Source organism: Centroberyx affinis, unplaced genomic scaffold (genome assembly GCF_046629955.1).
Source record: "Centroberyx affinis isolate AG114_WGS23_722 - 3 ecotype Tasmania unplaced genomic scaffold, CSIRO-AGI_Caff_v1 ptg000290l_1, whole genome shotgun sequence".
NCBI lineage: Eukaryota > Metazoa > Chordata > Actinopteri > Beryciformes > Berycidae > Centroberyx > Centroberyx affinis.
The window spans coordinates 397,948-528,078 of NW_027278969.1; the positions used below are offsets into that span (position 1 = coordinate 397,948).

Here is a 130,131-nt window from a genome sequence, read left to right on the forward strand (position 1 = left end):
CGTTTCTGACAAAATTGTGCTAGATTCCTTTAGAATGTAAGCTTCCACATGGAGCCATTTTGAACAAAAAACCATTAAGGGCTTCATAATGGAGACAAATGAGCTCTTTGCAGTGGTAATCCCAGGTCCCTTGGTTCCAGTCCCAAAGAAGGCCGACCATAACTTCATAAGCACGTCATTAGATATAAAACATCCCTGCAAATGGATAGTCTTCTGGGTTATGACATGCACATGAGTCAACTTGGAAAATGGAGAATGCTTTTACACAAAAAATGGATCCATCTTGAATTTAGCCTTCAAATTTGATTCCTCTTGTGCTCTCCTAAGTCAAGTGCCGACGGAGTGCGGATGTTTTCACTTGTTTCACTCGTTTCGGTGCAATTCAGCTCATTTCAAGATCAAGATCATGTTTCAAGATCATAGCTTCTTGAGCCAAATCAAACTCCACTGAAAGAAGCAAAATTAGCTCAGAGTGTGAAGCCTTTTTTCTCCTCTTCTGACTGTTCTAGGTGCAACAATACATGGGAGGCTACCAAGAATCTCTGATAAAAGAGTTCTAAATTGTATCTACAGTATATTCTCCTAAAAGGAAAAGCCACAGAACCAAGTTCCACTTTTTTCCATTTCAATTGTAGTGCTTTTCCACAATAAGTTGGGACAGCTCCAGACTCTTATTAATTTGTTCTCATTTGGCTGTCTCACAGTTAGCGCACTATGGAGACAGGCTGCTTATGAAAGTAAAAGCAGGATGTGGAGATAATGACCAGTTACAGGCGGATCAGCTGCTGTCCTGCATCCATTACCATGTCATTTGGCTGGGATGGTGACTTCTTGCAAATTTTCCTCATGATAAAGTAATGAGGTTATCAATATGGCAGCAATATGCTATCAAGAGTGAGAATATGCTTCATGTGTTTATTCATATTACAAACAATACTATTTAATTCAACAATGGTTGTGATTCAACTGGATAAACGATACTGGATTCATTATTAAATTTTAGACCAATATTAAAAACTGCTTTGTAAAACACATTAACAGCATAAATAGGACTAAGTCTTGCTATTTTGGTATAAGATTGTGATATAATTTTTTTTAAATTAATTGATCTACTTTGTTTGTACTGATATTTATGTAATGTGCTATATTATGTATTATCTATATATTATGTACAGATATAATCTTACATGCATTGCTTTATGAAGGATAGGCGTTAAAACCATCCCTAAAGTAGACTATTTGTGGGGACTATTTGTACATTATTTCAGCTGTATCAGTGTGGAGTTTCAGTGTAGGGTGACGAGAATGACAGGAGAGGGAGGGAGGGAGGTGAAGCCGTGCCATGAGCTGGACACCATGACCACCGGAGTAGGTCACCCATACAGCACCTCACCAAGCCAGTAGCCCCAGGCCAGGCAAGACAGAGGGAGGGACCGGTTAACAAGACTGGCCTGTGACCCTCACTGCAGCAAACGGGCCCGCTGAGCCACAACTCAGCACAGGAACAACGACAGCAATATAACAAAGTCAGACACAGAAAACCCTTATACGTCTTTTATTCTGTCATCGTAAGTGCAATGTTAGTGGGCAATGACTACATAGATCAAAAAGTGTAGCCTATGTCTGTGCTAGCTGCAGATTTCAGGGATAAAACATGAAGCAAGTACAGTCCTGTGTTTCAATCTACAGCAATTCCAACAGCCAACAGGCACTTTCAAGAAGAACTATTCAAGCCAAGGCAGCTAATGACCTTGCAGTTATGAAGCATCCATTCGATTCCATTTAAGTACACACTGCATTCTCAAACCACCACCCTTTAGGCATTATAGCCTATTGATCTCTTGCAAAAAAAAGTTTCTCTGTAATTGCATGCGATCTCACAATTGTACTTCACTCTGCAGCCAATGAGGAAAGAGTTTGTGGCCTCCTTGGAATAGCCGGGCCGAGGGAATCAGCTCAAGAATGGGACTGCGATGCTACTGCGAGTGTTTGGTGAGAGATGTAATGTATTCAGCATTCAAACACCCACAGTAGGAGTTCAAGGAACTTAGCCTTCACCGTGCCTTTTTTTGGATATGGGTATAAGGGTATCCTTCACACAAATGCTAAGTGGTTGCCAGGCAACACCAGAGATGTCAGTGGGAGACGGTTTGCAAGGTAGGGTTCACTTACAACTTTGCACTTATCCAAAGAAGAGAATGAAGCACCCATAAATTAAGAGCAGAGTGAAAGAGATATGAATATAAATACAACTCACATCAGATTAGAGCAACGTATTAGACACAGGACCTACACAGGACCGAATATATCCAGCAAAGAGGAGCACATGCCCAAATCAGTCATCTGGTCACATGGACAAATGATCCTACCCTGCAATAACTAAACCACATGCTGCTACAGTGTTCAGTGAGCAGGGTGGCACATTAATGAGCCGTAAGAACATGCTAAATGCACCATAAAGGATGACACAGCCATTTATTATCAAACACTACTTACACCATATTTCAGCTTATGCTAACAGATGTCATTTACATGGAAATAGCTTTGGCCATACACATTTCCTGCATGCTATCCCCTCCATTCTGGAATAAGGATTCGGCAAGAGCTGCACATGCTAAAAAGAAAAAAAGTATTTCATCTTTTTTGGTCGGCATCAAAAAATCCCTTGGATTTAAAGTTTGGGGTTTGATTGCCTGTACCTCAAAGAAGACCACGGTGGTGTGTGTGTGTGTGTGTTATTGCTCTGCTCTAAGTTCCACCACAGGCCTCCTCTTCAGGATTTTTGAAAAGTACAAGGCTGTCACAGCACCAGCGCAGATAAAAACAACTCGGATGACCTCGGCTGTCAGCGGAGCAGCCCCTCTCTGCCCCCTCGGAGGGAAAAATAGACACTCTGGGAGCTCTGAGAGACAGTGGGGATGGACGCGGAGATTACACTCCCAGCGCCATCACAACGCCATATATCTAATGCAGCTGTTTCTGAAGGTGACACCTAACATCTCTGTTGTAGCGGCGAGGGAGGAAGCGCACCATTCAGGGGACAGGAAGACAGACAGTGACCCCCGGTGCAGATTAAGGCATCGAGGCTGAAGCATGTTTGGCATGCTCAGGCTTTTTTTTTTGAACGCGGTTCATCCGACATTATACAGTGAGGAGAGCCAGGGACTCGAGGGAGTTGGCCTCGAATCACAGAGTGCAGGACGTCCCATGCTGACGCAGCCCAAGACTTTGTGGATTTGTGGCCATGTGAGAAAGCCACTTAGTGTTTATCAGGTTGTTTGTGCGGGCTGAGAGTTTTACAGCAGTGTGTGTGACTCTGTTCACAGCAGAGCCCCGGGTTACAGAAGGCAGGAGAAAAACAGAAACGCCTCTGCTTCTACGGTAAGAAATGCGCCTTGGGGCACCGAGCGCTGTGTAATGTGAGACTTTCACCCCAGGCGGTAAATAAATCAAAACACACACACACAACTACACAGATACACACCAACAGCCAGACATACTGTATATACAACCAAAGGCCTGTACGTGCATGATAACTCACACACACTTGCAAATGTGTGTGTGCAAGTGTGTGTGTGCGCACACATCCCGAAATATATTCTGGGTACAGTATCTTTGTGCAGCACCAGACATGACAGACGTTCAGGCATCTCACTAGACCACTAGACCATTGCTGCCATTTGAGGGAGAAATAACAGGAGGTGACTAGCTTAAAGGGGAAATAAGTCACTTTTCGACTGCACCATAGCACAATATTACCATAATGTATCTGCGGGAGGTTGACTCAACAATTACTTCGCCAGGTGATGAAATTTCTGGCTTTCAAAACTCACTTTCCAACCTTTTACACTGATTTGGAAAAAAATCCTCTCACACATTGGAATTTCAAGATGCTCCCAATGTGTGAGACTTGTGTGGGAAGAGGTATGTTCTGTCTATGTTGTTGCAATTCCTATTTGTCACCTTAATGCCCCTTTAAGTCATCTGGCTTTCAATAATATTCAAAACTAATAGAATACAATTCATGTGTGACTAATCAGTGAACTTGTTTCAACACAGGTTGAGCAATTATGTAAAGCAATCACTCAAGCAATGCATTGCAATGTTTTGTTAGCATTGTGTCATTTTAAAAGCCATACTGATACTGGTAGGCATCAGTTACACAGGACAGCATCATGTTTTCAAAATGTAGCAATAAGACGTAGAACCCTCAATACTCCATCTGTAGTATAACTCATTTTGGTGTATGAGGAAAATGAAAAATGGAATTGTGACAGGTTGTACATTCGGTTTGGAAATCCAGCACAGCTCTTCCTAACATGGCAGAGGGTGTCAGTTATGTCTGAATTTACCGCTGTCATATTGAAAATGGCTAAATTTCAAATATGCTGGAGACTCGGAGGAATAAGGCATCAACCATGCACTTACAACATCATAGCTAATCTCTTCCATCCCTCCTGTTCTCTCTGCTGCATACCGTCTAATGAGGCAGAAACCCCTTCAAATACATTTTTTAGAACAAGAAAATGCACAATATCCAATCTACCAGCCGCATCTACATTAGATGCAGCATAGGCGAGGCATCACTGACTCATCAGACAGTGTTTCTCCAGAACCAAGGGACAGCTGGCAGCAAGAGTCCATGTCACGCAGACAGGCCCAGCCAGCCCTGCGCCCCCCCCCCATCCCACCCCCAAGGTCACAGCCAGTCTCTCAGAGAGCACCGGCTCCAGAGCAGCAGATGGTGGCTAAATGATGGCCTATCATTACTCAGAGAAGATGGCTGTCCTTTGTGTAAATAGGGTGGTGGAGATTTTTTGTGTGTGTTTGCTGTTAAACTTTGTCCGATAAGGTTCTACATGACTGAACTTTGCACCCATCTTATCTGCTGGACTCCTGTTATTTTGAGGGTGCGCCTCTGTTTCAGGTGTCCAAGTGTTAACCTGCATTCAAGTGATGTTGGGTCGTACTTTTCTCCAAATCGGGAATACGTCACAACTCGGGTAGTAGCGTTCACATGCTTTCTGGTTGGAAAATTAGAAAACGTTTCCTCAACGGTTTACACACATTGCCAGCCTTCTAGGCTAGCGTTAGCAATCAAGCTAGTGATAGCCTAGCTAGCAAGCGATCTTCGGCTATTTCAGGGGATTATTAATGTAAATAACACAGGAAATTGAATGCCGTAGCACTATAGTTATTAGGGCTGTCCCGAATACCATTTTTTGGGCTTCGGAGCTTCGGTAGTAATCAACAGCAAATATTCAAAGCTTTGGCCGCAGCGGGCGGGGGGCAAGTGGGCAAACTGCTTGGCTTTCCATACACGGGTAACAGTTCACCCGACAAAGTTCACACATAGTCACAGTTCCTCCTCACAAAAACACAGCGCTGAAAACATACATATAACTTCAATTAATAGAGAGAGAGAGAGAGAGAGAGAGAGAGAGAGAGATGGTCGAGCGAGCTAGAGAGAGAGACAGATGGTCGAGCGAGCTAGAGAGAGAGAGAGAGATGGTCGAGCGAGCTAGAAAGTGAATGAAGAGAGGGAGCGGTAGTAGCGAGAAAGCCGGTGAATCAGAGAATAAAACGTTATTTTCTGATTGTTTCACAGCGGTTATGTTCTAAAGCGCAGAGAGAGAGAGAGAGAGCCCCGTATCAAAATACCGGCAGCCTACCTTAGAAAAAAGATTAAAAAAAAAAAAAATCTACAGAGAAATGTCTTGCTGCTGCTTCTCCTGAGTTTTGTTCAGCAAATTTGGCAACTGACAGCTTGAATTTCAGGTCGGACTTTTTTCTCTGTGCCACCATGGCAATCAGCAAATGTGACTGACATTTGAATGCAAGTAAAAAAAAAAAAGAAACTGCTTCGCAGCGTCAATGGCAACCGGCTTATGGATTACATATAAAATTACATTTAAAAAAACGAATATCCGAATCCCAAAATTGAAAACCGAATACCTACCCAACGAACGAATATCCGAATAGTCGAATATTCAGGTCCAGCCCTAATAGTTATCAAGGAATATCCATGTCTTCTGAATTTGTACTTGTGGTTCATGTTCAGTTTTACTGTATGAAATTCCTTACGTTCACGTACGACTCTGTGTTCTGTTCAGCCACGTTGGAAAGAGCGATTACGTCACTACTCGGTAAATTCCTGCTGCATCTACAATCCCGATTTTTCTGACTTGATCATCCGACATAATAAGGTGTTCAGGTGGCACTTCCTGGCCATAAACAGTTTCAGACCGTAAATCTGACACCACTTGAATGCAGCATTAGAGCCCAAGCCTCTCTCCTGTCATCATTCAGCTCAAAATTCAAGATTCAAGCTTCATGCTTCATGCATCTTTACCCTTTTTTTTTTAAATCAAATAAAAGCTTAGTGGCACAAAAAAGTTTCAAGGTTCAATACTTTTGTTATGGTAACCAGTGGATGGAAGTTGGTTCAGTGAGCTAAAAACACCAGAATGGAGATATACTTAATACAACATAGCTAGAAGCACAGACTCCCTATACAGGTACATCGACAAACGCACAGACCTGCACCTCAGCAGGTCATTGGAGTTCCCTTTCTAGCTGTTGGACATCGGTGCTGCTGGAGGGCTGACGGAGGAGGAGGAAGGGAGGAGGGAAATGGAGAAGAAGAGGCATCTGGAGGTTTAGTGGGAGGGAGTGGAGTTGTTGCGTTAAACACTAATGTTCGATGATGAGGCATACCAAGTTTAGGCAACAGCACCACGGGGGCCTTTGTTAGTCATGAGAAGACGACACAGTGAGGAGGTTTATGGACTCGTGGCACGTTTTGAGCTTTTAAATGTGGGAGGCAGACACGTATTCGCAATTTAAAAGAGCTAAAGAAACGATTTCCTTGTCTTCTTTTGGAAACACTGACTCCACGGCAGCTGATGCACAACACTTCTGTTCTGCAGGCTGTTTGCCCTCGACGCACACAGTCCTGAGGTTCTTGGTGACAGAGACAGCTAGACCTGGCTGAGTGTTTTCTCTGCTGTCCTCCTGTATCTAGGCAACAGCAAACCACCACGCTTATTATATCATCTGGCAGAGTGGGCCTCCATCTATTAATCTTAAGGCATCACTTAGCTGAGCTTAGTGAGCGGTGAGCGGGAGGAAAGGGTGCTTCACAAATAGAGAGGGAGGGTTGAGGGAGAGGAGAGCCGAGGGTCACGGCATAAGGAGGGTTTGTGTGTGTGTGTGTGTGTGTGCGCGTGTGTGTGTATGTGTGTGTGTGTGTGTTGGGGGGGTGGGGGGTATTCTGTAGGCTATACATCAGAGGTATCTCCCACAGAGGATGTATATTATACTTTGTTCTACATTTGCAGAGTAGAGATGGGAACAGTACTGCTTCCCCAAACAGGCAGAGAAATGGATTTGGCTACACCTCCTTTAAAGGGGAATTAAATAATCCATGACCTCTATAGGCGACCCGTAGGAAGTGCGACAACATTGGCAGAACTTGTCTCCTCCTATACAAGTCTCATTTACTTAGGAAATGGTGAGGAGATCTCCTGTTGTTACAACTAAAATACTTAAAGATCCAATCTAGAAGGTATTTGACCATCTGAGTTTGGGTATGTTCACATTGGAGTTTTGTCCAGGCATGGAAAATAAACTTTTCAGAATTTTGTTAACCATGCAGTACGTAATTAAAATGCAGGTCTGTTGTACACCAACATTCATGAACATTATGAATGTAAAAAAAACCTTTTACAGACTCAACCTACATGAAAAAACAGTTATTTAGCTGTCACATCCTGTTATTTCGGAGAGAAAAAGTGTTCAATAACAACATAAGAGTATTTAGGGACTGGGTCTTTAACAAAATGGTGTGCACAAAACACAGGATGCCATTCTCTCCCCTCCCCCTCCTCCTACCTCCTATCGCCCCCCCACTCCCCCCCCATTCCAACTGCACTGTATGAATAATCCATTTTATGCATGCGAAGACACTAATAACTAATACAGTCTGTCATGCCACCAAATGAATATTAGCTCTGTTTACTCGCTTCTTAATGAGTTTCCTGAAACAAGTGTCGTGTTTTATGCAGAAGATGTCTTCTTCAGCCACCCTTAGCCCCTTGATGTAACCAGATGTCTACACAGCCAATTAGTGCTGAAGTTTAAGGTTGTGAACCAGTGTACTGTATGTGTGCACGTGTGTGTGTGTGTGTGTGTGTATGTAGACGTGTGTGTGTGTGTATTGTTCTCACCCAGATGGAGGTCCCAGCACACAGCTTAATCTGTGCCCCAGTGACACAGAGATACTGATGTAGCAGGTACAGTAAAATGCTACTAAGCTACTGTAGGTTCATTCACCTCAACTACAGTCTTGACTACAGTAGAGGTAATAGCTATATTTGTGGGCCATACTCACCATACAGAGTCCCTCCTGCATTTTACTGAGCTCTGTCCTCCTCAACTTTTTAAAAGGGGCAATGAGAAAGATTTGTACTGCCCCATATAGCACAAAATGACCATAATATATCAGCGGGGGGTTAATAAGAATATTGATCAATACCAATGACTCAACAATTACTTTGCCAGGTGCTGAGATTTCTGGCTTTTTTTTGATAGAGGAAGAGTGCCTTGGTTTTTCTTTCTTCATGATTTTGCATTGAGAGTCCTGTCCAATCAGCTCCTTCCAATTATTTTACTCCTTTTCAACTCAGGCAGCACTCCATACATTCTATCATTCTTCCTAAAAACTCCCATGGGAAGACACTCCCCACCTACTCTTTTCCCAATGTATTTTCAACTGCTCAACAATGGAGGGCGGCATCAGAGGACATTTCAACCACGAAGGCTAAAAGGCCTTCTTCTCAAGCCAAAAAAGCAAATGACAAAGCTGTATTATTATTCCAGTATTTAGCATGGTGATATTTTCCCTCTTCACTAGATATTTCTGTTGGATCTCTGCCTTGAGTAAGCTAGCTTACTCCTCTCTGTCATGAAAATATGACTTCATTGTTTGTGTCAATTACAGGCCACTGTAGCTCAAGGGAACAGGAGAGGTGGTGGGGGGGTTGTACCAGAGACTTGTGTAGGAGAAGACAAGTTCTATTAATGTTGTTGCAATTCCTACTGGTCACCAATAGAGGTCAATAAAGGTCATAGATAACTCAATGCCCCTTTAAGTCACAAGCGTACATGTGATTTTAAGGTGGAGAATCTTGGTAGGGACACAGCACAGAAAGCCGCACTGAGATCTTGCCTTCACCACTGTAAATACACTTTTCTTCTGTCTAAATCGACAAGCTGTGGCACAGCTCCAGGTTATTGACAGGCTGTTACCTGTTCATTTGAGAACTGATTTCAGATTTCAGCTAGATCTGGCTCCTAGCTACTTCTCTGTACTTTCAACACCTTATGAGCCAGAGTGTCGCTATAGATCCACAAGTAGGGGCCCCTGATTTAGTCTGAGCTACAGACTAGAGAAGAGAAAGGGCTTTGTCATCCTGGCCGCTGGGTTTTGGAAGTCTGGAGTTAGTTTGCAATGTGGATGTCATGCACTTCAAGACTGACCCCCTGTGAGACTAAAATCATCTGTGGGCCTAACCAGGTTGTCTTGCGTATTCTTGATTTTTGTCGTTTGTGTGATGTCATCATCAGCTTAGCCTAGGTGTTAGAAATTATTGGAAATTTTGAATGTAGGCCTACAATTGATATACTTGGGTTTGATACTTTAAGCTGTTATGTTGGTCAGCTTCACAGACAAAACAGGTGGCAAGCTTGAAACTAGAACTAAGCTAGTTTTCATGTTTCTTCTTTGTTCTTCTTATTGTATTTTATTTTTTATTGTCTAATTGTCTGTAAAGTGCTATATAAATTAAGTTCAGAATTATTATTATATTAATTGATAATTGGCTACAACAGTACTTATCTTGGTATAAGAGCATACCCCCCAACAGACAAAACTCTTCTTATGCTGCAAATATTTCATTGATTACAGAAAGAAGCAGTACTGTTCTGAGTTTCAGCTGTAAACTCGATCACAGTCTTTTCCGCCCAAGGCTCTGCCAGAAAAACTCAGAGAGAATTTAAACATGAAGATGATGGACAATATTTTCAAAATCATTATTATGCAAGATTCCCTTTTACACTCAGTTTAAAGTTTTAAGCGGCTACAACATCTTTCAATCTCTCTTTCCATTGTTTTTATTGGATTGCTACGATTTTGATGTCCTGCTGAGGTGTCTCCATCAGCTGTGTTTCGCTGCACACAAGCAGCAACGCGACTCAACCGCGATTTGTCAAAGAAATTTTACTAACCCTAACCCTTCAACAGAAGCTGTCTCTTCTTAAGATACCAAAAGCACACTGCAGTGACAGAATATTTAATAAAGATTCTGCCGAGAGAGATTACAGCAGCACAAACTGGGGGTATTTCACAGTGCAATATCCCTCATTATGCCCATCTGCAGTGACAATAGCAAGCTTTTGTCCTGATTTCAGAGTGCCTTGGGTGGTACTGTTGCTGTTGTGGAGGGTTTTGTGCAGGGATGGTGGGTTGAGGATTCTCTGAAAGAAGAACGTGCAAGAGCAAATATGAGGCGAATGAAATCCAATCAGAAGCCCTGGGCATTAAGACGTTCATCTAAATGTATGTCAAAATTTTTGATTCTTGGCTTTCAGTGACCTCACACAGATTGTATGTTATACTGTGGGGCTGGTTGCTATTTGAATGCACACAGTAATTCTGGACTGCAGCTCATACAACAGATAAGGTTTTATTAGGATAAGCTGTTCATGCGTCTTCCTATCCCCTTCACAAAGATCCCTGTGCACATAAATAAATAGCACAGAAACCGAGCTTGGAGTCCTAGTATCTGACCTCGGTACGTGTGTGCCTTAGTGTCCAAGCTAATATTTCACCTCACATATCTTAATTGAGTTTCTCAGAATTTCTCAGAGTTCATTATAAACAGGATGTGATGCTTCCAAACTCAACGTCAACTCAACTCCTGAATGATCGGGGGATATTGGTGTACTGCACAAAAACACCCATAGTGTGTTGATCCAATCGTACACAGAGCTCTGATTTTGGTGTTAATGGGCTGGCTGAGTAATGGCTTGGAGAAGGAGGTGCGTGCTTTTACCCCTCTCTCCCTCTTCTCAGCACACAGCATGACACACAGCACACACATGCCCACTCTCTAAACCGGTCAATCTAAAAGCCTGCTAGTCAGACAAATACTCTCCATGACTAAATCCATACTATTCCCTCGGGGTTCTGTGAGAATTTCTGCAGAATTCGGCATCAATACGGGGTCCTCCGAGGAAACCGCGATGACCTCGAGGATTTTCCATAATTACTGAAACGTTACTGAAACTAAACTGTCACCGCTAGTGGGTGCAACAGTACAATGTCAGTGTCCTCACCTCTGTGTGACATCAGAGTACAGGTCAGACTCCTTGGGCCTCTTGTGAATCTGTGGTGATTGATCTATCTAATCCCATGCAATTAAAACGCTTAGCAAACACTGAGGCTGCTGAAAGGGCTCAAACTAAATGGCTGGCTTTGATTTATGTGTTAACACTCGTTTGGGACTCATAAACGTCCACTTTAGGCCACAGAATATAGCAGAGCGCTCTACTCTTCACTCAGGCGCTTTCAAAAGTGCACAGCGGATTCGTTGTGAAAAGCCAGGGGAACAACTACAAACTCACTTGGGGAACTTTGGAAACTGCAGAGACCAAAGTATACACATCACTAATTCACCAACCATTCTCTTCCGAGCAGTGAGTCTGAGACCGCAATCACAGTATGAACTTGCCATTTAAATGTATTTTTGTCCTGTTAAAACAAACCAAACAATCTCACTTGTCTTTGTTTCACACAGTCCTCTCCCTTTTTCAAGCAGACTAATATCTTAATGTCCACAGATTGAAAATGAAGTAAACTGTTAAGTGGACTCCAAAGTGAACTCAAGACAACCCCAGAGAGGGAGGATGGATCCCTCTCGAGTGGCAGATCCAATAAGATAGTAAATATTCCACTTCCATGCTCAAGTTTTGCTGATGAGCCAAGGGTTTGCAGTTCAGGCCAGGCTGAGGGTGCTGTATGCCAGCAGTCTGCTAGAGTCCAGTAAAATCCTCTTACATAGGCTTTGTTTCCAAGTGGGTAGAGCCTTCTGATTAGCAGCTAGTTACGGACGTGCCAAAGTGATTGAAAACTGAAAGAATGGTTGAATGGTTGAGTCTTGTGTGGCCAGCTAAAATGTGTCAGTTGTAATTGAAATGCAGTTCAAAAGCACTATTTAAGGCAGAACCAAAAAGGTGGAACTAATGCTGCTCTGAATGCAGGACAGCGACTTTCCTACAACCGAGTTCCAGATAGCAGCTATACTAACGATTATTGTATTGACATGCTCAAGCAAATCATGTAGTGATCAACAAACTGTATAAAAATGAATGTTAAAAATTATCTGTGTCAAAAATAATACAATTCTAAAGTGATTTCAACAGTGGTAACTGTGACATTAAAGGATAATACCAGTGTTTTTCTAAGTTTGTGCCAGTCATCTAGGTTGTCCCTCTCCTTTCCATTCTTCCTGCTGGTGTCTGCACACAGTCAGCATAGTCGGAGGTATCAGGACTCATTTTCCTCCCTTCAGAAAAAGCCATTTGCTGCCATTCATTCTTCTACAGTATGAAAAACAACTCCCAAGCTAAATAATCAACATGAAGACTTAATTTGGTTTTGTCAAAGTTTCTGTTTTATCGGCATTTCATTGTGCTGTCAATCGAAGTGGAGTTGAGTGTTTTCATATCAGTGCATGCATTACACTACACTCCACTTCCTGTCAATCACCTGACACCCACAGGAAGAAATGGAAGTCTCCACCAGAAAACAATCCCTCAACACTATGTCACCTTACCAACTTTATGGTCACATTCCTGTCCTTTTATTTAGGCTGTGTTTGTTAGCCGCGACAGCAGTTCATTTCAAGCTAGGTTTTACACCATAAAGTTAGTATTTTAAGAATGACGAAATAGGAGTAAATGTTAAAAAAATCTAGAGGTCTAGAGGTGGGCTATAACTCAAAATGACACCAGTATTCTCAGTTGATGCATAGTTGCATGTTTACTATACATGGAGCCAATAGATAGCTAATGTTTTGTTTTGGGGGTTTTTTTGTTTGTTTTTTGGGAGGGGGGGGGTACCAGTGATGGCAAAAAGATGTGAAATAAATAACCATTACCTGCTATTTTAGTTTGGAACAAACTGAAAATTCTAATTGTCATTCAGTGGAGCCAAAGCCATTTTTACACATCCTTACTACCACTGCAGTTATTTTATGCTAAACAGCAGCTCATTTCACAGGGTTATAGTGTCTCTGAAGAGGGGAAGCCTCAAAGCCAAGCCAAGTCAAAGCCCCTACCAGCAGCAGATGAATGAATGTGTTTAGTTTAAGGTGCTGCATAAATACATGTGACTTGACAGCATGGAATAGTCAGCCATTTGGCCATTCAGAACTATGATTGAACACTGAATACCCGCTAAATGCTTTTCTGGGGATGACAGACGCCTGTGCTTGTTAGCTGGTGTGTGTGTGTGTGTTTGAGTATGAGATAGACAAAGACAGAGAAAGCGAGCAAAAGAGAGAGCACAAGCCTCCAGCTGAGTAAACCAGCTAAGCGGTGCACCCTGCCATGCCCTGCCGGTGTGTTATCCTGGCCCCAGCGGTCACGGTTCCCCTTTGCCTGTCTGGACACTAGGCTAGCACATTAGTATTAGCACTCTGAATTCCCCGTGTGGACATGTACCACCTGGCAGGGCACCGCCGGCCTGCGTGAGGCTGAACACTCTGGCCATTAACGCACGGCAGGTACCGTGGCACTGGCAAAGGATCAAGCCCATGTGGAAATGTTAACCCGAGTGTGCACGCACACACACACACAGACGCAGGAGTGCGCACACACAAACACAGCTTCTCCTTCGCCTGCCCCGATCCGTACCGACCCTATAAGCGCTCCCCAGAGTGCGATAGAGTGAGATGACTGCTACCACCCTGCTTCTCTACAGGCTAGTCCTGCACACAGCCAATCCCATTATCTGCTAGGGAGATGTTCACTTTAGATGCTGCCAGGGAGAACATACACACACGCCCATTCACACATATACACGCACACACAAATCAATTTCATGCTTGATGGGAAACCGATTAAAACTACATAGGTCGATAAAGTTGATTCTAATCTCTTTTTATAAATAGTATTAATTTGAAATGTGAAATCAATGATTAAATCAAGGACAGTGTAAAGAAAAAATGGCTACACCTACCAAGCCAGACACTAACGCCCAAAAAACGACAAGATACGGTTAATGAATACAAGGGCAGTCTCTTGACCCATGCCCTTCCACAGAATGATCTACCATTGAAAAGGATACGGCTTGCATGTTGACAGTGCTGGGGGCTTTAGGCAAGGTAAATCCTGTTGCTGCAGGGATTGCCCACTTCCATACAGCAGGGACTCTCTGTTAAGGTCTGCACTGCATCATTCTGGCAAGACAGAAAGGTCCTTTTCACAGCTTTTCTCCACACTCTCCATCCCCCTGGTGGCTTTTTTGTCTGGCCAGGAATCACTTGTCACCCCTGTCACCGTGAAGCGAACCGCAATAGTCTGCTCTAACAAGAGTTTCTGGCCTTATAGCCTTGGGGATACGTATGCAGGAAACTATAGATACAGATCGAAACCCATAGGACACAAAATGCAGAGGGTCTTTTGTAATCTGATTACATAAACCAAGGATTACAGTTACTATCAATCATTGCATAGGCTACATTAGATCAGAACACCTCTACCTCTACTGTTTCTCTGTCTGTCACTCTGTCTTGATCTCTTACATACAAACACACACATGAACACACACACTCCAGTAGCTTTCATATAACACACACACACACACACACACACACTCACTCTCAGTCACTCAAGAGTATCACCTGCTGTTGTAGCTTTCATATCACACTATCACACACACACATGCACACTCACTACAGCAGACCTTTAACAGTAGCAGTTAGCCTACTACTATAACGATACACCGTGAGCCAGTGGAATACAGCACGCGCACACACACACACACGCACACAGTAGTTGTCATGTAACACATACTGTCCACTCACACTCACTCACTCCCTCATCCTAACAAATGCATGCTACTGGAGCTTTTTTTCATCACACACACACACACACTGCACATTCACTTGGATAGAGCTTTAACATGAGTAGTTACTACTAACACAATACATTGTAAGCATACCACTCAATGGCACACAACATACTCACACACACACACACACACACACACTAACAGACACATACATGCTACTGTCGCTTTTATATCACTATTATCACACACACACACACACACACACACACACACACACACGTACTTGCACTGAACGTGTATTGCTCTGGCCCAGATCCCTCCCATGAAGCCACACTGTTTGGTGGAATGTACAGCAGAAGGGGGAAAAAAACGCTACAGCTCCTGAGTATCTCCATGGAAACAGGCTGGAGAGCAGCATATCCCACTCGGCGTACTGTCAGAGACTGAGGATGAATCCGGTCCTCATTAGGGAAGCCAAACCACACCACACACCAGGTGGTTGATTCCATTATTAACTGCAGCAGCTTTTTTGCAGTAGAAAAAAACACACACACACACACACCCCCTCACCTGAACGAGGGCTTTCCTCATGCCGAAACTATAGTCAACACCTGAATTCTCTCCCTCCAACTCGCTTGTCGGACTTGTAAAAGAGGTTCTCTCCCCGGGCTGACCAGTGCAGATCGTATGATTTTCACACACACACACACACACACACTAATGCAGTCTCATCCTTGCTCATCGTCAGTTTTTTCCCGGCAGACACCTCGTATGTTCCATTTCGCGTTTCTATTTTTTTTTTACAGTAACTGACAGCTGACGTGGAAAATGAAAATCTTTCATCACCTGAGACCAAGCCAAACCGTTGATGACGCACTGTGAAAAGGCAAAAAGACCCAGCGGGGGGGTTCAACTCGATTCAAAAAAAGATATTTGAATTATGTAATATTGCTGCTGGATACCGATGATACAGCCTTACAATCGTGCGGACAAAGAAAAAAGCGTGAGTGTGGGCCAAAGTGACTCTTGCTGTAGGTCATGTGCTGCAAAATGTGGTGTAATACACAGAGAAAGCCTTCATTTGGATTGTCTCATATTGATATTTAGTGGCATTGAAAGAGCTCACAGCAGCCATGAAAAGAATGGTGCAGAGAGAAATTCAAGGTTCAGCCACCACCGCTCCCTTCCATAGACACAGCATTGAGCTTCCATGCTAGTACAGCTTTCTGCTATACTGGTAGGACCAATGCCAGGCTGAAATGTCATGTAATGTCAAGCCAGAAAACATGTTGGGCTTCATATTTCCTCCAGCACATTTCACTACAGGTGTTGATAATCTCACCGAATGACCACAGTGTCAAAAGTGACCAAGAGAGCATGTGCACATGTGTGTCGTTGCATGTCTCCTCGGTACAAAACAATAAATCGTATCAATCGCACTCAGTGCTGCCACTATCCAGTTCATCGATGTAAAAGGCTGCCTCTGAATGCTCTCTATATTCAAACTCTTATTCACTCTTCCACTCACTCATACACCCACACAGCCTCGCTCGCTACATCACATGGTGTTGTACCAAGCACCACTCGGAGGGATTAACACTGGGAACCAGGATTCTGGTTATTTCCATCCAGCTTCTCTTCATTTTGCCACAGGGATGAACATCAGGTGCCCGGGAAATATTAAGATAAGAGAGATGAGATGAAACTTTAATGATCCCTGTGGGGGGAATTGGGTCATTGCGGAACAAAAGATTAGGATATAGACAAGAATACAAAGAGAACAAATAAAACATATTGAGGATTCAACATCCAGCGTGAACGAATTATCGCTACGTTGACTATTGACAGATTTGCAGGTTAACAGATGCTTGTGGTTTACACATCTACAATTTTACATGGAAGAGCACGCATGCAGGGTATGCAAATGCGCATCTTTAGCTATCCACTAGCTATAGCTTTGTAGGTCAGATATTTAAGTGTGCATTGTTAAATGTTTAAATGATCATATGTACAAACAGGTATGCACACTGGCAGATTTACTGATGGAAGTTACATACGAACAGAAAGTCCAGAAATATGTACTGGCTCATTTACAGAGATAGATACAGGTCATGTACATAAATCAATATGATTCTAACAAAGACAATGTTTTTAAGCACTGGAACTACAATAAATTATTTTCTGTTCTGATGTTATCCTGAGTTGTAAGGATATTTATCTAGACAGATATTTATCTGTAACTAGGCCTACTGTAGTTTAAAGTGTTTGATTTTGACTTAGTCTTATTAGCGCAGCACAGGATGCTTAAGCTGGCTTCCTTGCTAATAAAAGTAAATGGAGCTGGAGAAGTTTGATTTAAAAATGATCTGTGATTTTATTCAGCAAAAGTGCCAAATGAAATGTCTGACAAATTTACCTAGTCATTAAATTCAAAGTAATTTAAGTGCTTTTTATAATGTCGATACAGAAATGAGGAAGGGGAAGATGCCAAGGTGCCACTAGTAAGGCAGGAGATGGTGACAAGAGGGAGAAAAGATGTGAAATTATAACTGTCAGGCATCTAATTTAGGTAAGCTGCTAAAATGGACCCAATCCTGAGTCATTAAAATGTAAATTCAATGAGGGATCCTGGGATCACCTGGGAAGAAAGTGTCATACTCCTGAGTGGAAAAAATACATCTCTACGAAAAATATTGATCCTTTACAACTATAAGGTGGTGAATCACAGCAGTATTGGCTATCATCACAAAGTCCATTCCTAGGAATGGTAATTTGGACTAATCTTCCTGTAGATTAATCAAAAGTGCTATTATCGACTAGTCTAAAAGTGGAATGACATCAAAACCAGATGTAACTGACAGCTGTTTTATTGTGTCTGTCAAAAATGTATAACCCCATATATTTTTCCATAGCTGAATTTAATTTTAAAAAATGGAATTAAAATTTACATCACTGTTGTCAGATAAATGCTTGTATCACCAAAACCCTAACTTCTCAGGACTAAGGAAAACAGCCGCTGAATCAGGTTGATTCCCATTCATTTGATATACTACAATGTGGTGTTTCATAGGCCCTAAGGTCATGAGACCTACTTAACATATAAAGGACAACAAAACAAAATTTATAAAACTGAAAAACACTGATGAAATGAAAATGTAAATTTGGCTCTTTGTTCGGGCAGCTCAGTATACAGATTAAAGTAATAATCTGCAAAATTTTCATTGCTAATCTCTATCACTGATTGTTGTAACACAGTAGTGATTCAACCTATACCCAGTTCATGAAAGCTTTTCCATTTGCTGTTCTCAGCACCCGGTGTCTGGTAGGTCTTTCCTGGTAAAAATCCTCTGGCGCACAGAAAGTGATGCATTTTACGCAGCAACAGCGTTTGGAATAAGTAGAAGAAGAAAGGTTCCAAGGAAAAAAGACGTCACAGTACCGCCCACACTGTTTGACTGACATTTGATTGATCTCTGGGAAGTGCAGTGCAGAAACACCACAACAATGACCACTTAGCACCAAAGATGGAGACAAAATTGAAAAAAAAACGAGGATCTTGAGGATTACCACTTTAAATTTCACAAAACTGACTCACTCAGCGATAAATCGACTTGTCGGTTAATGGCTGGTTAATGATTCCCATCCTGACCTCCGACCCCCTCAGTAGGAGATGCCGCCAGCAGCCAGACATACTACAGCTTGTTAATCCTAAGAGATGGAGAGACAGGAACTATACACCGATTGTATGATCAAACCGCTTCATCTCCACTCTGCTTTAATGACCCATGAAGCGCAGGCTCCCCGTGACTAAAACTAAGGGTTAGATAAACACATTAGCCATCTCATAAATAGGTCCGTTCGGGAAAAATACCGTACAAGTAATGGCGGGAGCAAGCCGCCGGTGTCAAATCTTGCACATGAAACCTGACATTATCTCCCACATGCAGAAAATGTTTCATCACTGTGGTAACCAAGACAAACCATTGCCAATTCCACTGTGATGTATCAGAAATGCAGGGGCATCGAAAAAGAAGATCAGTTCTCCTTCCATTCCCAAAGAGCTGAGTTTTGGGGAGATGCAAGCTTTTAGCGGGGTACTGGCTAAATGAGGTGATTCAGGATGCTACTGTAGCTGCCGGGGAATCAGAGCAGGGAAAAGCCGCCTGGGAGCTTTGAGGAGCAGAGAGTCCGTTCTCCTCTGCATTCCAATGCCACACATGACAAATGGCTACCTCAGCCAGACACCTTGCAGCAAATATAAGGAGCTTCGGTCCACACAGCTGTCTGTGTGTGTGTGCATGTAGGTGTGCCATCAGCTCGCTAAGTACGTTAGGAGGTATTTGTTGCAAGGGCAAAGATGCCACGCTGTATGTACAGTATGTGTGCATGTGTGTGTGTATGTGTTAACACTGAGGGATTACTGCTGCTAGTGATAAAAGATATCTGTCGATCCCCTGCTGCATATCCCAATACAGTTATCCACGCAAACAAGCCTAGCATGGTGTCCGATCTGTGTGCAAACATGAACGAGCCTGAATGCACGGGCGCGCACAAACACACACATACTGTACAATAATAATCTGGTGTCTAATATCTGATGTCTAACATCTTCATATCCTCAATATCTAACAGGCATAAACCATTAAGGTGTAGGTGTTTTACAGTACATGACCTGTCACATTTGAGCTTTTTTTGGCAAACAAATGCGGTGGTACAATATTAGCTAAATGGCCAAAAGCGCAAAACACTGCCAAAAGCTTCTTTACAAGCCACACACACACACACACACACACTGAAAAGCCCTGAAGCCCTGTCAAACAGCAGAATGCAGAATTTGGATGGAGCTGCAGCACCAGCTTGCCTCCGTCTCTAATTATGGAATACGGGAAGGTAGGTGTGTATGTATGTGTGTGTGTGTGTGTGTGACGGGGGAGGGGGGGTGGGGGGTGGGTAAGTGATAAATCTTCATTAGGTCACCTGTGGGCTGGGACTTGAGGCACCAGACCCAACATGCGATTGAGAGATTGAGGGGATTCGAGAGGGATCGCGCCATCTGGCTGTTGGCCGGCAGTTTTCCCAAACCACAGAGACATGGAGGTAAGTTCTACTACTGCCAGTGTGACCCCCGACCCCCCTCCCCACCCCCCTTTACACCCCCCCCCACTCTCACCCATCCGCTGTCTTTACCCCCCTTTCCCCCTTTCTTTTCTCTCCATCTTCATTTCCCTCTACCTATAACAAACAAGACACTAACGCACATATTGATAATGACAGGGATCTGCGTTTGGCCCTTCAAAGTAAAAACATACTGCATGTTAACTGTATAGATAAACACGTTCAGTACATGACAAACGAACCCTGCATGATCTATGGATGTCTGTATAAATAATGATTAGACCGAGGCGGTGAACGTCTGCGTTATTTGGAAGCCTGAGATTCTGCAGACTTCAGCGCAAGGAAGCTCGATCTAAAATGTTGGTCACATCGTCAAGATGAAAATCCCCTTGTTGCCCATCGAGAAGACTGGGTGAGGAACCGTCCCTCCCACCCCGCTAGATTCTCTCTCTCTCTCTCACACACACACACACACACACACACAAGCACACGAACATACACACACCTGCACTGATCACTATGATTGAGGGAGAGAAGAGGTGCCTTTCCTCCAAAACTCAAGACAGATGTGTTTCACGCATCTGACGGAGGTGTCATCGATCTCTCTCGCTATCCCCGAGAGCTTGTTGTGATTTCCGCCCACCGTGAGGAATACCAATTACCTAATCTGCGCTGGCAACTTCTCATCTACCTGTTAAATTCACACGCACACGACTGACATTTCCACAAAAATGACTCCTACAGAGAGATCTGACATGTCTCTTCCTTAGACTAGCCACATTTCTCCAAGATGATCTTCTTACCTTGCAGCGAGTCTATGTTCCGGAGACATTGGAGCACATATGCGGCGCGTCTTCACACGATGACAGGGAAGCGGCGGACAGTCATGCAGACACACAAGACTGAGGTGTTTCACATCTGAGAACGGCGGGGGGGGGGGAAAGCAGGATCGCTCCTCTGTTTCGCTGTTCCTCTCTTGTTATTTTTTTTCCCAAGCCCTCTGAGGAATGGAGCGCTGACGGAGGAGGAGGAAGAGGAAGAGGAGGAGGAGGAAGAGGAGGAGGAGGAGGAGGAGGAGGTGGAGGAGGTGGAGGAGGAGGAGAGGGAGGCTGAGGAGGGAGCAGTCTGCCGGGCTGGGCTGCTGTGTATCACCTGGAGCAGTGTTGGGCTCCGCATTTACTCCTCCACTGCAGCAGTGCGAGGCAGCGGCGCGAGCTGCATGTTCCACAGGCTCCCACAGATCGCCGCAAAACAAGGACACGGAGTCTCCATCTGCTGGATTCAGGATTCTGCAGCTCTGGATCTCCACGCGCGCCTATCCCCCATCAGCATGCACACTCATGCTGTCTCTCCCTCTGTCTCTGTGTTTCTATCTGCATTTCTGTCTGTCTGTCTGTCTGTCTGTGTGCCTCAGCCTCGGTTTCCCCCTATCGCTCTTCCCCCCCCCCCTCTCGGATTATAACGAGAATGTGACTGCCGCGTTATTTGGCTCTCAGTTGTCCTCCACTGTTTTGCTCTGTGTCCTCGTAGTGACTGGTGTGTGGTCATACGTCTGGCGCTCTTGGTAATAAAACGTCAAGCTCAATAAAGCCTCAGCCAACCTCCTGCTCTCCCTCCGATGACATCACTCCTCGGGCTGAGCGGGAGGGAGTCGTTTCCTGGTCTTTTTGGGACCCTGCTGACGTCACCGACATCAGACACGTTTCTCGGGCCATGTGCAGGTGTGTTAAATGCCATACGAGCCATTGAGTAAAACAAAGCCAAGTAACGCAACTTAGAGAAAGGCACTCCGAACCCCAAGAATTCTGCTTGAGGTAAAAAACGGTCAAAAATCCTTGTGAAATTACATTCGCTGCGAAGTAACGCAAACTTGAAATTTACTGTAATTAGATTTAACTTGAACACAAGAACACATCTGTACAAATATCCTGAGATATTTCATTCATATACGAGCACAATCTGCATGTGCTTTATGGGCACATGGGCTTCGTGAAGTGAATTGCTCCAAACCAAGCCTCTATAGACATCAGCATTTCTACGCAAACCGCTTCTCCAACGAGAAATGCAAAGTCCACAAGCCAGCGCACTTGATCTCCAAGTCAGGCCGCCCTCACATTCCCCTCACGTCCTCCCTCCTTTACCAGCCTCTTCTCTTTTCCTACAGCAGAGTGGAGCTTCTAGTTCGAGAGAGACAATCTGGGAAAGGAATAAATACAGATTTGGAGAGGATCATATTGATTTGGGCCTAATGTACGACTCATTGGTATTCCGATGGAGTCGAGGTGCTGCTCATGAGAAATGTGAGTGCTCCTTCCCTAGATGGAAAAGACATATCAGCAATAGCCGATGCAGATAGAAAGGAGGAGAGGTTAAATGAGGACAGCTGGTACACAAGGCCACTGCACAAAGACGCATAACCAAGTGTAAGCTGGAGCACAAAACCTGGAACCCTTGAGCAATGGAAAAAGTTGTATGGTCGGATTGCTATGGTCGTTTTTCACACTTTCCTACACCTGGACAGGTTTATGTTGGGAGAAATCTGAAGGATGCCTGCAACCCACAGTGTCCCTTGCCAACTGTTAAACATGGTGGTGTATCTGTATTTGTTTGGAGAGCCATCTTGAGGTCGTTAAGTCCAATGATTATGCTGCATGGTTGTATAACCCTCAAAGAAAATGAGGCCATTTTACAGAACCAGGTGCAGCCTAAGGTGCAAACACTACTCCGTCGTAATGTTCCCATATTTCAAGATGAAAATCCCCCCTAACTCCCTCCATGTCCTTCCCAATCAGCAGATCTAAACATCATTGAACCTTTAGGGGAAGCAGATTTCCTCCTCCTTCACCCCTCAGAGAACTGGAGGCTTTCCGTCTTGAAGAAAGGTCCAATATCCCACTACACACAGTTCAGGATACAGTATGACAGCAACTAAAAGAGGATTGAAGCTGTTCTGAAAGCAAAGGGTGGCCCTACTGAAAGCAAATGCCAATTGTCAGCATCTTTCTCATCACCTGAATAAACTAGTAAACAAGTTGTAGTAAACAAAACCTTAAGTAGTAAACAAGACCTTTGCCCCCCCCCCCCCCCCCCCCCCCCCCCCCCCCCCCCCATCTTTCCTGTTTCCTGTGTCAACTATCCAACAAAACAAAACAAAAGTTCAATTAAATCCAAATAAAATTTTCAGTTTGGTAGAACATTTTCACATTTTAGCGCACCCCCAAATCTAATGTTTCATCAACAGTCAATATTGGCTGTTCTGGAAACCCATAATCACCACCATTCAATTGCTTTCATTATGAGAGCCTAATCTAAAAAAAACATACTCCTGAAACAGAAACAAAAATGGCAAAGCGGACCCGTGTAATATTATTTCATTCTGTGTCGGGAATCCAACTTTCCAAATGGCTATCTCACTGATTGGCCATCATCGACAGTGAGAGCTGGGAAAAAAGTCTAGAAATAAAGAAGTATTATAATCTGTGTGCTTCTTTTGGGTTAGGTCTTTATAAATTTACCCTTGAACTGCTGCTTACCCAAATTTTTATCAGCAGTGCAAGCAAGCCAAATAAATAAATAAGGAGACAGACTTTCCAAGGCAACACAGCATACAGTATTCTGAAATGGCCAGCCCTTGTGATACACCAGTGCTTCAGTGATAGCAGTATTTAAGTATATTATCAGAGTGGATAGTCCCACCTAGTGGTGTAACATGGAGCTGGACTGCTTTAGAAAATACACTCCAGAAAGACTTGCACCATCTATGCCATAATCCTGTTCTAGTTTTAATAGCATGGTAATAACAGAGATATTTCAAATGGTTACCATGCTCCATAGAGTCATATGTAATAAAATTATCTTGAGGTTACATTTTAAAGCTTACGCTCTTGCACAAACAAACAGCAAACAGCATCGGCACTCCTTGTACTAGGAGGTACGGCACTCTGTGTGCTTGCTTTATATTCTCTAAAATGAGCCGGTCTCCACTCAGTCTGCCTCAACCTTGAGAAACTGATGAGTAAGGCTTGATCAAGTACAAGTTCTGTGGATGGCTGATAAGGAAAACGCTTTAGAAATTCTTTAGGTTATGCACATCAAACAAGCACAGATATTCCCGTATGCCGTATGTTCACTTCAACAGGAACCACAGTGCTGACAACGCCTCTAAAGGCACAGGAGAACGATTAACTACACGCGATTAACTACGAGATAATCTCCGATGTGTGGTTCGGCTAAAACTCGACTGTCAGCCCGTTCACAATGCTTAAATAGACATTTTCAGAAAGCGTGCATGATGACAATAATACATATATGATCATTGTTCCAGCATGGTAAATGCTGACAGCACGGTCTATGCAGCTCTAAGATTTCAGAGGTCTGATACAACTCCTTTATACCCAGCTGAGCACAGTCAAGAAAAGATGTGTGGATTGAGTCAAGATCAAACCTGAAACCTAAAGTCATTATGGCAGGATGGTGTTATGGTTTAGAAGCTTGGATGAAAATGCAACACACCAAACACAAGCAAACAATTGCGAAATGTGCAACATGTGCACCACCTTAGATATTCAATCAGTAGAACAAAGTAGTGAAGTCTCAATGTAAAAACTGAGCTCAAAATGCAAGAAAATGCTATTCTTTGTGGTGGGAATCATGGGAAGAAACAGAGCAAACTGGGCAATTCAGAGCAACTATCTTGATTGTATACATACTGAACTCATGAGGATTACACATTAATTAATGCTGTCATATGTGACAGTGGGTAAAGGCAGATATCATGCACTTGTAACATGGTGAGTTTTGGACTTTTGCTGCTTTGCTTCACCTTTCCTTTTCCTCTCTGCTATCCTGTCACTATGTAGATATTATCAAATAAATTAAAACACACAAAATTATATTTAAAATGATCACCCATATATGAACTCACAGTGGCCTTTACTTTAACCATCAGGTTAATAGTAGTTGAGGTTAGCGCTGATGTAAACCTGCATGTTCATCTGTGATGCCCTAAGAAAGGACCCATGCAGTGTTTGTTCCTGGGATGGGACGCTGTGCTCTGACCTTTATTGTGAAATGCAGTACTGTAGAGTTTTTCTAACTAACTGCTATCTCAATTACACTCAACACCCAAACCCTCCACACATCACAACAGCCACTAGCATTTTAGAGCTGGGCTTAACATTAACTCAACCATCAACACTATCTAGGTCACAGCATCAATGATGGAGATATTATTCATGCAAGCACAAGTGCAAGTTTCCTCTCTGATGAGGACTGAGTCATTTTCTACTCCCAAACGCATAAGTGCCGTGTGTGCCGGCATGACAGACAGGTACGCTCAATTCATAATGAATGAGAAGAATGAGAAGAATGAGAAGAAGGATTGCAGTATTTCTACCTGAGGGGTAACTTTAAGGAAAGACTTCTGGGATCATTTTCTTCATCTCACCTGACATATTCACTCATTCATTGTCTTTACCCGCTTATTCCGATCCAGGGTCATGGGGGGCTGGAGGGTTTATTCAAGGTCTCTGAATTCACTTAATGATGACACTAATAGCACCAACTGCAGATATTGTGCCAAGCCCAACAAGAGTCCAAACTGCCACCAATTAGGAAAAGTCGCTGCCTGAAAAGAACAACGAGGCAACTCCACCGCAGAATGTGGACACTACATTCACACCGAGGCGTGCTGTCATTCCTCCACATTCCCCGTACTATAAATCGGTTGTACAAAAACACACAAAGCTGCACATCAGCGTGGCAAGAATGACATTTCCCCATTTAGTTTTGATTTAGCCACCCCTCCCACCTCTTACCTGGTTCCTTCTCAAAGAAAAGACAGCAGTGAGTCTGTAGTAGCCATGGCAACACCTGTGACAGATGAAAAGATGGATGACGGTTATCGTACAATGAAGCTGAGTCACTCCAGGCGCACATATTTGTTGAATGGAGGGGAGCAACACAATGGGAAGAAGTGGGCACTATAGAGACTGAAGAAGCCTAAGGAAGAAGCTGTGTGGATCCCCTCCATTCACAGTGACTTTTACCAAGGGAAAAATACCCCCCCCCCACACACACACACACACACACACACAAACACCACCACCAGAACCACCTCCATCCTCCCCTACACACACCCCCCATCTGCTCTAATCACTTCTCACACACCTACACAGCATGCATCATTCAAGGATATTGATTGATTAGAGCAGGAAAACACCCCAACTACTGAAAAATCATTCAGTGACTCATTCATGCCCTGCAGAACTTATAGCAGTTCCAAAATCTACAGTTTCAGTCTGCACATGATCACTACTGATCATTCAAATTTCAGCATTACACTGTCTTCAAGTGAACTACGTCAAAATCCAAGAATGCACCAGACTCAGTGCCTGCACTTGAGATGATAACAATAACAACAACAACAGCAGTAATGACAGTCTGGGCTGTGAGCTGAATTCATGCACATACACGACTCTCTGCTTCCCTCCTTACCTTTTTCAGCGCTGACATCTTCCGCCTCAGAGAAGGTCACTTCATGGAACCAAACGACGATATTAAACGGGCAATAAATAAGGAAAAGGTGATCATGTCCCCTGGCATCCGTGAAAATCTTCATTGCCTGGCTCGTGTGAAACATCTGCGACAGAGCGGTCGTAGTTTCCCATGATGGAGGCTTTTTATATCTTGTCCGACGCAAGTCCTGCAGCACCACACTTCATTCTTTGGAGATGACTTATCCAGCTCTGTTGTTATGCCCACTGACAGCACGGCTCCTCTGCTGAAGACAGCCTGTATCAGACGCCATTTTTACAAAGTCTACACCTACAGTAGCCTACTTGTACACGATATAACCTATTTAAAAAAATAAATGGAACTTTTCAGCACCCTAATCACACACTTAAGTAGACAAAATAAAGTAATGAAAAAGTCAAAGCGCCTCCTTTGACTCTTTACAAGTATAGCCTATACATCTGGATAACAAATTAGCTTACGTGAATAAAGTGAGTTAGCCTATGTCGTCGCATGATGTGTGTAATTTAAAGTGAAAATACACCATAAAGCAGAATTCCTGAGTTGAATTCATATGGCCTTTGGTCAGTTTAGTCTATTGAGTTGCATTTGACGAGTTTAGTCTATAGTGTGTCCTTTAAGGCAAGAAACTTTAAATTTAAATTTAGTTTGTGAAACCTACTTTACCTGACACGCAAAATGTCACAGCTGGACCAATTAGCCTGCTTGATGGCTAGCTAACTTACACCTAGCTAGGTAGCTACGTTGAAAGATGGATAGCTGGAGCAAGAAATAAAACAAATAAGTAGACAATGCCAGACAAATATAGCCTCCATTGTCGTCCCCTGTTGTACATTTATTCATTTGTTTTTTTATTATTGTATTGTTTTTTTTGGGGGGGGGGGTTATATTAAACCTGCAATAAGCAGACCAGTCTTTTCATTTTTTAAACCTAGCTCGTTTCCTCCCTCGCCGTTTAAAAGCGGCCCTCACCCCCTCCCATCCCAAAAAAATCGATGAAGCAAGCAAGTAACCGTGTTAAACTAGTAAACTTGCTACCTACCTCTTCACTGTCATTGTGGGACATGTAACCACGGGGAGAACGTTTTAGCAAAGTAGATGGGTAACCAGCAACACTTTTCAGCAGACGTTTAGCTTAGCTATTAGTGTTTAACCTTTTATTTGTCCTTCGTAGGCATCGTAGTACAGCGGCTTTGCTGTGTGTTAGTTACAAGTGTGTTGCGGGTTCTGTCGCCCTCTAGTGGTCAGAAAAATCGCTAATTGCTTTAAGGCATTAGTGTTGAGACTGGGGAGGTGGTAAGAGAATCAGGTTTGTAACTGGATATTCATCAGTGAAAATTCTGTCTAGGGAACGAGAGTGAATAAGAATTTTCCTCTCCCTCAACAATTACTGTTGAAGTGCCCTTGGACAAGACACTTGAATATTAATTACTGCAGCAGAGCTTCCTGGTGGCCAGCATTAGTAGACTGTAGTTGTACTGGACAGGATGTAGGTGTGATGGTGTCAAACTGTATGAGTGTTGAAAAAGAGTCTGCAAGCTCAGAACACATTCCCTGAGTCAATAAAGATAAGAGAAAAAAAACTTTGCAGAAGCAGCCAGCCAGCCAGCCTGTTGTTTTGAAGCGCCTTAAGCTTTGGAGACGATTGTGTATGGTAATAGAAGTGAGTGGGTTGGGTGGTAAGGAGGATGGTGAGATTTTCGCTAAGAAAATGATTCTGCAGAGGCTTAGGTCACGGAGAAATCATGTGGCTGCGGTGCATAGAAACAGCCGCAAGCTGAAAACTGTCTGCTTCTCTTGACTTTTGCCCACATTGCAGAGACCCTAAAGATACACAAGTGGTGTACACTGTCTTTGTAATGAGTTTTGTTCCCAAGGGGCCTGTAGGCTGTGTACACACCAGAGATGATGAGACTTTTTTTTCTAATGAACTTCCTACCTGAAATCCTTGGCAGTGTCTTTTTAAGCTTTTTTAAAACTCACCTTTACATACTCTTGCTTAATGTGAATATGTGACTGTGAAGTTGCCCTTACACACACTTTGTTGACTTTTTTTTTAAATTTCATTTCACTTTGGGGTTTTTCTTTTTTACAGTATTTTTTCTATTGTTTTATAAGGTGATTTATAATGGTTTTGAAAACACAGAAAAAGTTTACAATGTCCAAAAATACTATATATGGTATAATAATTGCCAACAATAAACTCTAGTCACCATGAGAGGAGAAAATATATTGAATTGAAATACATTGATGTTTGTTTTAATTCCTTTTTAACTTTTTTTCAAAACCTTTCTGATAGGATGTGAGGATGTGTGAAAATCGCATAGTTGTTTTTTGGTTTTTGATAAATGAGATTCTATATAGGTCTACTTCAAGACTGCAAATCTGGATTCTGTCATCTTGATCTTGTGGTATCTGGATCAGAATGATCCTATCTGCTAATTATTTTTGAAAAACTGACATCAGTCTGATCCTCGATCGCAAAACTCGCAAAAAATCTGTATAATTTGGATCCAGACGTTTTGGAAAAACTGGGCCCTGGTGATTGGTCAAACTACTTCAGTAAGCTGAATCTGACTGAAACAGGTTATGTCAGTCAGAAAGCAGCTTTGTGGAGAGAGCATCCACTAAATATTCCCAGTTCATTTTACAGGCTAAACAACACCTATACTAAAGTGAGATCAGGCAGATTATCATTCTTCCAATTGCTCAATGCTTGAGCTTGAGTAATGTCTAACTTGTTGGTAATTTGAATGCAGTGCTAGAATGACTTAGTCTCTAGATAAACAAGCTCAACCAACATGACCAGCCTTATATGGTGGGAATGCAGATTACTACCCACATAAAATCACTTTATCCACCTTTTAATTTGCAGAACAGTGTTTACCTGACATTTAGGCTGACATTATTGACTTTATTATAAATCAATCTGGTGTAGGTCATGTGAGTCTTCTAAAGGGAAAAATCATAGATCAATCCTTTTCTGAAAATATTGATTTGTGTTTTATTGGTAGTTATTTACCCTATGATGATCAACAAGAATAAAAGACTACATTTTGATTTACCACTACATCACTGTATCTCTGGAAAATGTATCCTAGTTGTTTCTCCTTTACATGAACACTAGAGGCCGCCCTAACTACTGAACAGTGCTACTAGGTTTTTCCTTTCATCTGTTTTAATGCACTTTGCACAAAACATTTCAGCTCACCAGGGATAAAAAAAAATAAAATAAGCATGGGCCCTTATATTGACGTAATAGAGCAGGGGCTCCCAAACCTTTTCATGTCAAGGACCCCCAAATAGATCAGTTGGACCCGTATTTAATAAGACTTTGATATGTGTCGTAAGGAACCCCACGTCAGAGGATTTATGTTGTTAGATATGACTTGGTATAGAGCTGCAGAACTGTCTATACTGTGGGTGATAGCCACAGTGGGGAGAGTGAAAACTAAAACCACAATTGCCAACCACGTAGCCTACATTTTGGCGACACGTTTATACATTCCAGTGACATAAAACTATTCCTCAATTTGCTGGTGGACCCCCTGGGACTCCCTCAACGACCCCTGGAGGGCCTCGGACACCGGTTTGGGGACCTGTAACGGAGTTTTCCCCCCAACAGGCCGTCTTGTCTGCTTGTCTGCTAAGGATTAATTTGATGGTTCAGCTTGTTTTCATTTCACTTCTTGTGAGCTATGCCAGATATGTGAGATATGACGGCTGTACACCGTGTGAAGCCTCTAACCTGTTACCTGCCCGCCACCACACCTGCATTTAACAAAAGATAATTAGGCTACTCCAACCGCCTTCCATGCATTGCTTTTCCAACGCATTTAGCCTGATGACTGCACGCCTATCCCCGAATAACATATAATGTAGACTATTGAATCATGACTTGCGTGAAAACATTTTGACAAACTGCTCCATTGGATGTTGTTAACACTCATGTCGTTGAGTCGGGGGTGCAGCTGCTGCGCAACCAGTTTGTTTCTCCCTCCTTCTCCCCTTTTTGTCGCATTGGAATTAAAGGCGAAGGAGAGTTGGGGATTGGGAATTGCACCTTAAGTTATGGATGACGGCTGCTTTCCTGTAGCTTTGCGGTGAATATGGGCTATTACAAAAAATATTCTCAACAACTGTGGCCGAGACTGCCGGTGAAATAGGGGGGACCTGACGAAGAAAGGAGCAAGGTCGACTCGAGACAGCCGGAGGGGGAAAACCGGACAGTCGGTGCCCAAACTGGAAGGCGCCCCGCGGATAGGCTGAGCAGGTAGGATGGGTGAATGAATTGGAGGTTAACGGTGCATGTCGTGTGTCTTCTTCAGTATGCATTGTTGGTGCGACGATACACAGCCAAAACAATATTGCAAAATCCTCTTACCTGCCCCGATACGGGCGGTGCTCTCTGCATGAAGAGAGATGTACGCCGAATTCCGCTGAGAAATTAAATTTAAGGTTGTGTGGCTCGTCGGCAAACGTCCATACTTGGCAGAGCATATTTTAAGACGTTTCTAGAATGATTAGTGGGCTCTCTTCAATTCGGCATGCATCATATACACCAAGCAACACTTATTTTAATACAATTTCAAGTTTCGGAGTAGGTTCGCCAGTGTGAAGCAAAACAGTGTGAACCAAAACTGTCAACAGTGTTAACTTGTAAAAGTTAAAATTGTGTTGACATAAAGTGCTGCTTGGTGGATCATATGTATGCCGAATTTACCAATGGACACTAACGATTTCAAAAATGTCTTGAGTTATGTTCTACGAGGTATGTATGTTTGCTTATAAGCAAGGCGACATTAAATTGACAGATTATAGAATAGGGTTTGGCCTGTCTTGTTCTTATTACGAGAGAACGGCATGTATCGTGGCAATGCTTACACATGATATAGCCTAGACCGCCTAGACACTACAGTAGGCCTCCTGCAGACAGGCCGGTCCCAATCAAAACAACTTACTAGAGCAAGTAGTCAGTTACAGCCCACAACTCTTCAATCCGTCGACAATTTATCACCCCCTAATAATGAATCATTTAATGGGTCATAGGCCATAGTGGGTTATGAATCATGTGTGCCACATGTCTGCATTAATGTTATTACATGTAGACCTATAGAATCCTGGTTGTCTAGTGATTTGATAGTTTGCCTGAGGTGTACCATAGATGGCCTTAAGCCATTTTGTCACTGTCAGATAGCCCCAAGTAAAAACCACTATAATCTCCCTTTAATATTACTCTAGGGACTTCGAGTGTGTCTGTGGTACTCTAGAGTGAGAGCAGTGACCTTATCATACGTTATAGTTTTGCTGTGATACTTGTATAGTATCCTTCTAAAATGAATTGTAGGCTAAATATAGGCTTTTATTTGTTGTTGTTGTTAGGGAGGTCTACCTGGGCGTATAGAATGAGATTTTCATTTAATGAGGATTTTTTTCTTAGAGCCCAATTTTTATATAAGGTGGCCCTGCTTTAGGAAAGCCTGGGCTAAAGATTTCTCGAAGCAAGGACTTGTAAGACTTAGGTAGTCCTCAGACTCCTTTTTTTTATTTGCTCTGGTGAAGTAAAGTTCAGCAGTGAGTCATATTGCTGAAATATTTATGCTATGATTTGCTCCCCATCCACACAGCAGTGGGCCTGACAAGACAGAGGAGAGAGTGAAGGACACTGGGATAGACCGTCCAGCTGCCTGCCCCTGCTGGATCATGGGTAACCACGCTGGCAAGGACAGCCATGGCACTACAGGTAGCCCACCTGAGCACAAAGGCGATTACACACACACACACACAATGGTTTCATTTTGAAACGCTATTGAAAAATGGCTGATTTTCACAGCTCATTTCAAAATACAGCTGATTGAAAATGCTGCTAGTTTTGTACAAAAAGGTTTCAAGTCAGCTAATTGAAAAAGTGTTACATTTATGGAACATATTTTAAGATTCACTCTTTCGTTTCTTTCTCTATCGCTCTCTCTCTCACACACACAAACGCTGTGTATGGCCAGCTTCTCGCATGAATGCTTGGATTGTCACCTCTCAGTCTATTAAACTGTTCGACTATTCTCTTCCTGGTTCCCACAGTCAGTACCTTGTGTTCTTCGCGAGGCAGCGTCCCATTCAGTGTCTGTGTTTGCAAAAGAGAGCATAGTTATATGTCTGTTCATTCAGCAGAGAAAGGCCTATAGTGCTGGGAACCCCCCCCCCCCCCTTACTACCAGGAATATGTATGTAAAGACAGAGAAAACTCATCATGTTCCTTGTCCTGCAAAAATGGGAAAAACACTGATATATGGAAGCCCAAGCACTCCTTCAACACATTCAATCAAGTTATCTGATGTCTTTTTTAAAGCTGCACTAGGCGAGATTTTTGTGTAAAAATACACTCATCAGCATAAATCACAAAGTGGGGCTGCAATAGAGAAGAGCGTCCCATCCCCCCTAACTGAGATGCTGTAGATTCGCCCATAATTGCCCAAATTAAATTCTGCTGTCTGGTATGATCGTTGGCAGGAAATCTTCTCAGCAGATGGGAAGTGGCAAATCGAAAGTTAAGAGCCAAATAGAAACTGTCTGCTAAACAGCAGTGAGCAGCTCTCTGTCCAGAGAAAGCTGGAGTCACTCATTAGATCTTTGCCTCTCTCATCCCTTTGGTATTCTTTGGATTAAATCATCACAGACTGGCCGGGTTGGTAAACATGAGCCTGCTGTGTCTGGTTTACTGACGTCACATCGCATGACTTTTGGGTACTGAAGACTTTAAAGTCACCATGAAATGAAAAATGACTTTTTCACCTTTTTTTCCGTGTCATAATATCCACCTATTTAACAATAAATGGCAAAAAAAAATGCAGAATGTTTTATTTTCTTGTATTTTTATATCAAAAATCCCATTACTTTTATTTCCTGGAAAACAGTGTATCTTTAACGGTGACCTCATGGTGTACCAGCTGGTATGAATAAAAATTCCAGCCAATAAAATCATCCCTCCCCGCGTTACGTTCTGCCCCAATATCCTGTTTCAAGAGGAAATACATCACAGCAAGATGCTCTCAAAATGCCATTTCATGGGTTCTTTAAATCTCAAACAGCTGCCTCTCGCTGCCATTCGGGGCCACCAACATGTGAAACTGCCTTTACGTGCCTTGTTTTCTAACTGAAAACACTCGGCCACTCGTTCATTCACTCACTCCGACTCCCATTTACAGCTGTTTTACATGCTGCCCCTGGCTTTCGTCTCCTGGCTGTCAGTATGCAGGGAGCGGACTCGGGCTGGGATGAGAATAGCTCCACTGCGAGCGTAGCCCAACAGAATACATCACGCCCCTGCCAGGGAAACGTCGAGTCGGCAGAATCCTGCAGCCCCGCACAAGGGCAGGGAAGGGAAGCGGGAGAGATTTCTTAAGTCTGGCCAGGTGTCGATCCCCTGTGGCCTGTTTACATCTGCATGTGTTAACAGTCGGTGCACAGCATCAATAGCATATCGTCAGTGTCAGGCAGAAACTGCATACCCCCAACTTTGCTCTTTTGTTTTCTCACTGTAGCCGACAGCTGACATTGTAGAGGATGTTTCATGATCCTGGGGCCAAGCCAGACTATTAATAATGCATCAAGCATATTTCTCTCAATTCCTGGAAAAGCGTCTTTTCGGAGGCACGTGTTTTCTGCAGGATACTGGCAGTATGGCCTACGGATGTAACGGCCTCGTGGCTGCAGTGAGAGCTGCCGTTAGATAGTGGATCCAGTGAAGTAGAGTGTCTCCCCGGATAGGGCCACATGGGGGATCAGTGTGTGTTTGCCAGCCGAGACGTTGGCAGGAGAGGCTCTTTGCCGCATCAATCAGCTCCAGCACTGTAAATGAGGGAGAGGACACCGACTGCTTGCGTCTGCATCGAAGAAAAGCAGTGAGGAGGAGGGGAGGGGGGGAGGTTTGCACTCACCACACCTGAATGTTTCTATCCTCTATTTTATTTTTTTAAAGTTAGAATTAGCTCAGGACAGTGGTGTTCTATCCTTTTCCTTCTCTGACTCTCTCTCTTTCTTACGCCTCCTCAGTGTCTGTTTTCCTCTCCCTCCCAGGTTCTCCTTTAGATTTCTTCCACACGCCTCCCACCACGCCCTCGGAAGCCGAGCTGACCGCCATGGCCTCCCCCTCCTCGGCACCCACCGATAAGGCGCAGCAGCCGCCCGAGGCCGCCGGCGGCGACCCCCCCTCCGACTGGACGCGAAAACTGTCCGTTCCTGCAGAATGGGCGGTGATCAGCGTGGACGGCGTCACCTCCCCGGGGAGAAAGGGGAGCGAGGCGGCAGCGGTGTCACTGCCTCCGTCCAGGGCCTCCCCGTCAGAGCAGAGCTGGCAGGAGCGGGACAGCGGGCTGGAGCCGCAGGCGGTGGTGGAGCGGGCCGGGGAGGAGATGACCCTGGTCCTGCTCAGTCTGATGGAGCACTACCGGGCCTCGCTGGGCCTCACTCCGGGCCAGGATGTCACCACAGGAGCAGTAGGTAGGCACTCCCTCCACATCGACACGGCTTTCTGTTTTCTTTCCTTTAAAGGGGCTTTAAGTGACCTATGACCTTTTATTGACCTCTATTGGGAATTGCAACATCAGCAGAAGCTGCCTCCTGCTACACACTCCTCTCTTGCCGTCTTCACATCATATCAGAGGATCTCTACTGCCCCTCGCCACCCTCCCCCTACACGCAGGCACGTGCATACGCACATGCGCACTCACGTGTGCGCGCGCACACACACACACACACACACACACACACATTAAGTAATTTATGCGTATTATGCTCACATAATCATTCAATCAATAACAGTTAAACACACATCTACACCCAAAGGACCACAATGGAAATAAGCTCTTGGGCTTTATTGTGTTTTATCCTTTTGACAAATAATGCACAAAGCTATGATGCCTCCTGGTGAGGCTGTGCATATATTTTTTTTGTATAGATGTCATATATTTTTATATTGTCAATAAAAAATTTCAATTCAATTCAATTCAATTCAAGGAAGCGGAGAGTCTTGAAATGCAAATATGTGGGGGGGTTTTTGTTCCAAAACTGAATACGGGCCAGAAAGTGAGTTTTGAAAGCCAGAAATCTCAGCACCTGGCGAAATAATTGTTGAGTCATTGGTATTGATGACCTATCAAATCCCTGCAGATATATTACGGTCATTGTGCACTATGGGGCATGGAAAATTATACTTATTTCCCCTTTAAGTTATTTATTGCACACATAAATATGTAACGCAGGGCAATGAGGAAAAGATAAAGAAAAGGCTATTCCTGCCTTAGCTGCCACAAGCAGTAGAGGTCAGTTATTTGCTTTAAATCAAGGCATTGCTTTTTGTGGCCCCTTTTTCCCCTAAGATTTAACATCTGTGTCTTGTATCTGGATTGTGTGTAGATATGATTTAGCTGGATAAATTATTACACCGGACATTTAAATGCATCTCCAGTATACACATTGAAATCGGATTTCTCTTAACCCTAACCCTCACAAAAAATGTTAGGCCCACTCTTCGCCATGAAGTCAACACCATTATTGTACGAGGTTATACAGTTGTGTTTGGCGGTACAGGCTCTGCTCTGCTCCCTGTATGAATCCAAGCAGCATGCTGAATATTCAGCGGGGAGCACAATCAACCCCCCACAGGGCAACAGAACAGGGCCCAGCAGACGCATATCACTGAGATACGGAATATGCGTCATTTCAAGAGACAAGCCGACAGAAACATAGCATTGCAAAGTGTATTTGATTAATAAGGAAGCAGACGGGGGGTGCAGGGAGGAAGCAGCATGTGGCAGACGGGGATGAATGAGGAGCTGACAGCTAAAATGGAGCGCCTTGTTTGAAGCGCTGAATGTGATTGTGTTGGTTCAGGCAGCATCAGCTGGTCGTCAGCTGATCCAAACAAACAGCAAAGCTTCATTTGGCATGCATATCACTTCCTCGCAGTATTTATGCAGTATTTACACTTTGTCTGGCTTGTTTCCCCATCCACAAAGTTACACTGAGATACTTTGGGATTGTCAATACAGACTTAACTTAAATGGATTAGAGGAGGAGGTTAGGCTGGCTAAATCAGTGTCCTCCTTCAAATTTCTCCTCAAGGCCCATTGGTACAAAAAGGCCTGTCCATAACATGTCTAATACTGAATTAAATTAGATTTAATTCACTTATTAACTTACAGTTTTTTTACCATGTACCTTTTACTGCCATTACTTTACCATTTTGTAACTCCTGTTTTGAAAAGTGCTATATAATAAAGTTTATTATTATTTAGTCCAAATTACATACTGTAATTGTAATGTTATCATTTACAACCGTGATCAGTCATTGTTATATCTGAGTAATCCAACAAGTACTAACCTATATTTTCAGTGGTAACTGTAGTTTGCGTACTGCGTTGCTCTCCAGTAAATGTAATGGATCAGTTACCAATTGTGATGAAGTTAAGAGTTAAATCTATTTCCATGCACTCCTTAATATTCCACAACCCCTTGGGCTTTTGTGTTTGTCCTGTCTGTGTCAGAGCTGCTCCGGCGCTTGGTAACGGAGAGAGATGAGCTGGTTGAGGAGGTGCACAGCCTGAAGGAGACACTGAGGGTGAGTCAGAGACAAAACCCTACTTCCTACTTAAATTGTCACCCAATTATAGGTAGCTGCAACATGGAGCTGTGTCCACGGTGCCGGGGGCGGCATACGAATTTGCAGGCATCACAGCGGCTGTCATGGCTTTGCGCTCGGTTCGATCGTTTTAGAACATATTTCCGTTGGTCGTTCCAGGTCATGTAAAAATGATGTTTGATCAGTCAAGGGACAATTTAAAAACTTAGAAATCTTATTAAAACCTACAACTTGTCACTTCCCTGCCTGCAGAGCTGCAGTCGCCCATGTCATCTCATTCCCCTCTCCTCCTGCCACAGACACAGCAAGGGAAAATGATTTGGCCACATGTCAGCAAAATAAATGAAATGTCAAATAAAATGCCATGGAGAACTTTGAAAACTTGAATGATTGTGGAAAATGAGATGTTTTAGGTCCAGGTACAGTATTTTTAAGAAAATAGCAGGAGTATTCCCTTACATCCTGCTACCTCTGATGGCCATAATGATGAATGGCCATAACATGTATTTAAATATCTCATGCAGCATCACTATATTACAAGGCACCATATCATCACATTAAGAAATGCTGCCACGACATGCAATTTGCAGTGAAAAGACTTGAGATTGATATACTGTATCTTTACACACTATGATTGATAATGTCCTGGTAAAACTATTATTTCATATTTCCTGCAGAGAGGGAGTTTGGTGGTCTGCAGAGGTTGAAGATTTCTCTTTTCTCACGCTATAAAGATTTTTATACTATAAAGTCTATAAAGTTAACCTCAGATACTTTTGTTAAATAGTCATAGCATTCACAGGCAATGAACTCGTCCAAGGCTACAGTGTTTTTTGTTTGGATTTCTTGTGGGCCAATGCAAAGTCCCTATTTATTGGGTGTGTTTGCAGTAGACTTATCACTGTAGTGCTTTATTGATTGACACACATAACACACAAGCTCCATGTGTGCGCTGGATGTTGAATCATGTGTCAGCCGGTGCACTTCACCTCATTTATCTTACCAACAATACAAGTGTGCAGATGTTTTTGTTGGAAATGTTTCTGCCTTAGGTTCTGCATGTGTTTTTGTGTTTTTCCATTAAAACAAAAGTGGGTGTGTTGAAATTCCAATGGGTGGGGAGCCTTTGTTCCAAAATTGAAAGTAATCAAAAGTGAGTTTGGAAAGCCAGGAATCTCAGGAGTTGGTGGAGTAATCATTGAGTCATTGGTATTGAACAACAACCTTATCAACCCCCCTGCAGATGTATTCTGGTCATTTTGGGCAATGAGGCAGTAAACATCTTATTGCCCTTTTAAAGAGACATGTTAATGGCCACAAGTAGACTGCACTGTACGAGAAGGAAGGAATAACCTGAGTATTCAGTCTGATGGTGGATTTTCCCTCTCCTCTCCCCCCGCGGCAGGCGGAGAGGGCCGAGTGGCAGCAGTTCCAGTGTGACCTGCAGGTGGCGGTGTCCGTGGCCGACAGGCTGCGGGGCGAAGCGGAGCAGGCTCTGGGTTCGCTCCAAGAGAGCCACCGGGGCACGGAGGAGCAGCTGGCCCAGGCTCTCGGCAGACAGCGGGACAAGGACAGAGAGCTGGAGAGGCTCAGAGCGGAGCACAGAGACGCCCGCCGCCGCCTGTCTGAACTCACCCTGCAGGGCCAGCGGGAGCGAGCCGAGCTGGACGCCCTGAGGGACGCGCACAGGGCCAAAGACGCAACGGACTCTGATAAAGAGGCGGAGGGAAAAGACTCTGAGGAGGGCCAGACTGAAACAGACAAACAGGAGGAAGACACGCTGAAAGATGCGGAGGAAAAACTAGCCGAGGCAGAAGTTGAAACTGTTGAAAAGCAAGAAGAGGAGAGCGAAGCGAATGAAGGGGCGGATGTTAAAGATGCGAGGCAGGATCCCGAGGAAGCAAACGGGACAGGGAAGCTGACGGGGAAGGGCGTGGCGGAGGCGTACCTGCGCAGCTTGGCCGCCATAGAGAAGAAGAAAGAGGAGGGAAGTGGGCCACGAGATCCAAGGAGGATCGTGATGCTGTCTGAGCGATCTTGGTGAGTCTACATGAAATGTGTGTGGCCTCTGTGTGAAGAAGGTATTATCAAACAAGCAAACCTTGTCTTTTAGGAGCCTGTCTCGACTCCCCCTCCCAACCGTCTCCCCTGCTCAGAATGGGACCTCACAAAACACAAGCACAACACTGCCACTATGCAAGGTAAAGCAATTGAATTGATGTGGAAATGTCCAGTAAACTTTCATAATTATATCAAATGCTATATCAACATTTGCACCTCCCTGATCCTGATGAAATGATGTAGAATCAGTGCTTTGTGTCTCTGAACCCTTCCAGAAAGAAGAGCCAGGCAAAGGGAGAAGGATGGATCGCATTTTACAACGGCAGGACAGCTGGTCCAACTTTTATACAAGTGAGCTCAAGTTTACTTACCCACCATGGCATTCTTTTTTGACAGTTAGATAGGATTTGCTTTGTTTGTGACTGCTTTGTTTTTTGTCCGGCAGAAAAACAGGATGAAGACCAAAGCTCAGATTATGTTAGGTAAGTGGATATTGCATTCTTTTCTTTGTTGGCACTGACAAAACCCCTCAACAGTCACTACAGTCTGTTTTACACACATGTGCCTTGCTGGATTCTGCTTTGTGGGTTGGTAAATACTGCTCTATCATATGAATGAGTCAGAGTTGCATTTTCAAAACCAGCATGAAGCCACATTCCAACCTAGTCACAAATTCAGCTTGAAGCTACCTTTTTATACCGTGTGAAAAGTGCTTGCCAAAATATTCTCATTTACTCACATCCTATGACTTGTTGAAATGGTTTGCAGTGAATCACGCGAAAAATCTGTTATGAATTCCAGCATTACAACTTCAGTGTGAGAGGGTTCATGCTGACTTTTATGGTTTTTACAGAGGCATTAATTAATCTGTGACTTTCAATCATTGGGAGTCTTGTAATTTTTGTTCCAGAACAGATTACGGGCCGGAAAGTGAGTTTTGAAAGCCAGAAATCTCAGCCTATCATCCCCCGCAGATATATTGTAGTCATTTTGTGCTGCGGGGGTGGTAAAAATCGCACTAATTTCACCTTCAATGGGCAGTGTGAATGAGCAGCAATACCGAATTTCTAAATGAGCGCTCCTCTTTGTGAAAGGGGCTTACAGCCTTCTCTCTCCTCCTCAGACCTCAGGATGGCTTCAGCGCTCTGCTGCGGCGTCACGGCGGCTCCAGGAGAAACTCCCTGCTGCGCTGGTGCCAGAGTCGGACCCAAGGCTATGAGGTTAGAGGGGAGAATTTCACCATTCATGAGATACACAATTGAAATGGGATTCTTAAAGTTTTTGACCTCAGGTATTCAGTCCAGGCTAATTAAAACATGGAACTCACCAGAAGAGTGCCCTTGACCACTTTTTAGTCCTGACTCATAGTTTAGGAGACACTGGTAGGCTATAACCAATCGTATCTTCTCTGAATCCTTATGTTTTGTGGCAGAACATTGAGATCACCAACTTCAGCAGCAGCTGGGAGGACGGCTTGGCCTTCTGTGCTGTGTACCACACCTATTTACCCTCTCACATCCCATACAGCAGTCTCAACTCTGCAGACAAGGTAAAACAATCAATACAGAGTAGACCCAACCAATACACACGTATGACCATGACAACCTGTTGGCAGGGTTCAACCGATGTCGGTTTTTGAAGGCCAATGCCAATATTTTTGGTTTAAAGCTGATAATCCTAAACTACAAATTTGACCATTTTCATGCCAAAAAATCTCCCCAAAATTACAGGTTTTCAGTGTTTTCCCCAGATTTTTACTCATCAGGGCAGAAAAGCCTCTAAAACAGCATTTGGACCATCATGGGACACTAAAACTTTTAGGGTTATCAGTTGAAGGCAGGAAACCGTGGGATACATTCAGCACTTAAATGAAAAATGTAAATGAATAAATCAAAATAAATTTTCATTGCTGGCTATACAGACTGTTTTATGATGTTGTCCACACTCATATTGGTGGACAACATGATTGGTTGATATCCAATATTTAACAAAAGGCCAATATCGACCTGATATATCAGCAAACTAATATATCTGATGATCTGTACTGGTAGAGATACCTTTGAAAATGCACTAATATTAGCACAATTAACACAAAATTTGATATACTGGTACAATTGCTGATGTTCAATTTCATTTTACACTAGACCAATGAAAAAATAACATTGCCACACAAAAACCCAGTGTATATCAGTGTGGTTAAAGTGATATGTGGGCATTAAGATGGCGGCATTGTATTTTAATGTGACTGTCCTGAAGGTAACCGGAAGGTTACGGTTTCACCCTCTGTTACAGATTAGATGATGGATAATATCAGATGAAACTTTATTGATCCCTGTGGGGAAATTAAGTCGTTACAGCAGCAAAATTAACAGGAGTCAGTAGGGAAAATACAAATAGAGAAAAAGCTATATAAAAAAAATAAGCAATAAAACTAATAAAAGGAGGAGACTAGTAAAGCAATTATGCAATAAAATAGGATGCAAACAATTGTGGGGTTAAACATGTGTAGGTGTCAATTACGTGCAAAAATATAAGTATGTATAAACTTAATAATGAAAATACAAACGTATCAGTATCTAATGCACATATGCATGTAATGTAATGCACAGATTATGTAATAACCAGAATGAAATGCCCAGATATCCACTCAGTAATAGCAGTAATGACTATTTCTATAAAGTTTACATGGCCTTTTTACATGAATCTGTAATAATGTGTAGTTAAGAGGTGATGAGACGATTCTGACTTTGCTGTGGTTTCTTCTTGCAGAAGGAAAACCTGGACCTGGCTTTTCAGACGGGAGAGAGCGTGGGAATCGCAGCCATGCTGGTGAGACATTTTGCACGACACACTTCTGATGCGGAATGCAGCTTGTCACATAACATCTCAGACAATACAGCTGTGATCAGCCATGTCTGTCTGAGGGGGAAAGATTTTTGATCGGGGTAAAGCAGTTTCCTCTGATGACAGGCTTCTGACAGAGGAGCTTGATTTATAGATCTCTCTTAATTCATGATAACATTTTAGAGCTGTTTCTGGTCTTTTAATGGTAACTGTGCGACAGACGGTGGAGGAGATGCTGAAGGCGGGCGGGCCGGACTGGCAGAGGGTGCTGGGCTACGTCGAGAGCATCTTTCGCCACTTTGAGATGTGACATCATCCTCCTCTGTCCAGCTCCGGAGCCTGGACCCAGGCTGAAGGACTAAACCACTACTCACCACAAGAGGGAGTCCTGCGCAAACTGAGCTCGCCAGCCAAGACTTTGAGATGTGCCACCGTCAGCAATACTGGATCCACCCTCTGGCATTATTGTGTGTGTGAACGCACAACTTTTAACTGACACCCAGATGAAAGAGACTCAACAGCATTTCTCCCTGGGAATGCCTTTTATTTTACTGTACGCATGGTAATGACACTGGATCTGAAAAGCTATGGGGTGATAACGCACAGGACACACAAATGGAAGATTGTCAGATTTACAATCCAGAAGTAGAGGACTACAGTCCAGAGAATATGCACCTGGTCTACAATGACTCTCACATCTGTTACTGGGTGCTGGCTGCACGTGTTTTGCACTTATTGTTTGCATTTTGTTTTTAAATATGAAAGCACTTTATGATTAACATGAACTTTCTTGTGTTTTTAAGTGGATGATTTCAGTGACTTGGACACTTCAGTTGTACATACTGCACCTAGACCCTAGGTCTCCAAAAGACATTTTTTTTTTATGTATAACTCTCCTGCTATGATAATCCTATTAGCCACATACAGTGTCGTGTCTGCTTGCACCCAAACTCAAAACCACAACAGAGAGGAGCCAGACATGAACTCAAACTTTATATAGTGGCACAATGTTTTATTCATAAAGACCACAGCTAGGGTCAAAGGAGAACTGCCTTTGAGGAAATGTGTGTATATATGTATATGTATATGTATATGTGTGTAAGCGCTTTAAGTATTTTTAAAAACAGAGTAAACATATAAAGTCATAGTTGCCAAAGCCTTATTGCAATAATAAAGTTATTAATATGGATGTATGGAAGGTATTGCTTATTTCTTTTTCTCTGAACGCTGCAGTGCCACACAAGAGACGGGATTCACAGAAAACGATTTCTCAAAGAATTTTAATACACAACTTAAGAATGACAACATTTGTCAACATCCGACAGCTTATAAAAATGGTATAAAAGATGGCATCAAAAGAAAATGTTTAAGGTTCAATGACATGACAATGGCCATAAAGTAATATGTAACAAATAAATACACATTAAACATTAAAAAGCAATAATTTACAGTAACATTGTTTTTTGCAAGGATGCATTTAATGAAACTAGAAATGTAGCTCAGGTGTGGATTTCATCTTTGTTGGAACTTGAAATCAACCATGTGTTGTATATTATTACCACAGCGAGTTTGAAGAGTTATTTTTCCATAAAGATTGAAGAAAATGAGATGAAGTGGAGACAGGATCACGTCTAGGTCAAAAGCACTAAATGAAAGTAGCCTTGCAGACAATTTGCACTTAATAAACATTTGATATCCATTCAGCAAAACCAGGGAAGGTTAATATTTCCTATGAAGCTGGTATGGCTCCTCCTATAGGTGGTGTTGATAGAGGTGGCAAGAGGAGAGACTTGAGTTTGGCTGACATGGCTGCGATCTCCGGGTCTTGGGTCTCGTACATCTTCACCAATCTAGCAAATTTTAGAACACCTGAAAGTGAAACAGACCCAGGATCAACTTCATAAAACCGTTGTAAACTAAACCTCTGTAAAACCATAAAAGTGGATTAATCAGTCCTACTGTCCTTCCTGAATCAGCAAATATTGAGCCTAAATCCATTCCTTTTCTAGGCCACAGAGCACTGCCTCACCCTCTCCTTCGTTGTTAAAGCCATAGGCTTTGATAACCTCCTGCTGAATCAGGGTGGCCACAGGGAGCACCAGCTGCAGCATCTTGCCCATGTCGTTGCAGGCGCTCTCACGCGCCTCCTCCATCCGCGCTGCATTCTCCGGTACAGAGAAGGCCTGGATCACCTCACTGAGCACCACTGAAACACACAAAAACATTAATATCGCTGCTTTTACACTATAAAAGAAGAGTACACACATACAACTCCTAAACAGACACACAGCCTAAAATGAAAAAGCAGATGCTGCCAGTGTTTCTCCAATATTTCCTCAGTAATGGTGTGTGTCACCTCAGAAAGAAAGTCATTAGCACTGCTAGAGAAAATGGAAAATGTCATTTAAAAAAGAAGGCCAGCTCTTCTCACCTCTGGCCTGCTCAACAGTCAGGGTGGGCTGTTGTGCCGGAGCTGAGGCCATGTCTGGGGAGAGAGGAGAGAGACACAGACTCCAGGTTATAACCAGCAGGAGGAAGAACTTTAGATGAACCTTAAAAAAAATGAATCAGAAGTATCTTTAAAAGACAAGGAATTGAATGAAACTAAACTCCTAAACCAGCAACAATTTGAAGTATTTTATTGTGCAGCTTGCTTTTCCTTGGTCTGAGTTTCACAGCTTGGATACAACCTTTAAAAACTGTTAACCCTGTGCACATCAGGGTGTCTGCTTACGAGATTAAGAACAGCCTCAATGGAGATTTTCTGAACAAGCAATCCTCAGTAACATTTACTCCTCAGACTTTACTAGTAATTTAAAAAGAGACACTGTCTGTTACAAGTCACTGTTATGAATGTACTAGTAACATTTTTGAAAATGACAGTCCCAAACTAGATATGACAGTGCAAGACAGTTTTAATGATATGGACACAATCCTCTAATTCTGTACAGTAATGAAAACAGTGATATATATAAATTAATTTGCACGTAAACTACCAAATGTGACATGTACTATGTGTTAACCAACTACAGACGCCGTTTCATACTGGTCTTAGTTCATAGTTAGTATAAGGTCCTTAACTAGTAGGAATGCAATTAAGTTAACCGTAATGACACTCTTTCTGTCGTGTCTGTACCACTAACGGTGAACTCATTTTCCACAGTGACTTGCAGTCATAAAAGCGACTGGTGTGGTTAAGTGATGATGAATTAGCCAGTTGATTATCTGAGCTATCGTCGTCGATAGCCCCACTACGTGCCGTTCACTTTTTCTCTCGGTGTCGGTTTCTATCTATAGCTTACAAGCTAACTAGCATAGGCGAGGATTACACGCAGCCTAATAAACAGGTTAAATACACATATATCCATGCAATTATTTCATATTAAATGCTCGGTTTAGAGTACTCACCTCAGATGAAAACAACCTAGCCGAGCAGTGAAAAATTATGTTGAAAAACGACACGTTTACGGCATTAGACGGCTCTTTGCGACACGACGTCCTAGTTTCAGATATACACGGACGTGAAAGGTAAACAAACGAGCAGCAAGTGAGATATTTCTCCAAAATGCTGCCTCTAAAGTGAAGGATACTCGACATTATTGCGTTCGACACATAGATAATATTGTAAACGATTCTGAGAAAGAAGTAACCTCGGTGACTACATATGTTTTGAATGAGTTGTAATATTCCTGGCAGCTTCCTGGTGCGGTACTACCTGTTTTGCCACGCAGACCCGGCTAGGTAAATGTCAGATTTGTAATGGAACAAAAGCTAGCAGAGTTCAGAGCCCGAAGAAAGGCTGAGAATGCGACCAGAAAGGACGAATGTACCGTTCCTCAGTCCAAAACACTAACAGTAGCGGACACAGCTGTCCAGCCGGACAGTACAAATGAATCAGCAACAACAGCTGGCAGCAAACAGTCAGAGGAACTGGCAAACACTGCGACACCTCCGAGTTCAAGGGACTCAAGTACTAATACTCAAGTCGATGTAAGTTATTTCATTTATGGGATGATTTTTTTTCAGTGGTTCTTAAACCTTTTCATTAAAACGGACAAGCAAATTCCTCCTGTCCTGTGGGCACCATAGACTGTACTAGTATTGTATTGTACTTAGTTACATTTTAAATCACATCCATTACAGAGTACAAATTGCAGGAAAGAAGAGAAGAGTAATCTGGCTTTACTTTGTTGGTGCACTTTATTTTATCATTTCCAGATATTCCAATTAAAGGAATCTAGTTTAATCTCTGGAAAAGGTCACTAACAGTAACTTTTACTCTGAGTACATTTTAAATGAGCCACTTTTTACTTTTACTTCAGTACATTTTTACAGAAGTACTTTTACTTCTACTTAAGTAAAATATCAGCAAAGTAACAGTGCTTCTACTTGAGTAGGACATTCTAGTACTCTTTCCACCACTGTCTATATATTGCTACTCGGTAAGTCATACCAAGTTAGCAGTGTAGTATTTAAAACTCCTACTGATGAAAGGTGTTGAGCCCAGTCCCTGAGCTTCTCCTGTGTCTTCCCTTCAGGCCCTTGATGCCTGGCTGCTGGACAGCGCTCTGGGCAGATGGCTTGGCTCCACACAACTCGCCTTCTCCAACCTGACTTTGCTCAAAATGCTGCTTTGGCTGGTTCTCCTCGGACTGTTTGCTGAGCTGGATTTCGGCCTGCCTTTTTTCCTCATCTCCCTCTTCTACTGGCTGTACGAAGGACTCCGCAGCCCGGCCGCCCGCGAACCCGGAGAGCTGAGCGCTTATTCTGTCTTCAATCCGGACTGTCAGCCTCTGCTGGGCGCGCTCACTGCAGAGCAGCTGGAGGGAGAAATGGGTTACAGACCACTGGCCAACAGATAAAGTCACTCTCTGGGATGGAAACACATGATTTACAAATGTATATCTCAGATCACCAATTGCCCTACAATAAATTGATTTAGACTTTTTTTTTTCAATAAAATCAGTTCTATACAGGGATATATCTTACAACAGGGACTTCAATATAATTATGTCGGTGCAACACAGGTATTCATTTGAGATTCATATCCTTACACCTTTAAATGAAAACTCAAAAACTATTACTTCATGTATGTACAATGTGACTGAGAGCACTTTTATAAAATTGGGATAAACCCCCTTTCAAACTGCCCCATTTGTCTCAGGGCTTAAAAATCTATCTTTAACCTTCAATGTTTACTTCATTTTCTTTTAATAACTGACATGGAATTGATAGAAAACATGGGACTGGTAGTCAGGAGTGTGAACGACACCTTTGATGTGGACTCAAGTAGACTTATCGGTCTGTCCTGGGACAGACCGATAAGTCTTCCTCCTGTTGAGCAGGAGCACAAAATGACACAATACTCAGAGAAGATAAGGGGAAAGCTGATTTTAGCACATGTAATTAAAGAAATATTACTTACTCAAATTCAAAAGCCTTTTAAGTTTAATAAAGTATTCTGCAATGTCCAACAATGCTGTTTGTACCCGTTTTCTTTTGATTTTTTTCTTATATCAGGCCTGAGCTGAAAGGCCTCAGCTTTCCTCCTGTTTTCATCTTCAATTTTTTAGGCCTGTTCAGTCTGTCATGAAACTCGACGGACACTTGGACCCACCTTCGTATGAGTTACTTCCGCCTTTGCGAACGAGAGAGTGTAAAATATGCAGTGAAAGCGAGAGGCTTCACTCCTACATACTTCCGCCTTCGCTTAATTGCCGTTAGGTAAACTAGACCACCTGGTTTTACCTTGAAGTTAATGAACGTGTCCCTCGTTTGGTTCAATATTTTTTCCTGCGAGAGGTTTATTTGACTGAGCCAAAGTCTATCTGTGAGACCTTAAATTGGTGAAAAAAAATCAGCAGTTCCGTTTAGTTTACAGTTTACAGTAGTTTACTCCTGCATTGGCAGTAGCCTATATCGCTGTCATATATCCGCAATGAATATTCATGAAGGTTGTTGCGTAAATTAGCTGCTATATGCATTAACTAGCTATCACGCCAGCTGCCAGCTGCAATGTGTGTCTCTTCCGGGCTAGTGGACAAGGGTTTCCATCATGGTTTCCATAGGGTTTAATAAGAAGTGAACTATCTTGTTCTTCGTCTTTGACTGAAAGCCCTTAGCACTTCCTACGGTTCGCTATTTTGGAAAACTCAACGCCAGGTACCTGAGCGAAGCGAACGAAGCTTGACGACTCTCTGCCTTAGCATCAGTAAGTATGTGTCCCGCTTCATTATCTAGACTTTTTTTTTAACTTATATTATTCATGGGGATTACTATTGTTGATTCATCAGCATATTAGCTGCAACTACAGAAGCTGAAGGTGTGTGTATACATTCTCATTGCAGTGTGAATGTACTATAGTCTCTCTCTCTCTCTCTCTCTCTCTCTCTCTCTCTCTCTCTCTCTCTCTCTCTCTCTCTCTCTCTCTCTCTCTCTCTCTCTCTCTCTCTCTCTCTCTCTCTCTCGCTAGCTAAATACTCTAAAAGCCAAAATTGCCTGCTCACACTTGAGATTTAGGTTTGATCCTCTGTGTCCTTGATTGAGCACATGAGAGGACAGTGGAAGAACACACTGAACGTTCAAAATATTAGGTACACTCTTTTCATGAAGTACATTATCCCTTATTGATTTCCCTTATTAAACCTACACCAATCACAAAGCAGGAGATGTAGATATAGAAGCATTTTAAGGTATGAGACAGTTGAGATGTGGATTGTGTAAAAGGGACTGCAACTCAACATCAGCAAGATGTCCCTAATATTTTGTATATTCAGTGTATGGTGATCATCATGTCCTGTGCCTCAGACTATAGAACCAGGTATTAGTTGTGTGTGTGTGAATGTGTGTTTAAGGTATTCTGTTTCTATCCTCCAGTCATGTCTGGAAACCCTGCGGTGGTGATGCGCCTGGTGGCCTCTGCCTACAGTGTGGCTGAAAAGGCTGGAGCCATTGTGAGGAAAGTCCTTCACAGTGGAGAGCTTGGCATTGTGGAAAAGGTGCCATCGAATCCCATTTATATTCTGTATTAAAAATCCCAGTGCAGAATGCAGATAAAACAGACTGTGCCACAGTGTAAATACTGTCACTGTTGTCTGCACTGGAGTTTACCGCTGACTGTCAGTGGGGCCAAAGGCAGATAATAATGATACAGTGACTGGACTGGGATGGATGGTTTCAACTTGTTTTTTTCCCATGCACAGACCGGGGCTAATGATCTGCAGACACTAGCAGACAGACTAGCACAGCAGAGCATCTGTGCCTCTCTGTCCAAACGCTTCCCCAAACTTACCATCATTGGGGAGGAGGTGAGTGTGTGCAGGGAAGGCAGTGTGTTTTGTTGGACCATGTGTTCTTGATCTTGTTAGTCCAAATGGGGCCCAAGGACTGCAAGGCCACCCCCCGCCCCCCTTCAATCTTTCTTGTCACCCTGTACTATATACTATGTAGTAAAATGAATATATCCTTAAAAAATAGAAGCATGATAATATTAGGCTTTGTCCCCCCGTTCATGTAGGACCTTCCGGCCGAGGAGGTAAAGGAGGACCTCATTGAGAACAGCCAGGCTGAGGAAATCCTCCTGAAGACCTGTCCAGCGGAATATAGCGGCCTGAAAGAGGAGGAGGTAACAGCCAAGACATGTAGAAATACACAGTGTTTGGTGGATAATATTTTCAGTAGTAGGTATGAGGACACTATGCAGTATGTTCCCTGTGTATCACAACCTTTACAAACAGCTGCAGTACAGTTGTAGTGAAGAAACTGTTGAGTCTTACTGTATGCACACACTGCTTCTGACTGATTGTTTCTAACTCTCAGCTAGTTGTGTGGGTCGATCCGCTCGATGGCACAAAGGAATATACTGAAGGTAAGCTCTTCAAATGTGCATTTTTTTTTACATCTGTCTCTATAACACACAATAGGCCCTGCAAATACTTGGAATTGTTTGTTTTTCGCCCTGTGAGCTGAAACTTAATAGTGAACTATCCAGTTTTTGGCCAAGAGGCTCACTGGGCATTTTTTCAATACATTTAGCTGATGAGTTGAACTGGCTCCACCAGCTGCTATCACTGTCTGGCTGAACCTTGTATGTTACATCTGCCCTTCAGGTCTGTAGCAACTGATAATGCAATAACTACCACATAATGGAATAACTTGTCAAAATGTAATATAGTGTCCCTCTCAATGAGTTGAAAATGTAATAAAACCTGTTAATGTAATTAATTCCTAGATAATGTAATAACATCAAATTAAACTAACTGGTGGTTATTACTTCATAAGGGGTGCAACGTATTTTTAACTGATGATGTCCAAATATTGACTAACAATAAGAAGACTGGAATAACTCAAGTTATTACATTAGTAGTCAATATTATTATGACACCTTATGAATAATAATTGTCAATTAATGTAATAATGTAAGCAATTCATTACATTAACAGGTTTTAATACATGTTGACAAGTTATTACATAATCCTACAGTTGTTATATCATCAGTTACTACAGTGTCTCTTTTATTTCATTCTCCTTTTTTGACATTGGGATGCAAAGGCTTTTCTGTTTATCATTTTCTTGCTGGGCTGCATTCTGGCTCTTGGGTATCGGGGCTGAACCTTCACTTTCCCTTTCACTTTTTCCTCTTCTCTACATCATCCCTTCTTCCTCTGTCCATCGGTCCCTCTCTTTCTTTCTCTCTCTCTCTCTCCCGGCTGAGCAGCGGCGAGGCGTCTCCACCTCCCAGCTGAGGCCCACACGCCGCACACAGGGCCGGATGCCTCTCAGCCTGTCAGCACGGCTCTCTGTATGGTGACAGATAGAAGGACTCGGGACTGTGTGATTAGAAACCCAAACCCCGGCCGTGTTAGTTAGAGCGTAGAATGTGCTCATGCTGGACAGAGAACGAAGGGAGACTTTTAATGAGCAACTAAGATTCAAATTCTCTTTTTCTTTCTGTCCTGCAACTAAACGCTACCTTGACACCTTGCTGCTCACAGTGGAAACGTTTACATAGCTTAATTAAAAGTGTTTGCTTTGTTAAGTGGCTTTCAGCTAACATCCTGGTATTCTGACCCCAGGGCTCCTGGATAACGTGACTGTACTCATTGGTATTGCATACGGAGGCAGAGCCATCGCCGGCGTCATCAACCAGCCTTTCTACAACTACCAGGTACAGACCAGACTAAACGATCCCCGCTGCCGTCCCCGAAAGCCGCCGCACCAAATTTTGACCCGCTCTCTTTTTTGCCTCCTCAGCTCGGAGCCGGGGCGGAGCTGGGAAGAACCATGTGGGGAATGCTGGGACTGGGGGCGTTCGGGTTCCAGCTGCGGGAAGTCCCGGGTGAGAGACGCATTGTCACCACCACGCGTTCCCATAGCAACAAGCAAGTCATGGACTGCGTAGACGCCATGGAGCCTCACGAGGTCATAAGAGTGGGCGGAGCTGGAAATAAGGTGAGATGGGATGTAGAGTTGAGCCTGTTTGTGTGTCATTATACTCGGTCCCTCTGGGTGACATACTATATTCCAACACAATTTTCATCATTATGCAGACGACACACAGCTTTACTTAGCTTCAGGCCAAACAGCAAAGCAGCTCAGGACAGCCTTCTAAACTGTTTTGCTGACATTACATGTTGGATGTCTGGAAACTTCATCCAGCTCCCTGACAACCAATCGGATTTAATCTTGTTTGGCTCCTAAACGGCAATAGGCATCACTGAAAATGACCTTGGTGCCTACAAATGTGAAATGCATGGTTAGGAACCTTGGTGCTGTCTTTGACCCCAAACTAAATTTAGAAATAGAAGTTAAGGTTGTCCAATCCTACTTTCATCAACAAAGAACCATAGCCAAAGTAAAGTATTTTGTTTATTTATGTTGTGTGGTGCTCCAATACTAGTTTTCCCCTATTTGAATTTAATGTTTTCTATATTGACTTTATATTTGTTGGTATTCATTTTCTGTTTTCATCGTTGTTTTTAATGTATTTTATATTTTCCTGATTGTGTGGTACTTTGTAGCATTGCTTCTGAGTAGTAGTAGTTATATGCCAGCACCTTATTTAAAAAAAAAAAAGTAAAACTAGTCCAGAAGCCAAAGATAGCACAGTTACGGTCAGGTCCATTACCATTAACTACAGAAACAGGAAGTGGTATGTCAGAGGAAGAAAAAGCATCTGTCTCATGCAATGTCATTGGGGAGAAACTGAAAATGCAGTTAATTTTATGTTCTATTGTCCTTTATATGATGAGCTGATAAGTGTGCTTTATAGAAAACGACTTATTTCTTTTGGTTAGATGATTATGAAAGACTGTATTTTGTAAAAGGAGGATTCTATGTGGTAAACTGAACTCATGGTAAATAAGTTTGTTTAGAACTAGTCTATTAGTATTAGCAGCACCAGGGAAGCAGGCTGCTGTGGCCTGAGGAATGCCTGCTTACATGAATCATCTCTCTGCAGATTATCCAGCTTGTGGAGGGGAAGGCCTCTGCTTACGTCTTTGCCAGTCCAGGATGCAAGAAGTGGGACACTTGTGCTCCTGAAGCCATTCTGCATGCTGTTGGAGGTAAAAAAAAAACAAAAAAACATCCTTCCTGTCTGTAGCAGAACATGTTGGTGGCATTAATATGTAAATATGAGTCCCCATGTACACATTTCAAAGAATGCTTTTAAAACAAACATTACATTTATATTTTACAGCTTGCATACTTTTCTGTTCTTTGACTTGTTCTGTGACTGGTGTTGTGATACTTGATTCTGTGTAGCAGTAGAGGACAAATTTAGCTGTTTGTAAAAATGTTTTGCGATATAATTATTCATCTAGTTCCTCTTGTTTTTTCTTCTTCAGGTAAACTGACTGATATGCGCGGCAATGCATACTGCTACGACGCTAATGTAAAGCACATGAACTCTGCTGGGGTGCTGGCTACGCTACGCAACCACCAGTACTATGTCAGCAGAGTGCCACAGTCAGTGCTACAAGCCCTGAAGTCAGACTGAGGTCTGCCTCAGTGTGAAATAGGAGACGGCAAAAACACTGTGTTGTCTTTTTGTGGTGCAGAGAATCAGCCACAAAAGGTTAAAATCCATAAAGAGAAATAGAGTTCCTGTGCATATATGTAGAGGAACCTTCTTTGTGTCAAACAGAAATTGTCATAAAACCTTGAACAATAAATGAATAGATTTTTTTTATGCAAATCCTACTTATAAGAGAATAATCTCATGCAGCTGTCATAATGAATGAGAAACAGTTGGTATGGGACATTTCAAGAAGCAACAACACTATCTAAGTTTCTATTACATAGCATACATGATTTTTGTATATTTGTAATAACTTATAAAAGCTTTTGATTGTACATTGTGGAACATTATGGTTGTGCATTAAAACACTGATTCACTTGTTGAAATTGCAGATTAGCATCCTAGCTTTAGTTTTGAGTTTTCACATCTCATAGAGCAAACTAATTTTCACTTTTTATCACCTTAAATCAACATTCCCAAAAATCTGACTTGAGCTCCATGTAAAGATCAGTTTGTAAAACGGCAATATATGAGTAACCTTTTCAACAGCACATAAGATCAAACATTATGATTTCAAGATCACACTTGACTGAATTACCTCAACTTTTATATCATTCAACATCACTCTACATTTAAATAATCTGAAATAACACAAGCAGAGAGCAGGGTCAACAGCACTTCCATTTATTTCACTCAGTTTGAAGCAAACTTGTACAAATCTCAAAACTGTTTTTAAACAACATACTGTTTCCAACTTGAAGACCAATAGATTTACAAGGCAAAAGGCGAGATCCAAATAAATAAAATACATAGGTTAAATGTTCATTAGTGAGATGAAAGTTATTTACTTTATTCAATTACCACTAGGTGGGAGTAATGTAATATGCTAGCACAATGCAAACAACAACAAAATGCCATCTGTCTCAACTTGATGAGCTTGAGCTTGACTTCTTTACAATGTCATGCGATTTCCAATGATTGGATGTACAAGGAAGATCAATGTCTGAGAATATCTAATGATGTGAATAACAAACAGCTCTCCCAATGTGTTGTGCGGAGCTGTGATCACCTTTCAAAATGAATATACTGACAACTACCTTGTCGTGCCTTTATGTCCATTTCTTATTCAGCATGTAACATAGAAACTGTGGGCCAGTGCAAGTGATTACTTTACAAAGCCCTGTATCCAGCAGATGACTTGCAGTATATGCCGTGTTGTACACATTTTTATTATTTAGCCTCTGCTTTGCACTGGCGGCTTTGTCTCTATTTTTCTAAACTACTACTTGGCAAGTTGAGGGACATGTTTTTTTCTCCTCACTGGATCTGCTCACTGGTGTTTTTAACACTTTCCACACACTCACAGGATTTATTTAAGAACAGAAAATCAGATTTTTGACCCCTATGGTTGCCAAGATCTGTTTTTCCCTTTTAAATCAACAATGAAAAGATCAAATCTGCGTCACATAGGATTGAAAATCCAATATTCTGCTCTTGTATAAATCCAACCACAGATGCTCTCTCATAGACACAAGGGAAAAGCCACTTCCACTCTTCCATTTCCACAGAAGAAAGTCACATTCACAGAAAGGAGTTTGGTATGAAAAGAGGCTGCGGAGCATCTATATGAAGGTCCTTTTTGAGATAGTGTATGGTGTCCTTTGTTTTTTTAAATGTCACATAGGCTATAATGAATGAGTGGCCTACAAATATGTATGCTTGCATACAAGATTTTTAGCAATATTTATTGCACTTGTATTTTCAAAATCTCAGTATTTCATTAATATAATATCTCCATGGGGAGAACAAACATTCGTGAGTCAAAGGGAAGGTAATGCCAACTAGCAATACTGAACCAGTGTCCTACTGGAGCCAATATATGGAAGGGCAATGACAGTAACTGAGCAAATTGCATGAACATTAGTAGAATAAAAGGTAAGACAGGGAATATTTGACCCTATGGTCTGGAAGAATCTATGGTTTTTACATTGGCTAGGGCAAAGAACCCGTCTCAGTCACACCAACACACACGCGTGCACACGCATTCACAAAGTCACTATGGAAACTGGTTATCTGAAGGCAGAGAAGCATCCTTTCCAAACATGTTGCCCATTCCGCAAGAGGTTGGTTTTTATATTGCTGAACGGACTACTAGTGAGGGCTGAGCAACACATTCCATGGCATTGAAAATGATAAAAAGAAAGAAAAAAAGAATCACTGTCACGTATTAATAAAAATACCCAACAAACAAGCAAAAAAAAAGAAAAGAAAACACTCCTTAAATTTCTGTTTACACATGAACAAGCTGACAGAGGAGGAGGCTGGAGTGTTTGGGACAGCCTGCAGGGACGTGGGCCAGAGATTTGGAAGAGGGGGGGCAGGAGAGTCGGGGGGGGGACGGGCCAGCTGCTCACCTCTTTTTGGGGGCTTGAGCGGTACGGGGCGGGGTGACGGGACGTCCCGAATTCACTCCCCCGTACTGGTACTTCGCTTTTTTCTCCGACGGCTTCAGGATCTGAAAGACAGGATGACGATGTTAGTACAAAACCCACGTGTTCACCTGCCTGCGTGAGAAAGACTTGAGCTTTTTTTTTTGTTTTGTTTGTTTACCTGAAAGGAGCACATGAGGGACTCGTCCACGCTCATCATGCCGCCTGCGTTGTCAAACTCCCCGCAGTAGTTGGGGGCAGAGAACAGCGTCACCAGCTGTCGTTTGGCAAAGAACTCGTAGCCGTCTTCAACCACCTGCAGGGGAACAGGATGAATTATTTTGCTTTTTATGAGTGAAAAGCTCAAGGTCCTGGCAGGCGTGCAAGCAAAAGAATACAGTCAATGTTCCTGTGAAAGAGAAGCTGCAGCAGAGTTAATTCATCACTTCTGATCAGTAAATGAGAAGCCAAAGGAGTGCCCATACTACATTTAAACATTTACCATGCTTTTGACTGCTTTTATTCTGTTTTGATCTATGCTTTTAGGTTTTTTAATAAAATGTATTTTGGCATTTTTAGCCTTCTCTGCACAGCGCTCTTTTGTAAAACCTATTTGTTGTTCCATTTGATTAAAATTGTCAAACCACATTTAATTCTCCGCAGTATCATTGTTATCACAGGGGATTACGTGTGTTTACCTGATGGGCTCGGCAGATGAGGTCCAGGTCGTGGCGGTTGAGGAACTTGCTGACCACGTCGGCCCCGAAGGTGAAGGAGACTCCCCGGTCGTTCTCCCCCCAGCCCTGCACGTCTTTATCTGGGTCTGACCACAGCAGGTCACACAGCAGGCCTGGCACAAAGAGGCACGAGTCAGTCGGCAACAGTAGTCAGCCAGCAGCGAAAATATACTGTAGAAGCCTTTCTTTGGACTACCAGGGGGAAGGTCCAGCAATAGATTTTATCTTGCCCGAAAATGAGAACATCATTTATTTTCCACTATACCCAAAAATTCCATCTGAAATTGAAAAATCCATCTGAAAAATTGTCGGTTTGTCTCGGATTATAAATCAATATCAAGTGGCACTTCACTTATTGTAGCCATGTTACAGTGATTGCATCAGTTTTCTAGATAAAAGGTTGCACTTTTCATTCAGATTTACACAATCTAGGTAGTGTGATGACAATTTGATTTTTAACTTTTATTATGAATTTGTCATAATCAAGAGACACAGATATGTCATTAGACTCATGAGATAACTAACTAGCTCTTTTCCTGGTGACCCCATGTAAAATTTGCCGGCAGCTGATAGGGCTTTTGTCCCCCCATTTGTTCCTAAACACAAACACACGGGACACCAGACCTGTATCAGGGACATCGGTGGGTCTCATGATGCGGCGGATTTGCTCCATGGACTGCAGATCAGGTGAGAGACCTGAGGGGAACGGATGATGCTGTTAAAGCGGCCACGCCACATCACACTGCAGCAAATCCCTGGTGCATAACAACGTACAGGAGAAATGGAGTTGATTCTGATGACATAATACAGACACTTGACAAACCTCCGTGGCAGCAGAAGATCTTCTCATCGATAATGGCAGCAATTGGCAGACAGTTAAAACAGTCTGTGAAGGTCTTCCAGAGCTTTATGTTGAATCTGCGCTTGCCTGGGGAAAAAAAAGCAATAGTTAAAATCACATAGAAATCACACTTGTAGGAGATAAGATGAGACTTTGAACAGGGAATACACATTCAGATTTTATATTTTTATGCCCTAAGGCTGCTCAGTTCCTCTTGGTAAACTTCAGTACACTCTCCCTTGATTAGAAATGAGGAAAAAAAAGTCCTGTTCCCTAATTTGTGAAGCCACAGCTCCACAGAGAATGAATATGAAAAGATGGAATCAGTGACTATCTCAAACTATCTCTTTCGGGTATAAAGTTACTTTTACTGGAATGGAACTGATAACATTATGATAAAAAGCTTGTTTGGTTGTGAAAGTAAGTCTCCTAACTAAAGTAATTCAACAAACAGTATGCATATGCAGCCAGTATAAATGACGGTATGCGTTTCCCAGCTTACACTCATCATAGAAGCCGTAGATGCGGTTAATGGAGGCACACTCGTGGTTCCCCCTGAGCAAGAAGAAGTTTTCTGGGTATTTGATCTTGTAGGCCAGCAGCAGGCAGATGGTCTCCAGCGACTGTTTCCCTCTGTCCACGTAATCCCCCAGGAACAGGTAGTTGGCCTCCGGAGGGAAGCCGCCATACTCAAATAGCCTCAGCAAATCTGTGTACTGTCCATGGATATCACCTGGAATGAGTAACACCAACGAGTAACAATATCAGGCATGAACTTGGCATTTAAGCAAACAGATGGGATTAAATGGAGTTGGATTAAATAGAGAATGTCTTTACTGTTAATGTCATTATCGTTGTGATATAAAGCCACAACCTCTTCTTCAGCTCCACTATGTAAATTGTGACTTTTTTTGTATCAAAATATATTGCAATAACTTTTGCCATTTGGTGGATGCTTAGTGGTTCTTTTACGAGAGTTAGGAGGCTTAAGCATGAAAAACCATCTTTGCTGAAATGGGAGATGATATAAGTCACTCTCTCTCTCACACACACACAAACACACACACGGCGGCACCCTAGGGAGTTCCCATTAATATCCTCCTGCTCTACTTGCAGTGCTCAGCTGCATGGACCTCCAACATGTTCAATTATTTTGTCAAAACAACATGGTTTTTCACTTATTTTTGGAGACAACTAGGACATTCTGGTGCATTAGAGAGACTTTTGGATTATCTTGGTTTGGATTATTTTTAACTTGCACTATGATGGAGATAAATTGTGAACCCTTGCTTAAAACACTGCGGGAGGCGTCCTGGTGGCTCAGTGGGGCTAAAGGCACACACCATGTACTCCTGACACCATGAGTTTGCATCTGGCCCACAACCTCTTACACATCATCCCATCGCTCTCCAGTGTATACGATAATGATGGAGTGCCACATGCAAATCTTTAGTTGATGGTGACAGATTCTGGACTCACCACAGATTTTGAGCGGAGCCTCCAGCTCTAGCAGGATAGGCTGGCTGAGGAAAATCTCTCGGGACTTGATGCAGAGCCCCCGCACCTCCGCCTCTGTCATCTGTACTATCTTCCCCGGACGACATCCTCGCACTGCAAGGCAAAAGTGCAATGAGTGTATTAGTCTCCACAGGGGTAGATCATATAAGGGATGAAGGTGAATTGAATCACTGCTAGTTCAAACACTTATCAAACACCTCCACCTTCTTAATTGCAGATTTGAAGGGGAATTTGTTACCTGCCACCATTCTCATGTGATTCTAACAAACGTGTATCAAATTCAGCAGTTGCAGTTGGCCAATTAATTAGCTAGTTTCATTAGCTAACCATTGTTTTGCATTTGCTTTTTTATGCCTGGGATGACATAACGGATTCACTCCAGTCAAAACAGGTTGTTAGTTCCCTTCACAAATGAACTGGCAGGTAAAGGAATGAACAGCTTGTTGGCCCAGCTGGAAATGTGTGAGTGTGGGCGGTGTGCTCCAAGTGGGACAAAAGTCTGGAGGGCAGCTCTATGGCTACAACTAGGCTACAACCAATAAAACATTAACGAGCTAGCTAGTTATGTGGCACTGGCTCGAACTAGACTAACAAGTCAGATAACAATAAAGCGGCAAGTCCATGCAGGCTTCAGTGATTTCTTACTGAAAGGGGGTGTGTCCCGGGTGGCAGCAGCTAGCTAACTAATGCCTTGCTAACAACAAGACCAGGTAACGTTACTTAGCAACCACACGAACAGAACCCTAACCTGCCCTGACTCTTATCAGAAGAATACAAGCAGTAGCCATACTACTGGTTAATACAGCTCTCTGACAGCAGGTTAGCAAGCTAAATTGTTGATTTCAGCACTCTCTCCCCATTCCCCCCTCACAGTGCCCCAGGAAAGGGGTTTGACGACAGCTGAGGACAATCAGATGCAAGCCAACATTAGCTAGTAGTGGTTCTGACTGCCATGATAACGTAACTCTTGGAGTGGGAACGCTACCTCGGTTAGCTTACCGTTTGCTGAGCAACACAGATAAGGTTACGACATGTGAAAATGAATTTTGATTTATTTTCAGTTGCTAACTACAAACAGCAAAACATGCAATTCACTCATTTTCGTAACAAAGGCTACAGAAATACAGAATCTCTTAATGCTACGCTACCTTCCAGCAATCGAGAAATGATGCTGTCAACGTTCAATTCGCTTTCCGCCATGTTTCTGACACCTACAGGCAGAGCGAACGGGCAAAATCCGCCCTGAAATTTGACTTGTAGGGGTGAAACATGACCAGACACGCCTATGGATCAGCCAATCAAATACTAATTACTGTATTAGTTGTCAGGAAGAAGGGAACTATGGACGTTTTTGCGTATCACCCTTATAATTATAGACTTGTCAAGTGATTAATTGTTATTTCTTAATAATACCTCAATTAAAAACAATTTATAAATGGATGAATTAATTTGACATTTAAATGACACAATAAAACTGTTCATAAAACATTTAATAAAATGGTAATTTCATCAGTCAATTCATAATTCCATTTCAAAATTCTATCTCTGATCAAAATTACTATTTTATAAACCGATGTGCAAAACCATTTTTAAAAAGGTATGTAAAGTTTACATTTGTTTTTCATTTATTAATGTGCTTTTCTATTCCATTTTCCATCTCACAATTCATTCATTTTACGGCTTTACCATTTACACTTTCTGCTTTGGCTGTACTTCATTATTAGATAAGTCTTTTTATTATTAGATAACATGCAGCAGTGTGCCAGGCTAACATTAGAGAGTTCTACATCTGCACAGTCAATAGGCTACAGCATGCTGATAACCACAGTAAGCCACATGTCAGGAATGGGGATCCCTCAAATTTAGCCTGGTCTGGCAGACCGAATGGAGAGCCAACCTGTGTGCTATCACAATCCTCCTTCCACCCATCCAACAGTGGTGGCATAAATCTGGTAGACAGTAATGGGCATGTGCATAATTTGTTAAGGTGAATTTGAAATGTACCAAAAGGCTTCAGTAGTGGCTTGCCTGGAAGTCGTTTACGTGTTTAACCTACAAGTCGAGTTTCAGGGCAAAGGTTGCCCGTCTACCAAGGCAGGGGGAAAATACTATTTTTCTCACTAGTAGGTTATGAAGGCGTGTAGGTAGTTTACATGAGAATGCAATCCCACAATAGAGCTTTATTTTTGCACTTACCAATGTGTAATATCGGTCGATTGTCATGTACTAGTGTGCATGTTCTAGTGTGCATTTTTCTAGTGTGCATTTTACTTCAAATTTGAAAATTGAAATGCAGTAAAACAACTGAACCCTATTTTTCAATTTATGTATGTATCCATTTCCAATTTGCATTAACATTTTCAGTAGAGTTAACTATACTTTTCTATAGGAATGCTAATTTGTCTGTCTTGCTGGTGGTGCCAGCTTTCTTGTGGAAGGTACTACGTATCTATATGCCACAGACCATAGTTAGACCATGCCATATTGTGATTCATTTAATCATCTGAAATCAGCATGACTTAATGGTGAAAATAAATAGTTACAAAAAATCATATATGTATTTAGATTAGAGATAAGTCAGATATTAAACATCTGATAGGGCATGAACCAGTTTGTTTCAATGGGCTCAATGCTAGTGTTTCCATCTTCAAGAAATTAAGTAGGCATATCAAAATACAACATCAAACATGATTCAAGTATAGCAGACATTTTATTGTTTCAATAAATAAGAATGAGTAAGGAGACATCATACAAAACGTGGATTCATAGTGGACAATCACCTGTGCATAAAAATGTTCACAATTTCTCTGGGCAGTATAAAAAATTAACAAATCTTTACTTGAGGCTACAGTAGGCCTATAGACATTACAAAATTCTTGACAAGTGAAAACAGTACTAGTGTGTATGTGTGTGTGTGTACATGTGTGTGTGTTTTCAAGCACAATCCCATTAAAAACCAGTTCCTTTCATTTCCACTGCTCCCTCCACATGTTTCTTCTGAGTGCAGGAGACAATCAGCCAGGCTGCACTAATACCAACCAGCAAGCTGATGATCCCCACAACCACCGGCACCCACACCGGTATGGAGGAGGGACACTTGGGCACAAGAGCGGTCGGCACGGGACTGGAGCTGGTGGTGGAGTCTGGGACTGGAGCAGCAGTGGTGGTGGGGATCACCGGTAGACCTGGGATGCTGTTCATCTTAGTGAAGATGAAGGGATGAGCCTAAAAGACAGAGAAAGAAGCAGGATAGTGGAAATGTGAATATGTTTAAAGCATCTTTGGAGACTTGTGGCCATACAGTATGTAGTGAAGATTCAAACACAGAGGAGTCATTTTCTGGACTTCTAGTCAAAATGTGGTGGGATGATGTGTCCAATTTCTATACAAAACTATGACTGATCTATCAAACACTATTAACTCTATTTGTGAGATATAACAGTAACATGGCGTGTCTCTCTACAGTCAGTTGAGAGTTGAGGAGTTAGCTCTGTTTATCTCCTATGCAGGCACCATCTTATTGCATTTCTGCTTTATTAGAAAGTACACAGAGGAAAGTGACAGGATAGAGAGAGAGAGAGCTAGAGGATAACATGCAACAACACTTGTGGGCCGGATTCAAACCCACAGCATTGCAAGTACATGATATGTGTCTTGACCAGCCAGAACTCCAGAACTCTTAGTGCCTACTGTACCTCAGAGGGACAGTGAATCTTGGAGCGGTCATATGTGAAGTTGTTGTAAGCCTGCTTCCTTCCCACTGGCTCCAACTGTTAAAACAGAGAAATTGGGTGAAACCACAAACATGCAGAAAAGCACTGATCAATGCACCGCCTCGGTTTGTCCCAGTACGACCGTCCCACCCCTCACCATGTTATTCCAGAGGGCGATGGCCAGCTCAGCGTGCGCCCGCTCACTGATGTGGAAGCAATCCATGGCGAAGAAGCTCAGGTCAGCCTGGCCTTCCTGGTGAAACACGAGGGCATCTCAGCATACATTTGATTATTTGCGTACGGGTGTGCATCTAAATTGTGCGTTCTCTGTGACTTACTCCGATGTAAGGGACAAAGGAATTGCGTAAGTAGGGCTGAAGGACAACGGTGAAGTCCTCTCTTCCATCATAGCGATCCCCAGAGATAAGATAGTGAGTCTCAGCCTAGGAAAAAAAATCAGAAAAAGGAAGGTTAGAGGAATGACAGAGGGAACCCTTGTTTTTTGAAAGTATATAAATAGATATTTGGAAAAGCGCTTTGCTTTTACCTGGTACACCTGATTAATTCGTTTGATCTCTTCAAGCTCTGGAGAGTTTTCCTCTGCATTTATAACACAGGGACAGTTGGCCCTGTAAAAACATATGTTCCCATTAATTCTCCCCTTGCTGAGAATTCAATGAGAATTTCGATGCAACTCCATGACTGATCAAGTGAAAATAACTGGTTCTAAATGCTTAATATTACAGCAGTAAGGCCTGTGAGGAGTGAAAACACACTGCTTATGTATCAACAGCTGAATCAGCAGTTGCTTTGTCGCCAAAGTGGCAAATTTCCAGCGACTGCAAGCGTTCAACTCTGTCCGAGTCAGAGTCAGAGTTGGCAACAGAAGTCCTAATATTGTACACGACTAGCTAGATATGGGCAGGTAATCAAAAACACAGATCAATCAAGATGGAAGGATACAAAACAAACCTCTGCATGAGGGTGCAGACCAGGTCGTTCTTCTTAACTGTTCTCAGGGGATCTATCTGCAAGATCTCCACCACATTGACCAGCAGCCTCGGTACCTACAGACACAGAGAAGGAGAGGAGGGGTGAGAACAGTGAGAAAGGTAGAAAAACATGGCACACTATTCCTCATGACATGAATCTCCTCTAGTTTTGAACATACAGTAGCTCACCTCTTTATAAAGCATGTCCAAGCTGACCATGAGATTGTGGCTGTAATTCTTGGGTGACAGGTTATTCTGCGAAAGGTATATTTGTATTTCAGTACCATATCAAGGAATGCACAGTTAATTTTGTACTGTACATGATAAGGGACACTTACTTGCTCTATGCAATAACTGCAAAGATCATTTCCCCCAATAAATATTGTCAAGAGCTTCCAGTCCTTTTCAAAATCCACCTTCTGTGTGATGGCCGCACAGAGCATGAGCAGGAAAGAGAGAGAGAGAGGGAGAGAGAGAGAGGATTATACTGAGGCATTGCAGAGATTCACATGAGCCATTCAGCATCGGGGGAGACTCACCTTGTTTTCTCTCATGGCCTTGATGAGAACTTGGACTTGCGCTGGCATCTCACTGGAGACACAACAAAGACAGGCAGTAGGTGGTAAGACAGGAGAAATAGACGACTAATACATGGAAGGAGGTTAAGTAAAAGCAAAGCATCTGCACATACGAGGTCTTAGCTCCAGCCACAGCCATGTTGAAGCCCTTCTGCTTTGACCCCTGACCTTTGGAGAAGCCCTGGAGAGAGGGGTTGAACTTCCTCAGGATGTCTGAGAGGATACAAGGGAAATGGTTTTAGTCCACTTGTCAGATGGGGAAAAAGGTCTGGAGTATGTGATGTGAATGTGTGGAATTCTCTCAATATGTAGCAGGGCATTGCTGAAACTTAAGTTTAAAAAAGTTAGGATATATTTCGCTTGTGTAGCTCAATATCAAACTGTAAAGATGATGTTTTGTTGTATTCACTTCTCCTAAATCTGATTTATCACACTGAAAATGGCATCCAATAAGTGATAATAATGAAAAGAATGTTCCTCAGCATAACACAGTATCCAATCTCTATCTCCTATGGTAGAGAAATAGTCATTTCTGTCATGTATGAATAATCATTCATTCACAAAACATGTGGAATAAACTCACTTGGTAGTGTTGTGACAGTCTCTAGAGTCGCATCCCCTCCAATGCTGCAGAAAAAAGCAACAAACAGTGTGGTTTGTACAATACCAAGCAGTGAAACAGTGCATATTATGGACTCATTGACCCTGCAGGGTTACTGTACCTCCATGCGACTCCCTTATACTCTCTCTTGAGGTCAAACAGGCTCTTTGCTTTAGCGGCAGTACCCGCCTGCAAACAGAGGACAAGCAAAGCCTCAGCACCATGTGAAGACACAGAGAAGAAATTGCAGAAGGCACAGAGAGATGGCTTGGCACAGATAAACACAACTGCTCAATCAAAGTGGCAACAATAGTAAAGACTTGGACATGAAAGGGGCAATCATCACCAGTGCAAGTTGGATGGCTGATAACGAATGATTAGAGGGCTCATAGTTCAGTAACGGCATTAGCTGATGTCAGCAGGTTCACAGTCGGCGCCGAATGCTGAATGTTCCGCTTTCTCTCTCTCACTCACTCACACACACACACACACACACACACACATTCTCAAGAATTTTGTGTAATGTAGCCTAAAGTAGGTGAAAGACATTTTTGGAAAAGCTGCACAGAAAAAATGTCAAATATTTTCTATGAATCCAGCTGTCTAGTATGATATGTCTCCTTACTCATTCTTATGAATTGAATTGCCTTTACTTGGGTTCTGTTTGATGTTATATGTTGACACTTACAGTGGAGGAGTCTCCCAGCGCTGCCACCACCTTGATGTCTGCTGGTCTCAGCTTGTGAACTATGGATGATGAAAAGAGCACATCCAGTTCATAATGACACAATCATCCCCGCTGTTTGCTGATAATGGTTTTATGATTGTTTCTCCGTCTCACCTGAAGTAGGCACAGAGTCGGATGGAGCAAGGTCCAGGCAGGAGAAGTCACTTCCCCAGTTCTGGGGGGAAAAGAGACACGGTCAGACATCGGCAATGTGCAGAATGACCTCAAGAAAGTCACTTAAATAGTCTTCTTTAAAAAATGAACTTCCAAGATGTAGATATGCTTACAGGGATTGGTCCAGGCGTTGGTGCAGGGCCGCCATAGGTGTAATTGCTGTTGTTATAGGTACGAACATATGGTGAAGTCTGAGAATAAAAAGAAGAATCACATTGTATTAACATTACATGATGGCAGTAGATGACTATAGTGGTATGCAGCCTTATGGTATAGGAAAATGAAACGTACATTCACAAATATTACTCATTTTCAATAAAAGAAGCATGGGTAGTCCATTCAATTAATAAAGGAGACACAGCAGAGGAGGTTCTGGCAAGATTCAAATGTAGATCTGGAGGCTCCAGATGCAGGGGTTGTTAGCCATCACACCATCTCTGGCCACATTCATACATTACACAATATAATATTCCTAGCACAGATTGTGTGATTAATCACAATTTCCTACCTTGGATGGACATTTCAGGCTAATGTCAGCAGAAAATTCCTGTTTGGCAGTTTTATTACCCAGAGGCTCCAGCTATGGGAAAACAAGAGCCGGAGTGAGAGTTGCATATTATTCAGTACATGTATGTATAATATGTATATATGTAAAAATGTATATATGGCATCACATTGTAACACAATAATGATAATTGAATCATAATCATTGCATAAGCACTTTGTAACATAAAATGGACTTGGGTAAAACTCAACTGTGCTTCTGAAAACACTAAGCAATTAAAAATATAGTATATGTGTTGGATGCAGAAATAATTGGGGGGGACAATTCATCCTTCTAATATTGAAGGGGACATGCCCCCCTGTTTCCCACCAAATCTACGCCTATGATGCATGTATAGTGAAATAATGGCATATGCATGAAATAATAGCTTTTGTCTGACAGGTTCCTACCATGTTGTTCCAGAGGGAGCGAGCCATCAGCGTCTGGGCCTTCTGGCTGAGGTGGAAGCAGTCAGCGCTGAAGAAGGAGCGGTCAGGACGCCCATCCTGTGGAACAGACCGAAGGCCATGTGAGTGTGTGAGCCTTGCTGGGTCCTGACTTTGTTTCATTTATCAGAGCAGCATAATACAGAAGGAATTTGGCCCATGCTAGTGCTTTAGCATACAGTATGTTAAGTGACCAATCCACTCGTCACATATTAGGTAAGGTCACCGATGGGGTAAACTCCCCAAAAGTCGGTGTAGTCCTTCAGTGAGGGACGGTGCAGTGTTTCTCACCGGCAGCTTGGGGACAATGACTTCTCTGAAGAAAGGCTGGACGACCACGGTGAAGTCTGAGCGGGTGTCGTACCGGCCGGACTCCACAAGCTCATTCAGCACATGCTGAAAGAAAGTGGAGAAGGTGACGATGCATGGGGATACAGAGGCGGGGCATTTCTGTGATCGCAGTATGGCTTCCTAGTCCGTCCTACCTGATAGCCTCTATTGAGGTCCTCCACCTTCTGAAGAGCTTTAGAGCCGGGCTTTGGCCTGATGACGCAAGGACACAGAATACTGGCAAGGGAGAGATAACGGGGTATTATACCAACTTTTATGATTATTTCTTTATGACATTTCTGCTTTATCATAGCGAGAGGATTACATAGATCATGAGCTGGATTCAAACGCATGACATTTTGAATACACACACGCTTCTGGACCGTTAGGAGACCTCAAGATGTTAGAGACTGGATTAATTAAAATGATACGCACATCCTGCTCTTCCACTAGTGCGGGATAAGGATTAAACTGCAAAATTGCTACAATACAAAATTGGTGGAGCAAGAATCTTGTGCGGACCTACTTAAATGCAGACTGCAAATGATAAATGAATTGACACTCACTTGACCAGCCAGGTGGGGCATTTAAGTGAAGTGTCCATGTGCATTTCTCTTAGTGGGGTGATGTGAAGAGGCTCCACTAGGTTGACCAGAGCCCGCGGCACCTGACGGATATAAACTCAGTTAATGCTAACATATGATTAAGGGGACCTTCATATAGAATGTAGCAGCACATCTATTGATCTCACCTCTTTATGAAGATAATCAAGGCCTTCACGAATGTGACGAACATAATTCTCTACAGAGTAATACAGCTGTGGGAATGAGTAGAAAGGGGAGAAGTTTTAAGGTAGTGTCTTTTAGCGCTCCTTTTCCTCATGAAAACTCTTCTTTAGCACTCACAGAATTGTAGCAGTGGTCACAGATGTCGTTGCCACCAACAAAAATGGTGATCATCTTCCAGTCGGTCTCAAAATTGATACGCTGTGTACAAAAGGAGAATGTCAGCCTCTGGTTTTGCTATTTGCTATCATTCATGGGTAACAACATATAGAGTAAAGAGTTAGAGTGAAAGCGTTATATTACCAACAGATTAAAAGTAAATATAGATGTTCTTACAGAGTCATTCTTCATCCTTGCCACCATGGCTCGCACCTGCGATGGTATGTCCCTTAAAACACATACACAATTGCATATCACAATTAAACAGCAAAAAGTTAAAGGGGCATTTCAACCATAACACTTACATCCAAACTCTGTTCTATCTTAGTTTTCAAAGTATGATTCTCTAGGAGAGGTTTTCATCAGTAGTCAAGCACACAAACATGCTTTTTAAATCATTTTCATCATTTCACTAATAAATCAGCTTTGTTCTTTATTGCATTGCCCCTTTAAAGCTGATATTCTGTGCTTAAAGACTACTTAGAGGCTGCTGATAGGCCTCTGATGGGACTCACCTGCTTCTTTCTCCTGCTACAGCCTGGTTGAGGAAAGCCTGAGGAGTGTCCTGCTTCCCCATGCCGACAGAGTAACCAGTCAGGAGGGGGTTAAAATGCTTTAAGATGTCTGTATTAAAAAAAGAAAAGAGTTAAGCATGAACAGTGGCCAGTCCTAGAGCAACAACCACAGCAGTGAATATCAGCTGTGAGCATGGATATATCTCAAACTGGAAGACAAGGAATGAGACTCACTGGGCAGTGTGGTGACTGTGGTGAGGTTTTCATCTCCTCCAATACTGGGGAAGACAAATAATACAGTGGTGAACTCCATGTGTGTCTACCTTTGCGTAGCATAATCATTGCATACCAGAGACTTCCTGCTCTAACACTGGTTTCTCTATTCACTTTATGGTATTTACGTCCCGTTTTTAGAGGAAATGAGAAATTATAAAAACACTGCAACTCAAATAACCTACATTACATTCAAACTAAAGAAATAGGTAGCTGTGGAACCATATTAATACCATGCAATGCTGCATAAAGTTACAGTGTAAACATTATTCTGAAATGTTGTGTGATGGTTGTGTTGTGATAATGACCAACCTCCAGGATAAGCCCCTGTACTGACGCAGGACATCCAGTAAGTTGTTAGGGCCGGATCCAACACCATTGCCTGCCTGCCAATTACAGATATTATTATTAATTAGAGATTATGATAACATAAGACCCAGTCTTTTTCCCAACTCACCCCATGATAGATTGTCTGTCCTTCCCCAGGAAAAATAAACCAGTATACCAAGTTTCTCCCTCTATTACAGATATCAAAGAGTGATTCTGTTATACTCTGTTACACTGCTGTACTTTGTTCCAAGTCTTTGATGTAAGTGTCCCAAGGCATTGAGATCTTTGGACTATTCACAGGGGAGGCCCAGACTCTCTAGTCGATTGATGCAATGACAGAATGAGGCAGGCCCATAGCTAGATAGAATAAGTAAGTACCGAAAGTAGAACTTGACTCAGGGGTAAGGACTGAAAGTTTGAGCCCAACCTGACAAAAACTGGAAAACTTTCTGTCCTGACCCGAACCAAGCTCAAGAAATATAGCTTTTTGTGAGGCCAAACCCCACTGAAAGCCAAAATCGGTAACAAATTTCTCACGATAAGATTCTAAGAACATTTCTGAATGCAAGACTTTTCAAGAAGACATTCAACTCAACCATAGTCCATTGCATCCAGTCAGATCCAATTGGTAGATTGGAGCTTTAGTTCTACAAACATTTCTGCTGCTTTCAGCTGCTCTGGAGGTAGAAATAATCTCATTGGCTGTGTTAAACATCAAAGAACCAGTTTTTCAGGTTTTTATTTAAAAAATATATAAATGCCAATGACTTTTTTTCCCCATCCATTCATGCTGATGACATTCATGATGTTGGAAGATCAGCAGCTAGCAAACTAGCTTACATATATAGCTATAGGCTAGTATGGCTAGTTTGAACTTGGAAGGTCAGCTAGCCTAACTAACTAACCTAGATAACTCAGTATGGCTAGATTGCATATTTTCTATTAGTAGCAAGAAAACTAGGCTTCATCATATTAACTAATTCTTCTCGCCTTTTTAATTTGACTTCAGCCTAATGTTACCTAGCCAGAAACACTGTGGTTCTTTGACTCCATCCATTGAGGTTCAACTCAACTTTATATAACTAAAACTCCATATTTCACCCAGCAGAGTCCAGTCGGGTTCAGAAATAAATGTCAAGTCCACTAAGTCATTTCTCAGGATTATAACAGAATGGTAACAGATAAACAGAAAGCAGGAACCCAACAAAGGTTCACTCACTGTCAGAGAGTCTCCCACAGCAGCCACTACTTTGATGTCCCCAGGCCGGAGCGCATGGACTGGGAAGATACAGGACATCACATCAGGATAATAATCAATATTCAACATTAAAAAGTATTTTAGAATATGTGCAATCCATTCCATTTACTTTCATTGGCTGGAGTAGTACGATTATGTAATAGCACTGTTTGAAAGAACTTAAATTCAAGTTTGAGAGAAATGGCTTCATTCCCTCCAATTTACACTTCCATTGCTTCAAACAGGAGGAGAGCACCAATTTCTATAGCACAAAAATCTGTAAACTTTTTAGATGTTGTCAAAGGAGGCTTGAATAGAGATCAATAGGATAGGCTTCTAAAAATTCAGAACTTTCTCTTGTAAACATACTTTATCAGAAGCTTTTCAACATCCTCCAATATAAATGATACATGAAGTCAAACAACTTGGATAACTTAGTCTCATTCATTTCTCCAAACAGAGATGTTAATCACTTTCAACATGCTATTCTGTTCTTGAAACATGCAATACATTGTACTGAAAACCTGTACATGCTGTATGAATGAAGTCTGACTGACTGATTAATGTGACGAGTTTCAACAAAGGAACAACAATCATTTCTGTGCGTCTATAGTAGTGTGAGCTTATCTGAAACATGTACTATAATACGTTGATAAGATTATGGTATCATGTGCAGGCAGCTGTAGTAAAACCTAAAGTGTTCAATACAAACTACACACAGTTTGTATTCCTTCATCATAAAATACAGAGGCAGAGGATGTGTGTTGTTATGCTGAGCCCAGCAGACACAGAGCAGATACAGTAAAAGTACTTATCATTCTATATCTCTGCATAATCATTAATGTAGCCTATGTGTAGTACAAATGACCCCTATACAGATCTAAACTTTTCCCATATAGTGCGTAAAGTTATGCAAAGTAACACAAAATAATAATGATAATAATAATAATGTAATACAACTTGCTTTGCACACAATAAATTGTTTTGTGTTGTCTATGCTCCTGCTTCTGTTTTTTTTTTTTTTTTTTTTACAAATTATTGCAAAATATTAGATGTTCAAAGATGTTCAAATGGAATGCAAACTTTTTTTTCTTAGGTTACATTACATAAGGTAACATGGCATGACCTGAGGATGATGAGGATGAGGATCTGACCATACTGTACCATACTCTAACATAACATAATATAATGTTACATAACACAATGTAATGCAATGTAACACAATGCAATGCAATGTAACGCAATGCAACACACGGCAACCTATTGTACATTTCGGCACCTAAGAACTGTAATGATTAACTATTACTAACTATTCTTGTTCATATTCTATGTACAGTGATGATCCAAAAGAGCGCTCAGGGTCTTACCTGAGGTGGGCGGGGAGGCTGAGGGGCTCAGGTCCTCACATGGCAGCTCTGTGCCTGTAACCTGACCGGACACACAGAGCACATCCACAGTCACAACTACACAGCAGGCGCACAACAATGCTGCCAAGGCCTCCATGTGGCTGGAGAGCAGAGGAAAATACTCACTGGGTTAAGGAGAGGAGCGACATCACTGTGGTGATAATACGAAGGAGAGTTTCCCTCCGTCCTTACGAATGGTCGGTCCTGGAGAAAGAGGGGAGGGCAGAGAGGGAGATATGTAGGTGGAGAGAGAGGGACAGATAGCGAGAGAGAATATATGTGGAGGAGGAATGAGGAGAAAGAAGAGAGAAGTGAAGGAGAGAGGGGAAAAAACAAGGGTATTTATTCACCATGCCATATTAGTGTGACACACTGAAGCCTATTCAGCTGCTTCAAACTTTGTCACTATGGGTGCAGAAGGGTTTAACAACAGTTTTCTCACCTCGCTGGGACATGGCACTGTGATGATCATTCCATTGTCCTCTGTGTTATGTTGGCCACTTGTGGGCTGCAGCTGAAAAGACAGACAAGTCATTCTCCTCTCGTTTGCATCAACGGGGAGGACAATGACAGTGCGTGTGTGTGTGTGTGTGTGTGTGTAAGAGAGAGAGAAATATGTGAGGAAATGAGAACAATTTGACCAGCCCTCACTTGGAAAATTGACCATTTTGGAGAGAAGACTTAAGTGCATGGTTAGAGTTAGAATTCTAGAGAAGAGGAGGGTGTAGATAGTTTAGACTGGTTTATGCCTCACCAGGTTTGTCCACATCTGAACCATCATTTCATCAGTTTGCCGTGATGCTTGTGATTCCGAAGGAGTCCTCCCACTCTGTTGAAACAAAAAAAATGTATGTTAGATGCATAATATAAATCTATAGCTCTTCTTGCAGCAAGACAACCAGCACACTGTATCCACTACTTTTGTTCGACATCTCGTAGACTTTTTAGGGTCAAATACGTATTGGTTGAATTCAAATAGGGATGCAAAATTGTGCAAGCGAAAGGCACTATGGGGTGGAAGGTTTAGGGATGATGTCAGCCTGTCACTCACAGCGATAGAGGCGGGGTCTGTGATGAAAGGCGCGTCCTGCAGAACGACAGTGAAGTCATCTCTGTCTCCGTACCAACGCTTCTTTACAACGTGCTCAGCCAAGGACTCCTGTTGAAAGTAAATAAGTTTGAGTCATTTAACTGTAAAGTGTTACTATATATTTCGGGAAGAGATACTATGCTGGATAATGGAGATGCAGAGGAGACAGTGACAAACCTGCAGCACTTGAGTCAGCATGGCCCTCACAAGTCTGAGCTCTCCTTCACTGTTTGTTTCAGTACATGAACACAACCTGTCAGCAAAATACAGCAGATTCATCTCATTAAAACAGTCATGATATTTGGAGACAGCTTCATTTATGGCATTCCTCCTTTGATAATGAACAAAATTCAACAGAGTGTCACACTGCAATATGGACTTACCTGTTCTGGAAAGTGTCATACTCCCCGTCCCATAATGCAACACTGACAATGGTCCGCTTCAGCTACAAAGACATGGGACACAGTCATGAGCATTAAAGTGGCAAGGGTGTAAATATTGGTAATAGAACAGTAGTGAATGTGGAGGAAAATCTATAATCTATCACAAACCTGAGAGTGCAGCAACTGCAGAGCTTCATCCACCTCCTGAACTGCTGCTCTGATAATGGACTCCACCTGCACACACAATTACAGCCAGTTACAGGGAAACAAGCATGCTTTTTCTTACAGTTATTCCAGTCTCAGCACAGTTGGTTTGGCCCTTACACTCCTTAACCAGTTGTAATGTGATTTTATATGGATTTAAGATGATTGTACTGTTGGACTTTGTAAGTAACTTTGTAAGGGGACTTTGTATGTAAAATCGCCCTGGATTAGAGCAAATGCTCAATGCTGAAAATATAATGTAGAATACAATTTGTATAAATAAGAATTGTAGATACAAGATTTCTGATAGGTTTGCATTCAGGAAAGTTCTGAGTGTGTAACTTGCTGTTGATAAGAAGGAAGAACCTGGACTCTGTAACTTCAGTATACGAGGCTACAAAGTTTATCGAAGATGGGAACATAGAGAACATGTGAGAACAGGACATGTCTGCCTCTTGGCTTGACTCCTGTGAGACAAACCCTTATGTCATCATCTGAAGGGCCATTCATATACAGTATACCCCTAAACAGTAAACTCATGACATCAGAATAAAGCTCTTACCTGCTGTTCCTCGCAGGCACAGAGCTGATCCACTTGAACAAAGAGCAGCACCAGCTTCCAGTCTCCATCCGCATCAATGGCCTGTAGGAGAAACAGTATCATACCAGTAACTGGAAAGCTCTTTTACGCCTGTAAGACTTTGCTTTGAGATCAAAGGGACACTTGAACATTTTGAATTTTTGTTAGCTGTATGCCTTGGTTTCAATATAGAATGCTTGCAACACTGACAAGCCATTTTTAGGTAAATTGAAACACAAATGTCGATTTTTTTTTTCACAATATACAAGGATCTGATGAATACATTCAACCAAGTAAAATTCTAAATGTCTAAATATCATTTTAGGTGGTAATGAAGCATTTGAGTACCTGATTGCTCTGGAGGTAGAGAGACACTTCCCCCGCCTGCTCCACCAGAGTCCTACAAACAGAAAGAAAAATCTTCTTGACAGCAGCAAAATATGATTGTAAGCATAATTCTCATGTTTCAGAAAGCGTTTGTGGCCATTTGTACCTGTGCTGGACAAACTGAGGGCGGTACAGGTTTGTTTCATCCAAGATGGGACTGATCAGTGCAGGGTTGAACAGGGTCATCAGCTCTGACAGAGGGAAATTAATACAATTTTAAAGCCCAAATCCAGAATTTATTTGCCCGTATACCTTGTAGTTATATTGACACAGATTCTAAAAAAAACATGGACTTGAACATGAAAAATAGGCTCTCTATAATTTTCATTTCAAGCTGTCACATATCGCATCAAACCCTCGGCTAATCAATTTGAGATTAAGAAAATGTCTTCAATCCAGGGAATCACAAGATAAACAAAACCAGTATTTTAAATCTTAAGGAAATGAAACTTTAAAGCATGCTGTACATTGCTAATGTCTGTCGGTCGAGACAATCAGTGCATGTACATGTGATCTGTATAATGTACCGGCAGCTTTACTTTATCTTATGAGAGACTTTGCAATAAAAAGATAACAGGCCACAGACTTGGAGTAAGGAGATTGTATTGGGGTTCATTGGTTAGTTAAAGATATCAGTGTAGTAAAGATAGCACACAGTAGGATAATAGGATGAATTGGATGAATTATTTACACTGAGTACTCTAGATATTATTTTATATCCTTGTTAAGGTCAAATACGGCTGTTTTGTTGCCTCTTCATATTGTGATCACAAATCTGAATACATCAATGAACAGAAGATTCTGAATATTATTGTGGAAATACAAAGACAACATCAAACAGGATTAGGTGTTCGTATGCCTCAGTATGCTGACTATTATATCATCATATCCCTGCTGTCATATTTGGGTGTCTTGAAATTCAGGATATTGTTGATGGTGTACGGCTTTTACATGTATTCATACATGCACCACTGAATAGGAGAGGTGGGTCACCCTGCCTTAAAGAGCTGCTAACTCTAACAAATTTCATTGTCCTGGGTTTCAATGGAGAGTTTTAGTGTCACATGATGCTCTAAATGCTGTTTCAGAGGCTTTTCCACCCTGACAAGAACACAATTCTAGGGGGAAACACTGAATCCTTGTAATTTTCTGGCATGAGAATGGAAAAATTGAAAGATATTAAATAAAAAAAGCTACAGTATGGTGTAATGCAGAAGAGAATGTAAAGGTTGGGAGTTTACCTTGGAGTCTTGATACCACTTTGGACAGCTCACTGCTGCAGGGAAACAAAGGGTCACAGGTTTGAATTTGGCTCAACAGTCTTGAATTTCAGAAATATCACTGCATGGTTGAAGCTCACCTGTGCATGTGAAGACCAATGGAGGAGAGAACAGCCACATCTGAGGGCTGAACGCTGTTAACTTCAGAGACAAAATTAATCATTTCAATTGAATTTCATCATTGTGAGTATTCAAGTTTCAACAAATGTGAAATAAAATATTCTTGCAGTAGTTGGGGCTATGAGACTGTAGGGAACGGGGCTCATATTCAGAGGGAAAAACATGATATTTAACAACAGGCTACATGTATTAATCCATTGTACAAACAGGAAAATTCAGCCTAGAACAAAACTCATACATTGTATGATGCTCCTGTGATCTTAGAGAAAGCAAAAGTCTTTCCTAAAGCCTGAAACTAGAAAATCTATAATCTGTGATTTCACTGACTTTCCCAGTGGGAGAACAGATTTGTGGAAACCCTGACAGTTCACCGGCTGCTTTTCCTGGCTTATAGACACATTCTCAGGTTCAGAAACTGTTTGCACTACTGTGAAATTTTTGTGAAAAGTTCATTTTTGTCTCCCACGCTTGTGCCTCTTGAGAATATCAGATTTGAATCTTAGTTCTGTGTCCTCTTGATTTGGGAGACAGTTTCTCATCCTTGTGAATATTAATGTAGATTTCCATGCATAACTGTCTTTATATAAGATCAGTTAAAGTAATAGAAACAGTTTTTTCTCTATTACCATCACTGATCTTTTACAAAGACTGTTACCAAAGTTACCCTAGACCAAACTCTAGACCACATGGACTAAATATATTTTGAGATTTTGCTTCAAGTTTTGCTTTCTTCCCTAATGGTTAGGGCACACAGAATGTGAAAATCTTAATTTTCTTTTGACAAAACCAAATTTCTTTGTTGATGTGTATTATCAATGTGACATACTTTATACCAAACCTGGCTTTTCAAGGCTATATTAGTAGTGGCATATGTTCTGCTGATAATGCACCCATAAAATCAACATAAAATCATCAGGATTAGCATGAAGTAACTATTAGGGAAATTTGAAGCAAAATTTCTGAATATATACAGTATATAGACTATGTGGTTGTGAATTTGGTCTAGAAAAGGAGTATAATAATGCATTTTGTTGAGTTATAATACCACAAAATCATACATCACTATCAGTACTGGATATCCATTAATTGTCTTCCCCAGTCATTGTCTACATATATCGTAGCCATAAATCATGTATAGCTCTAACAGAGAACTGGTGTCCATGTGACTTACCAGTGGAAGGGGGGGACTGGGAGGGGAGCGACTGGGGGCAAGGCAGTGCAGAGACTGGAGGCAAGGGGAGATAAGAAATACAGTAAGATATTAGGGTCAAACATTAAACACAGTGTTAACAAATATAACTGAAAGACAAGGCATGGTTTGAAAATGAACAGCCATACAGAATATTATTATTCATACCATTTTAATGTTATATGAAATAAAGAAAAGCCGAAGGAAATTTTGAGGTCTTGGTGCAGCAGAAAATTTGTGATATTAATTATTTATAAGATCTGTCAAATCCCAAAGGTGATTGAAAAAAGCAAAAAAAAATATGATTTGTAATTTTCTGACTGAAAATGTAAGCATAAGATTGTCACAGCTGCAAATTGAACTTCACCAAAAATGCCTTAACCTAAGTATTTAAGTATACTTGTCTTTCTTCCGCTGAAGTTTGTCAAAAATGATGATCAGGTACAACTTCACTACATCAATCCTACTCTGTAAATCAGCTTCACCAGTTTAAAACAGAAGCAATCAGATTCCACACCATCAGATCTATAATGAACAAAGCTGCAGCATTTCCAGAGTGAGACGAGCATTAAAGCACAAACAGCAGAGACCTGGTGTCCATGTGAGGCCCAGCAGTGGGATCAGCAGCAGCAGTCGAAGCATCCTTTTGCCTGCTTTGGTCACAGTTTTGTCCTTGTGGCTCTTTTCTGCAGCGGTCAGTTGTCTGTCTGTGTCACTGGCAGCTCTACCTGGCCGGTACACTCTATACATCATTAATATGCGTGGGGGGGTGGGACCGGCCCGCTGCTCAAAGGGCACGGCCATGACACTTAAAGGTTCATAATGAAATAATAACGCTGATAAGGCCATTATGACACTTTGTGTTGTATTGAGTGAAAGGACGCTTGATGACTGGAGCGACTGCTTCGCAATGTGTTCTGTGTTTCAAGATTAAACTGTATTTTCTGTTTCATTAAAAACACGTTTATATTTGGCTGAGTTATAACAATAAATTTGAGAACCTACAATACCAGACAAAGGCATCAAACACTACTAAAATATCACAATGCTCTTCTAACTTGTCTATAGTAAGTAAGTAATTTATTTTTCAAAGTGTCATGCACCAAAAGGTGCCCAGCCCACATGGGCTTACAAGACACTACAAACATAAGAAACAAGAGCAATAACATAGTGAGAGCGAAAGAACAAATATAATACACCTCCATACATGTCAAACAATGTCAAACCAAATATGAACACAATCCTGCTCCTTAGACATTACAGCTATAAAACATAATTTAGGCACATCTGAGGCACAGACTGTGCCTTTAACACATTAAACATAAAGCGCCCTCCTACGCTGTTGGTAGGCATTAACACAAACTGAGCTAGGTGAAACACTTTGTCTGTAAACAGGTACTGAAGTCTACATTCATCAGACATAGAAAACAAATCAGGACATTCTGCAGACATTTTACGGAAAAGCCTATATCTAAGATTGTGATATAATGTACATTACAATAGATAAGCTGAAGGAAATCGTACATACCATAATATACTATATTTACTTGTGGGGTCAGGCCTAATCAAGACAAGTAGAGTTACAAAAGAAAGTAAGTTCATGATTACAACATTTCTCAGTTAAAAAGAACTATTCCTTATCTGTTCTGGGGCAAGATAAGAGTGAAGCTAAGCTCGTTATCTGTTGGTTTTACAAACTATATAACGTTCCATTAAATCAAACCATTAAACAATTTGGTCGCTATGCTACAATCTGCACATCTGCATCCACACAGCAGTTAAACAAACTCAAATGAACAGCAAATGTCTGGCAGACCCACTCAGATGAATTCAGCTAGTATCAGCTTGAACCAGATTGATGAGACATAATGAGGAAAGGTGTTTTGAAACACCCAATATACAAAACCCTGACCTTGCTGACTTGACGTCTCTGATACAGCAGTGTAAGACCATGAATCACACCACTGCTGTTTAACTCTGTGAATCAATAGACAGACCACAGATCAAGACTATGGTGGGAGATATGGTGATTTCCGCTGTAATAACAGATGCATGGCGTGACGGGGGCAAAGCTCCATAGGCCTGAGGGAAGATCTGAGGGGGAGTGGGATCCTATTGGTTGTTAGCAGTTGATGGTCTCCTCCTTGCAGGTTCGGACGAATTCTTGTTGAGACCAATAGCAAAATTAGAAAGTGCAATAACTGTACTTTGGGGGGGGGGGGGGCAACTTTGGTGACCTCAAAAGCTTATCTGATGTTTGTTCTAAGTTTTGTCTGTTCCCTGTCTTTTATTACTCTCCCACTATAATCCGGCTGTATATGAAGATGATGTGATTAATTTAATGTCTTTATAGAGTGTCATCAGAACCAAACGGCCGGTGAAATAAGCCTTTTTCTTACGTAACAGTGATGCTACAGTGTCACAATCCTTGTTATTATCTCTTATTTATCTATCTCCTCTGATTAGAGAGGTGAGGGACAGTCAGAGGGAAGGGAAGGGCAAGGAAGTTAAAACAACAAATCAGATTTACCGCTACTGTCCTTCAGCCCGGAGCAAACGCTGCCTCTCATCCTCTCTGTAACACACAAACACACATGTTACATGTGTGTAACATGCTCACAATGACTGTATCATCCTTTCATGTGCCTGCCTGCATAGACACTGTGCTTCCATTCAAACACATGCACAGACACAGGCACACACAAACTTCAAGGACTTAATCGACTGAGCTAGGCAAAGTGATCTTGTGATCACTCAAAGTGATCAAACTGATCTTAAATTTTGAGTTTTAGTCTGTCCTGAAAATGTCATATAAAGTCATGATCTCTCCTCATTCTGGCTCACAGGAAATCTTGAATGCAGTGGAATTGTAAAACTTGTCATTGGCAGATGAGGAAACTCAGTCATGATTACTGTAATCCTGATACAAGGCCGCACTCTCCTGCCTTTACAGTCTGTTATCTTCTCTCAAGGTCGGTTCACTCTGCATGACCCTCCCCCCTGCAGAAGCATGGTGTGTATCTCTGCGCTTATCTCTTGCAGGCTTAGCTGCTCTGAACAGTCTGAACTACAGTACCACGGCTGAATATGCAACATCATGGCAGTCCTCAGGATCTGTGCCAAGATTTAAAAAAAAAAATGACTGGCCCTCCTTCTTGTCCCTGGAGTACAGCACCCTCTTCCTTCCTCACCTCTGCAGGAGCCTACAGCACGTCCACGGTGACTCTGCTGCCCCCTCGTGCTCGTTTAGTAAGCGGGGAGGGCGGGGCTACGTCGGCGGATGTTGACGGTCCTCTCAACAGCTGTAGAGAATGAAACACACAGCTGCGTCAAGCGCAACTAGAATAAGACAGGAAGTGATGTGACTTTGCCTTCAAAATAAAAGCAGAAAATGTTGCCTTTGAAAAAGACATGTAAGGCTATGAATAGGAGTTTGGTGAAAAATAACATCTACATTTTCATTTACCTATATATTCATATTTGAATCAATCTTCAAATCCACTTTGGTACTTTGTGAATTACCTCGAAATCTTTGCAAAATGTGTTCGTCAATATGAGTTTTATTTTGAAAGTACCGACCGGAAGAAGTAGTTTTCATTCCTGCTGACTTGACGCTGGTTAAACAAACTGATATCTAACGGTACAGTTGCGTCAAGCTGTTCTGCTGTGCTGACAGAGGCAACAACAGCAAGAGACGACACACGAAACTGACATCTAATACGAGAATAAAGACACTTCAAAGAAAAATATATTAATACGAGTCTTTGAATCTGCGACTCTGTCATCGACAAGGTGAGGAATTTGGTCGGCGTCGTCAACATCAGACTGTGTGCTCTTCGTCGTTGTGAACCAACTGTCCTGACAGTGCAAAATGGTCGTGCAAAATGTACAAAATGTACTGATTATGCTGCTTTATGTAAACCATGGTGACATTTTATTGTATTTCTTTCTTCTGCCTGCCTATTGACATGTCAGTCAGAGGCCTAATGCTGCCTTTAAGTGCTCCTTATGAGCTCCTCTTGGAATGATAACAAAATGGACCCTATAGTGTAGAAACCAAGTGGCGCAGGGCTACTTTGTGGCAAAATGACGAGGAGAAAATAGCACCAGGCATGTAATTGATGTTTTAATTAAGTTATTAGGAAAACGTTGTTACATGGCAAACAATAACAGGTATTTACCATCAATTGTTGACATGCTTTCATGCTCCCCTAACCCTAACCCTAACCCATTTTTTCCATCAGGACACACTCCTTAAATGTCACACCTTGGACATTTCTGGAACACTGATTTGATCAACTATTACAGAATTACAGTATTTCTCACAGCACTTTAAGGCAGTATTTGTGTGTGCGTGTGTGTGTGTGTGAGAGAGAGAGAGAGAGAGAGAGTCTAACCGGGCTTCTGTCTTTGCACAAGGTTGTTCTTCCCTGGTGGTGGGCGACATGGGCCGGATCTTCTTGGACCACATCGGTGGGACCCGCCTCTTCTCCTGTGCCAACTGTGACACCATCCTGACCAACCGCTCCGAGCTCATCTCCACACGCTTCACCGGGGCCACAGGCCGAGCCTTCCTGTTCAACAAGGTGGACACAAAGCACTAACATACCATGCTGCTGTATTTGCAAATAGACAAGTATGTCTGACATAAAATAAACCTGTTATCCATGAATGATGATCAGTTCCTCACTAAGAAACAGTGACAAGACCCTTTACTTGCCTGTCTACCCTAGCAAGCATTTGATGGACAGCTATTTTCAGGAGACCAAGTTCAATTTCAACCCAAACGAGCACAAAATGATCACAATATGATATTATGGCAACTTATAATTCAACATTAAAACAGCTTTGGAAACCAGATGGATATCAGACAGATATTTAGATCCTGATTTCACAAAATGATGCATATTTACATGGGTTTTCAGTGTTGGTGCAAGTCATAACATCAATCTCTTCACCACTTTGTGAGACTTTGAAGCCCACTCCGCCAGCTGAAATTAGCTTTGAGAAAACCTAGAACTTCTCCATAGCAAAAATCCATGAAGCGATGAACGAATGCGTGTCCTGTCGTCCTCCAGGTGGTGAATCTGCAGCACAGCGAGGTGCAGGACCGAGTCATGCTGACCGGGAGGCACATGGTGCGGGACGTCAGCTGCAAGAACTGCAACAGCAAGCTGGGCTGGATCTACGAGTTCGCCACGGAGGACAGCCAGCGCTACAAGGAGGGCCGCGTCATCCTGGAGAGGGCGCTGGTGAGGGAGAGCGAGGGCTTCGAGCACGTGCCCTCCGACACCCCCTGAGTCCACCGGACGCCTGTTCTCCTCGCATACCGCAGCTTTCTACCAGCAACAAGTGCATGGACAGTCTGCTATTCGTGAATATACTGCAACTCCACCGAAATAACATCACAGGCTACCAATGGGATGCAGTGGGCAGTTGGGAGAAGGAGGGGTGGAAACTTTCCCAGAAATGTATTAGGATTTGTCCTAAGAAGGGAAATGCCATTGTTTCCCTTTCCCTCTCATATCATCCACATTTTAGATGCGTGTCTACCGGACTGTGATGCTGATGAAATGTGTAGGTGCTGGGGGGCTGTGGCTGCTGCCCAGAGAAGGACAAGAGGCTCAGGCAGATAGACAGATGGTTTAACCTTATGTAGGGATCCATTAGCCACCAGCTGCCATCGGTGAGTACTCACTCTTAGCAGGAGACTGGGGCAGTCGCGATCGTTCAGTCTGATTTAGCGGAGTAGAAGAAGTCAGCAGTGTTACTTTGTGTTTGGAGCTAGTGTTCAATGTGGCGCTCTATGTGCAAGATGCTTTAGTTCAATTTACTGTTATTTTCCTGTACCACTGTACCAGAATTTCCACCAGAAAGAACATCTACCAAAAGTAAATTGAATTCGAAAAAACGTAAAAAAATATATATATATATATGTATATAACCTCAGTATCACATTGTTGATGCTGTTATTGATAAACTAGATATCATTATTGGCCTGTAAAGAATTTATGTATCCCCATTTTAGTTTTACCTGATGACAATTGATAACAAAATTGATGATTATACTTTCTACAGTGATGGAATGAAAACCAACTCTTGTCTTTAGCATTTCTCTTGCAGCAGATCTCTTCTTCCAGCCGGCTGCTTTTAGTGATCTTATTTTCATTGGTTGGTTGTATTTTCATAGTGACTTATTTTCTTTTATGTCGAGATTTATTGATGATTGATTTGAATGAAAACATGGTCATGTGTGTTCTTGTTTTTGGTCACAAAAAATAAATCCAGAGATTATTAAAGGATATCTAGCTTTAACTACAGAAGTTAGTTATGAAACAAGGAGATTTCTTTGTTTTCAGCTCCACAGAAGCTTTGAAATGTGCATCAAGGACGTGGTGCAGCCTGACAAGTGTCACAGCGTTGCACAGAACGAGTCCCTTTTGAAACGCATTATGGAGTCACAGGCTATTAGTGGAATGAATATTCATCTTAGGCAAACAGCACATCAAATTGGTCAGCAACCAATAAGTGACTCACATGTTTTAGGCCTAATCACGCAAATACCTAAATGCTGCTCCATCTGTTAATGGCATAAAGCTGTTAGTACTTAGACTATGCTGATTTTTTTTTCTTTGCATTTGTAATTCTTGGCCAGTGTTTAGGACCAAGTGACTCATTCAGTGCTGACTAATCAAAAGTCATTTGAGCTGGAATAATCAGAATAATGCAGATCTTGCATTGGCAGCTTGCCAATGCAAGAGGGATGGCAAAACATATTGTAATATTGAAATATTGTTTTCATGTTAAAATATAATTGAACATGAAAACAATATTTTGAAGTTGTCTGAGATCAAACAACACATTTTTGATTGACGTGAGGTGTTGAGTGAGCTTATACTGCACAAGCATGTGAAACATCATATTGCCTCCTGGCCTCTGCAGCATAGACTGCAAGCAACTAAGCAAAAAACACAGACACAAAGACCCGACAACGCAGGGGGAAATCCCGGTGCAAACGATGGACGGACAGACAGACACACGCTTCTCCATAACGTAGGCCCGATAAAACTCATTCAAAACTTTGCACTTACACAGCAGATTACCCTGCTCTAGTCATCAGCCTATCAGAACACCTTTAGCTTGTTGAAGCAACAGATACCCACCAATGATAGGGAAAAATCAGCAGGGCTAGAGTTAGTGGATTATTATTGACAGAATGATTTTAATCGGACATTTCAACGTCCGGTCGAGCCTTCTGACCGGGCCCGGAAAATGCATCTGAAAACCGGAGGTGGCTAGTGGAGGCGGAGAAATAATATGTTTGATTTTTCATTAAAAAAAGAAAGCACTGCTGGTATCGATACTGTTGCAAATGAGTATTGTATCCGTTTCAATTTTTTAGTATCGATACTTTTGACAACCCTACTAGACATACTGAAGATGTTCATCATGCAGGCCAATCTGACAACGCTGCAGCTATCTTTTCTAGTTGCCCCGCCGGCATTTACAGGCACCAGAAACAAACGCACCCGTCGTAAGTTTGTGTCGTTGCATTCTGGGAGAAGCAGGAAGGATGAGACCAGTCAGAAAATCAGACCGAGTAGCTGTTGAATTACAGGTTGAGCAACTTTCCTCAGTCAGTCTGCAATTAAGAGACCTGTTTGAGTAATTTGTAACAGACATGTAGCGGGATAACTGGCTTCCTCATCACTCAGACACACACACCAGAATAACAATGGCTAACGGTGAGTTTTAAATTAATTAATACAGCGAACAGGACAGGGGCTAGCATGAATGGCTAACGTTAGCTAGCTGCCTGGACAGCAATCAAGAGGAAAATGGCCCGTATGTAAAAAACAATAATAGACAAAACTGAACCAAAATGTAGAGCTGCACATGTACAGCATTTGCCACTGTGTGTCAGTTGTAGCGTTGCTTTATGTTTGTAACTAGGGATTTATCCCCACATGCTGCCAGACAGGGTGATATGGGTTGGAAAACACTATGGCAACAGTGGCTATGTGTTATATGTACACTGTGAGAACATGAAAATGGTTAATACCGTGAACTCTCAAGCCATGTTGTCAATTTTAATGCGTACGATGATTTAAATAAAATTTGTGTCATTTTAGCTGGTGAACATTGTATCAACGAATGTGCCAAAGCCTGCCACCTCATCCTTAACACAAGACGTTCATTCATGAGTGTCTAAATTTTATAATGCAATACTAATATTGTTCTATAATATGACCTCTATTCTGTTTGTGTTTGTGTGCTGTATGTATGTATTTATGTGTGTGTATGTAGTATTTTTATGTGTATTTATTTGTAGTCCGTGTCTCATAACTCTGAGTGGTTCTCAACCTCTTTTTTTTTCTTTTTCTTTTTTTCCTGTCATTATTGGCGTTATGTGTTTGTTGTAAACACACAGCGACATGTAAATAAAAATTATATCTATCAATCTATTTTATTGTTAGGTTTAACAGCCATTCGCGATGGCTTTGGCTATTGCTGTTGTATGTTTTAGTACATTTAGTGACACTGTAACTTACTACTCCTGTCCTTCCATTCACACTGTACTGCTGCTGTCCTTTCAGAGCCTGTGAGCGTGGTCTTCAAAATCTACTGCCTGTCTGTAATGACACTGGTGGCAGCAACATACACAGTGGCCTTGCGATACACTAGAACAATTTCATCAGCAGACTTGTATTTCTCCACAACTGCAGTGTGCATCACTGAGGTCATCAAGTTAATACTGAGTCTGGGGATGCTGGCAAAGTAAGTGTTTCTCACCATTACTTGTTCCATTACAGTATTGGCTGGTGGCAGTGGCGGGCAGCGTGAAATAAGTTCACGTTTCCTCTAAAGCTGGAAAAAGGCAGACACGTTTTTGCAAGTGCAACTTTGTGTACTTGTTCCCTTGACAGTGAGCATGACACCAACATTGTGAAAACAGAAAACGCCCATTGGTTTGTCTTTTAGGGATGTGGGTGATTAATTGGTTCTCATGTTTCTAGTATTGTGAGAGAGTTAAATTTTGTTAACCAAGATGATACGAATAACATTTAAATTCTGTTTTAGGCTGAGTTTTCCCCCGAACTAGCCTATACAGATAATTTCAGTAATTTATTCAAGTGTCTAGTCTGTGTGTTAAGTTATTTTTAGCTTATTTTGTATGCATGTCACAACATGGGAGTTGTTCTCATAAAGTCTGAGTAATGGGCCTTGATTTAGGATTACTGGTCCAGTGACCAGGTGAACTGGTTTCAGAGCAGCCTTGCTATTCTAAGAGATGTGAAACACGGGCAGAGTCTTGCAGGTATTTAATATTGTGGTACAGTTGATTTTTAAAATTGTCGGCGCCAGTTTGGTTACGCTGACTCTTCTGGGCTTTGGGGTTCACCATAAGTAAGCCTTAGCAGCAACAGTGAATCAACAATTTCCCCATGTGGGATAAAGTGCTATTTGAGTGAATGGAGTAACCCATTTGTACTTTTTTTTACAAGTGTGTATTTCTATTTCTTCTTCCAGAGAAACGGGCAGTCCCAGTAGGCTGAAGAACTCGATAGTGGAGCACGTGTTTCAGAGTCCTAAAGAGCTGCTGAAGCTGAGCGTTCCCTCCGTAGTGTACGCAGTTCAGAACAACATGGCCTTTCTTGCCCTGAGCAACCTCGATGCAGCTGTATATCAGGTATGAACCTACTGCTGTTGTTTCTGCCTTTCAAACTAATAGGAGTTAATCCAATGCATCTTAGACTTAGACTAGAGCCTACGAAAAGGGACAAGTCACAATTCTTTCAACCGTGTAACAGGGTGTTGGCTTTCCTTGGATAAATAAAAGGTTAAAGACAATTTGAGACTTGACTTGAGTTTCCCTGCACAGGTGACCTATCAGCTGAAGATCCCGTGCACGGCCTTGTGCACAGTCCTCATGCTGAACCGCTCGCTCAGCCGGCTGCAGTGGTTCTCCGTCTTCATGCTCTGTGGGGGCGTCACCCTCGTCCAGTGGAAGCCTGCAGAAGCCACCAAAGTCCAGGTAGGGCTGCGAAACACGTCCTGTGCTCACTGTAACGTGGCTTTGGCTCTAGCTCAAGACTTTTATTTCCTGGATTTCCTTCAGCCACAGCCAATATTTACCATCTTGGCTGGTAGCCAGTGCTAATTTTCCACCCCTTATACAAACCGCTGTCTTTTCAGATTGAGCAAAACCCTTTTCTTGGGTTCATGGCCATTGCTGTTGCTGTCCTTTGCTCTGGATTTGCAGGTAATATTGTGCTATCAGAACATCTTTGGAAATGATTGGTAGCAAATGTCACCTCTTTGCCCAATATTGAGGGACCTAAAATACATGTGCAAATACACATCAGACAACAGTAACTTGATGACACAAAATAAGTGTATTCCTTTAATTGTGGGGCTGTCAGATCACAAGACATGAAGTATTTTGGGGATTTTTATGACCTGTAAGATGTTTTGTTTGTCCTGGTCAAGGTGTGTACTTTGAGAAGGTCCTGAAGAGCTCCGACACGTCCCTGTGGGTGAGGAACATCCAGATGTACCTGTCTGGCATCGTGGTCACCCTAATTGGCGTTTACCTGACTGACGGCGAAAAGGTCCTGGAGAAAGGCTTCTTCTTTGGTTACACACCGTGGGTGTGCTTTGTAGTGTGTAAGTAAAAGCGAAACCCGCGGATGTTCATGTTTTTATTTGTTTTCAGTTTGTTTTGTGTGTACATTAATCTTGTGGTGTTGTCTTCTTTGTGCCCTGTTAGTCCTGGCCAGTGTGGGCGGTCTGTACACATCCGTGGTGGTGAAGTACACAGACAACATCATGAAGGGCTTCTCCGCCGCGGCCGCCATCGTTCTCTCAACCGTGGCGTCTGTCGTCTTGTTTGGACTACAGATAAGTACGTCAGTGTTTCACAACCACATTCTTAACACGCACCGACCGAACTGCTAGATATACACCGAAGATTGAGAAATGGGTCTTTTCTGCAGCACCATTGGCTCATCAGGCTGCGGTGCACAGTATGAGCAGGAAAAGACATTTGTTTTCAGACCAGAGCTGCACAGGTGCTTAACTTTGAACTTTAATATTTAAATTGCCCATCTCTAATGCTTACCGCCTAGGTTGCCAGGTTATGATACTGGAAAAGATTTGGGAAATAGCATTTTCAGTGCCTCTTGTGTATCCCCTTTAAAAAAGCTCTTGTCTTTCACTTCTGAGAAACTGGACAGGTTTGCAGGTATAAGATAACGTGTCATTACCCATAAAAGAAAGAATTTGCAAAATCTAAATTATTCATTTTTTTATGAATGTCTCAAGTATTTCTTTATGATTGTCTCTAGCAGGCGGGCATACACGTATACATATGAGTGATTTGAGAGTATAGCTCATATTTAAATATACGGCCATTTGCTGATCTTGTCAACTTGACAACCATGACAGAAAAAAACAGCCTGACCTGTCTAGCCATCTGATTCATCTGGCCTGCTCTTTGTATGACCAGATTATTTTATTGATAGAAATAGCACCGCTTTGAAAGCCAAAATAAAATTAGATGTCTTCTGCACCGAACAAGAAAAATGTTACATGCTCATTATTTCAAAACGGATGACGGCATCCTCAATTGTTACGATTTCACAAAGGTTTTCAGTTGGCTTCGGTAATTTTTTTTTCCCCAAATGGTGTCAAAGTCTCATATTACTTTTCCCTTCCTGTCCCGCAGCTGTCACCTTTGCCTCCGGAGCCATGCTGGTGTGCGTCTCCATCTATCTGTACGGACTCCCAAAGCAAGACACCTCCAAGCTGCCTAGGCAAGACGCAGACAAGGAATCCCGACAGAAACTGATCACTGTGTGAGTCTTTAACCCGCACAAGAAACGCTTCTTTCACCGGAGGAGCCGACCTGTGTTGGGCCGCCCTCCAGGGACCTACAGGAGCCCCTGCAGTGGGGGACTTCGGAGCGACCCGCCTCCTGTTATTTCTCAAACACAACAGTTGGGTTGGCACTGTATTCAGTTCATCACACAGCAGACAGCTTGTGCTCCACTTTAATGTAGGTCTTCCCCCCACACCCCACCCCCACGAGCCAGCCAACTGGTTTGCCAAAATGATTCAGATAATCTTTCAAGAGACGTTACAGGACACGTATTTGTCAATTTTTGACAAAACTGGCCCTTTTAACTAGCTGCTCATAAACTTTAGAAATAATTCGAAGCAATCACTGAAATCTATTAACTTGTCTTCAGCCATGCTGGAGCGTTAAGTAAAGACTTGGCTAAACAAATGTTGAAGCCTCCATGTATATTGTTGTGTACGGAGCACAGAAATATCACTTGGACTGCTGATCATGGAAGTTTTCAACCAGTCATTATAGTCCATTTTGAACTGTGCATAGTGAGTGTGTTATTATTCTCATATCACATAGTATTGAATGTGCCTGGCTCACAGGAACCCCTGACAGAGGGAGGACAACAGACTGCATGTCTAGTAACATGTTTATAGTAGCATATCTCCAGTCTCTTGATTCTGTGGTTATCTGTGTTGTTTTTTTATCATGTCTGTAATATACTTTTTGAAAGACATTTAAAAGCTTTTATTAAAGCTAAAATCAATGGAAATATGTTCAAAGCTACACAGTTGCCATGTCTGAATTCTTTTCAGAACATACATAATACTGACAGTGTACTAACTGGAATATTCAATGCAGAATGTGAAAACTTTCAATATACAACATGACTGTTACAACGCTATATTCAATATGAATTGAAGTATTAGGCATCACATTGTGGGTGTTTTACTGACATTGAGCTTGAATATTGTCAGTGTTTTGCTGTCTTTTCAATTGTCTCTCATTGTGAACAACACTTTTATTTCAGGGTAATTTTCAAAATAACTTCCAGAGTTATGTGGTTTCTTGAAATACCTGTTTCAAAGTACAGAAACTGATATGAACAGTTGCACCAGTTGAACGTTTGTTAAAATGTGACTGACAGCTTTCCTCGGTGGACTGGTCAATATTTACGTCAGCCATGTAAAAAGAGCTGAGCAACAGCACAAATAAAGGTTGAAAATACTTGCTGACAGTACTAAGGCAAAACATATTTACCTTGATGCCAACAATTTCCTCATTCCCATCTAAACAATATAACTCTTCTGTGAGAAACTGAGTTCAATCAAGGGAGATGTTTGTTTTTAAAATATTAAGGCTCTTTATTTACAGCAAAATTAACAGTATGGCATCAACAGCCATGAAATGACATTGTTCAAATAATACAAAACTTTGATAGGTTTCACATTTTATCAACTGGTGTGATGCCCAGGATCCTCATCCCACTGGCCAGGACTGAGCAGGCTCCACTGAACAGCCGTAACCTTGCCTGTTGATATTCAACAAATTGTTATGAAACTTATGAAACTAAATCTTTTGACTAATATTTAACTTTTGCAGATGAGATCATTTTCTTTATTTATCAAACAGTTTGTGTTGCCATACCTTGGCATGGAGTAATTCAGAAATATTCTATGGTAATTAAACAAACAAAGAATTTAACATGAATGTACTTCAATAATGTACTTCTCCTGTTACTTTCTGTGCAGACAGATACTTTTTATTCGTATTTTTACGCTGCAGACTACTGAGAGAATAGGCGCGAGCTTGCAAATCGCACGATGAAACAAAAAAGAATATGTATAGATGGATGTTTTACCAAACGTAAAGATTAAAATACATCAAAAACTATCTTCGAACGACGACAAGTGATGATAGATTGACCCACCTAATACTTATGCAGCTGCTCAAAACACTTGACTTGATTGAACCGGTTGAACCGGTGACAGGCTTTGCCTGGCTGAGGTTCAGGTGTTGGCCTCTAATGTACTAAACCAACCGACTGCACCAGAAGGTAAAGCATCAAGATAACTACCCATTGTATGACGTGTGATTTATAACTGATCGTAGCTTGGTGTGGTAACATAGCTGTGCCAAAACCACTAAGCATAACTCACTGGATCGGATTTTCAAGATGAAAGCGAGGCGGTGACATCACTAGTGACACTTGTTGGTGGACAGTTCATGAACTCATACAGAGGTGTAATATGTGGTAAAAAGTTAAAAAATACTAGAGTGGAATATTGCTTTACATTATTCCTATTTTTAAAAGGTGCTACATTTAGCATTTTTAAAAATCAATATATCTGTTCAATTAATTGTGATAGCTTGGTGTAATAACTGTAAATAAACAAAGGAGACCATGGTCAAGACAGTTGTTGGCCTCATGTTATCTCATGGCAGTGGTATTGCTGGTGTTTGGTCTTTACCTGCGCTACATCCGGAGGGCTTCCTTTCACCGGCAGCTCCCTGTGCGCTGAAGCAACCAGGTGGCTGCAACACAGAGCGGAAACATTATTTGACTCACAAATACCACTAGGCCTACACTGGGCTGTCATTTAAACAAACATTGGGCAGCAAACATCAAGGAAGTGCCAGATGCCGTGACCAACCCCACAGACCAAACATCCTATTCCTCACCACAGCTTCATCAAGAAGTTGACAAGATGTTTAGGCTGCAGATCCTGGGCGGACTGGTACAACGCCTCATCGTAGCTATAAACACACATCAGGTCATGCGGTTTGTGAGATGCGGAGCAAAATAATTTGATATGAAACTGCACCACTGCCCACATATTTGAATAGAATAGATGACTGCTTCTCTCAGTGTTTCGTATTTCACAATCGGAACACAAGTTTCATGAAACGGATACTGGGCTTACCGGAGGAGGTGCTGCAGAATGACGATACTTCTCTGCTCCAGTAGAAGTGACGGATCTAACGCACCCGCCTCTACATCTCCATTCTTCTGTATTAAACTGCAATAACATCACAGCTCTGGTGTGAATGACTGACATCATTAGATGTCATCTTACTGGTTCTCTTTTTTTAAGGAAGACACTACTCTTCCCAGCAAAAGTTTAACTTAAGGAGGTTTATAACTTAAGTCTCCTGAAAGGAGCCTGTCACTTTTTGCACTTTGAATGTAGGATTATTAACTAGCTTTGTCTGACTAATTTGTGTATTTTAATACTATATTTTAGAACAGGTAGTGTTTGCAGAGTATTTGTACCTACTACATAAATACATGTATGTGTACATTAATATCTTGTTTTGATGCTGTTTTTATCCTGGGAACACAGACAAATTCCCTACAACCGGTTGACATGAAATAAATCAGCGGTTCTCATTCATGTGCCATCAGCATGACCCAGCAGTATGGAGGTTTTCATTCCAACTAGACACTAAACCAGCCGATTTCACTGATAGCACCTTCAACTGTGTGAGTGGAGGGAACTAGTAGGTGTAGTGTTTGGCTGGAATGAAAACCCTGCAGACTCTTGGATCACGATGGCACATGATCGAGAATGCAATCAATTCTTAAAATCTTAACCTAAACATCTGACTATACACAAATTTCAAGCTAAGTAGCATTACCTCAAATATAACCAGATCTGCTTTGGAATTAGGGGTTCATATAAAACCAACAAACAAAACTACAAAACTGTACTAGAATTCCCATTTCATTATATATTCAGTGGCAGTTGATGATCACCAACCTGCAGAGGCGAGCGTGTGTGTACTGCAGGAAGACGCCCGTGTCACCCTGAGCCTGCAGCATCCTGTCCCAGTCAAACTTATAATCTGACTGCAGGGGACCTTTGAAGTCCTGCAGTGAATGAAGCAAACGGACAACGTGACGACAGGGCTCTTTCAAACGGAAACCATATCAATCATGTTTTTCCCACCAGGTCATACTGCCTGGTGATTATACCAGGAAATTTGTATGAACTCACTTGAACTATTAGTGCACTGATTCCCACTTTCTCTGCCGTGTCCTCTGGGTCGTCCATTTCCTTTGTGGCTGTGGGTGTCATTTAAAGAGAGAGAGAGCATTGTACAACTGTCCCAATACAAGCTCGCTAATCTCAGGACCATCTGTTCATTTTGCCGACAATTATGACAAAACCAGTATTTCTCATTCCCAATAACTGCCTAGCGTGTGAGAGCCTTTACTCTTTGACTGGCTCATGTTGTGCAGCATCCTGGCCCGCGCCTCGTCCAGCACGTCCTCCAGGAACACCACCTCGCCGCTCCTGGTCTTCATGCCCCGCACCAGGCCGAAGGACACGTGCTGGCACCTGCAGCAGCAGAGACACTCCGCATGAGACTAGAGGCATCTCAGACAGTAGAAATGAAGAGTGAAGTTGAGATGGCTGTGGCGGTGTTTGGGGGGGCGCTGCTTTCATATAAGTGTAACTAAATAAAAGATGCTAGTTTTGATTTGGGTTACATTCGTGTGTGTGTGTGTGTGTGTGTGTGTGTGTGGGTACTTTCTAGGGTTGGGGTTACCTCTCAGCCCAAGAATGTCCCATAGCCAGCAGGATCTGGAACAACTGGTGGAAGTGATTCTCTTGACTTTTGTCTGTCTTGAAAAAAAAAAAATGCAACAGTAAAAAAATATGGTTTGAGTGAGAAAATAGGTTCATGGAATTCAACGGTCAACTGACAGTTTTACATTTCAAGCCACAAAGACATAAAATATGAAGCAACGACTTCCTTCCATCATGGCACATTCAGGCAAACGTAAGAGTTGATGCTCACTAAACTTGAATTTTGTTCTTGGGTAACTAATTCTACACTCACACTTATACATATGGAGAGGCGAGTATCAAAGGGAAAAACAGGTAACAGGGTTCACATGCATCCCTCGTTAACAGATTCCCATCCAAACCATGCATTTTCAGATGTGGGTCAGCAAAAACGTAAACATCTATTTTGTATTTTTATTTTGCCCATCATGAGCTTCATGATCATTAGCCATGATGTTTGACATTTGGCTTACTTTGCTGTCTGCAAAGTGTAAGAGTGAATAACTTTTTGTAATGCCAACAGTCAAAGACTGACTAGTAGCAACACTGTTGTGTTCGCTGCACACTGTCAGTGTCTGGATGGCCCACTAGTAACTAGAACACCAATGGAGTTTTAATTGTAGACAATAAATGTCTACAGTTAAAACTCCATTAACTAATCAGCACTTATGATGTACAGTTTTCAACTCTTTTACGATTGTAGTTTATATTCTGCATGCATGTGCTTTGTGTATCTGGAAGGTGCCCCGACTGTTCCATCATGGCTTTAAAGCAAAACAATTAAATCATTGAAAAGGTAAATGCAGTGACTTTGAGTACACCAGTATCCTTACCACATAAATCATCTCATCAAAATGGTACCTTTCTTCTCTGTCTATGGCTGCAGCAATATCTCTGTAATACACAAATACAAAACAAGCTGTTACTGCCGCTTCCTCAAAAGCTCTTGGCTTATGCATTATTCATCTGATGACTTGGCCTTGATGTGCCATAAATAAAACAGAATCAGAACATCTCCAGTTTGGAGTTGAACCTCCAGTGGCTTCCTTGCCTGCCTGTCTGTGTTGAAGACGACCGCAGTCACGCTTTCTTGGGATTTTCACTAATAAAATTCCATTACTTTTCCATGACCTTTACATGACATACTACTACTACTACTACTACTACTGACCTGGTGATATAGAGAGAGGTGCCGTCACTGCGGAGCACTGTAGAGAGGCTGCTCATGTCTCCAGCAGGGGAGAGATCCACAACACCAGTTCCCTTCCTGTCAACACATCAGTGTCCATGAAATGACAGCCCAGGGGTGGGGCCGGTCCAATCAAATCCAATCATATATCCATCACAACTGCAGTGACAGAGCAGAGCTAGTCCTGCAGATTGAATAATACTGAATTGAATAAAATCAAGTCACTAAGTTGAAGGAATTGAGGGAACTCCCTCCCCACCCTGCCAGACTTTTCATTTTACACCATGTAAACTATTTACAGGGTTCCCACCCAGTGTTACTCACTCATGATTTTTTGTGTTTTTCCATACTTTTTAGACCAGAACTGTCCAGATCTTTCTCTATATTATTTGTTCCTGTGTAGGAACCCTGTGAATAAACTGGGTGGTATGTAGCTGATCCTCTGTCCTCTCAACAGATATTTATTTAGTCTTTGTCATTTCAGTTACCGATCAAAGGCCGTTACATAACATACTCAGTGGTTTTCAACAGGCCTCGGCTCTGTAGCTGCTGTACCACCTCCTGGGCTTGTTCTTGGTGAAACGACTCTCCGGAGTAAATGTCAAAGTGGACACCTAACCGCTGAAAGATTGACATTTTACAAAATGAACATCAGATTCAACAATCATGCGTTTTTCTTTCCCCCCCCCCCATCACAAGATCAGATTTCAGGGTTCACTTAATTTTTAAACATGGTGTGCAGAGCATTTCTCACACTGACAGTCTGTCGGCTGTACCTGGTAAACCTGTTGATACTCCGTCACTGTGATCTCCCTGAACTGTTGCCATAGCGACGTGGCCTGGGCTTCACGCTGTTCCAGCTGTCTAAAGAAGTCTCTGGCAGCCTGCCAGATCTCCTCATTGTGCTCTGCTGCCCTGTTGACTTGAACATAGACCTGCGAGACACAAACATATAATTTATACACCACAACTCACCAAGGTTACGTTGTTTGATATGGTGGAAAAGCCTAGAAAAAACCTCTCCATTGAAACTATGACAGGAAATTCTTGTAGGTGAGTTGGGAACTTGCCTGGCAGTGAATTAACATTACGTGTGGAGTTCCCCAAGGTTCAATCTTTTTCATGCTCCCTTTAAGCAAAATTATGCAAAATAACAAAATAGTTTTACCATAATTATGCAGATGACACCCACATTTACATAGCTCTTTCACCAAGTGACTATGGTGCCATAGATTCACCGCTTCAGTGCATTAAACAAATCAGTGATTGGATGTGTTTGAATTTCCTCCAACTAAATAAAGACAAAACTGAGGTAATTTGCTTTGGTGCCTGTAAAGACGGGCTGAAAGTTAGTGCTCACCATGAATCTCTCTCCTTGCACACTAAAAACCTCGGTGTAATTATGGATTCAGGTCTAAATTATAATAGCCACATCAAATTAATAACATCAGCCTACTATAATCTTAAAAATATAGCAAGAATTAGAGGATTCATGTCCAAACAAGACTTAGAAAAGCTCATCCATTATCTCTAGTAGGTTACACACTGTAATTGTCTTTTTTCAGGTCTAGCCAAAAAAGCTCTCAGACAGCTACGGATGATTCAGAACACTGCTGCTAGAGTTTTAACTAAAAGTAAGAAAGTTGAACACATTACACCAGTTCTCAGGTCTCTGCACTGGCTTCCAATTAGTCAAAGAACTGACTTTAAGATACTGCTGGTGGTCTACAAATCGCTCCATGGTTTAGGACCAAAATACATCTGACTTGCTCTTACCATAACTCTAGACCCCTCAGGTCATCTGCTAACTATTCCCAGAGTCAAAACTAAGCCTGGCGAGGCATCGTTTAGTTATTATGCTGCAGAGCTGGAGCAAACTCCCAGAAGAACTCATAAGCGCCCCATCTTTAAAAACTAGGCTCAAAACTTTTTTTTATTGTGCACTGCCTATGCAACTTGATCTTCTCTTTTTATGCATTTATTCTCTCTTCTTATACACTTTATTATCTCTTGTATTTGTTTTTTATTGATCTTATCCTGTATACCTTGTGTAAAGCACTTGCCTTTCTGTACTAAATGTGCTATATAAATAAACTTGCCTTGCCTTGAATTCAAGATCAAGATCAAGATTACTTTATTTGTCCCTATGGAAATTTGTCTTGGACATAAACACTGATAAAGATGCATTGTACAGGCACACCCACGCACAGTCAACTTGCCAAACAGGTCTAAATACATATGATAGCTCAATCTGTGGGTAGGGTCAGCGGCTTAATTTGTTTCCCCAAACTATGCAAACTCACATCGAATAAATGCTGTAAGGGATTCAGTTTCAGTTTCTCCTGACATCCAAACTGGTCAAAGCCGACTCCCAGCAAACCTGAAAACCAAGTCGACGAAAGATAAAGTCACAAAAATAGATTCCTCAAAGAAAAAAATAAAGATTTACGTAAAACCAGAGGAGGCTCTTGAATATTGTGCACACCAGCATGTTTGTATTATTCACTCACCAAACTGCATGCCCCAATCTCCAAGGTAGTTCATTCGGATAACATTGTTTCCGAGGGACTGCTTCAGGTTAGCAATGAAGTTACCTGGAAAAAGAGTTTATATTTTCAGTGCAGTGAGAGCTGCAGGGTTGGGGGGAATTTACTATCAATTTAAAATGTAAACTGGAAATGCATTTCACATAATCAAAGTAAAAAAAACTCAATATCTTCATAGATTGGATGAAAAAAGGAGGAGGAAGTTGGAGGAGGTTTAACAGTTTTAAATGTTTTTAAGAAATTCCACCTCCTGAATTGAAAGAGGACTGGCCCCAATCCTTGGAAGCAGCATCTAATTATAATATACTGTGCCCTCTGTTGGTAAATAAATGAACTTGAATTAAAAAAAAACTCACCAATAATTGTAGAGCGCAAGTGTCCAGCATGAAATTTTTTGGCAATATTTGGAGAACTGCAACACAAAACACAGTAGCTCTAATCTGTTGAACATCTTTAAGTGTAGGGCCTTGCATGTAATTTAAAACAAGATACACAAATACTTCAAATACAAACCTAAACTCCACCAATGTAGTTCCTTTCTTCACAGTATTAAAAAGTTCACTGTTTAGCCCAAATCTGTTATCCTCCTTTTCAAATGGCTCCAGCATTTTCTAGAACAGAAATAATCAGCATGAAAGCAGCATACAGGTTGTGATAAAAGCAGGAGATGTCACTACTTTTCGAGTCTGTTGTTTTCACCGCAAGAAAGCCGACTAACCTCTACAAGAAGTTTGCGATGAACTCTGAAGTTGATCACTCCACGTCCGGCGGATATCTCCTCCACCACGCTGTCCTGCTTCAACTAAACAGATAAAAAAAACGAGTGGATTGTGAATGAAATGCAAGGCCCTTTCCACTGGGTCAAATATTACAAGCACGCGTGTCCTTTAGAGTTCAGGATTAAACCAAGAAGGTCAACATCTCTATTGATAAGGCACCACTTAAATACTGATGTCAATACACCCAATACGGATTACATTTGGATTTTACAAACTGCCTCCATAGGTGGGTTAGTTCAATCGTTTTCCCTCTTGGGTGTATTTACACTTGTGGTTCACTGTAGATTTAGTGCTCCTGATCGACAGATGTGCCACTAGAAACTAAGAACTATAAGGATCTTTCATCAACTTTAGGATTTTAATTCCCGGTGAATATACAGACTTGATGAGTTCAAAGTAGTGTTATGGTAGAACATGATCATGCCAATTTATCTGGTGTTTGCTTTACTGTGTTTACTTTAATGATGGATCTAACCTCATTGGCTAAGGCTTCCGTCTGCAGCTGAAGGTCTCCATTAGATGGTAAAATCCCTTTTGTTCGCAGTGTGTTGACTGACAGTCTGAAGTCAGCAGACTCCCTGAGAAGAAGAAGATGAGGAACCTTTTGAGAAACTGGTGGGAGGTCAAACCCAAATGGAACAACTGACTCAAACAGAGGACTGGTTCAGTGGATACTTAACTGTGGGTGACACACACAAACACACTTAACTGTTTCTTAAAAACTGGAACTGCTGAGAGAGCTGATATGAGGGCATCTTCAGACTGTTGCAATGTCCTACCCAGCTGTAGATACAAATACACAAATGGAAGAGTTAAACACAGCTATGAAGAAGCCAAAATAGACTGCAGCTCATATAAGGGCTAGCTGCCTCCTTACGGCCATGCGTGCTAACGGTTACCTACAATAGCTTAACGGTTATCTACAATAGCTAATAGGTTATAGTCTATCAGTCTATCAGTTTGAGAACCTCCTGGCAGCCCACTTGTTTGAATGTCTCCAGGGTCAGGGCATTTCACGCTAGCCAACACAACAAAGTGTCAGTTAGGACCAGTCTCAACCAATTTTATCTGCTTTCTGTTTAATTACCTTCGCTGCAATACTTCTTCTAAAGAAACAAGCCATGTGCTTAAAGGCGCATAAACACGATGTAGGCAAAATATAAATTTCATGAATACAGTCAAACAGTATGCTGCAAGGTGGTTTGATAAATCCGTTCACATTGACATTAGCCCATGCATTTGACTTCCTCCTTAGCTTCCTCTCTGGCCGTCCAATCAAAGCGCTCCGTCTGGTAACGTCACCGACTTGAATGGGTCTGTTCGATTATTTGCTCCTTTGCTCCTGGTTCACACGTATCACCGCCGCACACACCACTACATTAGCAAATTTAATTCAATTCATTGCTTATTGTGCAGCGGATGTACAGGGTGTTAGAAAGTGAGTTTCAACTTTTTGAGACCTTGTGAGAGTTAGAATTAAATATAAACAGCGTCGCAGCGTAAATATATGAAAATAACCCAGGACCTGTCAGAATATAGGTCTACTGTACTCATTACAGTTCGTTACACTTGTAACATCTCCCATTCGAAAGTTGTGTCATATGTAACGATTAAAGTTCAGATATTTTTTTTGCTTTTCCAGTAGTTTGAGACACCCTGAAATGTGGAATATCACCCCCCCCCCCCCCCCCCCCCCCGCGCGCCCATAACGACATGGATGTTATTTTATGCTATGTAGGATTTAGCATTCATATGTAAGCCTCCCTAATGTGTTGTTGGGTGTCTTACTTTGCAAAGCATACCCTTTCCCAAAACTTACCAATAAGTTTGTTTTTGGCTCTTCCAGGTGAAGCATGGTCTCCCAAATCACTACACCACTTGCTACTGTAAAATTCTCATACATTTCAAATAAACATTGCAAAGAGAAAATACTGATGAGAATGCAACCGGAGACATTTTTGTGTAAACACTTTATTCGTTAGTTTTTCTTGAATCAAAGCCCCATTACACCTATAGCAAATAAAATTAAGAAATTTTGGTACAAGGAACAAAAGCAAAAAAGCAAAAAAAAAAAAAGTTAAAAATACAGTGTGTACAAATGTAATACCAGTAATTGCCAGTACAGTTTAAAACATCGCTGAAAAAAAGCCAAGATGCCTGTTCCTGAAGTCCAGTCTAAAGGCTGCCTTGGTTTGTCTGCTCATGGGTGACCAATCCCTTTTTCAAAATGTACATGTAGAGTAGCTATACAAGTAACACCACCTCTACAAAATAACCAAATCTGACAAAAAAAAGGCTAAGTGTGTGGTGGCAGTTGGCCTCGTAAAAGGCATCAGAACAAAGCCAAATAAATATTGACACGGCAGTTTAAGAGGCCACTGGCAGAGTCACAGAGGGCCTTGAACACGTCGACAGCAGGAAGCCCTCCTAACACTAGTTGCAACAGCAATCGTGGATGCCACTGACTGATGCCTGAGGCAGTGTGTCCACATAGAGGCGATATGGCACAGGTAGGAGAAAAGTCCAACTAGACCCACTGAGTCCCTGGAGCGGCTCGCAGCAAACGGTATTCCCAATATCACACGGTCACACTCAGGAAACATCTGTGGAGGGAGAGGGGGAAACGGGCACATACCAGAACAGCATGAGAACACTTTAAGATCAACTCATTTTAGAAGCCTGTCCTACTCATCACCAAGCCTTGCATTCATCAGAGTTTGTCTTTAAGTATACAATCCTTTCAAACTGGACTATAAAGGATTACTGCTAACTGAATAGCTGGAAGGAAACAGTTTCAATCTCCACTGATGTGCGCACTGCCAACAAATGCTATAAGGATGCTTCCAGAGTTTTTGTAATATAAATACTTGTTTTGAAAGGGAGCATGATTAGTGATCATTAGGAATGGCTTCAAAAAGTCCTGAGCTCTCCTTTTATGAAAGAGTTAAGTGTCCTGAACTAGTCACCTTCTCTCATTGATGCTCATGCAGAGTTTAACAGTGCTAACATTTTAACAATATATGCTCCTATAAACAAATTCATGCTACCTAGAAAATGAATAAAAGCACATGAGCAACTTGAGATTTATTTAGTAAAGTATTTACTATTTTCCGGTCTTTGTAATTTTTTTCCATACAGACTTTGGCAAACAATGACATTGTAAAACCCTGAAATGTCCCCCCCCCCCCTTACAGTTTACAATGCATTATTAAAAAAATGACTCTCTGGATCACAGACATTGCTAGGTGTCAATTGGTTACAAAAGGCAAAAAGTTGGAGATGCAATCTCTCTGGAGGCCATCAACCGGACACAAAAATGTGCTTGTTTAGGAAGAGAATGAATAATTATACTCACAGCTAGCAGGCTGCTCTCCAAACCTTCGCATTAGTTGATCATGGGTGAACTTGACGAACGCATCATATTGCTCTGTGGGAAGAAAAAAAAAAGATTTATTAGCGCTCAAAGTGGAGAGTACTCACTGCTCCAGTGAGAACTGTTTTCTATAAAGACTAAAAAGCATACCTGCAAGTTTGGCCGTCAATATCTCATCATACTCCTCACGTATTTTTTCCTCTCGCTCTTTCAGTAGTCTTTCACAGATCATCCCGACCTGTCTCAGGGAAAATAACGGCTGCTCTTTTCTGGTGGGAGACGAGGCGCCGGCGGACGTTCCTGTAAGGAGAATGACAATGTCGGGTGGTCATTACAAGTATTTAAAGATGACTTCATATACTGCAACAGCATTGTGACTAGGGCTGTCGTGATTATGTCATTATCAACAATGTCAACCAAGACAAACATACAACAAAGAAACAAACAAAACAAACAAAAAAACAGCACTTCTCATTCTCTCACTTTTCCTTTGTGTTTTGCAAATGGCTGATGTACGCAGGTCTGTGGACAATGAGCAAGCCTTCACAAAATGACTAAAGAAGCCTTCAGCAGCGTGTGGGAACACTTATAGTAATGTAATACTGTGTGTAAGATCGACTTGGGTTACTACAGCAGCACAACAAGCTTGCTCAGCCTGTGTGAAGCTGGGCAGAAAGGAAAGCAGGACACCCGTCATATTGACAGACGTACGTTGGAACGGTTTGAGTAATAAAAAAGTTCCAAAATGAAAACAAATGTACGCTAGCGCTTTTTAGGTGCTGAGGTGGAGGGGTGGGAGGCATGAGTGATTGGAGTGAGTCAAACTATGTGGACTTTAACAACCCGTTTACACTTAAGTGCTGTGGTAGCACAGTGTTGTTGTAATGAAGAATCACTAAGCAAAATATTTTATTCATGTGTTGACTTAGCCGCTACAGTTAGAAAATCACTGCACTACTTCCTGGACGAGCGCACACTGTATTTCCCTTATGCGGGGCTCTTGAGGCTCTGTGCTGCTTAAAGAGCACATACCGTAATTCCCCTAAGCACTGGAGCCAATCTGTGAAATCAGCTGGTGTCGTGTTTGGCTGGAATGAAAACCTGCATTCTCTTGGCCCTCCATGGCACATGACTGCATATCATTTTTCTATGTGCTAGTCGATACAGGGGAACGATTTTCAAGATACTGCATTTAAAAATAAAGAAACAGTCACATTTCTTTGAACAGCTCTCTGTAGCTACCTGCTAGGGCAGATCCACTGTGAGCGTTTTGCAGGTCCAGAGGACAGCAGCCTTCTGCCTGCTGGAAAGTACTGTCCAGGTGCCTTCGTTTCTGCAACCGCTTATACTCCTGTTTGATGTTGTGTAGAATTTGCTCTGAAACACAAACAGGTTTGGGGAGAAAAAAAAACATTTGCTGCGTTATTTAACTGACAACTGTACACAGTGCATACAATTTTGGCTGTGTCTGTATGGAGACCATGTCACCGCAAACTCCATTCACAAACCTGACAATTTAAATGTTGCCTTGCTCATCGGCAAACATGGTAGGTAGAACATGATTTTACACCTTTTATGAATGGCTACGAGTTACTCTACAATTTGGCAAGCATCAAATACACCAGACAGCATTTGTGTCAATAATATTTTAACTTTTAGAAATTGTTTTCGTGTTATCAAATAATTGTCTTCCATCAAAACACACCGTGGAAGGCGGTGTGAACAAATTCTAAAAGTTGAAATTTTGCATAGTGAATCACACTTACGCCGAATTTAGAAGTGATTCGTAACAAATCTTACACCATGTTCTACGAGGTGTGCATATTTACCGATAAGCAAGGCGACATTAACTTCGCAAACTTTTGAATATATTTGGCGTGACGTTTTCTCCACACGAGAAACACCGGCGCATATCGGGGCAATGCTAACGTTACATTGCTCATAAAACTCAGACCGGTTTATCCTCTTGGGATTTCAAAACACTCAACAGGCGGTTTATGTAAATGCTGCCAATGCGACCTACCTGTCGTGAGTCTGGACGACACGACCTCTCCGAACGGCGAGGGCTCCATACGCAGATATTTTTGTGGTGAAGAACTGGAAGCAACTGTAGACATGATTGGGGCGCACCTCCTCCTCTTCGGGGAATTCGGGCTCATTAGTGGGTCAAAGTCCATAGTCCTTTTCAGAGTAGCTCCGCAAGCCATTGTGTTGGAAGGTAACTAAAAAACTAAAACTAAAAAATCTAAAATTGTCGTTTCTTTGGCGGTGTCACTGACCTGGGCCCCGGTCTGGCTCTTATGCTAGCTAACGTTAGCTAGGTCGGGCAGCAGCGATTCCGGCTTTAGACAAATACCGATTTTCTGGTCTCTCGTTGCTTTCTGCTACCCAATCTCGTAGAGGTTTAATGGCCGAATGCGACTTGAAGTGAACTGAATCAAATCATTCGGGTTAAATATCGTATGGAATCAGATGATTACAGATTTCGCTCTACTAATTCAGTGTAGTAGTCCTTCGGGCTCAGTCGATCAGCTTTCCCTTTATTCCTTTTCAGTTGATCGATCTTGCGCACGCGCAAGAAAGCAGTCTCGTGCTGGTACTTGTAGTTTTTCTTCCCTATCGCACCAATCATTTGACAAGCTTGAAAACAACATTTCCCATAAAGCAATACGCATCCTCTTTTCAAAAGTGTTTGGTTTGAAAAAAGAAAGAAAAAACAACACAGCGAAGTTTCAGTTCCACCCAAGACTATCCCAATGAAGATTTATTAGCCTAAGTCTTTAAAGACAACATCAAAGATTTCTGTGACAAAATGTCCTCAACTCGGAATGCTATTTAAGAAATATGATCAGGATGACATAAATAAAATGGAATAATAAAACGGAAGAAGAAAAGGATGACATTAAAAATGAAAGTATATTTAGTATCCAAATGGCCCAAAATCATTAAAAAGAAAACAGAATAATAACATCTTAGTAATTTTATCTGTCTGTTTAAAAGAAGAAAAATAAACAATTAGGCTACCAGAGCATTAATCAATAGATTGTCAGAAAAAGAAGATCCATAAGGAATACATATGGTTTTCATATAAATGAGAGTGAATTTGGCTCATGTCTGCAGGCTGAAAGCTCTCCACTTTGAAGAACAGCACTTGGTGCATCTATAAAACATCAGAAACTCTCACCCTGCTGCTCACTTCAAAAACTTCCAGAGATCTATAAAGGCTGTTGCCGTCCGTCAGTGTGGAGAGGCCTTAGAGCTATTATGATGTCAGGAGAGGCTCTTGAGCAGAAAGGCATTTGTCCATGGACTGTACTCATAGGCTGGATTTACACAGGCACAATAGATCTCATGTCTGACTCAAGGCACGCATCTGACCTCATCTGTTCAAGGCTTTTATTAACAAGAGATTTCAAGAGATTGGATTTCTCTCATGAGTGTTTAAACAGGGTAAAATCAGGTTACATGTGTTTTGTCCCCATTTAGCCGCCCACAAGAAGAAAAATCAGAGAACATACAATATTTCCCATTGATGTCAGTCGGTTAGCTTAGGTACATTCAGTCTGTGGATGGACAGGTATCTTTATAGAGATAGATGCTAACCTGGGCATTGCAACTACTATGTGTACTAAATGTATCAGTGATGACATGACCAGTCCCCAGCCAAAAAGAGCACAGTTGAGCCATATCTAATGTGTACTGTTGAGACGGTCAAGTGGTAAGTTTAGAAATGCAATCAGCTGTTACCAAGAGCTTCTGACCTCCAATATGGCTGCCAGAGGCGCATTATGACATCTGATAGCCCTCGATTTCATTGTACTGTTTTCTATTGTTGGGTGTTACCTTACATTGATTTGAGTTGATAGGGGATGGAAGGGAATCACATAGCCCTTGCTAGCATAAAACATTTATAACTTTGGATTTTAGTAAAAAGGTGTGGAAAAACATCAACTAATCTATACAAGGGCACTGCTAGGAAATCTGGGCCCCCTGACGAGATGTGGCACCAGACGCCCACCCTGATTAATTTAATGCCTGGTTCATGCTTTCTGTGTGGCTTAATGGACCCAAGCTCCCTTTAAATGCAGATTTGTCATCCACATGTCTTGGTATTCATGCTTCTCACACTTTCATGATGAACGTGTGCCTGAAATATTTGAGGAAAAAAAACAGGAATCGGCCAGTGGTCCCAGTTCCTGTTTGTTGTTTCAAATTTGGATTGGTTTACTTTGTTGTTGGTTGGATTTCACATTGTGCTATCTTGTGATTTGTTTTGCTTGCTTTCTCTGAATACCCTGAACACGAGTCTCTGCATGGCTCTATAGCACCCTGCTTGAGCCACCCACAACAACATGGGTGGACCTGAGATAAGAGGAAATCCTGAGTAGGCCATTCTCAAGGTCAAGATTCCTGGAGGACCTGACTATACTGACAAGAGCATAATAGTGCAAGTAAAGTATTTAGCTAAGTGTGAGCTTGAGTGATATATTGAACTAAAGGTGCTACATGTGGCATTTGTAAACATCAATACTGTATATCACTCTCAAATTGATTGTGATATTATGTTAGTACAATGACCATAAACAAATGAGGCCATGGTGGACAAGACTGGTGGGAATCTCATGCCTGTTGTATTGTCTGTGCTGGTGTTTCTCAAAATTAGGAGGACCACATTTCCCAAAAACCCTGTTACTATAGGATGCTGCTACTTGCCCTAACTGAAAGTGCTAGACCACAGGAAACTGTTGCACCCTGTATATGTATTTAGGTATTGCTTATTGTTTATTTTAAGACCCAGCCTTTTACACATGGAAGGGTAAACCCGCCTACTGACTCTTCATAGATTGGGGTGTAACATTTGGTGGAAAATGTAGTCACACAGTGATAAAAGTATAATCTTGTTGACATCTGTGTGAACAGATGTAGCAGTGGGCCTATAAGCCTAGAGATGGCAGCAAACACAGCGGACACTGCTGTCATGGGATAATCTGGTAGGGGATTCCGTGCATTTTGCCCTAAAAGGCAAAGGTGACAAGAAGTGACCATGTTGATACTAACCAAACATTGTGTAGAAAGGCCCTCCTTCCTCAGAAAGGCTGATGCTATTGAAAATTGTTGATAGATTTTCCACATGGGGGCGCTAACACATCGCTGAAGGCCTTTGGAGTCACTTCAACTCAGGGCTTGGCTTCCTTTATTCCTCTCGCTCTGTCAGTAATTGGTCTGGCTCGGCCTGACTGTCGGATGTATTAACCTAAATGTGCTGTGGGCTCCTGTTACTCATCATCACTTCCTCAACACAGTGCATCATCAAATAACTGCAGACAAGATGACAACCAGCCGTGTCTTTATTCAAAAGTTTGAAAACAGCAATACTAAAAACACACGACCGATTATTGTTTAAGTCATAGATTCCTCATTATGCCACCACCGTACAGAAGCCACTTGACAGTTGACATTTTGATCTCCAATACTCAATAATACAAGAGGCAGCAAAGCATACTGATAAACAGCTGTCTGGATAGCTTTACATCAAGATAAATGTCTTACAGAACAATTGTGTTGTGAGATTTCTAGATTAAAAGTACTACATAATCTATTAGAAAATTACATATTGTCCAATTCTTTTGAAAGGTCGTCAATTCTCCATACAATGCACACACGGAAACTCCCATTCAACTTACCAGCCAGTGAAAAGACCTTTGTTTCTTTCTTTAGATAAGTAAAATTCACAGCAGACATACTTTTATTTAGAGTTACGCCAAAAGTACTTCACTAGGCCTGTGCATGGGTTGATTTTATGTTCCCAAATGATCCCCCTCAACATAGCACTAAAACAACTCACTGCAATGATCAAAGGTTTGAGGTTGGAAATATTTCAGCAAGTCACAAGGTATCACAAACATACAAGGCTGAATCCAGTAAAATCCATACATTTGATGAAAGCAGCTATATTTAAACCAGGTTCATAAACCGCTTCAGTTTGTTACAGTAGTGACCAGCACACTGCATCCAAATTCGGCTTTAATCAATGTGTTCAAGCTTTGGCCAAAAGCCTGTTGTGTTGGCTGAAGCTGAGCGGTTCAATTTGAACACTTTATTTTACAAGAAACACTGTAGAGTTGCTAGGTATACATTTGAACAAAGACGCATTACTATAAATGTCTAACAGCTAGCGAGTAAAGAAATGGACAACAGGGACAGTTGTCACTCTGCCACAGAAAATGCCATTTCAGATTTCAGCTTTATTTGCCAGATATTGTGAATCTTTTTTTTTTTTTTACCTCCATCTCATTATACTTCAGGTAGAGATGAAAGTATATTGTTTATTTGCAATGGTGATTCTCACAATCAAGCAATATTCTCATTTTTTCCCCCCCCTTGACCAGCAGTGTGAATCACTTCACATTTCCCAAATTCTCTTTACACATTTAACACTCATCAAGTGTCATCTGCTAATTCTGTATTCGATGAAAAGTGAAAGGAATACAAAGATGACATGATTAATGCCAATTTGGGAAATAAACTACCAAAGTTAATTCAACTTTTCTTTCACTTGCTTATGGAAATGTTGTTTATACGCAACATATACATGAAGCCTATAGAGAGTCAAGGCGCAAGGATTTGCGAAAATGATGGTGTGAGACACATGTTGACGTCTAAATGACATAGTAAAACATCTCTAATTAAAAATGTCAGTAGCCCCTTATCCCATAAATGAAGATATATTGTTTCAAAACCTGAATTCACAGTACAAAAATATAATATGCCTTCACTAATTGGATATCATGAAGTCTATGGTAAACAACAGACTTATGATAGTCTTTGATAATCCTTTCATATTGTGAGTCCTTCCTATGACCTTTCATTACCATTTGGCACTTTGGCACACTATATACTAGTACACTAACTTAAAATAATGCAGTAGTTAACCACTGAAGCGTCTATATAAGGATGTAAATCAGTACTTTCAGGAGAGGAATTTCTCTCTGGTAAACCTTAGTTCTGCTTTTTTGTGTTTAATGGCATTGTTTGAAGAAGGTGACATTTACACAGTTGCCCCCATGACAACCAATTAGACAGCTTCTGCAGAAGTTTCAGTTGATACAGACATTGTCACTTTGGCTATTTTCACAGTGGTCTTCACACAACTCTCTGCAGCCCTATTGGCAGCGATGTGTCTGTTCTGGCAGTCTGACTCCAGGCTATTGTCCAGCTGCTGGGCGCTGCCCCTGCAGGCATGGCAGGAGCTGAGGAAGGCGTGCCGCAGGTCCTTGCTCCTCAAGGCGTAGATGATCGGGTTGACGGTGGAGTTGAGCAGGCAGAGCATGCAGCAGAACGCAAATACTGTCTTGATGTCATCGTCCATGCTCCAGAAGAGGTCGTAGACCATGATGGCGAGCACCGGGCCCCAGCAGATGACCAGAACCACCAGGATGAGCACCAGGGTCTTGGCCAGTCGGATGTCCATGCGCGCCTGCTCGGGCCGGGTGGTCTGCACCTTACTCCCGTCCGCCGAGTACACCACGAGGCTCTTCTGGGAGGTGCGGCTCAGCATACGCACGGCGTGGTGGTGCGCCTTCCACAGGATGTACATGTAGGCGTAGATAATGAAAATAACCAGCACACTGGTCACCCCGATCCAGAACATTAGGTAGTTCTTATCGATCAGAGGGAATAAGTCTGAGCAGACGGAGTTGAGACGTTTGCAGTTCCAACCCAGCAGAGGTAGCACTGCGATGACGATGGAGATGGTCCACATCATGCAAAAGGCGATGACGGCCTTGGTCCGCGTCACGATGCGCCTGTAGGCCAGAGGCCGGTGTATGGAGATGTAGCGGTCGATAGCGGTCAGGAAAAGGCTCCCCACAGAAGCGGTGAACGAGGCGGTGACTCCGCCCAGCTTGAAGAGGAAAATGTTGGGGCTGTCCTTCCTGTGGAAAACATGGAAGTCCAGAAAGCTGTAGACAAAGATGACGCTGCCCAGCAGGTCAGCCACAGCCAGACTGCCTATGAAGTGGTAGGACGGCCGGCAGCGAAGGGTGCGAGACTGCAGGATGACGCAGAGCACCACCAGGTTCTCCAGCACCGTGAAGGTGCCCAGAGTGAGTGACATCACAGCCACAGCCAGCTGCTGGCTGGGAGTCAGGATCATGAAGCACTCCATGTCCATGAAGTTCTCCCCACACTGGATACTGTTATCCTCATCTCCAAAAGCGCTCCTGTTGCCGAACAGGTCTGTGGCATTGGTGGGGTAGAAGGGGATGCCTTTGAGGATCAGCTCCTCATCTGCAGGCACTTTGTCTGGGAAAGCGTTGCTGCGGAAGGCAGACAAGGGCTTCTGGAGGGAGAAAGTGCCCTTAGTGAAGTCTACATCACCGGTGGGGTCGTCATAGTTAGCGTCGTTGGAGCCCAGATACTGTAAACCAGAGGTAATAGTCCGGAAGGTGGTGTCCGCCACATCATCCAGCACAGATTTCATGGCTGTGTCTGAGGGTAATACTGCAGTCTAAGATGATGCCTGGACAACCTACAAATTGATGAAAGACATTTCAGACAGGCTTTTTTTAACCTGACCATAATATTGAAAAAGAGAATCGTGAGAATACTACAAGAGAGCGTTTTCTAGTACGGCTGCAGCAGTGCAATATTTGAGTCTATACACCTTTGATACATAAATATCCATGACATGAACTGGAAATGACCTTCATACCATACAGACATTACATAGCAAATATTTCAAAATACGCATTTCTATCATTTTTTATATAAATTTCAAGATCTGAGTGATTTTCATACATAGATATGACATTTTATAGAGGGCTGGGCGAGAAGCCTCATCATCTGGCTGTTGTTTTCAGCACTTCAGATCTCACAGAAGATCATTCACTACTCTGCGATAACTTTTCAAGAAGAAGAAACCTACATATATCAACATGTAGCTACAAGGAACACCAGCTTGAAAAAATATAGGTAAATAGACCTCCAAATTGAAACAGCATTTTTTTGTTCAAACAGATCTAGAAACAGTTGATAAAGGACAGGCATGCAATGCAATACAATTCCTGCCTGACAATTGCAGGAAGGAATAGTATTGCTGCTAACCTCTGTTTAAAACAAAATATTCACACATGCTCCGTTTAGAGATATACCTATTAAAACAATAAAGTCAATTATGACAATGGAATATCACAAATTATTATTACATAATTTAGATCTGTGCAAAATTTAATTATTTAGATCTGATATTATGTAGCCTAATGAGTTATGCAATGCTGTAGACGTACTGACTGTCATTTCGGCGCAAGTAGAACAAATTCATTCATGAATCCACACATTAAAAATAACAAATTTCATAAGTGAATTCCTGAAAACAAGTTGTTTTTTTTAACGAATTATATTACATACTTGCACAGCTGCCTATGTCCAAATCAGATGAAACATGCAAAGTAGTAATACAAAGGAGAAGCATTGTTAGAAGCCTAACTGAAACGTGTTAAAGAGAAAAAAGGGTTTCATTTACCTTACATAATTTTCCAAGTGCGCAGAATCTCCCCTTTTCCACCGCGCGTTAATCCAAGTCAGACGCGCAACATCAAACCAAAAATCTTACATGAAAGAGAGACAAATGGCATGGGTGTATTATTTAGCAGTAGAATGAAGTCATGTTTTGAATGTTGTTGTTTTTTTTTTTAAATGTATTTGATATGTTTTGGAAGTTTCTATATAAAGTGACTTGTCGCTCTTGGTGCGCGCTCCTGGTTTGTGGATACAGGATGCTGCCGGCTGCTGGCTCCACTGTCTCCAGTCTCTCCCTCTCTCTCTCTGTTCATACTTATGAGGCGTCGCTCCTACAAGCCCTTGTCACGTGTTCCCATAGCTTTATGTGCCCAACCCATGAAGCTGTCAACTGCGATCCATAAGAACAAGGGAGACCGCAGCGGTATAAAAAAAAGGATCTGATTTTAATTCCCAAAGCGCTCCAAACCAGACGGGCTGTTCGGACAAAGGACAGACTAAAACCTAGACTCAGAAAGCATTAGAATAACCGTCTTATTCCCCCAATTCATAAGATAATTGTAAAATGCACTACAATAGACTATTCAAATCACAACTGGCCAAGGGGTTAAGGGTATCTTTGTTTTTCTCTCTGCATGATTTATTAGCTTGCATTTGGCATAAAGTCATCAAGGGCAGGTCGGGGTTGCAGACTCGTGATGGTCGGCGCAAGTCTAATTCTTTTGTAAATAATTAACCTGCCATGCTGCAGAACTGAGAATCTCAGAGAATCCCAAAGAACCAGCGGACTCATTTTAATGCTGCTGGGCTGGAGAGGTTGAACCCAATTATTCCCACAATGCCTTCTTTCCCTTAATAACTGTTTTCACTTTCTGTCTGTCAGGCTGTCTAGTTTCCTGATGTTAATTGATCCAAGCACAAAGAAAGAAATAAACTCTACTCTACAGGTGGATTTTCATAATGTGTCTACTTTAAACTGTTTGTGTTCGTGTTAAGCTTGGAAGGCAGGGGATTAAAATGTACATTCTTAGGGATTTAATTGACTTGTGGGGCCCGATGCTGTGGAGTAGGCTCACAGTTATACATTTAAAGGTATAACTCAGTGAAGGGCTGACTGGTAATGTGACAACACAAGGTGATTCACCATACCTTCCTATCTACCCTTCACTTGCACTCTGATGTTCCTTATCCTCGGGCTAAACCAGCTAGTTATCAGCAGATTCAATCAGGTTCCACACCAGACAAAATTAACAAGTCAAATCCTGTTATGAATCACAATAACAAAGTTCTGGCCTTTGCTCGGCCTTAATTTAAAACCAATTCAATTCGCTGATTATGAATGGTCTCATTCATTTGGCAATATCCACAACGTCTCACACAATGGCAGAGTCAGTGGTGCGGCTATACGGAGGCAGGGCTGGAGAGCGCACCAGAACAGAGGCAGAAATGGCTTTTGCATCAAAGACACATTTGTGGCCGTGGACGTCCTCAGCGGGCAGGACATGAAAACCTCATGCCACTTAAACGCTGAAATGAGGCTATGGCTCTATCATCATCACAGGTGCAATTATTAATATTGCCCAGCCATGGCTCTGTCAGAGATGAACATAATGTTCTACTCTCCAGTAGCTCTGAAATGAAGAGTGTGCTGGCAGCAGACGGCATGCTAACGATGGAAGAGATGTCTGAAATATAAAAGAGAGTTGTGGACTTGTTCTGGTTCTGGCCATGTATTACCTTTTCATTTTGTGCATAAATCAAATGGCTGCAAATTTGACTGCTGGCAGATTGACAGTGTAAGCACCAATTATAGGTAATATGCTTGCCAAGCCGTTTGTCATTAATCTTTATCAATTCAGGTAAATTGACAAAGAACACCTTATTTATAGCAGCGACCAACTGGAGAAGCTCCAGAGGAAGCTGAGTTACACACACTGATCCAAACATGAGAGCTGCCAGTATGGAAGTCCTTTACCTCCACTGCTGACCGGTGATTAGCTCCACCAGAGTAATTGGGGGATAAATGCCTTGTTCTAGGAAACATTAAAGGCAATTTGTGCCTTTAGTGAGTGAGTGAGCACAGCGACACTGGCTCGCTTTCCAGGCTCTGATTTTCTCAGATAGTGCAGGGATGTGAAGTAGTGATGTTTCAGTCTTTGGTGAGTGTCTTTAACCCATAAAAGGAAAATCCAGCTTTTGATACTCGTACACTGTTAGATATCAGTCTGTGATATCCAATGTATTCCAGAAGTTTGTTTTTTTCTGGTGTACCCACTTTCCCTAAACCTGCCTCATCTACTTCTTCAGTTACTGACTTCCTATGTTTCCCAGAATGCCCAGAGAATGAGTGCGAACTTCTTGCTTTCAATAAAAGGTGGATGTATGAGCATTAAATATAGCTAGTTTGTGAATGGGGCGTGTCTATGATTGTGGCCCCGCCCCTTACTCATAACACAACATGTCTTGCGGCTGCATTGCATTCTGGTCTGTTGAGGCTTCTGTCAGTGGAGAAACTGGTCTCTCTGCCTCTTCTATGATGGATTTCTCCTCGTATGATTGTGGTGCAAAAATGGGAATCTAGGAAGAAGCTCTTTGATTCTGAGGGGCTGACACCAAAACCTGACGTTTATGGTTTTAATAGCTGAAACATTTTCTGCTCTCAAACTCTAGCTCCACTTGAAAACGTCTCAATGTGGCATCATGTTGTCTACAAGCCCCGTCATCTACTGTTCAAGTGTTTTAGGGTGGATTTTTCCCTTTGTATTGATTTATAATCTTTGTGTGACAGCATGTTGGAATGTACAGTGTTCTCTTGCGTCTATGTTTAGTTGTGCAGAATGCATTGAGTAACCAGTCACATCCTTTTGATAGACAAATGGCATCATGTCTATGTGAGACTGATGCCTCTGCAACCTGGATACCCACAATCCTTTGTGTGCAAAGTTAATGCTCAGTAATAAATTATCTTTTGTGTTTGTTTAGACGTGCAAAACCTATAAATAGAATAGAAATCAACCTTGCTGTCATAACCATTCATAATGTGGTGCAGATAAAAGCATCAGTCCAATGCGTTTTCTTCGGCAAGAGCAAGAACTGAGCAATCCAGCAAAAACATCCAAATATAGTTGGAGTCTCATCAACTACACGGCCTACAGCTTATTATGCTCATCCCAGACTTTTTGCGATATCCAACACATGGTACAATTAGACTTTATGCAGCGGGATAGCTTGCCAAAACTGACTGGTGTACTGTGACAAGTCTCTGACTTGGTTGGCATGCTAACCTGTGACTGAGCAGTGAGTGATGGTTCAAGCAAAGCTCATGGCCATCTGCGTGGTGGAACATAACATTTTGTCCTCTGATGACTCACATTCAGTCCACAGTTGAGCTTCGGAAAAAATTGCAATAAGAGGAAGGAAGTCTTATCTCATCTCCATACCTGCTGTAATTTGGCGGAATAATTGGTATTCAGTGTTAAATGTCAGACTCCTCAGTTTAGGTCTGTTCAGCATAATTATTGCCATTTGTGCATATTCAAATGCATAAATGGAATATTGCCTCCATAAGGTCTCAAAATTAATTCATAAACACATAGTCAACATATACAAGACGTAACACCAGCAAGACATCATACTGTGCAGGAGGTGCAGAAGGGAAACAGGTAAGGCCACAAAGTGCTAAGTGCTTACTGGTCCAGTAGGGTTCACATTACGATGATGCGGGACGGGAGACAGATGGGAGTTCACTCAGGACCCATAATGCATTTAGCACCGGCCTAATGTCCGATCTCTTTCCCCCAGGTCGTCCCAGTTCCTCGGTTTATAGGAGCCAAGTCAGAGTTTCACAGATACTTCACTATTCATCATCCATATGCATCAGCGACTGCCTCCTCGATATCAGGGGCCAACTAAAGCTGAATAAACAAAATCTGTTCTCGCATAAACCCAAGCCTCGTTTCCCGCCGGTATTCCCCTCATGTGAATCTTAAAACTGCTGCACTCCTATAGAAACTTCACGTTGAAAAAAATAGGCTAAAGCAGTAATTAAGGTTATCACATGGCACCAGCATGAGTCAGATTCCAACCCCGATTTTGAAACTAGGCCACATATAAGCTGATGCGTTTGTGTTTTGCCGGTAAGCAGTAAAACAAGCTCAGTGCTCATTTTTCATCTGCCGCACTCGCTCATAATTACGTGTGAAACGCTGAAAACTATAGAGACGAATGAGCCGGTGCCGGGTGTGTCCATAAATAGACGCGGTCCAGCTAAAGTTTGTGTTGATGTCATATGGCTCCAGCTGCACCGTCAGTTCAGGACAAATTACAGTTTGCTCAAATCCTAAAAAACTTTTGCTTGCTATCAGAATTAATAATGGCAATTTAATCCAATTCAACAAATGAAGCAGTCATGTTAAATAATTAGATTAGTTCCAAAACAGTTGTTTGGAGTCATTTGTCTGTGTGTCGCATCTGCATCTATTGAATTTGTGAACAAAGACATTCAGTATCAAATAATTGGTAGATAGACGTTTCCATCGTTAGTCCTTGTAATTGCAGTGCGGTGCCCCGCATTGAAACACTGTCACCCAACTACTGGGCTTGTGTGTTTTTAGTGATCTGATGTTATGGATATGAAGACATTTTTTTGCGTAGAAGCAGATTGGCTGTGCTTTTAAAACAGGGACAGACAGATCGATGTATTTAACAGTACTTAGAGTCTTTAGAAGGTTTCTTAAAGGGGCATTAAGTAATCTAGGACCTCTATTGGCAACCAGGAGGAATTGCCACAACATTTGACAGAACCTCCTACACAAATCTCCGGCGCAGCCTCGCCCCCCCGCCCCCTCACTTACTTTTGAGAAGTTCAACACCATCTGTCGAAGATATCGTTGAGTCATTGGTATTGATCAACTTCTATGAATCTATGTGAATGTACCTAAACGTTTACATGATGATATAAGTCCGATATAATGTCACTTTTCAAAAATAACTTGGCTAAGGATCAGCTGAAACTTCACTTGAGAGATTTGACAACTTGCCAATGACAGATTCTGCAGTAAAGACATGACAATCTGCCAGTGACATGTGGTTGGCTGCCACGTCCCGGAAGGCAGGAGCCACCAGCGGAGACTCTGTAGCCCCCACTCTTTCCTTCCTGACATGACTGTAGCTTATAGTCAAACTTCAGCAGCGAGGAATATACCGTATATGTCGGGAAATATATGTTGTTTCATCCGTTGTAATGCGATAACTCAAATGGATCTGGGAAGACAGGTGGGTTGGTAGTGAAATATGAGACGCGACGCACCGCAAGCAGGAAAAGTGCAAATCAGCGTTTGTTTATCGCCCGGTCCCTGCTAAACTCATATGGAATGCAATAAAGTGAGGATTTCTCAGATGGATGAACACCACCCCTCACCCCTGGTGCATGTGGACTGATGAAACTGCCTTTGCAATCTTCCTCATGCACTTTTTATGAATCATAAGTCAAAATGACTAATGCGGTCGAACACGCTGCGCAGAAAACTGAATATCAACAGTCGCACGGACAACAAAACCCAATCAAATTCGAAATAAAGCGTCACACCTACTGCACCGCAATCATATTTGTTCTCTTGAGCTTCCACTCTATCATATGCAGGTAAACACTGATGTACATCCTAAAATCCTAATAACAAACTGGAGCAATATCAGAATTCCTCGCTCTCCCGGTGATACGTTATGGGATTGTTTTTTCATTGCATTGGAAGATAGCCATCCGTCTGCTCGTCCCACTCCACACATCCAAACTGCATCCTGTTCGCAGCGGACCATTAGCTCTCACAGTGTTAAAAAGCAGGAGGCAGTGGACTGATGTGGATGCTTTCCATGAGTTGAAAAGCCCTCAACGGAGTGTGTAAGGTTATTATAGATAACTAAAACTAAACCTAAAGACTGAAAGTTAATGAAAAAAATACAGAAACTGCCTCTCCAACTAACAAAATAAAGTAAAAATGAACTTGAATTTGCCTTTTGACCATTACCAGACAGAAAGTGGAGAGAGAATACTCTGGTAATGAATGGGTCTATAACCATCAATGCTAAATCAATACATTCTAAAGACTTTGACAGCTTTTCTATCTGTACGTACACAAAATACATTAAATACATCAGATCCAGAGTCAGTTCCATGTATATGGATCAGAATTGTGATAAAGTCATCTGATATGGCGTTACATTGAAGTATTGATGTAGTACATTAAATGGATACACAACACAATGGCAAATAAAGCGACACATTTCACCCCAGAGGAATGCTACAAGTTCTTCAAAACATCCTGAAGCAGCTTGGGATCTTTGTCGTAGTGCGAAACCATAATTTTTTTTTTTTTTTTTTGACACTTTTTGGATCTGGGCACCCAGTGTTCTCGGAGGTGTCATCAGTGTAATCTGTGTATTGTGCCGTTGCAGTTGGTGGTAAATTACCCAAGAGAAACATCTTGGGTCATGCCATTTAAGGGCAAACCAAACAAAAACGCATCTGAATGAAACAGTGACCAAATAATCTGAAGCTGCAGCTAATGTTTAGAAAGGGATAATGATGACCGTAATGTTAAATACAATCATTTTTGCTGATATGAAATTGTATTAGCTCTGTAACTAGCTTTGCTGCTGGACTGTAACAGAGTAAAAGATTATGGGATGGCAAAACATATTTTCTTTTCTTCTCTTATTCTGTCTTTGATAAAACTTTCAAAATCAAAGACATTAAAGTCTCACACAAAGGCAAACAAAAGTAAAAAGCATTCAAAGGAAACAGTACCTTACTCCTTTAAAAAGTAAACAATCAACAAAGAGGGATAATTAGTAGTTAGTAGAGATCCTGTTTATCTTAGACAGTAAAGGCTACAACAGTGGTGCCATGCCATTGTTCCGACGGTCCATTATTCCGAAACCCCAATAGTCCGAAAACTCCATGCCTGGCTCCATCCACAACCGTGGCTTCTGACAGCCTTGACCGTAAGCTTGCTCTAACCCTAACCTCAGTGACCCCATGCCTCAAATGGGCTTTCGGTCCAATGGGTGGACATTTTTCGGACTATTGGGGTTTCGGAATAATGGGCCGTCGGAACAATGGGCAGTCCCCACAACAGCAGGACTCAGCCATTGCTCATGACGAGTTGTCTCCAAGATATGCTAGGTCAAAATGTCTGCAAGACAAACAGCATTAATTTACTGAATAAGAGCTGTTTGGTATAGATTTGTCTGTAAGACGCTCAAATTTGAGGAGTCAAAGTGCAAATAATATAATTTGGATGGAGAGCTTGTGAAATTGTCACATTTTTCTATTGCGATATATTGAATTTCGATATATCATCCCATCCCTACAGTAGTATGTATCAAAATAATGTTCTGCTTCATATCAAAGATGACATTGCACAATGGACAGCCTAAAGAACCAGTGTACTGCAAGACTGCAAACTATAAAGTGGATTATAATTTGGGAGAAATGTTGACACCCATCACTTCCTAATGGAATTGTTTATAGGGCGACCAGTTCAAGGAGGAATAGAGGAGAAACAAGAGAAGGAGGAATTACTATACTGGAAGCTGCAGGCCTACTGGGTTACTCCAGATAATAAAACAATGAAGATTTAATGTAAATGTATATAAGTGAATACTTTTACAGACAAAAATGAAAGGTTCTTTAGGGGTGCGACAGCCAAACCACCTTTCACTCTGGCCAGTGTGCATATCTGCGTGTCTGTGAAGTGCGAGCATCCCGGCTCTCCATTGAACTAGCACGACTGCCTTAGATATACTGTTGGCATGACAACCGCAGAGGATTGAAACGAGTCACATGACACAGCCAAGGTTGAGCACAGACAAAGCCAGAGAACATCATATTTTTTTTCCCACATGGAAAGTCTTCGCAAACCGAGAGCGTTGCACCAAAGGAGGGCAATAACAAGATGTTCTACACCAATTATCTCAGGGACAGCCAATGGGTGCAAGGATGCCGAGCTCTTGCTGTAAAAGGAGGTTGCGGTGGGTGAAGTGGGTGTGCTGTGTATTCCAACCCAGCACATAGTGATCCGACAAGTGTTACAGGGTGCACGACTGATGCATTACAGCCCCTAGAAGAAAGGTGAAGGGGGGGGGAAGAAAAGAAAAATTAGTAAAAAAAAAAAAAAAAAGGGTAAACATCTGCCATGTGAGCGAGGCGAAGCTCTGGTGTCATGGCAACAGAACCCATTCAGATGAGATGTTGGTGCTGCTCCATCACGTCGCTGAATAGCAGGCTCCAGGACAGATATGGCCATGGAGGGCTGATCCCAGCTGGAGTGTGTATGCACTGAAGGGGATTCGCTCATACAGTGACCAGGACTACCGGCCTGGATCCTCCTCTGAGATATCAGCAGGAGTGGTGACAGTACAAACACTCTTAGAGGCTTTCCTGAGGTAGGCCTACATCTATAGCCACTTAAAATATGCTGTGTGTAAACATCAATATATCTATGTCTAATGAATTCTGACACCTTGGTATAATTACTGTAAACAAATGAGACCATGGTCAAGCCTGTATCTCATGCCAGTGGTATTGTTGGTGCTAGTGTTTCTCAGAATCTCAAAAGAGGATGTTTGGCCCCCCTTCCTGGCATCGCTCGGTGTGCATTTGTTTCCTCTTTGTCTTTACTAAAGAGGATAAACATGTTGGAAGGGATTTTTATATCAGCCTTTTATATCACTGCTTCCACCATCTGCCACTGTGAGAAACTCTGAAAGCTTTAGCTCCGTTTGCACTGGAAGAACAGCGCTCTCTTCCTGTCTTGTGCCGTAAAGCGATCCAGCAGATTTTTACGCAAAATCTGACCCGGTGGCACACAATATAAAATGCAGTGTAGAGGCCGGTAGAGGCTGACAATCTTTGCACATAGCACCTTTAAAATGCAGAAATGCAGATGAGAGATGAACCAGAGCTTCCCTCTCACATTGAGGAAACATTCTCAAAAAGGGACATGCAGTCGTCTGTTATGCAAATCAAGATGGACAAAAGGCCGTCAAATAATCGGTGAAAAAGTCAAATGATCAGTCTAAGTTGCTGCTTATAGATCAAACCTGGGGAGGACTAGTTTTGACGTGGTTTTGGACATCTGTGTGGTCAGTGCTTGTATTTTATTTCAGATACCATTTTGTTTAGTGTTTTTGGCTGGACCGCAACAGCGGGGCCAGCCCTACAAACGCGAATGTCTGTCACTCACTGACTGACTGACTGACTGACTGACTGATCAAGTTACACCATTGGTCGGCCGTGGCACATGGCACATCATAGTATCACAGAGCCAGAAATTTAAGTTTCGTTTTCTCCGCCATCTAGTTTCACCGCTGACATCAGGAGCCCGTTTCTCCCACACAGTAAGCAGGCTGACCAATATCATGCATGTAAGCTGAAGCTAAAGTAGAATCTATACAATTATATCATATCACCGTTTATGTCGATGCATATGCGCGAGTTCAGTCCACCTGAAGCCCTCTGTTCTGTCGGCGGAGAGAGAGACACAAACAAGCATGGAGGTTTCGAATACAGGAGGTTTCCATACACTAACTCTAACCCTATGCGGATGTCATTTTGTTGCCGCTTTTATTTTGAAGGCCTGAAGAGTCAGGGGCTCTAAGCTGACATTCTGAGGGATTCTTTTACTTATTTTTTTTCATTTTTTTACGTACCCACCTTTTTAAACACTCACCTTGATGCTGTGGATGAATATTATTTTTTTTAAATATCAAAAGCTGCTCCATAGGGAGAGAATATGAGCTTGCAAATCATTAATGCATAAGAATATGCTATGAGTGGGCATGTACAGGGCATTAAGTGCCATTACATAAAGTCAGAGTGTCTCTTGAAGTAAGATGTCCTCCACAGTCAAAGACAAGGAGGCTAGACTACAACGTATGAGGGTTGGGATGTAATACACAAGCAAGAAAACTATGTACTAACAGGGTGGAATTGGCAGAAAACACAATCACAGATGTAGCTTCTATATAAATAAGAATATGCTTTTCAATTTCTAACTAATGTTATTTAACTAGCTGCAAAGCTCTTTGCTACAGCGTCTCAGTTAGTGGGGATGGAGCAAGCTGACTCAGCATATTGGATCACCATCACCATTAGAGAAACTGCAGTAAAACACTTCACTTTTGTTGCCCAGATGCATCTTTGTGATGGTGAAAAAAAAAATCCATCTGTATGATTCAAGCTTCAAAGACAAAATCTGAAGTTCACAGACACAAAGGTCCATTTTACAGATGGCAGCATGCGTGTCATCCTCATTGAAATCAGATTGCTCTTTCCCTCGCAAAACGCAGATTAAGATAAGATAGGATGAAAGTTTGATTATCCCTCGGGGGAAACTGGGCTGCTGCTGCGGCAAATACTGCCGTAACTGGATACATCAAACAAAAGTAGAATAGAGCCAATGGGGATTTAATGAATTTACACAACTGACAATTTCAACACTAGAACAATGGGAGAGAGTGTTGATTACAGCATTTAAAGGGTTTGCAAAATAACAGCAGCGGTAGTAGCAGTACAACTAACTGAGAATAAAAAATGTGAAATGACAGCATATACAGTATACTGGCTGTGGAAAAATGTGCATCAAATTCACATTAGCATTTAAATACGTAGACACCTTAGGCTTGGATGGAGGTAGAGGATGGAGAAGAGGCATCCAGATATACAGTATGTGCCAACTCATGCAGAAATTGAACAGACGTACACTACATACAGTAGACGGTTTGTATGGATGATGCAGACACTGCAGCAAGAAGCACTGTGCAGTCCCAGGGGGGTGGGAGGTGTTGTCTAAGATGGAGTTCGGTGGGGGGTGGGGATGCTGGAGGCTGTGAGTGATGTGATGGACAGGGTGGGGGGAGGGGCAGAAATGCTTCCCCCCGTCACTTCATGTCTTCAAAAAATGCAAAATGCCTTTATTAGGTTGGCATACCAACAAGGAAAAAACACATTAGCCACACTTGTGCATTTCAGCTGAGTGCTTCCATCAGAGTCTTCAGATTTCCTTGTTGGTATGCCACTGTAATAATAAAGGCATTTCAATTTTTTTGATAGAGGAAAGAATGCCTTGGTTCCTCTTTCTTCTTGATTTTACATACAGAGGAAGAAGTTGTCTTAGTGATTGTTGTCTGGGGATAACAGTTTAATGCAGCTGTTTTCATTCTTGTGTGAAAAGCTCATTCAATCAATTTGAAAGTGAGAAAAATGTCTTCAGTCTCATAAATTGAAACCTAAACAAAGCCAGTGGAGGGGCAACAGTGTAGTGCGTGAAAGTTTCACAGCAGAGTGCAAGCATCAGCTCATAAGAATACATGAAGTCAATTCTTGGAAAGTTCCGCCTGCATGGTCTTCGCACAAGAATTCGTGCTCGGCGTGCAAAGGCTTTAAATAGATGAAACATGGCATCATCACTCCCTTACTCTCAGGGGCCGGATTCTGTGGTTTGTTCTGTGTCTGTTGGTTCCCTTGGCTGTAAAGACTGCTAACCTCCACACAAGAAAGTTACTATAAAAAGAGAACCAAGCTCTCTGCTTTTTCCATCACTGCTCTTTCTGGTGAACACTCAGTGGACTTGTTGGAATCTCCCTTCCAAATCATTTGGGATGAGAATATTGATCCACCACCAAAAAGTATGCAACTGCTGCTGTCTAACACTATGAATGCACACAACACTTTTGAGATCTGAGGACATCGTGACATCGGGTTCATCATCTGAAGGATTCCGCTGTTGGTTTAGGGAGCCGCTCGTGCCAAGACACCCCGAAAAAAGGAAGGAGAGACTCATTCATGCTGCCCACGATGAACCACCGAGGATGCTGAACAGCGCCGAGCCTGTGTTTTTTCGGGCTGTTGGGAGTGAGAGGGCACTGTTTGATGTGGCTGGGGGCAATATTGTGGGGGAATCCAAAGTCCTAAATCCTTAGCAAATAAAGCCGTAACTCAGATCAGCGGCGCTTTGTGTCGCCTCTGCACAGACGGACAAAGGGCCTGTGCAGCGGTTGTACAAAGGCTTTTCTCTGCCTCTCGCTAAAGCTCTCATTTCAAAGCTTTTCCCCTCCATTATATCAATTACAAACACCCCCTCAAACTACAATCCGCACTCGATTTTACGCTCTTGGATTTCAAAAATACATAATTACAAATAGCAGTTGGGGTGCAATCCTTTTTCTCTATAGCCTCCAAGACACATAGGCTGCATGTCTTATTTGAAACATAAATGTACACTGTCCTTTCTCCAAATGTCCTTTCAGCGGATGGATTCTGGAAAAGCAATTTGTCATATTCTCTCTATTACTGCTATATGTCTCTTTGAGTCACTCATAGTTTAGAATAATCAACAAGCATTGAGAAAGACCGCTATTTGGGTTTTCCGTATCAGACTGAATTACAGTATTAGGACACACTGTAGCATGTGTTCATTCACACGTCAATCACTCTTTCTTTCACAGCCAGGCGCTGCTCTCATTCAGGCCTTTTGAATTCGTCTGAGTCAGGCAGGGCTTTGAAAATCACACCAGCGACGGTAGTGGAGGATACAGTTGGCTAAATGGAGCTTGGAGTTTCCCCCTCTTGAAGTGTCTCATCCTCGGGTATCAAATGCACTGCCAGGCAACGACTACCGAGCCAGGTAGAAGAGGAGAGGCGGAGAATACGAAAAATCTGACAAACGGAATCTTGAAATGTCAGTCTTTGCTCTAAAATGACGTACGGGCCAGAAAGTGAGTCTTGAAAGCCAGAAATCTCAGCACCCGGCGAAGTAATCGCTGAGTCATCGGTACTGATCAACAACCCAATCAAGCCCCCGCAGTTATATTACAGTCATTTTGTGTTCTGGGGCAATAAAAATCATTCTTAAAACCCCTTTAATCTTCCGCTGGGTAGCACTGAGTAAACAACCAGAAACGCCTATATGACAAAACTGGGAATGATACAAAGGTTGATTTCACGTTCCCGGTCCGCCAAGGGTGAGGCTGTTGTACAAGAGCCAATAAAGATCTTCATAAAAAAACATCTGCTCCCCCCGACCTTGACCAGTCCCACAGGACAAGCTGATCGTACCACAGAGTGAGTGATGGCCGTTTAGCGGCTTGAGTGCAGAACCGGAGCGGCAAACGCTGAAAAGCGATCTGATAACACAACGCCAATCATGATATAATATTCAGAGGATTTTTCCTGACTCCCACTGATATTGTTAGAAGAGCTGAAGCCAGATGTGAGTCATAGGGTTTTGCTCTCTCACATTCTAATAAATCTCTGTGCGGGTTCATTTGCTCGAGGCTCATGTGCTGTAGGCACTTGGGTTTGGAGGGCAGAGGAGGAGCTGCTGTGTTTGGATAGGAGCAGAGCAGCTTTGACACCACCACCTTCAGTGGGAGGGAAGGGATTTGTTCAAACAATACAATTTAAAGCTTCCATGTACTGTATCTTTAGTAATTATCTGCAACATTTCCATGTAAATAAATGTCCATTTTGCTATTCTCTATTGCTGACTGATATAAGTGACTCAACATATATCCAGTTGATGAAAGCTTTTACATTAGCTGTTCTAAACACCCGGTGTCTGGTAGCTCTATCCTGGGAAAAATCCCTTGGTGCACAGGCAGTGATGCGTTTTATGTTTCCAGTTTGTTTGGAATTAACAGAAGAAGAAGAACTGGGTTAGCATGAGCAGTGATAGCCACCATGGCTGAACAGACAAAGAAAAGAAACTCAAACATCATCAACAGAAAATCCAAGGAAAAACACGTCACAGTACTGGACACACTGTTTGACAGGAAATTTTATGGGCAAATCTTTGAATGATAGTAAATGGGATAATTATGGGCAGAAGTAATGTTTTGGACACCGTTGTGCCATTTCCCCAGTTGATCATTAGACCATATGATTCATATTGGTTAATTACTTACTGTTACTGTGCACTGTACACATTTATCTATGTTGGAATGGAATCATCAGTCAGCTCCATCACAGCCACAAATGGCACTTTTACTGAAATGCTGGCTATTTGTCTGGCATGGGGCGACATAGCTCAGGTATACTACGGCTGTCAGGCCGGGAAGGAGGGCTGTAAATGTGTTTTGAAATGGTCTGTGTCAGTGGGTGAGATCGAAACGCAACTCTACACGCTCAGGATGTGATGGTAAAACACCGCAGGGATGACTACACGACAATTAGTCCTGTCTGAGAGCAAGATGAATGATAAGTGACTAATGTATCCTATGGCCTTTTTATTGTGCATCAGTGTAATAATATACACAGATCTGCATCAGCCGGGCGGCGGTTGGACCGGTGTAAGCACCGACTATCCGCTGCGGTTTCAGATGGGGGCCGCGGCTATTCTGCATGGTTTGTCCATAAAAAGGCACATAAAGGGAGCTCCAATCCCAGAGATCCAAAGGGTGAAATGAACGTTCAGAGACGTAGGGACACGTCGTTAATGTACAGATAAGCATTTCATCAGTATTTTATCTTAGTTTGGGGCAGTTTGCTGCGAACGTTCCAGCTGTATGGAGCGGCGCCGCCTCTCCAAAGACAACAAAGTCTTTCTCCCGCATCGATCTCGTCGTTAAGACGGCCGTCCTGCTCGCGGATCCTCTGCTGAATAGAGTCCATTTGGTTTACGGCCCGCTCGTTGGACACACACCAACACCTCACACACTTCCTCTTTAGTGTCACCGTGTCCCTGAACATAATGAGGTGTGGCATGGTAAGGCGGAGAGACGACGACTATACCTTCTGGCATTTTACGGTCGCAGATTCCCAAGAAAACAGTAAAAGTTTACAGAAACGCCTATTGAGCAAGGAAGCTACGAGTCACCTGCTTTTTTTCTCCCCCCCATACGCAGCAGCACACCGTCCCGCAGCAGTTCCACATGATAAATTGCTGTTTTTCTGTGACAAAAGCTGTGCCAAATCCAACTTACTGAGTCATCTCCAAACCTCTGTACCGCCTCTTTGAGTATGATAATCTGTGGCTCTGCAAAACCCAGTCAAGGAGAGAGCCTGTAAATTGCGCTGTCATACGATTAGATCTAGAATTTGGGACGATTACATCTGGAAGTTTCACCAGAAAACCGAGAAGCAGGCTCTCGACTGCGGATGACAGACACATATATTAGGGCGACAGCCAAACTGCAGGGAAAAGTAGAGTTTTACCCGGAGGACAGTATGATGACAGCATCCATAAAACAGGGAAATGAGGTTTTTCTGAGGACAACACACACACACACTCACACTTTCTCTTCATTTATGCAATGTGATGACAAGTGAAGATACAGTGTCGGTGCCGTAATGGGTTGGCTGACATGGGGCCCTGCGATCAGTGGAGAACTATTAGGAGTGGAGGAAACTCCAGGCCTACCATCAGCTGCATTTCAGACTCGTTATTCCTATTTTCTGTTATTCCAGGCCAGTCTGAGCTTGAGCATTTACCATACTGCACCAATGTGCAGTATAGCCACATAGAGTAAACTGAAGAAGAAGGTGGAAAATTTGACTGTGACAGGGCTGAGGATTTCTGAGATTTTGAGGGTTTTTTTGGGGTATGCTGGTATATTTTTCTGTTCAGAAATGAAAGCATTTCTCTAAATGTAAACATTCAGACAGACTTTTCACAACACCAGTCTCAAGTCAAGATTATTTGTATAGCCCTTAATCACAGTGACAGTCTCAAAGGGCTTCGCAACACACATAATGAAACAATAAATGAAAACAACACCCCCCAAGCCTTTGACCCTTACTAAAAACAAGGAGAAACTCCCATGGAAACCTCAATTAGTAAAAAACAAATGGAAGAAGCCTTGGGAAGGACACAAAGGATGGTAAGGCATGCAAATGGGGGCAGAGAGTGGGCAAAGAAAGATGAAATGTTAATATCAAAGAGGAACAAAAACAAAATACACAGAATAAACAAGGCAAGAGCGCTTGGGTGAAACATCCAGATCAACAGCAACTCGGTTCCCATCAAGGTCATCATAACAACGACACCCGGTGCTGGGGCGTCAGCGCCGTGTCAGTTACCATGGGCAACAGCAGGGAGGAAGAGTTCGGGGACCACAAAGAACGCTGATACTGCCCAACTGCCGCAGTCAGCCTCCCATTCATTGTAGATGGAGCAGCTCCAGGCTATTCAGCATCATGTTCTCTCTGGAGTCTACCTTCAGTTGTTTGCAGGCCGTTGTCTGCTATAGGAATGCTATCTGAATTATTTATTTGAGTAGTATTCCCCTTTAAATTCTTGAGCTTACACATATAGTACAGATAGAGACATGGTAGCCATACAGAAGTGCGGTTTTATGAAAAGCCTTCGTTTGGTGTATTTGTTCTTGATGCTGAGATGGTCTCTTATGCGTGGAAAACATTTCATGTCCGTGGAACAAGGCGATAACGCTTTCTCAAATGCTCAGTTTGTGCACCAAAGAGAAAAAAAAAATTACTGTTTTTCAATTTCTGGAAACCTGACTTTAGAAGACACATGCAGATGTGAGGTTCCTTCCTCTCTTTATATTCTGCAGGGTGCTAGCTGCCACTTTCCCCCCGTTGGCATCATTTACTCAGTGCCTGTCACCATTAGACCCCCAGTGACAGGGAAGCAGAGTGACAGGGAAATAAGTGACATGGACTGCCTACACTTTTTCTATGCATTTACATAGAAAAAGCAAGGCTGTTTTTTTTTTTTCCCAAGGATGTCTCTGATGACTACTACACACGATACTTCTCCTTCAGCATGCGAACATGTGGTGCAACCAAGGTCGATTCGCCCTATGAAGAAGTTTCTGCCAAGTTTGTATAAAGTCAAAGTTTTTCCCCCCTGGCTGCTGAAGGGTAAAAAGCCAGGAAATTAAAAAATGAGTTGTGATTCATGCTTTTCTTCACTCCATTAACTCTGGTATATGAGAATGCCGGCGCTGGGCTACAGAGGGCGGGGGAAACATTCAACCAGGCAATGTTACATTTTTTTTTTGCGCTTTGTTTTGTATTTATAGGGGACTGACATTTTCCAAATGGTTTTAACTCATTTATGGGGCCCGCTTGTGGGGCGCGAAGCTTTAAAGTTTGACGCTTAAAACAAACGGCGGGGTGTATTCTAGCTGCATGCTGGCAAGTGGAGGGTGGTTGGTATCGCATCACATCTACCCTTCATCACGACTGGGTGTCCTTGAGCCTGACACCGAGCAAAGCACTGCATCATCCGGGGCCGCTGCAGTGCAAATCCAAACCTGTAACAATAGTTTGGGGTATTTCAACTCAATCTGTAGCAGCGAAAATGCTGAAAAAGGCATTTCAGTGACTTGGAAGTCTTTAGCAAAGTAGGCAAAACTAATTTCAGTTTCTCCAGAATAATCACAGGAGCGTTTCAGTTCCCCTCTGACTCACCTTTGGGTCCCGTCCATTGGGAAGCAGCATCGGAGCTCCCGGCAGCAGCAGGTGCAAGGTGACGGACTGCTTCCCGTTACAAACGATGCCAAGCAAGCGGCCCGGCCTCGTCTGATCTTCTCGTTGCTTCTGATGGAGACGGAAGAGCGACAGCGGCCGTTTCGTAGCCATTTGCTCAAATGGGAGTCATTTGTTGCCACATGGCTGCGCCTGAGATGAGCTTATGAGAGGGAAAATTTGCGATAATAGATTTGTGGCTCCATGCCTCCCCGACTGTGGCACTGAGAAATTCATGCAATTAAATTTCTAATTTCAGCGGGGGTAATCGGGTTAGACCTGTCTGACTTCATTATTAGAGCAAACCTTATTATTAAAATCAATCCGAAGGAGACTTGATTCACGATGGTGTCTGGAGTTCACCGGACTTCACCATTACTTACTTTTTTAAAGATTGGCGCATTGCAGATTATCTGTTAGTTATCTTTTTTACCTGGTCAACTGCAAGTTTTGGAATATAAAATGATGCACCTCCAAAGATTTGATCCATAATACTTAATATCTGCTTAACCTGGGCACACACACACACACGCATACCCACGAAATGTCAGTACACCGGAGGTTTGAGCTACACGGAAATCCCATCTTTGCACCTCTCTGATCACAGAGAGCGAATCGCACAAATGCATTATTCAAAACGCAGATAATACTCAAAAGGAAAATGGCCCTGCAAGTCTCTCCTCTGCTGATTTATTATCAGCGCGGAGCTCGGCGGCTCCCGGCCTCGCACACCTGAGCCGAGAGCCAAGAGCAGAGAGCCGGCCTCGTAATCTTCGCCGCACCACCTGTGCTCATGCAGAGGCACAGAGTGTGTTTACATTGCCCGATCCATACAGTCAACCCCCCCCCCCCCTCCCTTCCCTTTCTTGCCATCCCTCTACTCCAGGGCACGAACATACCCAAAGAAAAACAGCAGACATTATTGATGTGATGTGCCTGGGTGTGTGTTTGTGTGTGTGCGTACGTTCTCAAACTCGCATCCCAGCGAGGACCGAATGTTCTCGCAAAGAGAACGATGCAGAAAATCCTCCAAAGACCGGATATATAGATCGAGTCGGGCCTTGGGTAATATTAGATCAGGTAGTTAGCGGTTAGGGGTGAAGGTTAGAGGATGAATTTAACTCAATGGAATTTAAGTTCAATGGAAGAACAGAAAAACAAGAGTGTGTGTGTGTGTGTGTGTGTGTGTGTGTGTGTGTGTTCCTGCACCTGCTGTACGAGAGCGACTACGTCTCAGCGGGAGCAACCTCCTGACAAAAAGGTGAGGGAGGCTTTGATGAGAATCAGCCAGCTTTCATGTGCTGCCAGAGGGGAGAATGCACCGGGAGTACAGCTCATCTATCTGTGCTATAAGGAGAACAGTTGCTTCAGGCACAGACAGGCAGGCGCTGAAACACACGCACACACACACACACACACACACACACACACACACAGCGTCGATTTGTTACACCCTTGTGTTACACTCCACTGACTTACATTAATTCCCTCACTCCTTATCTAAATTCTCAACATTTCATGCCTAACCACAACCGTTACCCGAATCTTCAAATAAAAAAATTCTAACACTCCACCCTAAAAATAAACCCTTTTCACCAGATTGTAAAAACTCCAAAACACAACAACGTTTCTGAAATGCACACTTTTAGTCAGACAGACAAGATATAAATATTCCTCGAATGTTGAATCATTTCTGTGCATAAACTGGCTCCGTCCATTCTTGGTGAAGAGGCAGATCGTCACTCATAAAAAAAAAAAAAAACAACAACAAAAAAAAAAAAAACTGATGGAAAACATTGTTATGAATTATTTCACATTGCTTTCGTAGCCTAAACCGACCGAGGAATTTCAGTGCGCCGGCCAAAATCCAGTCTGGGCGGGTTCTGCGCGGAAGTCGC

The 130,131-nt window shown here is 42.2% G+C and overlaps 10 protein-coding genes across 13 annotated transcripts; 4 read left to right on the forward strand and 6 right to left on the reverse strand.

Moving 5' to 3' along the window:
- Positions 1–43,647: 43,647 nt before the first annotated feature.
- On the reverse strand, positions 43,648–48,593 carry grcc10 (gene rich cluster, C10 gene). 2 transcript variants are annotated; one of them, XM_071514901.1, is made up of 4 exons: positions 45,735–45,826; positions 44,758–44,811; positions 44,356–44,532; positions 43,648–44,195 (listed from the first exon to the last, which is right to left on the reverse strand). In XM_071514901.1, the coding sequence occupies exons 2-4, from the start codon at positions 44,807–44,809 to the stop codon at positions 44,056–44,058; spliced, it is 369 nt and encodes a 122-aa protein (XP_071371002.1). In that variant the 5' UTR covers positions 44,810–44,811; positions 45,735–45,826; the 3' UTR covers positions 43,648–44,055. The 2 variants fall into 2 exon arrangements, with proteins under 2 accessions (XP_071371002.1, XP_071371008.1); XM_071514907.1 differs by lacking the exons at positions 44,758–44,811; positions 45,735–45,826 and adding an exon at positions 48,581–48,593.
- saysd1 (SAYSVFN motif domain containing 1) lies at positions 45,837–47,777 on the forward strand. The gene is made up of 2 exons (XM_071514890.1): positions 45,837–46,316; positions 46,865–47,777. Exons 1-2 carry the CDS (start codon positions 46,086–46,088, stop codon positions 47,186–47,188), a joined length of 555 nt encoding a protein of 184 aa, XP_071370991.1. The 5' UTR covers positions 45,837–46,085; the 3' UTR covers positions 47,189–47,777.
- Positions 48,461–55,641, forward strand: bpnt1 (bisphosphate nucleotidase 1). Its single transcript, XM_071514878.1, has 9 exons — positions 48,461–48,537; positions 49,203–49,324; positions 49,529–49,633; positions 49,843–49,950; positions 50,145–50,193; positions 51,401–51,492; positions 51,579–51,776; positions 52,786–52,891; positions 53,174–55,641. Exons 2-9 carry the CDS (start codon positions 49,205–49,207, stop codon positions 53,323–53,325), a joined length of 930 nt encoding a protein of 309 aa, XP_071370979.1. The 5' UTR covers positions 48,461–48,537; positions 49,203–49,204; the 3' UTR covers positions 53,326–55,641.
- Positions 55,642–55,736: 95 nt separating this feature from the next.
- LOC139640666 (serine/threonine-protein phosphatase PP1-beta catalytic subunit-like) lies at positions 55,737–60,072 on the reverse strand. 3 transcript variants are annotated; one of them, XM_071514860.1, is made up of 8 exons: positions 60,020–60,072; positions 58,833–58,964; positions 57,856–58,086; positions 57,336–57,440; positions 57,137–57,208; positions 56,474–56,625; positions 55,957–56,091; positions 55,737–55,861 (listed from the first exon to the last, which is right to left on the reverse strand). In XM_071514860.1, the coding sequence occupies exons 1-8, from the start codon at positions 60,069–60,071 to the stop codon at positions 55,757–55,759; spliced, it is 984 nt and encodes a 327-aa protein (XP_071370961.1). In that variant the 5' UTR covers position 60,072; the 3' UTR covers positions 55,737–55,756. The 3 variants fall into 3 exon arrangements, with proteins under 3 accessions (XP_071370961.1, XP_071370953.1, XP_071370968.1); XM_071514852.1 differs by having other exon boundaries at positions 58,833–58,985; positions 60,005–60,071; XM_071514867.1 differs by lacking the exon at positions 58,833–58,964 and having other exon boundaries at positions 60,020–60,071.
- Positions 60,073–61,820: 1,748 nt separating this feature from the next.
- LOC139640598 (phospholipase B1, membrane-associated-like) lies at positions 61,821–77,556 on the reverse strand. Its single transcript, XM_071514773.1, has 43 exons — positions 77,505–77,556; positions 76,897–76,950; positions 75,686–75,746; positions 75,567–75,601; positions 74,432–74,516; positions 74,287–74,338; positions 73,921–74,001; positions 73,323–73,388; positions 73,155–73,216; positions 72,949–73,024; positions 72,733–72,840; positions 72,436–72,510; positions 72,124–72,195; positions 71,808–71,885; positions 71,643–71,703; positions 70,258–70,316; positions 69,021–69,094; positions 68,670–68,713; positions 68,436–68,544; positions 68,098–68,149; positions 67,882–67,962; positions 67,728–67,793; positions 67,543–67,643; positions 67,132–67,213; positions 66,938–67,042; positions 66,611–66,706; positions 66,165–66,236; positions 65,770–65,847; positions 65,597–65,657; positions 65,444–65,502; positions 64,877–64,944; positions 64,738–64,781; positions 64,268–64,367; positions 64,116–64,167; positions 63,915–63,995; positions 63,766–63,831; positions 63,557–63,651; positions 63,132–63,213; positions 62,923–63,027; positions 62,742–62,837; positions 62,567–62,641; positions 62,049–62,096; positions 61,821–61,967 (listed from the first exon to the last, which is right to left on the reverse strand). The coding sequence occupies exons 1-43, from the start codon at positions 77,554–77,556 to the stop codon at positions 61,821–61,823; spliced, it is 3,216 nt and encodes a 1,071-aa protein (XP_071370874.1).
- A 2,987-nt stretch (positions 77,557–80,543) lies between these two features.
- On the forward strand, positions 80,544–83,179 carry LOC139640658 (protein yippee-like 5). The gene is made up of 3 exons (XM_071514840.1): positions 80,544–80,706; positions 81,334–81,500; positions 81,993–83,179. The coding sequence occupies exons 2-3, from the start codon at positions 81,360–81,362 to the stop codon at positions 82,212–82,214; spliced, it is 363 nt and encodes a 120-aa protein (XP_071370941.1). The 5' UTR covers positions 80,544–80,706; positions 81,334–81,359; the 3' UTR covers positions 82,215–83,179.
- A 1,319-nt stretch (positions 83,180–84,498) lies between these two features.
- slc35a1 (solute carrier family 35 member A1) lies at positions 84,499–89,608 on the forward strand. Its single transcript, XM_071514805.1, has 8 exons — positions 84,499–84,659; positions 85,512–85,692; positions 86,446–86,605; positions 86,798–86,950; positions 87,112–87,178; positions 87,406–87,582; positions 87,686–87,820; positions 88,643–89,608. Exons 1-8 carry the CDS (start codon positions 84,650–84,652, stop codon positions 88,774–88,776), a joined length of 1,017 nt encoding a protein of 338 aa, XP_071370906.1. The 5' UTR covers positions 84,499–84,649; the 3' UTR covers positions 88,777–89,608.
- A 555-nt stretch (positions 89,609–90,163) lies between these two features.
- rars2 (arginyl-tRNA synthetase 2, mitochondrial) lies at positions 90,164–99,073 on the reverse strand. The gene is made up of 20 exons (XM_071514793.1): positions 98,941–99,073; positions 98,563–98,636; positions 98,329–98,431; positions 97,793–97,876; positions 97,588–97,685; positions 97,431–97,486; positions 97,039–97,122; positions 96,832–96,908; positions 95,305–95,463; positions 95,043–95,149; positions 94,511–94,606; positions 94,173–94,233; positions 93,320–93,396; positions 92,984–93,108; positions 92,764–92,831; positions 92,527–92,636; positions 91,690–91,785; positions 91,448–91,522; positions 91,237–91,300; positions 90,164–90,296 (listed from the first exon to the last, which is right to left on the reverse strand). The coding sequence occupies exons 1-20, from the start codon at positions 98,974–98,976 to the stop codon at positions 90,210–90,212; spliced, it is 1,737 nt and encodes a 578-aa protein (XP_071370894.1). The 5' UTR covers positions 98,977–99,073; the 3' UTR covers positions 90,164–90,209.
- Positions 99,074–99,804: 731 nt separating this feature from the next.
- On the reverse strand, positions 99,805–103,765 carry akirin2 (akirin 2). The gene is made up of 5 exons (XM_071514783.1): positions 103,250–103,765; positions 102,469–102,603; positions 101,377–101,526; positions 101,209–101,280; positions 99,805–100,456 (listed from the first exon to the last, which is right to left on the reverse strand). The coding sequence occupies exons 1-5, from the start codon at positions 103,431–103,433 to the stop codon at positions 100,446–100,448; spliced, it is 552 nt and encodes a 183-aa protein (XP_071370884.1). The 5' UTR covers positions 103,434–103,765; the 3' UTR covers positions 99,805–100,445.
- Positions 103,766–106,616: 2,851 nt separating this feature from the next.
- On the reverse strand, positions 106,617–110,868 carry cnr1 (cannabinoid receptor 1). The gene is made up of 2 exons (XM_071514829.1): positions 110,750–110,868; positions 106,617–109,756 (listed from the first exon to the last, which is right to left on the reverse strand). Exon 2 carries the CDS (start codon positions 109,706–109,708, stop codon positions 108,302–108,304), a length of 1,407 nt encoding a protein of 468 aa, XP_071370930.1. The 5' UTR covers positions 109,709–109,756; positions 110,750–110,868; the 3' UTR covers positions 106,617–108,301.
- Positions 110,869–130,131: the final 19,263 nt, after the last annotated feature.

What these genes read in the sequence shown, in the direction of transcription:
- grcc10 (XM_071514901.1), bottom strand. Translation starts at nt 44,809, where the DNA reads ATGGCCTCAGCTCCGGCACAACAGCCCACCCTGACTGTTGAGCAGGCC. An exon ending in GACTGTTGAGCAGGCCAGAG is followed by an intron (nt 44,533 to 44,757) that starts GTGAGAAGAGCT and finishes TGTGTGTTTCAG; the next exon opens with TGGTGCTCAGTGAGGTGATC. An exon ending in CTTTAACAACGAAGGAGAGG is followed by an intron (nt 44,196 to 44,355) that starts GTGAGGCAGTGC and finishes TTTCACTTTCAG; the next exon opens with GTGTTCTAAAATTTGCTAGA.
- saysd1 (XM_071514890.1), top strand. Translation starts at nt 46,086, where the DNA reads ATGGAACAAAAGCTAGCAGAGTTCAGAGCCCGAAGAAAGGCTGAGAAT. An exon ending in GTACTAATACTCAAGTCGAT is followed by an intron (nt 46,317 to 46,864) that starts GTAAGTTATTTC and finishes TCTTCCCTTCAG; the next exon opens with GCCCTTGATGCCTGGCTGCT.
- bpnt1 (XM_071514878.1), top strand. Translation starts at nt 49,205, where the DNA reads ATGTCTGGAAACCCTGCGGTGGTGATGCGCCTGGTGGCCTCTGCCTAC. An exon ending in TGGGCGGAGCTGGAAATAAG is followed by an intron (nt 51,777 to 52,785) that starts GTGAGATGGGAT and finishes ATCTCTCTGCAG; the next exon opens with ATTATCCAGCTTGTGGAGGG. An exon ending in CATTCTGCATGCTGTTGGAG is followed by an intron (nt 52,892 to 53,173) that starts GTAAAAAAAAAA and finishes TTTCTTCTTCAG; the next exon opens with GTAAACTGACTGATATGCGC.
- LOC139640666 (XM_071514852.1), bottom strand. Translation starts at nt 60,071, where the DNA reads ATGGCGGAAAGCGAATTGAACGTTGACAGCATCATTTCTCGATTGCTG. An exon ending in CTACGGCTTCTATGATGAGT is followed by an intron (nt 57,441 to 57,855) that starts GTAAGCTGGGAA and finishes TTTTTTCCCCAG; the next exon opens with GCAAGCGCAGATTCAACATA. An exon ending in CCCTCATGTGCTCCTTTCAG is followed by an intron (nt 55,862 to 55,956) that starts GTAAACAAACAA and finishes CCTGTCTTTCAG; the next exon opens with ATCCTGAAGCCGTCGGAGAA.
- LOC139640598 (XM_071514773.1), bottom strand. Translation starts at nt 77,556, where the DNA reads ATGCTTCGACTGCTGCTGCTGATCCCACTGCTGGGCCTCACATGGACA. An exon ending in GTGACCACTGCTACAATTCT is followed by an intron (nt 67,794 to 67,881) that starts GTGAGTGCTAAA and finishes TCATTCCCACAG; the next exon opens with CTGTATTACTCTGTAGAGAA. An exon ending in TGCCCCACCTGGCTGGTCAA is followed by an intron (nt 67,214 to 67,542) that starts GTGAGTGTCAAT and finishes CTCCCTTGCCAG; the next exon opens with TATTCTGTGTCCTTGCGTCA.
- LOC139640658 (XM_071514840.1), top strand. Translation starts at nt 81,360, where the DNA reads ATGGGCCGGATCTTCTTGGACCACATCGGTGGGACCCGCCTCTTCTCC. An exon ending in GAGCCTTCCTGTTCAACAAG is followed by an intron (nt 81,501 to 81,992) that starts GTGGACACAAAG and finishes GTCGTCCTCCAG; the next exon opens with GTGGTGAATCTGCAGCACAG.
- slc35a1 (XM_071514805.1), top strand. An exon ending in AGTCTGGGGATGCTGGCAAA is followed by an intron (nt 85,693 to 86,445) that starts GTAAGTGTTTCT and finishes TTCTTCTTCCAG; the next exon opens with AGAAACGGGCAGTCCCAGTA. An exon ending in CCTTTGCTCTGGATTTGCAG is followed by an intron (nt 87,179 to 87,405) that starts GTAATATTGTGC and finishes GTCCTGGTCAAG; the next exon opens with GTGTGTACTTTGAGAAGGTC.
- rars2 (XM_071514793.1), bottom strand. Translation starts at nt 98,976, where the DNA reads ATGGCTTGTTTCTTTAGAAGAAGTATTGCAGCGAAG. An exon ending in ACCTCTCTCTATATCACCAG is followed by an intron (nt 94,234 to 94,510) that starts GTCAGTAGTAGT and finishes TGTGTATTACAG; the next exon opens with AGATATTGCTGCAGCCATAG. An exon ending in GGACATTCTTGGGCTGAGAG is followed by an intron (nt 93,109 to 93,319) that starts GTAACCCCAACC and finishes CTGCTGCTGCAG; the next exon opens with GTGCCAGCACGTGTCCTTCG.
- akirin2 (XM_071514783.1), bottom strand. Translation starts at nt 103,433, where the DNA reads ATGGCTTGCGGAGCTACTCTGAAAAGGACTATGGACTTTGACCCACTA. An exon ending in GTCGTCCAGACTCACGACAG is followed by an intron (nt 102,604 to 103,249) that starts GTAGGTCGCATT and finishes TTTGTGTTTCAG; the next exon opens with AGCAAATTCTACACAACATC. An exon ending in ATTGACGGCCAAACTTGCAG is followed by an intron (nt 101,281 to 101,376) that starts GTATGCTTTTTA and finishes TTCTTCCCACAG; the next exon opens with AGCAATATGATGCGTTCGTC.
- cnr1 (XM_071514829.1), bottom strand. Translation starts at nt 109,708, where the DNA reads ATGAAATCTGTGCTGGATGATGTGGCGGACACCACCTTCCGGACTATT.